The sequence below is a fragment of the Hyperoodon ampullatus genome (genome assembly GCF_949752795.1).
Source record: "Hyperoodon ampullatus genome assembly, chromosome: 2".
NCBI classification, from domain to species: domain Eukaryota; kingdom Metazoa; phylum Chordata; class Mammalia; order Artiodactyla; family Ziphiidae; genus Hyperoodon; species Hyperoodon ampullatus.
The window spans coordinates 45,115,494-45,244,986 of NC_136915.1; the positions used below are offsets into that span (position 1 = coordinate 45,115,494).

At 39.5% G+C, this 129,493-nt stretch overlaps 2 protein-coding genes across 3 annotated transcripts; one reads left to right on the forward strand and one right to left on the reverse strand.

Moving 5' to 3' along the window:
• Window positions 1–5,895: 5,895 nt before the first annotated feature.
• On the reverse strand, window positions 5,896–21,434 carry COA7 (cytochrome c oxidase assembly factor 7; the record flags this gene model as incomplete). The annotated part of the gene is made up of 3 exons (XM_079696942.1): window positions 5,896–6,344; window positions 17,178–17,318; window positions 21,329–21,434. The coding sequence occupies 3 exons, from the start codon at window positions 21,432–21,434 to the stop codon at window positions 5,896–5,898; spliced, it is 696 nt and encodes a 231-aa protein (XP_079553068.1).
• Window positions 21,435–47,238: 25,804 nt separating this feature from the next.
• ZYG11B (zyg-11 family member B, cell cycle regulator) lies at window positions 47,239–117,576 on the forward strand (the record flags this gene model as incomplete). Of its 2 annotated transcripts, XM_079698304.1 has the most annotated exons (15): window positions 47,239–47,268; window positions 68,168–68,230; window positions 70,239–70,404; window positions 75,690–76,444; window positions 85,924–86,064; window positions 88,666–88,842; window positions 89,792–89,856; window positions 92,735–92,834; window positions 93,084–93,134; window positions 95,422–95,583; window positions 95,694–95,741; window positions 102,625–102,822; window positions 102,948–103,000; window positions 104,317–104,414; window positions 117,386–117,576. In XM_079698304.1, the coding sequence occupies 15 exons, from the start codon at window positions 47,239–47,241 to the stop codon at window positions 117,574–117,576; spliced, it is 2,298 nt and encodes a 765-aa protein (XP_079554430.1). The 2 variants fall into 2 exon arrangements, with proteins under 2 accessions (XP_079554430.1, XP_079554431.1); XM_079698305.1 differs by lacking the exon at window positions 68,168–68,230.
• Between the last annotated feature and the right edge of the window lie 11,917 nt (window positions 117,577–129,493).

Consider the following 129,493-nt stretch of genomic DNA (forward strand, 5'->3'; position numbering starts at 1 on the left):
GTCAGATTCGGCTATGTCTCCAGTGCCCAACCGAGGGCCCAGCCAAGAAGACACTCTCAGTGTTGGTTGAAAGAATAATGAGTTACAGAGGCACTGAATGGCAATGCCTCATGGGGGTCCCATCTATCACCACACTCAAACCCACCCCTACCCCAAACCTCATGTAGAATCAGTCACCTCTGCATCAGCCTTGACAGGTGAGCATCTACCCTCGGCTTGCACACTCCTATGATGGGAAGTTCACCTCTTCCCATGTCTTTACATTCTGTCAAGTAAGAAGTTCTTCCTTCTATTCAGACCTTTATGAACTGAAGTCTGTCTCCTTGCAGCCTCCATCCACTGGGCCTAGTTTTGCTCTCTGGAGCTGTACGGAGTAAGCCTAGTTCTACTTCCAGAAGAGAGTCCCTCAGCGATTTATTACACAATTAGAATGTTCCAGGCATTCAGCTAAGCACCTCACTTACTTTATCTCATTTAACCCTTTAACCCACTCATTAGCCCTGAAAAGTAAATATTATCCCTACTTCAGAGATGAGAAAAATGAGGCTCAGAGACGTAACGTAACACATTTGTATGTGGCAGAGAAATGATTTAAATCCAGATCCTTCTCCAAAGCACTACCTTTTCAATACTCAATTGGCCCACTGGAAAATAAGATTCCCAGAGTCCCTTCCCTTCCCTTTCCTTCAATAAAGATTTATTTAGTACCTTATCTGTGAGGTCCTGAGCTAGGCCCTGGGAATAGAGATGAGTCAGACATAATCCATGTGCTTGGCACACTTACAGCCTACTCCAAACCATGTGAAAAGAACTAGAGTCAGAAGCACAAGGACTGTCAGAGCAGCACAGACCTTGGAAGTCCAGGAGGGCTTCCTGGAGTATGTGACATCTGGACTGAGTTTTGAAGGGCTATTAGGAGTTGGCCAGGCTTGTCCCAACTAGGGCAAGAAAGCAGGATGTTTTGGTGGAACTACTGTGCAAAGAGCTGAAGCTGTGGAGCCCAGACTGCATGGGGGACCTGATGCCAAGAAGCTCAGACTATATACCACTTGAGCGGGTGCATAAGAATCTCCTGGGATTTGCTTATTTAGAATCCTGATTTTCGGGAATTCCCTGGTGGTCCAGTGGTTAAGACTCTGCACTTCCACTGCAGGGGGCCTGGGTCTGATCCCTGGTCAGGGAACTAAGATCCCGCAAGCCACGTGGTGCAGCCAAAAAAAAAAAATCCTGATTTTCTTTTAGTACGTCTAAGTGGACCCAAGAATCTCTGTTTTAAGTAGGTGCCCCAAGAGACTGAGGAGTAGGGGGTCACCACTGCTCTAAGGGCCAAAGTCTTTGAAGGATTTCAAAGAGGACAGAATTCTTGGTCCCTATCTTTGGAACCTCATAGACTAACCAGGGAGACAAACAGGAAAATAAGTAATTATAATGAGGAGCAAAGACCATTAATTCTTAGAATTTCAAGAAAGATATTCTTAGTATTCCAAAAGAAAAGTGTGGCATACTTGGACTTGTGATTCTTTAGTCATGAGGATATTAATATTGGTTTGCTGGCATTACATTACTGAGCATGTACTTTAGGGTGCCAGGGTGGCCCTGTGTTGGGTCCTTTTCCTTCATTGTTTCAAAAACATTCTTTTTTTAAAAGACATCTTCCTGAATAGAATCCAACAAAGAGTACCGATCCATTCATGTGCCAGCTCCGGCTTAGACAGGAGCTTTACTTGATAAGCAGTTAGTTTCAAAACCAGTACAGTCCTGCAGCTTACACCGGCTCTTGGACGTGCAGAGAGGAGCCTGAGCCTGATTTATCTTGAGGTGGTTGGCTAAGATGCCACTCTGTGCTGTTCATCTCAGCAAGCAGCCACTGTTGGCCTAGCATGTACCCAGGCTCAAGTCCCTGTTCTCCAGGAACTCCACGTCTTGCTGGACGGGGAGACCATAAATACACAAATAACACAGTGTGATCAGCACTGTGACAGATGGAAACTCGGGGCACTAGTGCGTAGAGAAAACCTCTATCCTGGCCTGGGGGATGAAGGGAATGCTTCCAGAACCTTAAAAGATGAAAGGCGGGCTTCCCTGGTGGCGCAGTGGTTGAGAGTCCGCCTGCCAATGCAGGGGACGCGGGTTCGGGCCCCGGTCCGGGAAGATCCCACATGCCGCGGAGCGGCTGGGCCCGTGAGCCATGGCTGCTGAGCCTGCGCGTATGGAGCCTGTGCTCCGCAACGGGAGAGGCCACAACAGTGAGAGGCCCGCGTACCACCAAAAAAAAAAAAAAAAAAAAAAAAAGATGAAAGGCATTCTACTTAATAGGTAGAAGGGCATTCCAGACAGAGGAACCAGCAAAACAAAAATCAAAGCAGTAAAAAACCAGCCTGAGTGTTTTTGTTATTACTTTTTTTTTGGCTGGGGGGTGGCGGTGAGGAGGGACCAGGGGTCGGGGGGGCGGTGAGTGCAGAAAGTACAAGCAGTTCGCTGTTGCAGAAGCCTGTTAGGAACAAGATGGGGCTAAATACAGAGGAGGGACTGTATCATGGGGGTGGGGATACGTGTTGGGAAAAGAATTTTGGCCTTTCCCCTTTAGACAGTGGGGAGGCCTGATTTATAAACTGTAACACAATCACCATTCCTCAAGCCTGGGGAGGGGCACCAGCTGGGAATAGTTTCCACTCTGGGCCCCCAGCAGGTGCAAGTCTTCTCAGGGACTCTCACCACTGGGGCAGCAAGAGAAGGGAGGAGGCAAGGCAGGGCCCACCCCAGCCCCTCATCAGGCCTGCCTCCTGCAGCTGTTTGATGCCTGCACACCCCTAGAGAGCTAAGGCCCATCAGCTCCCTGGATGTGAAAAGAATGGCAGCAAAGGCAGCTGTTTTAGAAGCTAGACTATACCTCACAAGCAAACATTGCCACTTGGAGAGAAAACAATTATCTAATTGTAAAATCTGGTCCCATAAAAATCTTTCTGGGCTTCCCTGGTGGCGCAGTGGTTGAGAGTCCGCCTGCATATGCAGGGGACACGGGTTCGTGCCCCGGTCCGGGAGGATCCCACATGCCGCGGAGCGGCTAGGCCCGTGAGCCATGGCCGCTGAGCCTGTGCGTCCGGAGCCTGCGCTCCGCAAGGGGAGAGGCCACAACAGTGAGAGGCCCGCGTAACGCAAAAAAAAAAAAAAAAAAAAAAAAAAAAAAAAAATCTTTCTAAAGGGACAGTTACCATTTGTGATAGGAGCTACTATTTAATCTTCTTAACAACCCTAGGAGAAGGCATTGTTATCCCCATGTGAGAAGTGACAAAATTGAGACCCAAAAGGTTGGGTAACTTGCCCAGGATGGCACAGCTAATAAAAGGCAAAACCCACATTAGTACCCAGGTTAAGACCTTCAGATCTAGGAACTGGAAAGAGTCTGGTGCCACCAACCTCAATGCAGAATTCAAAACAAGAGATCTAAACTGCAAAACGAATGTCAGGAAGCCAAGGCAGTTTTGATTTTTTTTTCCCCCAAAGTGATTACTTAATGCTTTTTAAATACATAAAATTATTTTTTAATTTGTATTTTCTCATTCTTTAACACTCGCACTTAGTAATTCTTTGACTAAGCCAGAGTTGCCCACATCTGTAGGGCCTGAAGTCTAGGCCCTTTCCCTCTGCCATGCTGCCTCTCACAAAAATTTTCAAGCAATTTCATAAAACTTTGACAAACTAAAATGTAAAGTATTTCTAAATTTTTTAAAAATTAGCAAACAGCTCAAAAAAGTTTTTTTGTTCCCCTTGATCTCAAAGGCTCCAAATCAATATGGGTGGCTCCCCTATCCATCCATGTGCCCAGGCTAGAAATCGGGTTTTTTTTTAACCCCATGCTTGACTCCACCCTCCTCCTACTCCCACAGGCTCTTTAATCCATTTTCCACACTACAGTGATCTAATTTCCAAATGTCATCATTTCATTCTCCCGCTCAAAACCCATCAGTGACTCTGTATGACAACACCCAAATCTCCAGACTCCCCAGCCTCCTCCTCTCTCTCTGGGACTCCTGATTCCCTTTCTCACAGCCCTGAGCACTATACTGAGATTTTAGTGAGAACACTAATGAGAACACAAACCACTGGTCAATTATGAAACTTCTTCCCCATTACACCATCCAGCTCAAGGCTGGGATGGAGGAAGAATGTTGGATATAGTTGCCTGCTGGCCAGAAGACAGAGTAATGATCTTGTTTGCTGAGACCAGAGTGTGAAAACCCATTTTCAAACCTTACCTCAAAGGTTGCAAAGAAGTGAGAAACTCAACCATGCTGGCTCTTATCAACCTATTCCTTCTCATAGCAACCTGGATATGAAATGGCCTTGGACCCTGCTGGACAAGATATTATTATTATTTGCATTTTAAAAAATTAATTAATTTATTTTATTTTTGGCTGCGTTGGGTCTTCGTTGCTGCGCGTGGGCTTTCTCTAGTTGCAGCGAGCAGGGGCTACTCTTCGTTGTGGTGCACGGGCTTCTCATTGCGGTGGCTTCTCTTGCTGCGGAGCACGGGCTTCAGTAGTTGTGGCACACGGGCTTAGCTGCTCCGCGGCACGTGGGATCTTCCAGGACCAGGGCTCGAACCTGTGTCCCCTACACTGGCAGGTGGATTCTTAACCACTGTCCCACCAGGGAAGTCCCTGTTTCCACCTTCTGGCTTTTGTGAATGCTGCTATGAACATGGGTGTACAAATACTTCTTGGAGACCCTGCTATCAATTCTTTTGGATATATACCCAAAAGTAGAATTACTAGACCATATGGTAATTCTATGTTTAATTTTTTGAGGAATCGCCATATTGTTTTCCATAGTGGCTGCACCATTTTACATTCCCACCAACAATGTATAAGGCTTTCAATTTCTCCACATCCTCTCCAATACACGTTGCAAAACTGAAAGCCCGAAAACATTGTGATGACAGAAATAATGATCATGTCATCAGCAGGCAAATAACAAGCTCGCCCCCTAGTGTCAAGTAAGGAAGATAACAGAAAAAGCAAACATTCTTAAAAGGCACAACCACCACAAAGAATATAATCTCTACCTTACCAAGAATCTGGAGCGAATACTAATAACACAAACTACTAATCAATCAAAATAGTTTATTCACAGGGACAATTAAAAAGGTTCAGTTCTGAGGGACAAAACGTATCACCAACACTTGCATACAAATCCCTAGCTGAGGTTACCTTATGAGCTGTGCCAGATGAGTAGCCTGGGGATGTTAATTTTTAACGTGTGAATGTCTCCACTAAAGGAAAGCTTATGTTGTATCCTCTTTAGCAACCCAGAAGCATAATGGCCTTTAACTGTTACGTCACACGTAACTCCCAATCTCTGAATTTGCCGAAAGATCTGACTCTAAAAGAAAAAAGGAAGCCCACACCAATGATTAAGTCAGAGGGTGGCAGTCATGACTATTTAACTGTTCTTAGCTCCTTAAACCCGCTATTATGTAAATCAAGATACTTTCTGATTTTTTAAGCCCTCCCAACTAAAATAATGATAATGATGATGATGTCTGATTCTTTCAGGCCCTGTGGCTGCTAATTTTTCCAACTCCCTGCTCTGTCTCTCCTGCCCACCCCTCCAATCTCTATGGCTCACTGGTTTGCTGTTTTTCACAGAGCTGCAAGAGTTTGAGAACCCAAATCCCATAAATGTGGATCACACCAGATAAAGGAATACTGATTGAAATACACATTTCAGACTACATCCCCGTAGGTGACACTCTGGGGCAATGGGTTTATACAATCAGAGTTACTGATATTAAATCCCAAGTCTTTCTGCTCCAGCAGGTCGACCTCCAAGGGCTGCATCAGAAATAGGAGGTGCCAGCCTCAAGCTGACTGTTGACTAGGAGGGTGGGCCACACTACCCAAACGTTAAAGGCTGTACGTTTTTCTGCTGCTCTTTGTGCAGCTGCCGGGCCCGATTTTTTAGCTCTTCAGCCTTAGCTTCGTCCTTATCGACACCATCCCCCAGCTTGTACATGCGGCTGGCATTGGCACAGGCCCAGACATGGCCTAGGTCACAGGCTTTCATTGAGTATTTGCATGCCAGGCCCATGTCCTTGGGAAAGCTGGGGGCGCCCTGCAGGAACATGGTACTGAGGTTGAAGCAGCTAGAGGCATAGCTGCCATCACAGGCCCTTGTGTAGTAGTCTCTGGCCCTCTCCAGATCGGGCTGGCCATCCTCATTGACCTGTCCATCATGTGCCAGGAGACCAACGTTGTGGCATGCCTCCAAGGACTTCTTTCCCGGCTTCTCACATGCCATCAGAAAGCAGCTGGAGGCAGCTTTCAGATCCTGGGTTAGTCCACCTGGGAGGAAGGAAAAAAAAGTCAACCTGAGCCAGGGCAGAACCTTAATGTCTCAGGCCAAAGTCAGGGAGCAATTCCTGAATATAGTTTATATACTTTGAGCTAAGGCAGCATGAAAAGAAGATGTCCTGGTATACTGCACAGACTTTCCAGCTTTTTTAGCCATGGAATCTTCTGTTCAAATGGTATCTTGTAAGGAAGCTTAAACAGGTAAAAAGGGTAAAATGATAATATCTACCTCTGGGGGTAACAGCAAGATCATAGCATCTTATAAGCACTTCATTAAACACTTAATTTTAATATATACTGAATGTGTATTATTTGCCAATTAATATGCTAGGTTCTAAGGAACAGATACTGTCCCTGCCTTTGTGAATCCTGTGGTCTAATGAGACAGACATTAAACAAGCACACAAGTAAATGTATGATTATAAGTGTGACAAGCATATGGAGAAAAAGTACAGAATGCTATGAGAATGTATCAGGGCTCTGAACTAGGAGGCAAGGTCAAGGAAAGCTTCCCCAGGGACTTCCCTGGTGGCGCAGTGGTTAAGAATCTGCCTGCCAATGCAGGGGACACGGGTTCGAGCCCTGGTCTGGGAAGATCCCACATGCCTGAGAGCAACTAAGCCCGTGTGCCACAACTACTGAGCCTGTGCTCTAGAGCCCACGAGCCACAACTACTGAGCCCATGTGCTGCAACTACTGAAGCCCGCGTGCCTAGAGCCCGTGCTCCGCAACAAGAGAAGCCACTGCAATGAGAAGCCCGCGCACCGCAACGAAGAGTAGCCCCCGCTCGCCACAACTAGAGAAAGCCCACGTGCAGCAACGAAGACCCAACACAGCCAAAAATAAAATAAAATAAAATTTAATTTAAAAAAAGGAAAGCTTCCCCAAAGAAGGGACATTTGAGCTGTGATATAATGGAAAAAAGAAAATAAAATATGTAGTGCAAAAAAAAAAAAAAAAAAAAAAAGAAAAGAAAAAGGCAAAGAAAATTGTTCCAGGCAGCAGGAATAGGATACAAAGAGAAAAGGAGCCCATGTGGCTAGAACCCAGAAATCGCTAAGGAAGGGAGGCTGGAGAGGCAGGGGCCAGATCATGGAGTGTCTGATGGGTCTCCTTAAGGACCTTGCACTTAATCCTAGGAGCAATGGGAAACTGCTAATGGATCATTTTAAGGAGAGGTGGTGACAGGGCTCACTTTTTCCTTTGTTTTGTTTTTTAATGGAACATTTCAAATCTCCATTCTCAAAAAGAGAAACATTTTAAGTATCTCAACGTTTAGTTTTTAAAGTCACTCCAAACATACCACCTAGAAATAACCATCATTATCATTAAGAGGACACCATTCCAGTCATCTTTATAGCATGTGTTCGAATTAAATGTTGGCTGGCTGAATGGACAGCTAGACAGAAGTAGAGCTGACCCTTGAATGATATGGGGGTTAGGGGTGCCCACTCTCCACACAGCCAAAAATCCAAGAATAACTTAAGAATCAGCCCTCCCTAAATGTGGCTCCTCCACATTGGCAGACTCAACCAACAGAGGATTGTGTAGTACTACTGTAGTATTAATTATTGAAAAAAAATCTACCTGTAAGTGGACCTGCATAGTTCAAACCCATGTTGTTCAAGGATCAGGTGTATTCTGAAAAACTGGATTACACATGCTACTTGTAAATAAAAAATTTAACTTTGATTTTACTTGTATTTATCGTTAAGACAACCAAACTGAAGTGAAACTGAAGAAACTGCTAACTTCAAATGAATATTTCAACAGAGAAATTTCCTAAATGAGCCTCTAGAGTTATAGATTATTAAAAGGTTAGCATCACTGCTTTGTTTTTTAACCAAATTTCAGACAGTATTAACTCATGAGGATGTTGTCACCTCACACTTCTCCCTACCTCTCTTGCCCTGCCTTCTATTTTTTGTTAGATATGTTATTTCAACTTCGGGAGACACAGAGCACAGTGGTTACCAAAGCCTGGGCTCTGTAGCCAGAAAACCTAGGCACCAGTTCTGGCTCCATTACTTGCTGGCAATGTGACCTTAGACAAGTTACTTAAACTCTACAAAGCCTCAGTTTTCCTCATCTGTAAAATAAGGACAATAGTATCTACTTCATATTCTGGAAGCTTAAATGTGTCATTACAGAGAGCCTAGTACATAATAAGTGCTCAGTAAATGCTGTAGCATTTTTATGTCATAAAGGTTTATATTATTTACATTCTATTCCGTAACTCTAATTAGCCCAACATTCATTCTAAATGCGATTCTGCTCATCACCAGTCTTTTCATCAGAGCTCCTCCATTTCTGAATTATTTCTCTTGATTCACCTACTTACTGGTTATCAGATAGATTTTTCTAGAAAAGCATATAGATTCTACAGCCTCTGAGTTCTTTCAGTTTTGAGAATGCATTCTTGCCACCTTTCTATTTAAACAGTATATAATTAGGTCTTGCTTTTATATCCAGCCTGGTAAATCTATGCCTTTTACTGGAGTGTTTACTTAGATTTAATGCAATTCTTGACATAGCTGGGTTTAAGTCTACAACCTTATTTCTTTCCCATTTGTCCCAAATGTTTTTGTTCCTTTTTTCCCTTTCTTACAATTCTTTTGAATTGTATATTTCTAATAGTCCATTTCATTCTCATCATTGGCTTTTCAGTAATACTTCTTTTATCAGTGGTTTACCTAGTGAAAATACTATGTATACTTAATCACAATCTACCAAGAATTAATATTACAGCACTTCACATATAATGTAAGAACCTTACAATAATACACTTTCATTTACCACATTTCTATCCTTTGTACTACTGCTGTCATGTTTTACTTCTAAATATATTACTTGTTTGACTTCTATATAGTGTAAGCCCCATAACACATAACTATTATTTTTGCTTCAGTTTTTTAAAGACATTAAGAAATGAGGAAAAAATTCTTACATTTACATGTATATTCCAGTGTGCTTTCTTCTTTTGTATGGATCCTAGTGTCCACCTTTTTATCATTTTCCTTCTACCCAAACAACTTTTCTTGTAGTGTAGGTCTGCCAGTGACTCATTCACTCAGCTTTTGTTTATCTGAAAATGAATTTATTTTATTTCATTTATTTATTTATTTATCTTTTTGGCTGTGCCACGCAGCTTGTGGGATTTAGTTCCCTGACCGGGGATTGAACCTGGGCCCTCGGCAGTGAGAGCGTGGAGTCCTAACCCTTGGACTGCCAGGGAATTCCCCATCTTCATTAAAAAAAATATTTTCAATAAAGTAGAATTCAAGTTTGACAGTTTTTTTCTTTCAGCATTTAAAAGATGTTCTTTTGTCTTCTGGCTTACATTACTTCTGATGAGAAGTCAGTGATTATTCTCACCAATGTTCCCCTCAATGTGTCTTTTTCTCTGACTGCTTTTAAGATTTTCTCTTTACCTTTGGCTTTCAGCAAATGGTAATAATGTGTCTAGGTATGATTTCATTGGTTATCCTGTTTGGATCCACTAAGCTTCATGGATCTGTGGAGTGACATTTTTCATCAAATTTGGAAATTTTATACTGTTATTTCTTCAAATACTTTTTTCTGCCCCAATCTCTTCTCTTTCTGGACTCCAATACACGTTATGTTAGATTAAGGGATAGTGAACCCCACAGGTTGAGGCTCTGTGTTGTTGTTGTTTTGCTTTTTCTCTCTCAGTGCTTCAGTTTACATAACATCTTCAATCCTGTCTTCAAGTTCACCGATCTTTCAAATTCACTGATTATTTCCTTCTGATATGTCCAATTTGCTATTAAGCCTGTCCAGTGAATTTTTCATTTCAAATATTACGTTTTTCAATTGCAGGATTTCATTTGGTTCTTTTTAATAGTTTCAATTTCTGTGATGAGATTTCCCATCTGTTCATTGTGTCCATCTTTTATTTAAACCCTTTAATAAATTTATTTTCCTTGTTTAAAAATATTTGACTGCTAATTCCAACATCCCTGTCACATCTGGGTCTGTTTCTATTGACTGCTTTTTTTCTGTTTAGCAATTTCTTACTTTATGCTGGACATTGTAGATGCTACTTTGTTCACTCTGGTTTTGTTGTATTCATTTAAAAACTGTTATACTCTGGTTTCTCTTCAGATCACATGAATCTTTCACCTTTTACTAAAGACTGTTGAGTTTTGTTCTCACAAGTAACTAATTCACTGGTGAATCAGCCTGATCCTTTTGAGGCTTGTTTCTAAGTTTTGGAACCTTTCTGCAGTCTGTATTCAATGAGGTCTCTCCTCTCTGGCTTGTGGAATTCAAACAACTCCCAACACTGTGAAACCTCTGGAGTCTCTTTTCAGTTCACACCTCCCCAGTAGCTTTTCACTGCAAGGTCTCTCAGAGTTTCCTCCTATGCATGTGCAGCTTAACACTGAGCCAAAGACTTAAGAGCACCCCTATGTGGCTATCTGGAGCTCCTTCTCTGTGTAGCTCCTTCTTCTCTGGTATCCTGTCCTGCAAACTCTGGCAGCCTCAGTGGCCAGAAACTCTGACCTCTGCCTCATCAGTTCAGCAAGACTATCATACTCTACTTGGCTTCCACCTCTTTGTGCCTAGTCTGAAAAGTACCTCCAGGCAAAAAGCCAAAGCAATCATTCATGGGGCTCATCCTGTGTGTTTCCCTTTTCTCAGGGATCACTGTACTGCACTGTCCATTTTCCAATATCTGAAAGTAGTTGCTTCATATATTTTATTGAATCCATGGTTTATATCCTTATAAAAGTTCATTTTAGTTGCCTTATGGAAAGATTAGATACCTGCATTAATGAAGCAGGAGAGGAAGGTGGCTTGGATAAATATGGTAGCAGGAAAGGGAGAGACAGGACAGATCTGAAACATATTTTAGAGCTAAACTGGTCACAAGCTACTAGGTAGGGAGAGATACCACTTGCTAAACTGGAAGACAACAGGGGTGCAATATTTGGGGGAAAAGGAAAACAATTAAGAATTCTATATTGGATTTGTTAAGTTTGCAATGCCTGTAAGAACTCCAAGTCAAATTTTCCAGTAAACAGTCAACTATATGCAGTCTGGAGTGGTTTTGCCTAGAGATAAATGTTTGTTTGCAATATCATCACTAACTTATTCATTGCCACATCCTAGAGACCACCACTATTAATTTTTGGTGTATTTCCTCCTACTACCTTTTCAATGTAGTTTGGTCTTGTTTTTACATGTTGTAATCATGTGTTTGTTCTTCACTCCCCATTAGAAACCCATCTTCATATGTTTTATTAAGAATATTTCATCAAAGAGATATATCAGAGTTACTTTCCACTTCCTTTCATAAGACATTTAAATGGTTTCACAAAAATAGTTCAAAGCTGATTTCACTGATGAAAACACCTGGGCAAAATATTGCTTGGGTCACTCTAAGTGTCCAACCAATCCAAGGTAACTTCTGCAGCAACCAACACAAACCAGACCTGTTCACACTGATAGAATATTTTACAATTTAACAAAGCAGTCACATGTGAGTTCATTTGATGCTCAGAAAAATCCTATGAATAAGGTGTGAGCTGACCTTATTACTCCAATTTTGTCATTGAGGTATTTGTAGCTCAGGGAAGGAAAATACCTTGCCTGATACCACACTGTCAATTAGTGCTCAGGATGAAAAGTGACCTCCCACTCTTCCCCCTGCCCCAAGCTAACCTTGATAAAAGGAGAGTTATTAACCAGTCTTTGTCAAGAAAGGACACTGGGTGTGTTTTCAGAACAGAGGGCAAATTCTTAGGCTCAGAACTAGGCAGGGGGGTCAACAGTATTGGCTTCTAGACAGGGCAGGGCCCAAGGTCTCCTAATTAACAATCCAAAAGAGTCTGAGTAGCAAAGATCAGCTAATGGGATCTCCTGTGAGGACACCTGACCTCGAGGAAATTACTTAACAATGTCAGCTTAACAGAGGATTAAGTATTATTCTCTAAACACTCTGTGTTCTTTCACCTGCTTACCTGCTCTCTATTCTGAAGAGAAGACATAACTCTATTCTACCTCCAGCAGATAAAACCTGCTCTGTCCTTTAAGAACCAGTTTCAATGCCTCCTCCTCTCAGCAGCCCCTGATGATGACATGCTCCCAGAACTGAACCCCCAAAGTACTTTACATGTCTCTCTATAAAGATACTTATCGGGGCTTCCCTGGTGGCGCAGTGGTTGAGAGTCCGCCTGCCGATGCGGGGGACGCGGGTTCGTGCCCCGGCCTGGGAAGATCCCACATGCTGCAGAGCTGCTGGGCCCGTGGGCCGTGGCCACTGGGCCTGCGTGTCCGGAGACTGTGCTCCGCGGCAGGAGAGGCCGCAGCGGTGAGACGCCCACGTACCGCAAAAAACAACAACAACAACAACAAAAAGATACTTACCAAGCTCTCCCAGGTTAACAGGTATTAGTATAAATACTTCTTCCCTGGGGAGGGGGTGAAAAAAAAAACATTTCTTCCCCCACACTGGTCCATCTTTGCTTCACTGTACAGAGTAAATACTAAAAATCTGCTCAACAAAGGAGCACTTAAGGAAGAAAAAAGTCTCAGTGCACAATCATTAATCATACAAGTTTGTCAAAGAGAAGGGAAAATAATTTCACAACCTCCACAACCTCTTTTGTTCTCCTTAATTCAATAAGAAACTCAAAGTCTCTGTGGAAAATGTAGTAAAATATGATACAAAGACAAAAGGAACCCAAAACTTTATCAAGACACAAATTCAGAGACTAAACAGCTAGGAACATTTTTATTTTTGCACAGTGTTATATAGCTGAGCTCACATCAAACGTAATTTTGTGTTCAGCTTTCTTCACTGAACATTGTATCATAAACCTTTCCTGATGTCAACAAAAATTATTTAAAAACATTATTTTTTTTTTCACATCTTTATTGGAGTATAATTGCTTTACAATGTTGTGTTGGTTTCTGCTGTACAACAGTGAATCAGCTATACATATACATATATCCCCATATCCCCTCCCTCTTGAGCCTCCCTCCCACTCTCCCTATCCCACTCCTCTAGGTCGTCACAAACCATCAAGTTGATCTCCTTGTGCTATGCAGCAGCTTCCCACTAGCCATTTATTTTACATTTGGTTGTGTACATATGTCAATGCTACTCTCTCACTTCATCCCAGCTTCCCCTTCCCCACCGTGTCCTCAAGTCCGTTCTCTACGTCTGCATCTTTATTCCTGTCCTGCCACTAGGTTCACCAGTACCACTTTTTAGATTCCATATATACGTGTAGCATACGGTATTTCTTTTGCTCTGACTTACTTCACTCTGTATGACAGATTCTGCGTCCATCCACTCACTGCAAATAACTCGGTTTCATTCCTTTTTATGGCTGAGTAATATTCCATTGTATGTATGTGCCATATCTTCTTTATCCATTCATCTGCTGATGGACATTTTGGTTGCTTCCATGTCCTGGCTGTTGTAAACAGTGCTGCAATGAACATCATGGTACATGTCTCTCTCTTTTTTTTTTTTTTGAGGTACATGGGCCTCTCACTGTTGTGGCCTCTCCCATTGCGGAGCACAGGCTCCGGACGTGCAGGCTCAGCGGCCATGGCTCACAGGCCTAGCCACTCCGCGGCATGTGGGATCCTCCCGGACCAGGGCACAAGCCCATGTCCCCTGCATCGGCAGGCGGACTCTCAACCACTGCGCCACCAGGGAAGCCCACGTGTCTTTTTGAATTATGGTTTTCTCAGGGTATATGCCCAGTAGTGGGATTGCTGGGTCATATGGTAGTTCTATGTTTAGTTTTTTAAGGAACCTCCATACTGTTCTCCATAGTGGCTGTACCAATTCACATTCCCACCAGCAGTGCAAGAGTGTTCCCTTTTCTCCACACCCTCTCCAGCATTTATTGTTTCTAGATTTTTGGATGATGGCCATTCTGACCAGTGTGAGGTGATACCTCATTGTGGTTTTGATTTGCATTTCTCTAATGATTAGTGATGTTGAGCATTCTTTCATGTGTTGTTGGCAATCTGTATATCTTCTTTGGAGAAATGTCTATTTAGGCCTTCTGCCCATTTTTGGATTGGATTGTTTGTTTTTTTTGATATTGAGCTGCATGAGCTGCTTGTATATTTTGGAGATTAATCCTTTGCGGTCGTTTTGTTTGCAAATATTTTCTCCCATTCTGAGGGTTGTCTTTTCGTCTTGTTTATGGTTTCCTTTGCTGTGCAAAAACTTTTAACTATCATTAGGTCCTCTTTGTTTATTTTTGCTTTTATTTCTCTTACTCTAGGAGGTGGGTCAAAAAGGATCTCGCTGTGATTTATGTCAATAAGAGTGTTCTGCTTATGTAGAAACATTATTTATTTATTAAATAAATAAATAAATTTATTTATTTTTGGCTGCATTGGGTCATTGCTGCACACGGGCTTTCTCTAGTTGTGGCGAGCAGGGGCTACTCTTTGTTGCAGTGCGTGGGCTTCTCAACGCGGTGGCTTCTCTTGTTGCGGAGCACAGACTCTAGGCGTGCGGGTTCAGTAGTTGTGGCACGCAGGCTCAGCAGTTGTGGCTTGCAGGCTCTAGAGCACAGGCTCAGTAGTTGTGGTGCACAGGCTTAGTTGCTCCGCGGCATGTGGGATCTTCCCAGACCAGGGCTCGAACCTGTGTCCTCTGCATCGGCAGGCAGATTCTTAACCACTGTGCCATGAGCAAAGTCCCAAAACATTATTTTTTAATGGGTTAAATAACATTCCAGCTGGGGGAGTAACATTATTTATTTAACTAAACTGCTAGTGTTGGCACATAGATTTTTTTTTTTTTTTTTGGCGGTACGCGGGCCTCTCACTGTTGTGGCCTCTCCCATTGCGGAGCACAGGCTCCAGATGCGCAGGCTCAGCGGCCATGGCTCACGGGCCCAGCCAAACTGCGGCATGTGGGATCTTCCCGGACCGGGGCATGAACCCGTGTCCCCTGCATCGGCAGGCAGACTCCCAACCACTGCGCCACCAGAGAAGCCCAGATTTTTTTTTTTAAATAATTAACATAATGCAGTTATATATTACTTATAAATTATAAATTAATGAAAATAAAATTCTGCCAGATAGATAATGCTGGGGTGAGAATCTTTGCATATAATCTTTATTTGCATTTCCAGTTATTTCCTTAGGAAAAAATACTAGGAGAGTTACTAGGCCAAAGAAATGCTCCTCTGCTCAAACAAGGGAACCTGATATTCCTATTAATGCTAAACTTTCTTCAACTTTGAGACTACCACAGACCCCATGTCCCATGTGAAGGGAGAAATAGCCCACACAGCTCCAGAGATTTAAAAAGACATCCTCTTCATCAAACTTTCACTGAACATCCTTCTAACCAGGCTTCACTGGGTACTGGGAACAAGGGATCATCCTCAAGAAGCTCATGATCTAGTGAGCAAAAAAAGAATTGCCTGTCTAAAGTCATATTCCCTATTTGTGGTGGTTTTAAAATATGCCCATAAATTCTTTTTTTGTTAAATTTATTTAATTCATTTATTTAAATAAATTTATTTTTGGCTGCGTTGGGTCTTCGTTGCTGTGCGTGGGCTTTCTCTAGTTGTGGTGGTGAGTGGGGGCTACTCTTCATTGTGGTGTGCAGGCCTCTCATTGCGGTGGCTTCTCTTGTTGTGGAACATGGGATCTAGGTGTGTGGGCTTCAGTAGTTGTGGCATGCAGGTTCAGTAGTTGTAGCTCACAGGCTCTAGAGCACAGGCTCAGCAGTTGTGGAGCAAGGCTTAGTTTGCTCCACAGCATGTGGGATCTTCCTGGACCAGGGCTTGAACCCGTGTCCCCTGCATTGGCTGGCGGATTCTTAACCACTGCGCCACCAGGGAAGTCCCAGCCCATAAATTCTTGATATTCCTTCCTTCAACAGGTGGAATTTAAGTTTTCTCCAATTAGTGTAAGCTAAACTTACTGACTCATTTCTAATAAACAGAGTAGAATAGAAATGAAAAGTGTGTGACTTCCAAGGGTATAGTATAAAAGACACTGTGGATTCCATCTTGCTCCCTCTTTGGATCACTCACTCTGGAGGAAGCCAGATGCCATGTCACCAGGACATACAAGTAGCCCATGAAGAGATCCATGTGACAAGGAACTGAGGTCTCCTGACAACAGCTGGCAAGGAACAGAAGCTTTCACCAACAGCCATGTGAGTGAGCCAGCTTAGGATTGGAAACTCTGGTTCCAGTCAAACCTTCAAAGGACTACAGCCCTGGCTCCCTGGCTAATGTCTTGACTGCAACCTCACTGAGAGACCCTGAGGCACACAGCTCAGCCACTCCCAAATTCCTGACCCACAGAAACTATGTGAAATGATAGATTTGTTGGAATAATTTGTTATTTAGCAATAGATACCTTAAACACTACTGAATACCAACTGCATTTAGGTCATGAGGAGAAAAGCAGATGGAAAGGAATTAATTATTGGTCCCCTCTTCTGTGCCAGGCACATGCTGATGCCTTTACCTACATTACCTTATTTAATCCTCACAACAACCCTATGAAGCAAGTACTATTTTTTTCTCCGTTTTACAGGTGATACAACTGATGCACAGAGTTAATGTGACCGGCTCAAGGTCCCACTACTTGCAAACAGCATTCCTTAAGGTCTGCCTGACTTGAAAGGCTGCGCTCGTCCCTCCAACACTTTGCTAAACTCTTGACTCCAAATTTTCCTACAACATGCTTCCCCAATGCCTGTGAGGACCCTTCTGTAAAGAGGGCTCAGTATGAGTCTCAGGATGTGATGTCAGCACTACCATCAATGATAAGGACCAAAGAAAGCAGGCCCCTCCTTACCTTTCCCAGTCACATAATAGGCCCCCAGTTTGTAGCAGCTATCACTGTGTTTGTTCTCTTCACAGTTGAACTTCAACACCTTGGCAGCCTCATCAAAATTCTTCTGGATCCCTTCCAAATAGTCCACCAGCCGATAGCAACCTGTGAGGAAAGGGCAAAAGCTGCTGTTCAAGTCTAGGGCAGTGGGGAGGGTCCAGGTGTGGCAGGCCAGAGGTGCCTTTTACTTAGGACCAGCCTCTCTCCTAAAGGTGACCTCGCCACAAAGAGCGCAGGTAGTGTTCAGCCACTCCTACAAATGGCACTGTCCGCCCTCAGCCTAGGACCGAGCAATGTACAGACTGGGAAGACCTTGGCCCCGCACTGGCTCCACCACTCACCAGCCCTCTGTTCCCTGTCAGCAAGGCCCAAAGACGCACTGGCTTCCATAATGAAACTTTGCTAGCTTTGGGACTTCTCAGGAAGTTCAGCAGTAAAACACTGAGAACCATCAGGGTCCATGGGCTAGTCTTCATAGCTGCAAGAAAGGGATGCTTTGATGACTATACCTTAAGCCTTGGCCAAGCTGAGTACATTAAGAAGAGAGTCGAAATGGCAGCTACCAAAGGAGTTGGAAGTAGACTCTCTCTCCTTGGCAGTCTCTAGTCCCAGCCAGCCTCTCCTTAACATCTCTCTCCTCTGTCCCTTTTTTTCATCCACAATAACACCCATCCCATCTCTTGTTCATTTTCATTCAACAAATATTTGAGCATCTATCTGCATCAATGTACAAGACACTGCTTTAGTTGCTGGGAATACAGTCACTTGCCTGCCTAAAAATTACATTGTGGAGGAGGAAGTACAATAAATAAGTAAATAGGTTAGCAAGATGCATTCAAACCTTAATAAACAAATATGACTGAACTAAAACAGGACGATAAGATAGTTCGTTGTGCACGTTGGGGGAATGGTTAACATAGACTGGGCGATCAGGGAGGGCTTTACTGGGGACTTCGATGTGTAAGCTGAGATGTGAATAACGTGAATGAACTAGCTATTTAAAGACAATGAAATGGGAAGGAGGCAGAAAGTCTCAGGCACAAGGAACAATAAATAAAAAGACCCAAAAGAGGGAATAAGCTTGGCACAAATAAGGTATAATGTGGCTGGATCCAGGAAGAAAGAGGCGGGAAGTGAGGAGAAGGCAGGGACCAATCACAGGGCCTTGTAGAAGATAGGAAGAAACTGGGATTTTACTCCCAGTCAAAGGCAAACCACTGGAGGGTTTTAAGAAGGGAAGCAATATGATTCGATTTGCATTTTTAAAAGGTCATTCTAATATATATGTTTGTATGGGTCTGGATGAATATGGAGGAAGTTAAGTGTGAAGGGACATACTCCAACACTGATAATAACAAAAATGTGTTATTTTGTCATTTAAAAAACTAATAAACATTTAAAATAACAAAATAAAAATTTAAATATCAGTCTGTGAGTTGAGAATAGATTTTAAGGGAGTGACGGTGCAAATGGAGAGCCAAGTTAGAAGGCTATTTCAGTAATCCAGGTGAGAAATGATGATTTTGAAGACTAATACAGAAGTAGCTATAGTAACTACAGCCTCCTCTCGGGCTCTCCTTCTAAAGTGCCGCAGCCTGCCCTTCTTATATGCCCACCCTCCCCTACTTCACTGCTCCGTACATCTCCAGAGTACAAAAGCATGTATGGCTCTCCACTGCCTACAGAATAAAGTCTAAATGCCTTTCCGTAGCATTCAAGATCTGACACACTCCATAAACAAGACGAAAAGACAACCCTCAGAATGGGAGAAAATATTTGCAAATGAAGCAACTGACAAAGGATTAATCTCCAAAATTTACAAGCAGCTCATGCAGCTGAATATCAAAAAAACAAACAACCCAATCCAAAAATGAGCATAAGACCTAAACTGACATTTCTCCAAAGAAGATATACAGATTGCCAACAAACACATGAAAGAATGCTCAACATCACTAATCATTAGAGAAATGCAAATCAAAACTACAATGAGGTATCACCTCACACCAGTCAGAATGGCCATCATCCAAAAATCTAGAAACAGTAAATGCTGGAGAGGGTGTGGAGAAAAGGGAACCCTCTTGCGCTGTTGGTGGGAATGTAAATTGATGCAGCCACTATGGAGAACAGTACGGAGGTTCCTTAAAAAACTAAAAATAGAACTACTGTATGACCCAGCAATCCCACTACTGGGCATATACCCTGAGAAAACCATAATTCAAAAACAATCATGTACCACAATGTTCATAGCAGCTCTATTTACAATAGCCAGGACATGGAAGCAACTTAAGTATCCATCGACAGATGAATGGACAAAGAAGATGTGGCACATATATACAATGGAATATTACTCAGCCATAAAAAAGAAATGAAATTGAGTTATTTGTAGTGAGGTGGATGGACCTAGAGTCTGTCATACAGAGTGAAGTAAGTCAGAAAGAGAAAAACAAATACCGTATGCTAACACATGTATATGGAATCTAAGAAAAAAAAATGGTTCTGAAGAACCTAGGGGCAGGACAGGAATAAAGACACAGATGTAAAGAATGGACTTGAGGACATGGGGAGGGGGAAGGGTAAGCTGGGACGAAGTGAGAGACTGGCATGGACTTATATACACTACCAAATGTAAAATAGGGGCTTCCCTGGTGGCGCAGTGGTTGAGAGTCCGCCTGCCGATGCAGGGGACACGGGTTCGTGCCCCGGTCCAGGAAGATCCCACATGCCGCGGAGTGGCTGGGCCCGTGAGCCGTGGCCGCTGGGCCTGCGCGTCCGGAGCCTGTGCTCCGCAACGGGAGAGGCCACGACAGTGAGAGGCCCGCGTACCGCAAAAAAAAAAAAAAAAAAAGTAAAATAGCTAGCGGGAAGCAGCCGCATAGCACAGGGAGATCAGCTGGGTGATTTGTGACCACCTAGAGGGGTGGGATAGGGAGGGTGGGAGGGAGACGCAAGGGGGAGGAGATTTGGGGATATATGTATATGTATAGCTGATTCATTTTGTTATAATGCAGAAACTAACACACCATTGTAAAGCAATTACACTCCAATAAAGATGTTAAAAAAAAAAAAAGGTCTGACACACTGTGGCCCAGGGTCCCCATCAATCCTATTTCTGACTACATTCTGACTTCAACCTTTCAAAAGAGCATTTTCTTCTCTTCCTCTGCTCCATTTTATCAACACTACTTGCCTATCCCTCCTGACCTCTTCCAGAAGTCTTCCCCAGCCATTCTGCTCCTCGGTGACTCCAACTCCTGTGAAATCTCCCTACACTCAGGGCATAGACCAGCCCTCAAAGAACAACACTGGGTTCTTTTTAAGCCATCTTACACTGCAGAGCAACTCTGTGTAGTTGGTCAGCTTCAAGCTAGACTGCAAGCTATTTGAAGGTGGGGCCAGTGCCATTTTTTCCCTCCCTTTATAAAAATGAAGTAAGAAGAAAACCACCCAAAGGTACTGGCTGCTCTGGGTGGTGGCCCCTTCTGGACATCACCATCCACCCACACACTTAAGTCAACTCAATGTTCCCAGAACACACGGGGCACATTCACGCCTCAGAGCCTTTTCACTAGCTGTTACCTCTGCCTGGCATGATTCTCCCTTACCTTCTTCAACACTGTTCAAATGCCACTCTCCCAATGATTCTCCCTGACGTCTCAATTTCAAATTGCCCCCCTGAACTCCTGATACCTCTCAGTCAGTTCTTCTTCCCATTGCACTTACTACCTTCTAACACACTATCTCATTTATTTTCTTATGTTTATTGTCCAATACCCCCACTAGAATGTAAGCTCCACGAGGACAGGACGTTTTATCAGTTCACTGATGTAGCCCCAGTCCCTCTACTCCAAACGCCCGCGCGCTTCTCTTCCCTTCCAGCCCGGCCTCCAGGCTCGGTGCCGGTAGAGTAAGCCCCGGCGGCGAGTCCCGCAAGTCACGTGGAACCCATCCCGCCCCTCCCCAACACACAAAGAGCCGTCCGCGTCCTACAGACCCCGCATGTCCGGCCCGCGGCCCCTTCCAGATCCTCTCAGAGGTCGCTCGCGTGACCCGTCCAGCCCCCCGCCCCTGCGCACCGAGCCCTCACGTGTCCTTAAGGCCGTGCAGGCGGCGCTCACCGTCCGGGTCCTTCTCGCGGTAGCACTGGTAGTTGCACTCCACCTCCATGTTCTCCAGAAAGGACTTCACCTGCTCCTCGTCCTGGAAGTCCACCACGCCCGCCATCGCTCTTGCTCGCCCAGCCAAAATCACCCAGCCAGTCTGCCCCTGGCCACGCCGCTCGCCCCCGCGCCCCACGGTCACGTGAGCCGGCGGAGGGGCGGGGCCTGGGAGGGGCGTGCCGCCGAGGTCCGCGGTCAACCGGGCGCCCGGAAGGCACCGTTCCCGGATCCTACGCTCTGCTCTGTCCTCATGCTATTAGTCTTTGGCCGTCCCATCTTTCCCTCTGGTCAGTCCACTCCTGAAAGTGGTAGCAGTCTTTCTGCAGCACTTTGTCCCAGCCTTGTGGTCTTAATGCTTCTCTGCCTGCATTTATTCCATTCATTCGTTAATTCGGTGTTCCCTAAGCGCCCCTGTGTGCGTCACCAAGTGCTTGGTTTTAGTAATACAACAGCTAGGAAGTATGGTCCCTGCCTTTAAAGAGCTTGCAGTTTAGTAGGAAGGCATTTGTTTATTCATTCAGCAAGTATTTTGAGCACCTACTATGTGCCAGGTGTAGCTAGACAAACCAGTGTTCATAAGTCTGTACAAGTGCAATGAAAAATCTGGTTCATCTCTGCTTTCCTCCCAGACGTACCCCGTGCCTCCAACATGAATGACCTAAGGAATGAATGGCTATGGAAGATGATAACTGGAACACAGTAGCTGTACTGGTTGCAGTAATAATACTGTTATAATAGCTAATGCTTAAACAGTGCTGAACTTTGTTCCAGATTCTATTCTAAGAGCTTTATACTAATTCTCATGGCACTCATTGTGACCCTATGGGGTAGGAATTATTGTTATCCCCATTCCCCCAATGAGGAAACTGAGGTACAGAGAGGTTAACTTGTCCAAGGAAGTGAGAGAGTTGTGCTGTAAATCTTTTTAAAATAAAAGAATGAGGTACAAGAGGAACATGTCAAAGACATGGGAAAGAGGAGAGGAACTTCAGCTGGTTTTTGCGTTTTCTCCTGCTCAGAATCATTGGTTCCATAGAGCCTAGACTGAAAGCTCTCCAAAGACAGTCAGTTCCTATTCATCTTTGAGTCCCAGCCATTCCTCCTCTAGAGCCCTCAGTGGAGCTCAATCCATGGTTTCCCATCACCTATAGCAATGCTTCCCAAATGGATTCATTATTAACCTATCCCTAACGGCATCAGAGAGTGGACTACTTCCAACCACGTCCTTATTGTAGAGCAGCCTACTGTACGTGGGAAATGTCTTTGAAATCCCAGTTTTATTTTAAAAGTTCATTTGTTTTTACATTCAATTCCATAATACATCCTTCGTAGCATAACACATTCCAGTTGCTATGCCACATTTACTAGTGGTTTCTCAAACCCCCGATCACCTTGGGAGATTTCCTCATTACACATGTCTCAGATAGAGAAGCCTGACCTTTGATTTTGAGTTCACCTTCCTTTGGCTGGCCTCCAAAGCCCTGTACAATCTGATTCTAGCCTCATCTCCTGCCTCTCCTCCCCCATATCCCACCCAACTTTCTGTTCTCTGGATCAGTCCCAGGTTTGTGTCCCTGTTTACTTGCTCTTGATGCGGGGACTACCCTTCTCAAATCAGAGAACTTCTCTGTAATGTCGTCCCAGATGCAACAACCATACACTCCTAGAGTAGATTTAGATCCTCTGACTTCAGTGTTCCACCCCACTTGGTCTATTCTGATATAATGTAGTAGGGGATGACTGGCTTTGGAGGGCAGACAGATCTCAGTCAGTCTATGTCCTATGTTTACTAAGTTGTGACCTTGACCCAATCACTTTTGTGAGCCTGATTCCTCTTCTGTAAATGAAGATCCCTAGTGGGCTTCCCTGGTGGTGCAGTGGTTAAGTATCCACCTGCCAATGTAGGGGACATGGGTTTGAGCCCTGGTCAGGGAAGATCCCACATGCCGCAGAGCAACTAAGCCCTTGTGCCACAACTACTGAGCCTGCACTCTAGAGCCCGTGAGCCACAACTACTGAGCCCGCGTGCCTACAGCCCGTGCTCTGCAACAAGAGAAGCCACCACAATGAGAAGCCTGCGCACTGCAACAAAGAGTAGCCCCTGCTCACCACAATTAGAGAAAGCCCACACACAGCAATGAAGACCCAATGCAGCCAAAAATAAATTAAAAAAAAGAAGATCCCTTGTATGGCTGTCAGTAGGACTAAAACTGCATGTATGCAGTATGCTTAGCACAGTGCCTAGCTCAGAGTCATTCCTGTTCTAGAAATGTTTCTTGTCAAGCCCCAAAAGTCATGAAAGTCTGTGTCCCAACCAGACTGTGAGGTCTATATCTGTTGTGCTGGACACAGGACCAAAAATAGAGCAGAACTTGGTTGAGGGTGATGTAGATAACTAAAGTCAGGGACTGGGCCACAAATATGTAATACTTTTTCCTTAATCATATTTGCTGAGTTGAACTGCATTGAAATGAGAGAGCCTAAGCAGTAGAGGGCGATAGAGAGTTGGAGAAAAGATGGAAGAGAGGCTGGGCCAAGTCGGTCACATATTTTTAAATGAAATATAAGGTCATCAAAAGGGCAGCTAGCTTCTTTTTTTAGGCCTGTCCTTATCTCTGTAGTTTTATTCCCCTCTATTCTTATAAATGCTTGCATTTACTTTTTAAAATATTTATTTTAATTATTCAAGTGAGACATGAATATATGTTTATTGTAAATTAATCTTATGTTTTTCACCTAATAACCCTTTTTGATAAGCATAATACAGCTTGTAGACTGTTGCAGAGAAACTGAAGGTCTGAGAAGTTGAGTGATTTACCCTAAAACACACAGTGAGAGGACCAGGAGAAACCAGGCCTCTTGGAATCCTAGCAACCATCCCAGATCCTAGAGGAAAGAATTCAAGGGCATTATAGTTCTCACTTCCTGACTCCAGACTTAGATTCAACTAATAATATTAACTGGTCACTAATTATGAGTTTAGTACTTTAGGTATATTATCTCATTTATTCTTCACAACATTACACTTCATTCGTTCAACGAACATTCCCTGGATGTTTAATAATATAATGACTAGGGCTTAAGGGATGCAAAATTGAAGAATGCAAGATTTCAACAAGAACATGCAATTCTTAGAAGAGCAAAAGCACTTGTCAACAAACATATGGTGAGATGCTCCTCCTAATCATTAAAGGAAGGCAACGTTAAAACGGTGCAATATTTTTCATCTCAGATTAACAAAGATTGGCATCCTGTGTTTGTGATGGTGCTGAGAAACCAGCATTGCCATACGCTGTTGGTGGGAAAATAAATTGATGCCTCCTCTTTGGAGAGCAATTTGATAATATTTATTAACATTTAAAATGTGGGCTTCCCTGGTGGCGCAGTGGTTGAGAATCTGCCTGCCAATGCAGGGGACACAGGTTTGATCCTTGGTCCTGGAAGATCCCACATGCCATGGAGCAACTAAGCCCGTGCACCACAACTACTGAGTCTGCGCTCTAGAGCCCATGCTCTAGAGCCCGCAAGCCACAACTACTGAAGCCTTAGCTCCCTAGAGCCTGTGTGCCGCAACTACTGAGCCCGTGTGCTGCAATTACTGAAGCCCGTGTGTCTACAGCCCGTGTTCTGCAGCAAGAGAAGCCACCACAATGAGAAGCCTGTGCACCACAATGAAGACCCAATGCCGCCAAAAATAAAAATAAAATAAAATAACATGTTAAAAAAATAAAAATAAAACGTGCTTATATATTTTGGGGAGGGTGGGAGAAAATATTTGCAAGCCGTCTTTACCACAATGGACTTGTATTCAGAACATATAGAGAACACCTACAGCTCAACAATAAGAAGATAACATTTAAGAAAATGGGCAATGTATTTGAGTAGACATTTCACCAAAGAAGACATATGGATAGGCAACGAGCACGCAAAAAGACACCCAGCATGGGGAAATGCAAATAAAAATCCACAATGAGATACCACTATAAAATTTCTAGAATGGCTGTAATCAGCAAGACAAACAGTAGCAAGTGTTGATGAGGATGCAAAAAAACCCTGGAACTTATATGTTTCTGGTCAGAATGTAAAATGCTGCAGTCACTTTGTATTTTTGTTTGTTTGAATTTTACTTTGTTTAAGGACACTTAAAATGAGATCTACCCTCTTAACAAATTTTTAAGTGTACAAATATATTATCGTTGACTATGTGTACAATGTACAGTGTTGTACAGCAGATTTCTAAGAGTTTGTTAATCTTGCTTAACTGAAACTTTATGTCCTTGATTAGTAACTCCCAGTTTCCCCTACTGCCCAGCCCCTGGCAACCATCATTCCTCTCCTAGATTCTATGAATTTGACAATTTTAGGTACCTCATATAAGTGAAATTATGTAGTATTTGTCTTTCTATAACTAGCTCATTTCACTTAGCATAATGTCCTCAAAGTTCATCCATGTTGTAGCATATTGCAGAATTTCCTTCTTTTTTAAGGCTGAGTAGTATCCCACATATATATATATAGATAGATAGATAGATAGATAGATAGATAACACTTTCTTTATCCATTCACCTGTCAATGATATTTAAGTTGTTTCCACATCTTGGTTAGTGTTGTGGAACCAAACTAAAATGAGTCACTTATGTCAGGGACAAAATGGAGATGGTCAAAGCAAGCACATAAAGAAAACTTAATCTAACCTTACTGGAATTTACAGCTCTTCTCAGAAATCAGCAGAGGATACCACCCAATCCTCAAACACCAAGTCTGTTCACACTATTTCTAGACTTTGTTCCCCTGACGCAGCTACCTTGATCCAAATAAGAAAGAAGACCACTAGGCAACCAATCAGCTGAAAAAAACCAAATAACTTCCACACTTACACCATAAAAATCCCTTAATCTGTGAGCAACTCAGAACTCATCGCTCCTTGTAGCCTTGAGTTTCCTCACTTGCAGGTTGAAAGCCTTGCAATAAACTCATCTTTCTGCCTTGTTTTATTCAGTATGCAGGGTTTGATTTTTGACACTGTGAATAGTCAAAAACAAACTCTGTGAACAGTGCTGCAATGAACATGGGGAGGTGCTAATATTTCTTCAAGAGGCTGATTTCAGTTCTTTTGGATAAATGCTCAGAAGTGAGAACACTGGATCATATGATAATTCTATGTTTAAATTTTGGGGGAATCTCCATGCTGTTTTTCATAATGGCTGCACCATTTTGCATTTCCATCAACAGTGTTCAAGGGTTCCAATTTCTCCATATCCTCGATGTCACTGTTGTCTTTTGTTATTTTTCATAATAGCCATCCCAATAGATGTGAGGCAATAACTCACAATACTTCATTGTGGCTCTGATTTGCATTTTCCTGATGATTAGTGACTTCTGAGGCATCTTTTCATATACCTGTCGACCATTTGCACATCTTTGTGAGCTAAGGACCACTCAAGTCCCTAGCTCATTTTTAAATCATGTTATAAGTTTTTTGCTATTGAGATGTAGGAGTTCCCCACATATCCGGGAGATTAACCCCTTATCAGATATCTGGTTTGCAAACATTCCCTCCCATTCCATAAGTTGCCTTTTCATTCTGTTGGCTGTTTCCTTTGCTGTGCAGATGCTTTTCAGTTTAATGTAGTCCCACGTGTTTATTTTTGTTTTTCTTGCCTGTGCTTTTTGTGTCATTAAAATGTGCTTACATTTTTGACCCAGAAAGTCAACTTCCAAAAATGTATCCTACAGAAATTCTTACACAAATAAATAAAATTTGCTGCAGGTTTTGTTGTTGCTGCTGCTGTTATAATAGAAACAACAAATATCCAAGGATAAGGGCTTTGACTACAATGTAGACATTTTTAAAAAATGAGAAAGGTCTTTTCTACCAACTTTGAAAGATGTTCAAATATATTATTAAGTGAGAACAAAGTTGTATAGAATAACTTAATTTTTGTTTAAAAATAATCTTTTTGTATTCATAGAAAAAAAACCTGAGAGAAAATACACTGAACTGTTAATAGTTAACTTTGAGCTGGGAGAAAGGGAGGAAATAGTGCACAAGGAACTTCCAGTGTTTGTATTCTATCTTTATTTTTATAATGTTACTTTTGTAAGCAGAAGAAAACAATAAAAGAAAATTTTATGGAGATGATGTCTTTTCTGGACATGTTCACTGTCTTATGGGTCATTTCAGGATAGGTATTAATATATCCATTTTATAAACGAGGTTCAGAGAAGTAAAGTGATTTCTTCAAGGTCACACAACCCACCAGTTCTCCCCCAGAGGTCAGTTGACAGTGAGCTGACAGGACGCTCCCGGTGCTGAGAGAGGACCAATCACATCTGCTGTGAGGTCACTTTGAAGGCCTGGGATTGGCGCTGCTGTCTAAGCTGAGCCGGCAGTCAGCAGCCCATGCAACTGCGGGTGGCAGGAGGTTCAGGATGATTACGCTTTCTTGGGGTTGTTCCGGGAGCACTAGTTCTGTCCTCTGTAGGTCCCCTGGGGACCCTCAGCATTGGGTGGGTTAGCCGTGGAGACGCCCTGCCCTTCTTGCTGTTGCCAGTCAATCCCCCCAGCCCGTGCTGGCCTAGCCTGCAGCTGCTCTGCCTGCATCTCTCCCACCCAACACAGGAAAAGGCCGTGCCAGGTGCCAGTCCTGCTCAGACTCCCATTTCAGCAGCGGTGGTTGCATATCATAAAGTCCCCGCATGACCTGCCTGGAGCCAGCACAAGCGATCAGAGACAGGCTTCATGCAACCTCTACTTCCCTGCCTGTCTTTGAGGGTCCCAGGCTGTGCTGCAAGCTGGAGAAGGCCCTGCTTTATAGAGGAAAAGAAGGAGTGAGGTCCAGAGAGAGGAAGGGGTTTGGCCCAGAGTACACAGCAAGTTAATGACAGAGCCACAGACCCCTCCTTCAGGACAGTAAATTGGATGGTAAACTTTCCAAATTTACCTTCACCTCCTCCTAACAAATACCTTCACTCTTCTCTGCCTCTGGCTTCCTCTGTGTCTCATGCCTGTAAAGCATCATCTGAAGCAGCAAGGTTTATCAAGAACGATAAGGACTTTAGAATCACACTAACCTTGGAATCCCACACTTGCTGTAAGACCTTGGACTTACCTGGCCTTATTTTCCTCTCTGCCATGGGATGTTAATCTCTACTCTACCTTAAGAATAAATGAGAAATTGGGAGGCAGTTTGGTAACTTAGTGGTTTTCAAAGTATGATCCCTGGACCATCAGCATCAGAATCACCTGGGAATTTGTTAGAAATGAATATTCTCCAACCCTACTCCAGATCTGCTGAATCAGAAACTTTGGGGCCCAGCAATCTATGTTTTAACAAACTCTCCAGGTGATTCTGATACATGCTAAAGTTTGAGAACCACCAGTATACAAAGGGTAAGACTCTTGGGTTTGGAGTCGGGCAGTTATGGGTTCTTCTAAAAGTGTCTTTGTTCTGCCTGTTAGTATTTGGGAGTCCTCAAGCAAAGCATTTCACCTACATGCTCCTTAGTTTACTCATCTGGGAAATGGAGGTAATGGTTCTGTCTACATAACAGTGTTGTTTATTTATTCATTCAACAAAATTTTTTTGAGTGCCTATTATGTGACAATCATTCTTCTAGGTTTTAGAGATACAACAGTGAACAAAACAGACAAAAATTTCCGACCTCATGTAATGTACATTCTAACGAGACTTTGAGGATTAATTAATATAATTATAATAATGTATTAGGCTTCGTACAACATGGGCACATATTAAGCATTCAGCAAATGGCAGCTATTATAAATGATGGAGAAATTGCTTGTAAGCAGTGAAATGCTCTATTAGACTAAATTGTGAACTCCTAAGAATTGTCTGATTCATGCCTATGTCATCAAAATCTAACATAGGGTGCTCGCCTTGGTAGCACATATACTAAAACAGGAATGATACAGAGAAAATTAACATGGCCCTTGTGCAAGGATGACACGCAAATTCGTGAAGTGTTCCATATTTCTCAGAAACTAACACACCATTGTAAAGCAATTATACTCCAATAAAGATGTTAAAATTAAAAAAAAATCTAACATAGGACCTGGAGCTGAGTAGGGCTTGGTAAATATTTGATAAATGTATGTACAAAAGTCAGAGATTAATGATATCTCTCTTGTCTGAATGGGTTTCTTTTATAATCCTTTAGAGTTGACGGCTCACCGGCAAGCCATACCCTACATAAACCTTCCTCTCTCCCTATATTTGTATATTTCACTTGGTCCAGTTATTGAAAGGGAATTCTTTCCACATTAACATGTTGTGATGGGTCTGAAATGTAGTTGTTCTATGATAAATCTGTATAGATGCCAGGAGAAGCACAGAAATATACTGGAAATAGCACTGAAATAGGAGTCAGGAGGCTTCAATTATAATTCCGGTTCTGCCACTTCTATAGTGTTTGGTCTTAGCTAAATCCATTTTCTTTTCAGATCCCCAGTCTCTCCATCTGTAAAATGGGGCTTACAATCCCTACCCCACCACAATGCTGGAAGAAGACAGACTAACTCTGGTACCTAAGTTTTAAGGATGTCTCACACAACCGTGAATGTGTTGTCTCCTTATCATATCTCTCAAGAAGAATTGCTGAAAGCAGTAAAGGAGATAGTGTATATCTCTTTGCAAACCTTAAAACACTGTAAAAATTAAATAAGATACTATTTCACATCAGATAATCTACAATTTATAGATTATAGGTTGGAAACAACTCCTAATCCTTGATACTGAAAGTGTGATCTGCAGCATTGACACCATTTGAGATCTTGGTAGAAATGCAGGCTCTTGGACCCCAGCCACACCAACTAAACCGGAATCTTCATTTTAACATCCCCAGGTGATTCAAATGCACAATAAAGTTTGAGAAGCACTGCTCTAAATCAGACTCATAGGACCTACGCATCGAAAAGATTTTGAAGATCATCTTCAACTCCCTCATTTTACAGATGAGTACACTGGAGCCCTACAATGAAAGGGACATTTTCTAAAAGGCAGCTCTAACTGTGTCACCCCCCACGTTGGAAACCAATGGCTCCACATTGCCCACATCCTTAGCTCAGCAATTAAGGTCCTCTCATCTGGCTGCTGCTGACCACTCCACTTAATACTTCCCCACAGATGCTAGACAAACGAATCACGCTGATCCCCATTCCTCTGCTCTGAACTCCTCAGGCTATTTTCTCAGTGTGAGCTGCCCTTCCCACTTCTCTCCAGCCTCTTGACAGCAGCTCAGACTATGACACCCCTGGTACTTATTTAGGACACTGGTTGACAGTGAGCATGGTTAGCCAGCTGAGATCTCTACCTCCTGAAGCACTGTGGTCATTATCTATTTTTACATTACTTGTTTTACCAGACTGCGAGCTCCTTAAGGGTAGAAACCAGGTTTCAGGTCCCAACACAGAGTCAGGCACTTTGTAAGAGCTCAATTTATCCCATATGACTAATGATCTCTAATGTGTCTTCCAGGTCTAACTTTCTGCATTTTTAGACTGTGAAACTCCAGAGAGCAGGGACTTGATAGTCTCTTCCTTTTCCATCTCGCTCATGAGGCTCCATGTGCATGAGCACAGCAGGCACTCATTCACCACCCAGGCTGACTGGTTCAGCTGTTGCGATAGAAGTCATTCCCACAACGTGCCCCATGACCTGGTTCACCGCAGCATGTTCAGGGAAGTCCAAGTGACCCAACGGGTTGCAACACCAAGGGTAGGGAAGGGATCAGGTTTCAGAGTAAATCATTTCAGCTCTGGGCTTAGATTTAGTGCCTTCTAAAAATGCTCACAAGGGCTTCTCTGGTGGCACAGCGGTTGGGAATCTGCCTGTCAATGCAGGGGACACGGGTTCGAGCCCTGGTCTGGGAGGATCCCACATACCACGGAGCAACTGGGCATGTGTGCCACAACTATTGAGCCTGCACTCTATAGCCCACGAGCCACAACTACTGAGCCTGCGTGCCACAACTACTGAAGCCCGAGTGCCGAGAGCCCGTGCTTTGCAACAAGAGAAGTGACCACAATGAGAATCCCACGCACAGCAACGAAGAGCAGCCCCCGCTTGATGCAACTAGAGAAAGCCCGCGCGCAGCGACGAAGACCCAACACAGCCAAAAATAAATAAATAAAGTAAATAAATTAAAAAATAAATAAATAAAAATGCTCACAAGAAAAGGGAACCCTCCTACACTGTTGGTTGGAATGTAAATTGGTGCAGCCACTGTGGAAAACAGAATGGAGGTTCCTTAAAAAACTAAAAATAGATTTGCCATATGATCCAGCAATCCCACTCCTAGGCATATATCTGGAGAAAACTATAATTCATAAAGATACATGCACCCCAGTGTCCATTGCAGCACTACTTACAATAACCAAGACATGGAAACAACCTAAATGTCCATTGACAGCTGAATGGATTAAGAAGATGTAGTATATTTACACAATGAAATATTACTCAGCCATTAAAAAGAATGAAATAATGCCATTTGCAGCAACATGGATTATCATACTAAGTGAAGTAAGCCAGAAAGAGAAAGACAAATACCATATGATATCACTTATATGTGGAATCTAAAATATGACACAAGGGACTTCCCTGGAAGTCCAGTGGTTAAGACTCCATGCTCCCAATGCAGGGGGCACAGGTTCAATCTCTGGTCGGGGAAATAAGATCCTGCATATCTCGCAGTGTGGCCTAAAAAAAAAAAAAGATCAAATATCACACAAATGAACTTATTTTCAAAACAGAAACAGACTCACAGATAGAAAAATTTACAGTGCCCAAAGGGGAAAGGGAGTGGGGGAGGGATAAATTGGGAGTTTGGCATTTGCAGACAAACTATTATATACAAAAATAGATAAACAACAAGGTCCTACTGTATAGCACAGGGAACTATATTCAATATCCTGTAATAAACCATAATGGAAAAGAATATGAAAAAGAATATGTATATATATATGTATAACTGAATCACTTTGCTGTACACCAGAAACTAACACAACATTGTAAATCAACTATACTTCAATTAGAAAAGTAAAATAAAAAAGTAAATGTACAAAATAAAATTATGTACTTTACAAAAATAAATAAATACAATAAAAAATACAAACACTCACAAGATTTCAAGCTGTGTCCCAAAAGTCAATTCCTGAGGCCTCCTGTCTCTACATACAAATTGATACAAGTAGGTGCTCAGTACATGTTGATAAGTGAATAAATGAATGAATGGGTAAATTGTTCTGGACTTCTAAACATAAACAAATGCTCTCAAAAATAAAAAAACAGTTGTGCAGGGAGAGAGTTATAACCAAAGGTCACATAGCACTAAAGATGAAGTATAAGTTCCTTACGTTTGCCCACAAGCCCTGGTGTAATCTGGCCCAGCATGCCTTGTCAGCTTTGCCTCTTCCCCTCCCATACATACTCTTTTTGCCTCATCCCAAACGATTTGTTGACCCTAAACATGTCATCTGGTTTCATGCTCCAGTGCCTTTGCATGCATGTTTCTCTATACCTAGAGTACTTTTCCCCCCCTCTTAATTTAGGTAATTCTTATTTGTCTTTCAAAGACCAGGTCAAGTTGTACCTCTTCTAGGAAGCCTGCTCTCACCCCTCAAAGGGGCTAGATGCCTCTTCTGTGCTCTGGTAGGTGCCATGCTTCTTTTTATGAGTACTGATCATAGTCTTTTGCTGTTGTCTACCTTTTCCCCCCAAAGACTTGAGCACCTTGAGGACAGGGACTAGGTCTTATTTATTTCTGTGTCCTCAGTGTCCAGCATATGACATGACACAAAGGAGAGATATTTACTGGGTACATTATCCAGTGGAAAGAATGGAGAGTAAAAGAGTTATCATTAGTCAGGAAATTTGCCACCCATAGAATTGCAGGTTTAAGAAGGGCTTTGCAAAGTCTCATTATTTAATATTTGTTAAAGATGGGCTTCCCTGGTGGCGCAGTGGTTGAGAGTCCACCTGCCGATGCAGGGGACACGGGCTCGTGCCCCGGTGCGGGAACATCCCACATGCCACGGAGCGGCTGGGCCCGTGAGCCATGGCCACTGAGCCTGCGCGTCCAGAGCCTGTGCTCCGCAACGGGAGAGGCCACAACGGTGAGAGGCCCGCATACCAGAAAAAAAAAAAATTTGTTAAAGAATAAATTATTTACATGCATATGACCTCCTAGAAAAGGGCTAGGACAGTGAGTAGTAAATGACAGGCTGGGATGCCTGGGGAAGTGGAATTTTACCACCCCACCCCCCTGCCATGTCCATGGTAGATGCATGAGTAGAAGGACATGGACAAATGACCCGCTACAGAAAGATACAGTGGAGACAGGCCCCAACAGTCTGACTGGAGTGACTTCCAAGCTAGCTGCCACTTTTTCCTTTCTCCTACCCTTCCCTGGCAGAGAGTGGCAGAAAGGTTAAAGACAAGAAAATGTGCACCCAAAGTATGGTATCTGGATCAGTTACCAGACCCGGGAATTAAGTTAGTTCTATAACCTGGGGAAATTCACTCATCTAAGCTTCAGTTTCCTCATTGTAAAATAGGAATAATAATATCTAGCTTGCAGAATTGGCAGGAAGATTTTATAATAATAGTTAATACTTATATAACATATCATGCCAAGTCCTGTTCTAATACATAGACATTACGGCATATTATATATATATATATATATATATATATATATATATATATATATAAAATGTATATATACATATATATAGTAACTCAATGAATCTGGAACTCTGTGAGGTAAGTACAACTTTCATGCAAACTTTATAAATAAATAAACTGAGACACAGAAATGTCACATAACTTTTCCAAGATCATACAGATAGTAAGTATGGAGTTGGGAGTAAAACCAAGGCATACTGGCTTGCTCCAGAGTCTGTGCTCTTAACAAGTACTGTACTCCATTTTCCTCTTCAGTAAGATAATTGTGTGAGAGTGAAGGTGTCTGGCCCATAATAGTACATAAGAAACAATGACAATAAGCAAAGTAATCCAGTACCTGTAGTTGATGAGATAGCATAAAATGGATTAATATTAAGAGGTACAATATTACCTTATTACTCTTTTAAAAAATGTCTTATCCTTAAACTGTTACATACTCCTGAGATTGGAAGAAGGTTTTCTGTATGAACAGTCTGGGCTATTTTAAGGTGCCCTAAAGGTAAGGTGGCTTTGCCTTCTCCTGAGGAACTGGAACAAGTTCTTAGCACTTCAGCCAGAGGGTATTTGAGGGACATGAAGATGCCATGAAATTAATTCCTCCAGTCAGACCCTGAAGACAGAGACAAATTGAATCCAGTCAATGCTCTCAAGGAACTCATTGTAGGAAGGCAAACAAATTAGGAAGGCAAACAAAAGAGACCATCTCAGTATAGCACTGCTGTGGGGGGAAGCTCGTAAAGGACATGTAACTTAATTATGGACACAGCAATCAGGAAAGGCTTTTCGGAAGAGGAGGAGACACATGAATCTAGTATCAAAAGGCAAGTGGAAGACATATTTGAAGAAAGCAAGAAGGGGTTTCTTGGCAGAGGGAATGCTATGAACAAATGCACAGGGGCTTGAAATAGCACTCTATATTCCAAGAACTACAAGTAGTTCAGTATGGTTAGTACAGAGCAGGAGACACGAAATGGTAGTGCCAAGACATAGGCAGAAGCCAAATGGGGAAGTGCCTCACTTGATAAATTAAGGGGTTTAACCCTTATCTTATAGGTGATGTAGAGCCACTGACTCAAGTTCCAAAAAAGAGTATAATATTAAAAGATAATCTTGGTAGCAAAAGGGGGTTAAATTAGACGTTTAAGACTAGAGACAGCTTTTAAGCACATGAAAAGATACTCAATATCAGTCGTCATCAGAGAAATGCAAATTAAACCACAATGGATACAATTTCACACACTGGGATGCCTGTAATGAAAAAAGATGAACAACAACAAGTGTTGGCAAGGATGTGGAGAATTTGCAACACTTATACATTGCTGGTAGGAATGTAAAATGGCGCAGCTGCTTTGGAAAACAGTTTGGCAGATCATCAAAGGTTAAATATAGAGTTACCATATGACTCAGCAATTCTATTCCTAGTTATATACCCAAGAGAAATGAAGACATACATTCACATGAAAACTTTTACATACAGTTTCTTTTTTCTTAAATAAATAAATAAATAAATTTATTCTTAAATAAATAAATAAATTCATTTATTTATTTTTATTTTTGGCTGCATTGGGTCTTCATTGCTGTGTGCAGGCTTTCTCTGGTTACAGCGAGCAGGGGCTACTCTTCCTTGCAGTGCGCGGGCTTCTCATTGCAGTGGCTTCTCTTGTTGTGGAGCATGGGCTCTAGGGGCACAGGCTTCAGTAGTTGTGGCACGCAGGCTCAGTAGTTGTGGCACATGAGCTCTAGAGCACAGGCTCAGTAATTGTGGCGCATGGGCTTAGCTGCTCTGTGGCCTATGGGATGTGGGATCTTTCCTGGGCCAGGGCTTGAACCCGTGTCCCCTGCATTGGCAGGCGGATTCTTAACCACTGTGCCACCAGGGAAGCCCCTACATACAGTTATATAGCAGCATTATTCATAATAGCCAAAAAATGGAAACAATCCAAATGTCCATCAGCTGATGAATAGATAAACAAAATATGCTATACTCATTTGGAATATGTAATAGAATACTATTCAGCCATAAAAGGGAATGAAGTTCTGATACATGCTACAACATAGATAAACCTTGAAAACATAATGTTAAGAGGAAGGAGTCAGACAAAAGAGCCACATATCATATGATTCCATTTATATGAAATGTCCAGAATAGCCAAGTCCATAGAGATATAGATTTGTGGTTGCCAGGGGTTGGGGGTAGGAAGGAATGAGGAATGACTGCTATTGAGTGCAGGTCTCTGGAATTAGTGGTGATGGTTGTACAAGTTTTTGAATATACTAAAAGCCACTGAGTTGTATTAAAAAAGGGTAAGTTTTATGGCATGTGAATTATAGAAAAAAAAAAAAAGACTGGTGGCAGAATGACCAGTGAGGCTACTGAAATGGCCTAAGCAGCAGACTTCAAACAGAGGAATCTACACCCCTGGAGGTTCTTGAAGACTTTCCAGGGGCCACACAAGCAAAAATAATTCCTACATCCCCAACTTTTACGTGTACATTCTTTTCTAAAACTAATCTGCCTGATAATGTGCCTTTTATTTCTCCTCTTTCACAATAGCTATTCTCTCATCTCCAAAGGAAAGATATGCCACTGAACTATCTTGACTATTACTATGAGAGTACTGCCCTGGGAGTAAAAATGTCTGGAGCATCATTGAAAGGATGATTTGAATATACAGGCCTTCTGATGGAGAGTTCCAGGACAGCAAAGCAAGAGTGTTCAGTAAGCAATAATTAAACTGATAATAAAAATGTAGATAGATGTCAAATTAAAAATGTATGAGGAGGACCATAGTTTCTCAAAATTCTTCTGGAGAGTACCAAAGCATAAAATCTAGAATTAGCTTTACCTTAGGATCCCCTGGGGTGCTTAACATTCAAAACTCCAGTTTTGTGGTATATCCAGGCAATGGAGCATTACTTAGCATTAAAAGAAATGAGCCATTAAGTCATGAAAAGACATGGAGGAAATGTAAATACTTACCATTTTCATCAAGTAAAAGAAGCCAACCTTAAAACGCTATATATACTGTATGATTCCAACTATACAACATTCTGGGAAAAGCAAAACTGTGGAGAGAGTAAAAAGATAAGTGGTTGTCAGGGGTTGAGGAGAGGGAGGGGTAAGTAGACAGTGCACAGAGGATTTTTAGGACGGTGAAACTACTCTGTATAATACTATAAGGGTCCATACATCTAATTACACATTTGTCCAAACCCATAGAAGGTACAGCACCAAGAGTGAAATTCTAATATAAACGATGGACTTTTAGTGATTATGATGTGTCAACGTAGGTTCATCAGTTATAACAAACGTACTACTCTGGTGTGGGATTTGATCATCGGTGAGGCCATGCATATGCAGAGGTAGTGGGTATTTGTGAAATCTCTGTACTTTTCTCTCAGTTTTGCTGTCAATCTAAAACTTCCCTAAACCAAAAAAGTCTTAAAAAAAAAACAAAACAGTCTCCTGTTCTAGAGGCCCATCCCAATCCAGTTAAATCAGATTATTTAGGTGGTGAGCAAAGGCCTTATAGTTTTGAAACCCTCCTAGGTGATTCTGAAGTGAAGTCAGGGTTGAGAACCACATAGGCACTGGTGATAGGGATATCAAGGAGGTGGGAACAGGTTTGAGAAATCACCCATGGAATTCTTGGTCTGGGAAGGGCCTTACAAAGCCTCAATATTCATTGAAGAATAAATTGATAATTTACATATGACCCTGTAGGAGCTAAATTGGTGGAATTTGGGTGATTGCTTGGTTGTAAAGGGTGAAGGAGAGGAAGGTGTCAAGGATGACTCCCAGATCACTCTTTTTTTTTTTTTTTTTTTTTTCTGGTACGCGGGCCTCTCACTGTTGTGGCCTCTCCCGTTGTGGAGCACAGGCTCCGGACGCACAGGTGCAGCGGCCATGGCTCACGGGCCCAGCCGCTCTGCGGCATGTGGGATCTTCCCGGACTGGGGCATGAACCCGTGTCCCCTGCATCGGCAGGCGGACTCTCAACCACTGCGCCACCAGGGAAGCCCCCAGATCACTCTTAAAAACTCATTTGTGAGCATCTGCTCCTGATATAGGGAGCACAAGAAGGGGAATAAGATTTTGGGAAAGATAGGGAATTAATCTTTGAGTCTGAGGCTATGAGATATCAGTGGGATATCCAAGTGGAGTCTGCGTTTGGCATTAGATGTGGAAGCCTGGAGCTTGCAAAAAAGATTTGGGAGAAAAATTTTGGACTCATCAGAATACAGGGCTGGTCTCCTTGTCTGTATAAAGCCATTGGAGAGTTTGTCACCATTCAAGAAAAGCATAGAGATGTACAAAGATAAAGAGATTGTGATTCATGTGTAGGATGTTTTCAGACTTCACACATGAAGGAATTTTGAGTTTGACAAGGTTCAGGGTGCAATCATAAGAGTGGGTGGCTGAAGTGGAAGGGGGTGTCATTAGAACTGAGGTGGTCAAGGAGTAGAGAGGCCAGAGAGCTGGATGGGTCATGAAGGTGAATGTTGAAGTCACCCATGTTGTTGTAGGATTGCAATAGCCTAGTAGATTTCAAGCTTTAGTGTGGATCAGAATCAGTTGGAAGCCTTGATAAAACAGACTTCTGGGGCTTCCCTGGTGGCGCAGTGGTTGAGAGTCCGCCTGCCGATGCAGGGGACGCGGGTTTGTGCCCCGGTCCGGGAGGATCCCACATGCCGCGGAGTGGCTGGGCCCGTGAGCCATGGCCGCTGAGCCTGCGCGTCCGGAGCCTGTGCTCCACAACGGGAGAGACTACAACAGTGAGAGGCCCACATACCGCAAAAAAAAAAAAAAAAAAAAAACAAAACAGACTTCTGGGTCCCACACCCTGAGTCTCTGATTTAGTTGGTCTCAGTGGCCCAAGAATTTGCATTTATAACTAGTTCCCAGGTGAGGCCGATACTGGTGTCTGAGGACCACACTTTGACAATTGCTGCAATAGAGTGAAGACTGGGTCAAGTGTCAAGGTCTTCTATGAATGTGTTTAGTTGGTGAGAGCAATGAAGAGGGAGTGATACCAACCCTAAACAGCTGATTTAGAATGTGGTCCTGACACTTGGACACTTCACCTGATGGTCAGTTCTTTGCCCATCTTGGGCATATATTTCTCCCTACCACCTATACCAGAAGTTTGGGGAGCCTTTGTCTCCCCTTTCTGGCCTTAAAGTTTTAACCTCTACCTCCTAGGGCTTTGATTTCTTGTTTGAATCAAACAAGTGCACGGAATACATTTCACCTTGATGTTTGAATCAGAAGTAGCTAGAGATACCTTTATTCTAACACCAGCAACTTCAAGGGAAAAAAAGAAGACTGAACTGCCAAACTGCTTTCTAACCCCAGAGGTTTCACTATGTGTTGGGGAGTGAAAAAAAGAAAAGGAAAAGAAAACACTACAGAGGCCATTTATAGATTACATGAATAATAGCTGGCATATTTCTCAAACTAATGCTCTTTCTCACAATAAACATGTTTTGTGCCTTTATGCAACTCTCTGAAACATATTTTATAAGCTTTAGAAGTTAATCTTATCTATTCACATTAAAGGTCAGGAAAATACAGGAAGGACTCTTAACTTCTAATGGAAGAGAATGGTAGGGAATTCCTTGGTGGTCCAGTGGTTAGGACTCTGCGTTCTCACTGCTGAGGTCAATTCAATCCCTGGTCGGGGAACTAAGATCCCACAAGCCATGCGGCGAGACCAAAAAAAAAAAAGAAAGAAAGAAAGAGAAAGAAATGTAATCTTACTGGTTAGTTACATAAGAAAGCTTATTTTATATCATTGTACTTATAGGTCCAAGGAGTTTGTTTTCTTTCTGAACAAAAACCTCTGTTCATTGTTCCTTTTTAATTAAGACAAGACAAGAAATACTTAATTGATTTTTAATCCACATTTCTCTTCTCTGGAGACATAACTTCTGATTCTACAGTCAGAAATGCTCACCAGTTCCCCCATGAGGGCTTGGAGCATCATGTGAAGAGGATTTCTCATGTACATTCTAATTTTTCAGAGTTCCTGTGGCCCATTAAATACTACCTACTCTTTGTCCACCCTGGTGGCATAGGTATCTAGGGAAATCAAGACTCTGGTTAGGTAAGTTTGGAGCCAGAATGTTAGAACTGGTAGAGGGACCTGGGAGGTCACCCTTCCTGACCATGTACCCCCTCAGGACATTTTACAGATGATCACATTAAGCCCCAGAGAGAGGAAAGATTTGCCCAAGGCCTCAGCATTTTGGGGTTCCAAATGAAATGATAAACTGGGATTTGATAAAGGTATCAAATCCCACCTCCCCAGTGTCAGAGCCAAGGACTGGAAATCAACCCTTCCGACTTTTGGCATAGTGTTCCTCAGTCTTATCCTGAGCGTACACTTGTGTCTCAGCAGCACAGAGAGCTATAAAATCATCCTGTTTTTCTCCTCAAATCACCTTCATTTGCCTTCTGGCACCTGATAGAAGATACTAGGAAGGAAGGATAGAGTGGGAGAGGATTTTCCCAGTGTCTTCCTGGACCAGTATCATCAGCATCTCCTGGGAACATGCTAGTGATGCAAAATCTTGAGCCCCAACCCAGACCTAATGGATCGGAAACTCTGGGGGAGACACATAGCAAACTACTTTAACAAGTGCTCCAGCTGATTCTGATAGACACTAAAGTTTACAATGGATTCTAATAGAAAATTAATTCCACATTAGAAAGACCTCCTGTTTACCAGGTCCTTCCTATCCTATAGAGAAATTCCAATTCTTTCCAAGGCTCTGAGGTAGTGGAATGAGCTCTGGGGTCAGAATTAGTTCTTACATGGCTGACTTGTGAGGTTTCCTATCTCTGAGCCTGTGTTTTCTCACCTATCAAATGGGATAGTCACCGCTTTTACCAGCCCCAGGGGATTGTTATGAGGCTTGAATGTGAGGCTGGCTGATAAACTGCTTTCTAAAACACTGCTGTGACTTTGTAAGAGATTGCTAGAGTTAATATTTGTATTGCTACTTTCAGCTTGAAAAAAATCCCTTTGATACCTAGCTCTACACAGAGAATAGCCAGCCCACCAACTAGGGTGGACTTCTCTTAATAGATAATGCTTACTGGAAACTTTTGCCCTGAGTCTTGGGTTCTGATGAGTGGTTGGAATGGAGCTCAGCACCTCATGCTCAGGAGTAAGGAGCTGAAATTTCATCATACCCAGTAAGTTTGTTTTCTCTCATATTGTTAAGGAGGAACTTGTTTATTTCTAACTGGGAGTCTTTTTCATTATCCAACAGAGTAGTACAAAAGGCAGTAGACCTTTAGAATGGTCCCCTCCCTTAAAGATTCAGGGCACTGACTATTAAAAATAACAGGAAATACTGCCTTGGAAATAAGTGAGTTGTAATGAAATTCCTATTCTTTGCTTTTGTCTTTTCCCATTTAACTTTCTTGAACTACTGACTTTCAGAATTAGGAGGAAACTAAACAATCATCACATCCAGTTTAAAACTCATTATAGAACTCCCGTCTATTATATCCCCAATATTTTGTCTCTTAGCCCCTTTTTGTACACCTCTGGTGACCGAGAGTTTACTGCCTCACAAGTACACAGCCCATTCCATGTGAGACAGTTCTTGCTCTTAGAATGTTCTTCCCTTTTTTGAGCTAAAAATCTACCTTCTAATAGTTTCCCATCCTCTCTTTGCCTCTAGCTTTGCCTTCTAGAGCAAAATTGATATTCTCTTCATAATAATAATAGCAATACAGTTATCATTTAAGAATAAAGGAATCTTCCAAATTCTGTAAACAATTGACTTTCTAGAGAAATTAGCATAAACCCTGAATACCTTAGATTCAGGCTTGATTATAGTCAGAGACCAAAGGCCACAAGCTTCAATAGCAGGAATTTTTAAAGGATACAAGTGTTTTTGAGAGGGTGAAGCACTCACTGAATTAACCATTAACTTCTGTTTACATAGATAAAGGAAAGAATAGTGTTTAATTATATGCCATTTATCACTGAATTTAAGTTAAAGCTATACTTAGAATCTTTTCTCATGAAATTGAATTTCTATGTTTATAAAAGGAACAGACTTTCCCAATAATACCAAAAGGTTTATTTTGATAGTTCCAAAGACTCTTGATTTGTAATCTTGAGATTACGAGTTGTTATAGGAAACTACCTCTGTTGTAGAAGATGACAGTTTGTTCACTTAAAGTTACAAACTCTATTTGCCAGAGGAGGTTGATTATACTCACCAAAAATGATGAGTAACTACTGATCTAGTTCTGATTAACTCAACAATAATAAAAGATTGTACAGAATCTCTTAAAATTAGGAACATTGATAAAGTCATTCCTCATTCTAAAAAAATTGTTTTAATTGTAAAATAAATAAGCGGTTCAATCTTTTAAATTTTATTTATTTACTTTTAGCATAGGTAACACATTCTCATGATTAAGAAAATCATAAGATACAAAAGGCTAGTCTATGAAGAGTCTCTCTTCTACCTGTCTCCTGCCATCCACTTGTCCTCCCTAGCAGCAATCAGACAATCGAGGATGTCAGTTTCTGTTAAATTCTTCCAGGGATATTTTCTGCATATACAAGCAATCATGAATACATATTAGTACCACCACTTCTTACAGGAAAAATAGTATGCAATATACATTGTTTAGGACCTTGCTTTTTCACTTAACAATAGATCTTGAAGATCATTCTATATCAAAAAACTTTCTTATTCTTTTTTATGGATGCAGAGTAAGCTTTGTAGGAATACACTATTACTGTATTTAACCAGTTTATTAATAAACTCTATTAATGTTTATGAATAAACATTTAAGTTGTGTCCACTCTTTTGCTATTACAAACAAAACTTGTACATATGATTGAGCATACGTGTAGATAAAATTTTTAGAAGTAGAGGGAATTCCCTGGCAGTCCAGTGGTTAGGACTCTGCACTTGCACTGCAGGGTGCACGGGTTGGATCCCTGGTAGGGGAAGTAAGATCCTATATGCCTCACTGCGAAAAATAAATAAATAAATAATTTTAAAAATTAATAATAAAAAAATTAAACTTCCTTGTGACTTAAACATTCTAAAAAAATTTTTTTTTAGAAGTAGAATTGCTGGGTCAAAGGGAATGTACATTTAAAAATTTGATAAATACCACCTCCGAACTGTCCTCCATAAAAGTTGTTCAAATTTACACTCCCACCAACAAAATGTGAGACTACCTGTTAAAACCACCATCACACAGTGTCTTATCAGTCTTACAAATCCTTGTCAATCTGACACGTGAAAAATAGTATTTCAAAGAAATTCTAATTTGCATGTCTCTTATCTTGGGCAAGAATGAGCATTTAAGAGCCATTGCTATTTCTTTTTCTGTGAACTATTAATTCATGTCTTTTGCACTTTTTCCCCATGGATTTTGGTTCTTATAGATTTTGGTTCTTATAGATTTCACCTCTGTTTATAAATATGACAATTACCCATTTTCCTATGATACAAAATGCAAATATATATATATATATATATATATATATATATATATATATATATGTATGGTCATTTTCATCTGACTCTTCTTATGGTGGCTTTTGCTTTACAGATATTTTTTATTTCCACATAGTTGAATTTATCAGTCTTTTATAGCATCTAAGTTTTGTTTTATACTTTAAAAGACCTTCCTCACTTTGAGATTACAGAAACTCCCATAGTTCCTTCAAGAAGATTTTTTTTTTTAACATTTAAATCTTTGATGTATTTGAAATTTCTCTTGGTGAACAGTGTGATGTGTAGATCCACGTTAATTTTTTCTAGAATAACTGGCTATCCAGTTATTCTAACACCAAATGTAATGCCACATTTTTTACTGATTTGATACCTTTATTATACAAAATTCTCATGTATATTTGGAGGTATTTTTGGCCTTTCTATTCTATTTCATTGATTACAGGTCAACTGTGCTCCATTCTTTCTTGATGGCAGAGTAGTGGTTTTTTTATGGTGATTTTCCTCCACTACCACCAGGTCCACAGGGGAAGTGATTCTCAGTTCAGACACAGACAGTAAATCATATTTGTCTAAGCTAATATTAGTGGTCTTATTCCCTTTGCTATTTGCTGGTTTATTCATGGCCAGTAGACTTGAGGGGAACTCTATTGAATGGCTACTAGGAATAATAAAAATCTATTAGACATACAAAGGGGGATGTTTACAAGTTGGCAGTTGGATATATAAGTCTGAAATTCAGAAGAGAGGTCTGGAATAGAGGTGTAATTTGGGGAATTATCATTACATAGATCGTATTTAAAGTAATGTGATAGGATAAAATCATTAAGGAGTGAGTATAAATGGAAAAGGTAAGAGGTCAAAGTATTGAGCCCTGGGGCACTGCAGTATTTAGTGTTTTTTTCTTTTTCTGGCTGCACTGAGAGATCTTAGTTCCCCTGACTCGTACCCCCTGCAGTGGAAGCACAGAGTCTTAACCACCAGACCACCAGGGAATTCCTGACACTGCAGTATTTAGAGGTCAGAGAAATGTGGAGAGACCAAGAGCATCTAGTAAGACAAAGAAGAACCAGGGCAGTGGAGTGTCATAGTAGGCAAGGAGGAGAAATTGATAGTCTGTGTCTAGTGCTCTTGGTAGGTCAAGTAACACTGATGACTGATCACTGTGAGTAAATGGACATCACTGCTGACCTTGACAAGAGCATTTCAGTGGAGTGGTGAGGGGAAAGCTCAACTGGACAGGGTTCCACAGGAAATGGGAAAAAGGAAGTGAAGACATCAAGTACAGTACAGACCACCTTTGTGAGACATTTTGCTGTAAAAAAGAGCAGAGAAATGGGGGCTGGAGGGTCAAGCTCAGTCAAGAGAGGTTTTGTTTTGTTTTAAGATGGAAGAAATACATTAATTTTGGTATGCCAATGGGAAAGAAAAACAGAAAAATCATGACATAGAAGAGAGGAGAATTGCTGGATAGATGTCTCTGAGAAAGTGAAATGGTAGGAACCTAGCACTGTGCTACTCAAAGTGTGACCTGTATACTAGTGATGGTCCACAAAAGTTTGTCACCAGTTTGTGACAGAAATCAAGAGTAAATATTTAGAGATTTTATAGCAATTTGACAGAAAAATTTTATGTCTATTGGATCTAATAAAAAACAAACAAAAAATCTGACTGGAGTAGTCAAAATTCATAGAGACAGAAAGTATTATAGAATGGTTGTTGTCAGGATCTGGTGGGAGGAGGGAATGAGGAGTTATTGTTTAATGGATACAGAGTTTCAGTTTTGCAGGACGACAAGAGCTCTGGAGTTGGATGGTGGTTATGGTAGCACAACAACGTGAATGTAGTTAATGCCACTGAACTGTACACTTAAGAATGGATAGGAGGGTAAAAAAACTAAATCTATATCTATATCTATATCTATACTTGGGCTTGCATTTTGTATGTCTGATTTTAAATTTAATTTTCTAGTAATTTTTATTGCATTTAAAAATATATAGGTTTATGGCTAATTGCAGGGAGAAAACAAGTCCTTTTGCACATAGTTTGAGAAGAATTGAGGAGGGTTTGACCTTAGCTAAAAGGCAAATAGTTCGTTTGTAGTAAGGAAAGGAAGGCAGAGTATAGGAGCAGAGTTACAAGCAGAGCAGAGTTATAGGTAGGTTGCAAGTCGTGGTGGTGGTAGTGGTGGTGGTAACTTATAGATGTTCTCTTTTGTTTGCTTCATTTCACAGTAAACTGGAAGCGAAATCATCAGGTAAGTGAGAAGTATTGGGGGCTTCCCTGGTGGTGCAGTGGTTAAGAATCTGCCTGCCAATGCAGGGTACACGAGTTCCATCCCTGGTCCAGGAAGATCCCACATGCCACGGAGCAACTAAGCCCGTGTGCCACAACTACTGAGCCTGTGCTCTAGAGCCCGCAAGCCACAACTACTAAGCCCACGTGTCACAACTACTGAAGCCTGCGTGCCTAGAGCCCATGCTCTGCAACAAGAGAAGCCACCGCAGTGAGAAGCCCGCGCACCGCAACGAAGACCCAATGCAACCAAAAATAAATAAAATAAATAAATTTATTAAAAAACAAAGAAGTATTGGAAGTTTGAAGAGAGAGAGATGAAATAGTTATCTGGTGGGGTAGGGGAGTGATGAAACTGGAGAAATGTAGTAGGATAGCCAAGCATTAAGGGCTTATTTGATGATAATGATATCAAATGTAGGTGGAGGCCAGTCAGTATGATTTTGCATTTTTCTCCACTCTACCCCCTTTTGCTACAGGATTACAGTTTCCTCAGGTGAATACAGGGAAAGGAAAGAAGGACTGGAGAAATGAAGGTGAATACCTAGGACTGATTTTCATAATGGACATAGAAGCTAAGCTGTTCATGAAAGGAAATGAGGACATAGGATAGTGTGAAGAATAGTGAAAAGGTAAGATTCTGAGTTTTGGTGGAGCTGAAGAATTTTTGGAGTTGGGTATTACAGGAAGTAAGCTAGAAAGGAAGGAGGTTGAGGTGGGAGAGTTGGGTGATTAAAACTGATATTATAGAGGAGTTACAGTTACTGGAAATGCGAAGACCTAAAGTATGAGCAAGGAAATGAGAGGCTGAGGCAAGGGTGATCCCTAGAGGAGAGGAACCTGAGAAGTTAGGGCATTGGAGGAATCATCTAAAACAACTGAAATCACCAAGAATTATGACAATAAGAATGAATGACAATAAACCAGAGCGCAGGGGTCCATAGGTGACCGAAAGGAGTGACAGCTCTAATCTCCTGTTACGTCGTATGTTTAAAGCTCTTATTTATAAGCTCTAGTTATTTGAGTAAGTGTGGCTCCTTTAAGGGCCTGGGAGGGGGAGAAGCCAGAAATCGGGGGCGGGGCAGGTGGGGGGGTTATTGTTGGGACTCCTCCGCCGAGTCTGCGCAGTGAGAGAGAGGAGGCGAGGCCAAGCTCCTGCTGGCGGCGCGGGCGGGGCCTCGGGGGCGGAGTCTGCGTTCCGGGTCGGGCTGCGCCTGCAGCTGCTGCTCTTCCAGCTCGTGAAGCAGGGAGGCCGAGGCCTGGGCCAAGCCCGGAGCCGCTGTTCGTCGGAGCCTCCTGGAGCCCCCGCGCAAGTTCAGCCTGGGGGCGGGCTCAGGCCCGGCCCGCCGCGGAGCCCAGGACAGAGGCTGCATGCCCGAGGACCAGTCCGGCGCAGCCATGGTGAGGGAGCGAGGCCTGCCTGAGCCGCAGCCGCCAGCCACCCTGGCCCCCGCGGCCCTGCCCTCCCCAGCTCTGATGCCCCGTCTGCTCCTGCCTTTACCTCCCCACCTTGTTACCTCCCCCTCGGTGACCGACTCCTTCTTCCCCTTGGTCCCCGGCCACCTACTGGGGTGACAGCCCTCCCCCCTTAATCTCTCTCCACTCGGTGACACCCTTTTTTTAAATCACCCCCAGTGACAGCTTCTTTCGCGTTCTCCTTTGCCTATTCCTCCTCGTCCTTTAACCCGACCTTCCTTTTCTCCTCTACCATTTTGCCTTGTTCTCTCTTTTGGGAAGTCTACGCCGTCCTTCTTTTTCCTCCCTCTTTTTCGCTCCTGCTCTTTGCTCTCGCTTCCTACCCCCTTTCACCATTTTATTTCCACTGCCCTCTCCTCTCTGTATTCTTTCTCCTTTTCGTCCTCCACCATCCACATTTCCTCTCCCCCTTATCGGATGTCCTCTCTTCCCCGCTCTCACAGCTGTCCCCATTTCCTTCTACGGGATTCAAGGGTCTAAGCAGGAACAATTTGAGGACGATTGCTTCCCAGGAGCTGTAGGGCGGGCAGATAGGGGGTCGCAGGCTTTCTTCTTCCTTTTCTTTTTTGTAGAGGGAAGAGGGAGTTTGGAGGTGTTGGAGAGAGCCTGCAAGCTTTATTACCTAATGTCAGTGCAAAACCTGAGTGATAGTGTGTTTTGGAGTGATGGAGTGAGGCATGGGGTGAGGGCCGGCGTGCATACTATGGCCTTATGAGATATCTAGCCTTTTGACAGAAATAACTTAAAACGTTTTAAAATGAATGTTTTTTTTGAGTATCTTTTAATGTGGAGTTACAGTTTGGGAAATTTAAAAATATTTATTTACAAGCTTTACTATTACTCAGAACAAATGGTTTTTGTTTGGAGGCAGAGACCAGAGCATCTGGAGACCGCAAATCAGCTTGGCAGTCAGATTGTGACAGTCTCTTTAATACCTTGTATTATCTTCATTTGTTTTGCCCTCTCTGCTTTTAGTTGGGAGAGCCTTACATTTGCAAATTTTCTCTCACCTTCCTGTTTCTCTCTCTTGCCTGTTTGAAGCTTCAGTGGGTTTTTCATTGAGTTGGGTTCCACATGGTTTGCAGTTCAGTTAATGAACCCATTGCTCCATTATATGCAGCAATCTAAATTTTGGTCTCTGGGAGTAATAAGACATTCTAGTCAAAACGAAGTCCTGGTAATTATGTTCTCCTAGGAGGTCAGTTAATTTCTGATTTTTCCCCATCTGCTTTTTTGGAAAGTGGTTTATTATAAAGTTATTTAATCGGTGAACTTTCCCTAACTCACTGACTCTGCATTTTTAGGTTGTCATTCTCCAGTGTCTGCCTTCACAACAACCCTTCACATTCACAACTCATCACACTGTCATTGTATGTTAACCTGTTTCTTCCCCTGAAATGTGAGTTCTTCTAGGCAGTGACTATGCCTTACTTAACTCCTATTACTACCAGTGCCCAGGCCAAGTAGGTGCTTGAATGATTTCACTTTATGGTCTCATTTTCCTATCTGACAAATATAATCTTGAACTGAAATTTGAGGCAACTAGTGGGCTACACAGAAAGAGTGAGTTTGAGAATCTTATTTTTGGTGCAAAAAGGAAATTTAGTAAGATGTGATCTTCTTTTCAGAATAAAGAGCTGTCCCATCAAATACACCAAATGGCTAGATTTTTGGAAGTGTTAGCCTTCCCACTGAGAATGAATGTATGAGTACAGAGGGAGTTATGAACTCCTTTTTGGGTATTTAGGATCCAAAAGTGCCGTTTGAGCTGGGCCTGAAAGGTGAATAGGATTTATATAGATCATTTTGGGTAGGGGAAGAATGCTTTGTTGTGAATGTGAGTAGAAAGTAATTAGGATGTATTGTAGGTAGCAGGATTACCTTTATGTGACATGAAGAATGCAGGAATGAGGATGTGTAGTAGGAACTGAGACTAGAAAGACATTAGACATGGTTATGGTTTAGGCTTTGTCTCCAACTAACTGGATTTCTCCTTACTTGTTAAAACACATGCACACAGTGTAAAAGTATATGTATGGGAGAGGTGAAGAGAAGGCAAAATAGTAGCTTATTATGAGCTAGGAATTATTCGTAGAGGCTACTTTAAAAAATTTCCTTGTGCAACAGGTGTAGTAGGCACTCAATAAATAGAACCAAACATTATTATAAAGCTTCGTATTTTATATTTTTCAAAATTTTCATTGTTATGTTGTGTTTTGAATAGCTAGGGATGGCTTCCCAAAGGGTCCTACTTTCAGGAAGAAACCTAAAGGATTAAATTACAGGAGTTGTGTTGTGGAAAACCAGATAGGACAAATAGCACATGTGAATGACCTGTGATAGTACTCTCTCTTGCCTGTTAACCCTGCATATTCTGGAGTTCTCAGCTCAAGGAAGTCAAGAGAAACCCCAACTGCCCTGCCTACTCATCAGAAAAAACTCCCAAACAACCCTAAGTCACACACCTCCATTATGTAACTCTCCTTCATAGAATACACATCAATTGTAATTTTGTATTTCTTGCTATGACTTTTCGGTTAATGTCTGTCTCTACCCCCAGACCATAAAAGTCAATGATACAGAAGTGGCTTTTGACTAGCTTCTGAGGGCCAGGTGATGTTCTAGGCATTGTGGTCACAGTGGTTTAAAAAAAAAGACATGGTCCCTTGGGGTAAGGAAGATAGTAAACAAATGTATAATGAGAATAGTTATAAATGCTAAGAAGAAACGAATCAGGGTAAGGTATAAAGTGACATCTATTTGTGTATGGCAACTATTTTAAATAGTATGTTTAGGCAGCAACACTAATAGCTAATATTTATTGAACATGACTGTGTATAGGCCCTGTTTTAAATGCTTTACATATTTTATCTCATTTAATCCTCATAGCAACCCAATGAGGTAAGTATTAGCTCTTTGAAGGTAGAGACTGGGTTTGTTTGGCTCATATTGTATCTTTAACACCTAAATAGTGCCTGGTGCATAATAAGTGCTTAATAAATATTTGTTGAATGGATGGATGACTTTGGGGAGGGTCAGAAAAAGCCAGGGAGGCTTTGTTGAGAAGGGACATTTGAATTGGAGTTTTAACTTATGGGTTTTATTGGGTAAGAGTTTGGAAAGGAAAGCCATTCTTGGCAAAGGGACTAGCTTGAGCATAGAAGCTGAAACTGAAGGATGTATGCAGGGAAATGTATGATTCTAGCATTAAGGGTGTGATAGGATGCAAGACTAGGTGAGCCTAGGGTCAAATTATGGAGGACCTTGAATCACAGGCTCAGGAGTTTGGGCCTCATTGTAAAAACCTTGGGTACCTTGAAAGATGTGAAGGAATTATCATAAGAGATTTTGAGGATGATCACTCCAAATCAATATGAAACATGATTTGGAGTGGCAAGAGCTGTTGCACTAGTCTGGGTGAAAAGGAAGTGCGTGAACTTTCACCCTTACCTTGTGGTGGTGGTGGTGATGATTTAAATTGGAGGAAGGAGAGTATAGGGAAATGGAATAGGAAGATCTGACACACCACTTTTTGGCTAAGTGAATTTTCCACAGAGGCATTACTAAGGAGTTATAGAATCACTAACAGCTTTGCAATTTTGCTCTCTGGGCCTCGGTTTTCATATATTATGCTGCCTTTAGGGATTTATGAGAATATGAAAACAAGGTAAATTTACCATACCAAAGTCCTTAATTTACAAACAGTAAGTCTCCCAAAGGTTATATGTTAGGTCATATAGAGGGAGAATTAGCACTTCCCAACCTTATTTAATTTTTTAAAATAGTTTTTATGTGATATGAGAAAGGAGTAATTTTAATATATATATATTTAATATATATATTTTATTTTTGAATTATATATATGTTATTTAATAATATACTGAACAAAATACCTTAAAACAAATTTCAGCCACTACTGTTCAACAAATGACACATTAACATAAGATAAAGCATATTTTTAAATGAATATATATTACAGTGTAGATTGAAATTAATTATGCTTATGGCATCAAAATAGATAAGAACTGACTTTTTAACCTTAAATTAGGAATTCTTGCTTTTTTTGTACTTTAAAAATCAGCGGGTTTTCTTAAAATTAATTTTTATTGGGCTATAGTTGATTTACAATGTTGTGTTAGTTTCTGGTGTACAACAAAGTGAATCAGTTATACATACATACATCCACTCTTTTTAACATTCTTTTCCCATATAGGTCATTACAGAGTATTGAGTAGAGTTCCCTGTGCTATACAGTAGGTCCTTATTAGTTATCTATTTTATATATAGTAGAAAAAGCCTCCCTGGCTTTTTCTGACCCTCCCCAAAGTCATCCATCCATTCAACAAATATTTATTAAGCACTTATTATGCACCAGGCACTATTTAGGTGTTAAAGATACAATATGAGCCAAACAAACCCAGTCTCTACCTTCAAAGAGCTAATACTTACCTCATTGGGTTGCTATGAGGATTAAATGAGATAAAATATGTAAAGCATTTAAAACAGGGCCTATACACAGTCATGTTCAATAAATATTAGCTATTAGTGTTGCTGCCTAAACATACTATTTAAAATAGTTGCCATACACAAATAGATGTCACTTTATACCTTACCCTGATTCGTTTCTTCTTAGCATTTATAACTATTCTCATTATACATTTGTTTACTATGTCAGCCTCAATCTCCCAACCCCCTACCCTGCTTCCCCCTTGATAACCATAAGTTTGTTTTCTACATCTGTGACTCTATTTCTCTTTCGTAAATAAGTTCATTTGTACCGTTTTTTAAGATTCTCCTTATAAGCGATATTATACGATATTTGTCTTTCTCTGTCTGACTTACTTCACTCAGTAAGACAATCTCTAGGTCCATCCATGTTGCTGCAGATGGCATTATTTCATTCTTTTTTACAGCTAAGTAATATTCCATTTTATATATGTACTGCATCTTCTTTATCCATTCCCATTCCTTCGTCAGTGGACATTTAGGTTGCTTCCATGTTCTGGCTATTGTAAATAGTGCTGCAATGAACATTGGGGTACATGTATCTTTTTGAATTATGGTTTTCTCTGGATATATGCCCAGGAGTGGGATTGTGGGATCATATGGGAACTCTATTTTTAGTTTTTTAAGGAACCTCCATACTGTTTTCCATAGTGGCTGCACCAATTTACATTCCCACCAACAGTGTAGGAGGGTTCCCTTTTCTCCATACCCTCTCCAGCATTTATTGTTTGTAGATTTTTTTTTTTTAAGATGTTGGGGGTAGGAGTTTATTTATTTATTTATTTATTTTTGCTGTGTTGGGTCTTCGTTTCTGTGCGAGGGCTTTCTCTAGTTGTGGCAAGTGGGGGCCACTCTTCATCGCAGTGCGCGGGCCTCTCACTATCTTGGCCTCTCTTGTTGCAGAGCACAGGCTCCAGACGCTCAGGCTCAGTAATTGTGGCTCACAGGCCTAGTTGCTCCGTGGCATGTGGGATCCTCCCAGACCAGGGCTCGAACCCATGTCCCCTGCATTAGCAGGCAGACTCTCAACCACTGCACCACCAGGGAAGCCTTGTAGATTTTCTGATGGTCATTCTGACTGGTGTGAGGTGATACCTCATTGTAGTTTTGATTTGCATTTCTTTAATAATTAGACATGTTGATCATCTTTTCATGTGCTTTTTGGTTGTCTGTATGTCTTGTTTGGAGAGATGTCTATTTAGATCTTCTGCCCATTTTTTGTTTGGGTTCTTTGTTTTTTTGATATTGAGATGCATGAGCTGTTTGTATATTTTGGAGATTAATCCCTTGTCAGTTGCTTCATTTGCAAATATTTTCTCCCATTCTGTGGGTTGTCTTTTTGTTTTGTTTATGGTTTCCTTTGCTGTGCAAAAGCTTTTAAGTTTAATTGGGTCCCATTTGTTTACTTCTGTTTTTATTTTCATTACTCTAGGAGGTGGATCAATAAAAATCAGTAGGTTTTTATAATTTTTCTGTTTTGTTTCTAAGTGACAAAATAAAAAGAATGGTTCTAGGCTGTTGCTTGCAAGCTTGTCTCCACAAATAAAACATTGGAGGTACGGATAGTTTATTTCTAATATTGAAAATCCAAATTGGATATAACTATCATCACATTTCTTTTTTTAATACTTGAAAAAAATACTGAGATACCTTGATGTACCATTTAAGAATCCTGATAAGATAAATTCACTCATTTACTCTTATTTCATCATCAGTGCAGCTTGTGTTTCCTGTCTTTAACCAACAGTTCATTCTAAGAATAAAAATAATTTAAAATTACTGTGTTGTTCTGTGTTCAGATGAAGTTATAACAACTGAGTGACTATAATATGATGAGCCAGTTTTCTCATTTCCACTGATTCACACATATTCAGTGGATAAATTTTTGGATACTCTCAACTATTCTGTTTTTACAGGAGAAAAATTTAAATAATTATTTTATTAGATGGTCAAAAATATACAAATCGGTGTTTACATGTGTATAACTGAGTTACTTTGCTGTACAGCAGAGATTGGTACAACATTGTAAATCAACTATACTTCAATTAAAAAAAAATTTTTTTTTTCTTTGCGGTACGCGGGCCTCTCACTGTTGTGGCCTCTCCCGTTGTGGAGCACAGGCTCCGGACGCACAGGCTCAGCGGCCATGGCTCACGGGTCTAGCTGCTCCACGGCATGTGGGATCTTCCCGGACCAGGGCATGAACCCGTGTCCCCTGCATCGGCAGGCGGACTCTCAACCACTGCGCCACCAGGGAAGCCCAAAAAATATTTTTAAATATACAAAATGAAATAGATATCAATGTTGAATTTAATGATTGAATCATCCATGAATTAGGAAATGCTGGCTAGAACACTACTTTTTGCATAGGTTCTAAAGCTAACCCTTAAAAACATATAACCAATAAGTAGCAGAAATAGTCATTATCTGCAATAGAATAAAAGACATTTTTAATGCTAATAATTAAAATGGGAAAATAATGTTAAAACAAAATTCTTTTTCTTTTTACAGAACTTTTTTTTGTTTTTGTTTTTTTATTTTTGGCTGTGTTAGGTCTTCGTTGCTGTGCACGGGCTGTCTCTAGTTGCGGCGAGCGGGGGCTACTCTTCGTTGCAGTGTGCAGGCTTCTCATTGTTGTGACTTCTTTTGTTGCGGAGCACAGGCTCTAGGTGCACGGGCTTCAGTAGTTGTGGCATGTGGGCTCCGGAACGCAAGCTTAGTAGTTGTGGCGCACGGGCTTAGTTGCTCCACAGTGTGTGGGATCTTCCCGGTCCAGGGATTGAACCCATGTCCCCTGCGTTGGCAGGCAGATTCTTAACCACTGAGCCTCCAGGGAAGCCCAAAACAAAATTCTTGAATGCTGGGACATTTATTTAGAGAGCATGATCTCAAGCATTTAGTGAGCACACAATGTATCAGATGATATACTAATTAATCTTTACAGTTCCATGAGGTTGATGATGCTTTCTCATTGCACAGTTAAGAAAACTGAGGCTTTGAGAAATCAGGTAACTTTCCTATAGTCATATACCTAATAAGTGACAGAACAGGATTCAAGCACAGGTTTGTAACCAACCGCTAAGTCTGTGCTACTTCAGACACCTTCCCTGTACTCTATGAGACTGTAGGAATATAAACTGAATACAGGCATTTAAAATATTTGTACCGTTGTTTCCATTATAAAAGTAATTCATATTTATTGAATATGTCAAAGGGTATATATAATTTTATGGTTCTTGATCCATATTGCCAAATCGTCTTTCCACAAAGCATTTGGAGAGTATCAGATGTTGGTGGCATTCTGTGTTTAGCATTTAGATACCTTTTTAACATTGAAAAGCTTGAGACACGTGACAGGAATATGCTTTTAGAATACATCAGTTAGGGGAAAAAACCAAAAGGCTGGTAGAAATTAAGTATTATTTTAAAGTGATACTGCACTCTTAATTCTAACAGCATCTACTGTGCACTGAAAGTGTACATTTCAAGATATTATTGTGGACAGAGCATACTTGGTATGCATGTAAATTTGTGGACTCTTCACTACGCTTAAGGAACCTGCAGTTTAGGCCCCGCTAGTTTATAGTGGTCTTATAGCGCTGCTGCAGCCACACAGATTGTACTGCACAAATCAGGTGGCAGCTGTACATATGGCCAGCAATGGGTCTACAAAGATCCTGTGTACTTGGCAGCATCTAGCACATAGTGGGGGCTCAGCAAATAGTTTTGCATAGTATACTAGGATTCTTAAGATCTAATTCTTTAATGAGCTAATCATTTTATGAGAAAAAGTTGTTGCATTTCCTGCTCAGTAATACTGAGCACACATGCTGTTTATCGTGCCTCTAGTTTTGCTTACACTGTTACTTTAGCCTAGAATGCTGTGCCCTTCTTGATTATTTAACCTTCAGGTGTCCCCTTAAACCCTACCTCCTTGTGAAGCCTTCATTTACCCTCAGGCAGCCTTGGGTTCCTCCTTTCTTGTTTGCCTCCCCTGTACATTGTATGCGCTTTGGTTACAGCAGTTACCCGGTGGTGGTGGTATTTTTGTTAAGGAGACTGGCTCTCGCTCCAGATTATGAGCTCCCTGAGGGTAAGAACAGAGTTGTATTTTTTCAGCTTCATGTCTTAAGCACTTGGCATAATGAGACACAGTAAGTAAATGAATATTTGTTCAATGAAAGAATGTGTGTATTTTGTAGAGAAGTGCATAAGGTGATGTTAACTGAGATGTGAGTCATGAAAAAGGGGAAAAAAAGGTGAACACTCTGTACAGGTCCCCTGAGGGGAAAAAGAGTTTTGATGGGTAAGAAATTTTGGATCAGATAGTTTCTCTTACTAGCGTTAAGTGATACTTTTGACCTAGGATAAACATTTCTGTCCAGAAGAGTTCATCAGAAAGAGTTGGGGAAGAAGCCAAGTGATTTCAAGATGAATTGCAAAGCAATATCCCTTTGTATAAAAATTTGCAAATTATTTGTCTATAATTTGTGGAGGTATCCTTCTGGAGAACAGAATATTTAAATACAGATAGGAAAGAATCAGTGACTGGTAAATGTAGAGGGGTGGTTAATTATACATTTTGTTAGCTCTGTATACAGATCTTTTTTCTTTTTTCCTATCTCCAGTTCTCCCTCGTGTAAACACTTTTCTTAGCTCTCAAAAGCATCTTAATGCCTGTTCAATGTCATATTCTCCTTTTCTAAGGGCATTTAAAAAAAGTTTCAATGTTCTTAGTTACGTAATATCAGTTATATTCTTTTCATAGGCCTTTTAACCTATGGCAAATCGTTTTATCTCTCTGTGCCTCCATTTTAAAATCTCTAAAGTAAAAAGGTTGTATTAAATCCTCTCTGTGATCCCTTCCACCGCTTAAAAAAATGTAGTAAGATTCTAGCATGTTAAAGGTAAATATTTTAGTAAAGTAGATATATTCTATTACCTATAGTACTGTGGAATCAGAGCATGCCACTTTTTTTTCTTTCTTTCTTCTTTATAAATTTATTTGTTTTATTTTTGGCTGCATTGAGTGTTCGTTGCGTTGGGTCTTTGTTGCTGTGTGCGGGCTTTCTCTAGTTTTGGTGAGTGGGGTCTACGCTTCGTTGCGGTGCTCGGCCTTTTCATTGCAGTGGCTTCTCTTGCTGTGGAGCACAGGCTCTAGGTGCACGGGCTTCAGTAGTTGGGGCGTACGAGTTCAGTATTTGTGGCTCGCGGGCTCTAGAGTGCAGGCTCAGTAGTTGTGGCACACGGGCTTAGTTGCTCTGGGGCATGTGGGATCTTTCCTGGGCCAGGGCTCGAACCCGTGCCCCCTGCATTGGCAGGCGGATTCTTAACCACTGCACCACCAAGGAAGTCCCAAGCTGCTTTTATAGGTGTTAATTTTGTGTAAACTCCATATATTACCCAATTTTTCACACCAGAAACCCTTCATTCAATTATGTTAATATTTCCATGGTACTTCAGTATTTTAAAGGCACGTTCATACACATCCCATTTATTCCTCACTGCCATTTTGTGAGGTAGTCGAGATGGAGGTTTAGCACTGGTTTTACAGATAAGAAAACTGAGAAGTTAATTTATTTGCCTAAGGACACACAGCCATTAAGTAGCAGAGCCAGGACTGACTGCAAGCCCAGTGCTCTTTCCATTATTAACCGAGCTTCTCTGTTTACCATATTATATTTCAAAACTAATGCTAGAAAAAAAAAAAACAACTAATGCTAGTAGTTTAGAGGAAAATAATGCTAAAGTATATCTTTGAGTTGTTGATTCCTATGATCTGCTCATCTGCTCAGTGATTACTGACCTGAATTTTTGTTTTGTTTCTTAGAATAGCTTTATTACATGAGCTAAGATGGAAGGGAAGGGGATTTGTTTACCTTTGCAGGCCTTGATCTTTTTTAGATAGAAATCTAGCTCCTTGCCCTTTAACACACAGCCATTTGCCACACTGCCCAAGCCTTGAAGTGACACATGCAAGAAGCTTGCCTTACCTGCATTTTTATTTGGTGTCTAGGGATCTCTGAAGAGTAGTTGGTGGTTTTTTTTTTTGGTGGTTGTTTTTTTTTCTGGCTGCGCCACATGGCATGTGTAGTCTTGTTTCCCTGACCAGGGATCGAACCCATGCCCCCTGCAGTGGAAGCACAGAGTCCTAACCACTGGACCGCCAAGGAATTCCCTAGTTGGTGGGTTTTTTTAAAAAGAAAAATAATTCCCCTCAGTCCATGCCAAATAATTCAAAAGATCTGTACCCGTGAGCACAATATATCTGTGCCTTTGGTGCTACCTTCTTGACCTTCTCCCTCATTCGTAAAATGATTGTATTTGGGGAAAGAGAAGGTAAAGGGATTAAATCAAATCTAAGGTTACATTAGGTGTTTATTCCTGGAAGTCTAACTTGGTTGAATCAGTAGTAAAAAATACAAGGGGAAAAAAAACCCCATAAACTAAAAAGAGATCTTCCATGGAATACTACTAAAATGAGGAATCAAAGATTGTTCCAGTATTGGAAGTTTCTTATATCAAAATGAACTCAAATGACATTTGTCTGCTTTCAATCCCATTGTTTAATTTCAAGGCTAGACTTGGGACTTAATATTTCTCTCTAGACATATAGTCTCTTTCTCTAGGAGCAAATAACTATTTTAAATACACCTAATAATAAATTTGTGCTTGACTGTTTATTCATTCAACAAACATTTAGTGCCCAGTATGTAATAGGCATTATTGTTGGCTCTGGGAATACAGCAGTGAACAAAACATAGTGTTTGTTCTATGGAGTTTATATTGTATAGTAGTAGCTAACATTTATTGAGCATTTAATATATGCCAGTCACTGTTCTAAGTGTCTTTCACCTAAAATTTATTTAATTCTGACAACAATCCTGTAATGTAGGTACTGTTATTGTCTGTATTTTACAGATCAGGAAACTGAGGTATGGAGAGATTAAGTATTTATGCCTAAAGTTATATTGTTTTATAAGTGGTAGAGCTGGCATTTTAATCCAGGCAGTCTGACTCCCAAACCCATGCTTTTCACTGCAGTGTTACATAGTCCTTCAGAGAGATGTCAGTAAAAAAATTTATTTCTAATACTGAAATTGTCAAGTTTGTAATCTTTGTAGTCACCTGGTTTCTGGTCCAATCTTTAGGAAAAAATCATCCAGGGTTACAAAAAAAAGGAGCACTTTCAGAGCCGTTACCTTCTATGGGAGGATCTGTCAGTCCTAGGAGCCTTTCAGGTAGGAGATGAGATTTTTGAGCCTGTCATATGAGTAGGAACTGAGACAACTACATAAAGCCAGGACCCTAACATCTAACAAAATGCCCACACCACACCGTTGGTGAAAATGTAGACTAAAAAATATCTGCCTGATGGTGTAGGGAAACACAGGAACTTATTTATCTTGACGTGGTCTCTGGATGGGAAAATTCTCTCTTGAGAATTTACAATCATGAACCTTCTGCCCTGTGTGTCTGAAACTTGAATTTATATAACTTGTGCAAGATCATGACTATTAAGTGAGAAGGGAACATTTACTGAGTAATTACTGTGTTAGGCATTGTGCTGGGGGCTTTAAACACATCTTTGCCCTTCATCCTGACAGTAGCATCATGAGATAAGTACTAATATTATCCCCATTCTACAAAGGACAGGACTGAGGATCAGAAGAGCTAGGTAATTTGCAGTATAACAGCGCTGAATTCAAATCTTGGTCCAGTATTCTTCCTGCTAAGCACAATGCCTCTGGAAGCATCACTTCATTTTTGTGCCTCAGCTTCCTTAACTGTAAAATGAAATTTGTAATATATTTCCTTTTACTTCCTTTTGCTTCATAAAGTTCCTTTTTTACTTCATAAAGTTATCAAATGAACTAAAGGATGTGAATTTGCTTTATTCACTGTAAGCTACTGTTACTGGCATCATCTGTAAAGTGTATTTTTCCTTTTAATTAAGCGAAAGAGAGACCTCATTATTCAGCAATTTTGAAGTCCACAAGGTCTGTCTTGAGAAATTAAGGCAATCTGAATACTTTTTGTGTCAGATATTTCCTGAAGTAGTTTCATGAGAGAAATAAAATGAATTTTGAGATAAGTTACCATCTAGTAACTTACTAATTCATTCAACTATTAATTTATTGGATGCATTTTTGAGAACTTTAGTTCCCAAATATAAAAGATGCCTGGGGCTTCCCTGGTGGCGCAGTGGTTGAGAGTCCGCCTGCCGATGCAGGGGACACGGGTTCGTGCCCCGGTCCGGGAGGATCCCACATGCTGCGGAGTGGCTGGGCCCGTGAGCCATGGCCGCTGAACCTGCGCGTCTGGAGCCTGTGGTCCGCAACGGGAGAGGCCACAACAGTGAGAGGCCCATGTACCGCAAAAAAAAAAAAAAAAGATGCCTGATCTATGAGGATCTATTTCATTTTTTATCATACCAGCAACAGTGGAAGCCCCAGTCTCCTCCAACAGTAGACTACAATTGCAATATGTAGTCAATTCTCAGTGTCCCCCACCTTCCCACTTGTTAGAAATAAGTAGCCCACTGCTCAGAATGCTGAAATGCTTCTTTGTCATGACCCTGGCAATATAGTCACAGAATGAAGCTTTTAAATATATAAAACAAAGCAACCAACAAATTATATAACTAAGTCACAGGGAAGTGACTGAGTATGCCTCTAGCTGAGTATTGCATAGATGACTAAATACTTCAAGGAAGGAGAGTATAAGAAAGAAAATTTAAAATTTAGGAGGATTAAAAGAAAGCCATGAGAAGAAGGTTAGGAAGAGCTAATGAGTATCAATGTATGATTCCTCAGAGACTCCTCATGAAGAAGTCTGCCTGATACTTGGAAGTGTTGCAAAGCTCCTACTAAATATGTACGATACAAATTTAGTTTGTTGGAATTCCAGTAATTTCTTGGAAGAGAGCTTTGTAATCAGTGCCTCAGCAATGTTGTCTTGAGTTGATAGTAGTTTTTTTATTGTTACTAGTTTTTTGAGTTTTTTTTTGCGGTACGCGGGCCTTTCACTGTTGTGGCCTCTCCCGCTGCGGAGCACAGGCTCTGGACGCGCAGGCTCAGCGGCCACGGCTCACGGGCCCAGCCGCTCCGCGGCATGTGGGATCTTCCCGGACCGGGGCATGAACCCGTGTCCCCTGCATCGGCAGGCAGACTCTCAACCACTGTGCCACCAGGGAAGCCCTGTTACTAGTTTTGTATCTTAATTGTGAATTATCATTGATTTAACTTTATTATTAATCTAGTGTGTGGTGATATAAATTTGCATTAATAGAACTTTTGACATAAAATTTTCCAAATTTAGACTTTGACAATGTATTGTTATTCAAATAGGAAACATCCATTTTATTGTTAAAGCAGATGTCTGTAAAAGTCCCTTGTAGTGATATTTTTTTGTTAATATGGTTCTCCATTGGAACTTGGGAACCAAGAGGGATGGGTAGCCTGTGAGGTTTTTTGCCCCACTTAAGTGGGCCATAGACAAAAAGCATTTGAAAACTACTAACTTTCCTTGAATTCATAGTCTTGAGGGGGAGATGGCCATCTAAACAAATAAGTCATACAGTGGCTAATTGTAATAGAACTATATACAAAATGTAGTGTGATTAAATCTGTGTTTTGGAATATGAGGGACAGCTTCCTGGAGGAGTGGACATATACACCAGCTCTTGTAGTGTGAGTAGCAATTTGATAGATGGACAGGTAGGAAAGGGCACTCTAAGGAGAGGGGACAGCATATATAAAGAAGGGGAGGCATAACTACCACTGGTAACATTCCTTCTCTGAACCTCAGCTTCCTCAACAAAAATAATCTCTTTTCTCCTCACTTCATAGAGCCATAATGATTGTTTTGAAAAGGCTTTATAAATAGAAGTGCTAGACAGATGTTTAATGATGAAGGTTCTCATTATTACTTTTTTTTTTCTTCAACATTTGAAAGCCTTCTGTGTCTCCCCTAGGTGGTGTCATTTCAAGACCTCTCCTAACCTCCTTTCAGCTTAGTTGTTCTTTTCTTCAGTGTTCTTTTTTTCTTTTGTTTTGTTTTGTTGTTCCTTCAGGGTTCTGCTTTGTGACATCTAAAGGCAGGAGCAGAAGAGCAGATATTTGTGTATATACCTCGCTTTAATAGCAGGAGACATTCTTTAACTGCTTACGTACAGCTATTTAAGCTGTGTTCCATGTAGTTTAGAGCAGTGTCATAATCCATGGAACATAATCCTGCAGCCAAAAGTCATTTTGTCATAACTCAAAGTCTTTATTTGCAGATTTTTGAACATTGTAAAATAGAATAGAATTCACAGATGTGCTTCTTAAAATTCCCTTTTTATTTCCTATGTACTTCCCTTTATACATCATAGCTGGTCCCTTGCCTTTCCCCTGAAAACCCTGCCAAGACTCCTTTTCCAACCCAGTCCACCATTATTAGATGGTAAAACCTCTGGAGAATGTAAGACTGGGAAAGGGTATAGGAGCAGTGGTAAGAAGTTACATTATGGCCAATTTAGGTAAAATAAAAGTGTGTGTATATAAATACACAAGCACATGTTTTCATTCAAAATTAAGATAGTTTTATTGAGTCTAATAAAAAATGTCTACTTTTACTAGTTTGAATACATATATTATTGAAAAGTATGGCTATCATTGATTCAATTGACACTGATTTTTGGTTATCTTGTAATATTTGAAAAGCAGAAACATGAATATAGCTTTATTTACATTTCCACAAATTTTTACTTTTGTCTTTTTTCATTTTTAATAATTTGATAATTTAGAAAACTATATGAAACATTTACGTAAGCCATGGAACATAGTAAACAAATATCTAAAGACCAGCGTCGAACTTAAGAAATAGAAGATAACCACTGCCATTTTTTCCCTTGTGTGCCCCATTCTTCTGTGCCACTTCACCCACCCCCAAGGTATCCAAGGTATTCACTACCCATTTTTTTTTGGGGGGGGGGGCGCCTTGCCAAACCTACGCCTCCTGCATTGGAAGCTCGGATTCTTTAACTACTGGACCACCAGGGAAGTCCTGTCAACCATCCTTTTTTATTTTAAATCTTTCCCTTGCTTTTTTCTATAGATTTATCATAACATATTGTTTAGTTTAGAGGTAGCTTTTTTTTTTTAGAGGGAGCTTTATAATCTTCTGAAATAACTTTTCAGACAATATCATTTCCTATGCCTGTATAGATGTTTAAGTGAAATCCTGCTGCACGTACAGTTTTTATTTTGCTTAGACTAACTTTATTCTTAGCATTTTACTGTCTTTAAAAGTTATTCAGAAACATACATGTTGCTATGTAATTATCTATAGAGTTGATATACCATAATTTGCTTGCCATTTCCCCCGTGTTTTAGACATTTCTATATGTGGGTTTATTTTAGGGGGGGTCAGAAAAACTGTGATTAATCCCTTTGTGTAAATACCCTTGTTAATATCTCTGATTATTTCCCTTTGCTTGTTTTTTTTGGTTTTTTTGGGTAAATTCTTAGATGAAGTACTAGATCCAGAGACTGGGTGTTTTTAAGATTGTAATTAAGTCTTTTCTATCCAGAAAAATTGTGCCAATTTATACTTTGACCAGTAGTATTTGAGAGGACTAATCTGGGTACACTTGATTTGAATGATTCACAATGTCAGGATTATATCCTGTCCTAGAAAACACTGTGTTAACCAAAAAAATTAAATAAAGGGCTGTGCTGTTCTTTCAGACTGGTGGTGTTTTTGCTGTTTTCCATAGGATATTTTTTCAGCCATTGTTCAGGGACCATGTCATTCTGCCTGCTGTATATGTGATAGTTAATTACAGGGCTTAGTTATTGCTTCTGATCACTTCCCCTGAGAATTTATCTACTCTTATGACTCCACTGTCACCAGTAGGGGATGATATTTTAATCTGTATATTCAGCTGAATTCTCTCACAGAAGCATTATTAGTTCCTTTTCTGTACTTGCCTAAGCAGGCAGACTTTCCACGGCCTTAACAAATTCCCCTGAAGAAATAATTCCTTGCCTTGTCTTCTTATCAGTCTTGTCCTTATCAGTCATGTGACCTCATGGGAGTATCAGTCTTGTCCTTATCAGTCATGTGACCTCATGGGAATATTAATTACTATTTCATTTTTTATTTTTATTTTCTAACTTTTTATTTTGACAATTTCAGACTTATAAAAAGTTGCAAAAATAACACAAAGAATTCTCATATTCACCCAAATTCCCCAAATGTTAGCATTTTATCCTGTGTGCTTAACTGTGCTCTTTATACACACACACATTTACCCCTGGTTAACTACTACTTTAAATCATGGAGGTTTTTTTTTTTTTTTTTTTTTTTTTTAAATCTCGACTTCTCCTTCCTCTACCCTTTTCCCTCCTTCTTCTGAGCGGCCTATATGGGATAGGAAAAAGGACATGATATTTGGAATTAAATACTTTGGTTCAAGGCCCAATTCTGCCACATTTTTAACTAGGTGAACTTGGGTACACTGTTCTTTCTGATCTCCAGTATCCTCATATACAAAATGGTGTCTGTTATACCAGCTCCACAAAACTGTTGTGATGGCTAAATGAGCTAATGTATGTCAAAAGTATGCTGTATGAATGCTGGTCAGTCCTTCAGAGAATACTCGTGTATCTAGTACAGTGCCAGGCATTGTGCTAAGTACTGGGGATTCAGAAAAAATCAGCATCTATTTCCTATTTGGTCACTTACTGTATTTTGTCAGTTCTTCCTTCGAATTATTTTTCACTTTTGATTTTTTTTCCATTTTCTTTGCTTCTACCCTAATCTATAGCATTATCACCTCATGTGTGAGTCACTGCAACAACCAGCAGGTCTCCAAGTTGTTTTTTTGGCATTTATGTCAGTGACAAACTAATAATTGTCCTGAGGTATGGTACAGTATAGTGGAAAAGATATGGACTTCATAATCAGTAGACCTAGGTTTGCATCTTTGCCCCACTTCTTACAAATACTGTGACTCTGGGCAAGTATCTTTACCACTATTCTAATTTGAACTCGTTCTTTTTTTCTTTTAACAGGTAAATATCAGGGAGTGTTTTGGCTGCTAAGGATATACAGAAAGGGTTAATATGTTCCTTGAACTTGAACAGCATCATGGTCTAGTGGGGGAGACAGATACAGTCATAAGTAACTATGGTGTAACATAGAATTATAAAAGAAAACTAGCTTTGGAGTCAGATATAAAGGGCAGCTTATGTAGTCATAAAAGCACAGACTTAACTCTAGAATCAGATTGCCTGGGGTCTAATCCTGGCTCTGGCACTTATTAGCTGTATCATCTTGGGCAAATTAATAAACCCCTTAAAGCCTCAGTGTCTTCATCTTCATAGAATGGGGATACTGATAGAACTTACAGAATTTTAATGAGAAGTAAATGAAATTATATATGTAATGTACTTAGCATAGTTTATTGCATATAGCACATAGCATATGTTAACAAATAATGAGCCCAATAATTATGATTATGATATTATTATAGTATAGTGGCTTAAGAGCTTAAAAATATAAGCTTTGGGCTCATTTTTGAGTTGGAGTTCCAGTTTATCAACATGCTAGCCATGTGTATATGGGGAAGATATTTAACCTAAACCTCAGTTTCCTCATTAAAATGCATATTGTAATGGTGCTTGATTCATAGAATCTAGAAATTGAAAGAGCTCATGTATCTAAAGAGCTCTGACCCAGGACCTGAGACATAGTGTTTCATGAATGATAACTCTTGTAATTTTTATTCTCGCTCTGCCATCTGCTGGCTCTGTTATCTTTCATAGTAAATTAATCTTTCTGAACCTTAGTTTACCTACTTTGTTCAAAACAAGGTTGTCTGGAAGATTGCAAGTATATATAAAGTTGCTGGATTGGTGCCTGGTACCACACAACTGTCATTCAGTACATAATAGCTAATAGTTAATGGTGCAGATTAATTACCCAGGTGCTGAGGGTCAAATTAATTCTGCCCTGGAAATTAGGAAAGATATTCACAGAACTGAATGTTGAAGGATGTGTGAGATTTTGCCACATAGAAGGACTAATCTAAAAAAAGGCTCAAGAGGTGTGAAAGTGCCTGTTAAAGTGCTTAGGAAGTGATGGTAAATAGTAGGTTGCTTTAGGGAACACACAGTTTAGTGTATCTAGTAGGTAGCATGTTTGGAGGGAGAAGGGAAAAGTGGAAAATGCGGCTAGAAAGGAAGGTTGGAGCCAGTTAGTAAAACGTTTTGAATACCTTACTAAATCGTTTACATTTTATTCTTTAGGTCTCTGTTTTTCCAACTTCTAACAGCAGAGGGAACTAAATTAGCTGTGGGATAGAAAAGGGAATTACTTGAAACCAGTGTTACAAACAGGAATTTCTTGGTAATCTTGTGTTTTATCTTAAAATTCATGTAGTGTTTGCCTTTTACATAATATATTTGTTTCAGTACAAAAATATTTTAAGTTATTTACTGGTTGCAAAACTTGATTCCCTCTCCCCCAACCTCCCATACTCTCATCCCCTCAAATAAGCTTTGAGTGTGTTTGCTATTCTAAAATGTGCCAAGTTAATACTGTAGCTTTAGTCCCCTGGCACACCTCTGCTAGGAACCCCTTGAATGTGTTCCCAGCATGAGAACTGTGCTTACAGATGATATGGAGCCTTTGAAATTTTTTTTAGGAGAGTGATAGGATAAAAGCTATGCAGTGAAGAGCTGGGTTGGTCCAGATTGAGTAGAAGCCATTTCAACTAATTAGAAAGAACTTTCCTGTTTGTTCTTCCTAGAAATTATTTAGTCTTTGAACTGTGTTGATTTCCTTATGATCCAAATGAAATCAGACTTGACCTTCTCTCCCTTCTGCTTTTTTTTAGTAGGAACTTTGTTTTTACTTTGCCTAGGGTATGCCTAATTGGTGAAGGGAAAAATCTCTCTGAGCAGGAATTTCCAAGAGATGAATTGTTTAGACACGAAATTCCAGCTTCTGCTTTGTCCTTTCTTTGTTAGTCCTCCTGTGCTGCTGCTGTGTGTTTAAAAATAAGGGGAATTCCCTGGCAGTCCAGTGGTTAGGATTCGGCACTCACTGCCATGGCCCGGGTTCAATCCCTAGTTAGGGAACTAAGATCCTGCAAGCTGCAGCACGGCTTCTACTACTACTACTACTACTACTACTACTACTACTACTACTACTACTACTACTACTAAAATAGGAAATACTGATCTCTCAATACTTCTGTGTTAGCTTAAAGTACTGGAATTTGGAGAGTCACAGATGGCAGTATAGTTTTTGGATTAGATCTCAGATAATCTGAGTACAGTTCTAGTCCTGTCCCTGGCTTGATATATAACGACTCTGTTTTCTTCTTTAAATGGAGATGATTATCCTTGTTCACATCACAGACCTTTGAGTATCAGGTGAGATAACATATTTAGAATTTGTATATAAAGTTTAAAAGGTAGTATATTATGGTGGATAAGGGCATAAGCTCTTGGAGCTACATTTCCTGGGTTTGAATCCTGCCTCTGACCCTTACAAGCTCTGTGTTTCCAGACGCACTGCCATTATTCCAAGTTCTTTGGTTCCTGTTTTATCTCATTGAATCCTCACAGCAACTTTATGAAGTAGGTATTATTATTATCTACATTATAAGATGAGAAAACTTAGGAGCAGAAAGGATAGGTAACTTGTGTAATGTCACACAGTTAGTAAATGAAAAGTTGGGATTTGCACTCTAGCTACAAAGCCCAGGTGGATTAACTATTAGGCACATGTACTTCCCAATAGAAGAGCAGCTGACTAGAAAAGTCTTATGCTTACTAATAGGAATTAACATAGATATAAGGGAAAGTTTTCTTTGGAAAGGAAAAATTTGTGGGGTCTAAAAACCTGTTTTTGTTTGTGGACATATTTTATCAATTGGAAAAAATTTTTTAGAATGATTAATTAAATATTATAAATGTCCATATGTTACTACCTGGGTTTGTTCTGTTAAAACGACTTCTAAAAATTATGTACTCAGAAGGTTTAGATGTCTCCCCTCTGATAGTTACCCAACTTTCATTTATTTTCTCTTTTGTAAAATAAATAGATCATTTTGAAACTTACCAACGGAGGTCAGAGGGCATCTTGTTTCATCTGGGTGATGAATTTTAGACATTTAGAAAGATGGTACAATGAAGAGTAGAAAAAGCAGAAAGAATTCATACTTACAACACAGGAAATAAGACAGAATAGGCAAAGTCCTGTGATGCAGAAGTTGAATTTGAAGAATTACTTCCTCTGAACTTTTTCTTATGTGTCCTAGCTACACCTAGCTGCAGAGGATACAGAGATATATAGTCTTTGTTACAAGTGGTCCTGTGCCCAGGTAAAAATAAAAGGTTTTATTAACATAGAAGAAAAGAAGAACAAGTTTTAGGGTTGGCAGCTCACAGTCTCTGCTTCATTGGGCCAACCATTTAACTTTTGTGAAGTCTGTTTCCTCATCTTAAAAAATAATGTCTTTGTTGTCCATCTTACTCAGTTATTACAATATCAAATGTGTCAATGTGAAAGCGCTTTGTAAACTGTGAAGTATGTAACCATTTTAATAACTTTAAAACATTTTTATTTATTTATTTTTTGGCTGCATTGGGCCTTCGTTGCTGCACGTGGGCTTTCTCTAGTTGTGGCAAGCGGGGGCTACTCTTCCTTGGGGTGTGCAGGCTTCTCTTTGCAGTGGCTTCTCTTGTTGCGGAGCATAGGCTCTAGGTGTGCGGGCTTCAGTAATTGTGGCACATGGGCTCAGTAGTCGTGGCACGCAAGCTCTAGAGTGCAGGCTCAGTAGTTGTGGCTCACGGGCTTAGTTGCTCTGCAGAATGTGGGATCTTCCTCGGCCAGGGATCGAGCCCGTGTCCCCTGCATTTGCAGGTGGATTCTTAACCACTGTTACCAGGGAACTCCCAATGCTATTTTAAATGGAATTGTTTCCTTAATTTCATTTTCGTATTTTTCATTGTAAGTGAATAGAAATATAGGTATTTTTATATATTGATCTTATATCCTATAACCATGATGAACTTGTTTTTGGTTTTTCTTTTTTAGATCTGATAGTTTTTTTGGTGTGAATTCCTTAGGATTTTCTTTTGCAAAATTATGTTACCTGCAATTAGAGACAGTTTTACTTTTCCTTTCCAATCTATATGCTTTTTATTTCTTTTTCTTTCTTTTTGGTTTTCTTTTTTCTTTTTTTTGGCCTAATTCTAGGACCTTCAGTACAATGTTGAATTGACGTGGTGAGAGCAGATTTCTTTGTCTTGTTCCTGATTTTAGGGGGAAAGTATTCAGACTTTCAACATTCAGTATGATACTAATTGGGTTTTTCATGGATGACCTTTATCAGGTTAAGGAAGTTCTATAAACTATGTAATTTAAACTTACCTTTAAAAAAATTTATTTATTTATTTGGTTGCTCCAGGTCTTAGTTTACACTTTGTCACTTACTGTGTGTAGAATACTGAGAAAGATGTTGGTTTTCTGAGCCAGTTTTCAGTTATGCAAAAATAAAGATAATCCTTCACTGCTTTGTAAAGTAGGGGTGAGGAATAAATGAAATAATGGATAATTCATGTTAAACACTCAGCAGAATCATTTGGAAAGCACCTAACGGATGGTAGCTACTGTAATTATATTTTAGTTATATTATTGTTGTTGGGGACACTTAGAGTGTTTATTTCTGTAATTAAAATGCTTATACTTAATCTTTGTGCTTATTTGATTAGTTGTTTTTTCCTCAGATTGGAATAACTGGGTTAACCTTTTTCTCTTTTGAGGATAACACCTATAGCACATTCTTTTACCCAAATAAACTGATCGTATTTGAACTATTAGGTTGGGATAGGAATTTTGTGGGAGATTAAGTTGGAAAGTAAATTGGGGCTAGATTTTGGAAGGACTCAGGCATCGTCATTCTAACAATCTAAGAATTTTGTCTTTTGTCTTCAGCCCCATGAAGTCCATTGACATTTTGAGCAGTAGAGGGTAATTTAGGGCTGGTAAATTAGGAAGATTAATCTGCTGTGCCTCTGAGGTCTTCCCTGACCATTCTTGACTGATTAGGGTACTATGCTGTGTGCTTATGTGACTACCCAATATATCCTCTATATTTAGTATTTAATAGACTTTATGTAAATATTTGTTTAAATGTTTCTCTTTTCCTGCTTCTTGAGAACATGGACCACATGTTGTATTCCCACTGTCTAACATGGTATCTAGCACAAGGTAGACATTTGAATAAAAGTACTTGTTGAACAAGGAAATGAATATTTTGTTCTCCACTTTTCTGGAAACTAACTTGTTGACTTTTGTTTCCCCTTTGTTTCTTCCTGGGATCCAAGGAGGAGGCATCTCCTTATTCCTTACTTGATATCTGCTTGAATTTCCTGACTACTCACCTTGAGAAGTTCTGCTCAGCAAGGCAAGATGGAACACTGTGTCTGCAGGAACCTGGAGTATTCCCACAGGAGGTGGCTGATCGGCTGCTTCAGACCATGGCTTTTCATGGTAAGAAATGAAATAAATAGAGGAAACAAAAATTATGTGCTGTTAATTGGCATTTTGAAGTGCTACTGTGGCCATTTAATGATTTTCGTAGAAATAACAGAAAACCCTAATTCTAGGAAGAGGAATTCATTTATTTTTGCCAGTCCTGCCACTTACTTTGTAATTTCTGATAAGCATTTTTCTTTTCTAATGTGGCAAATCATTTTTTTGTTCATTTCTTCTATATTGTTTTGTTTTGAGGAGCCATTCTCAGGGCAAAAATAACTTCTCTTCCAAAATAGCAGTTTAGAAGTCTGCTGGTCTAAAACACCTTTACATTACCATTTGGCAGCAGGAAAATCAATAAATACTACTATGGAAAAACTAGTTTCTGCTTTTGACCTTTGAAATGGGAAATCATAGCTAGTTTATTACTTCTGTTTTCAAAAACATTCTGAAAATAAATTATGAAAGATTTATCTGAGAAATTCTGGTTATGTATATTGATAATTTTTGTTACCTCTATATAAGTTTTAAGTTGAAAGAGATATAATGCCTTTATATATTTAGGGTGTATAAACTCTTACAAGTAAGAAACACAATTTTCCCACAATAAAATAGAATGAAAATGTGGCAGTAATGATAATGGTCATTTATTGATTGCCTCTTGCATGTAATAATGCCAGGCATTTTATATGCTTTTCTTGAATTTGACTTTTCTCAAAAACCTATAACGTAGCTATTTTTATCCAGTTTATATATAGATAAGGAAACTGAGGTTCAGAGATGTAACTTGTTAAGAGTCACAGTGTTAATAAATGTCGTGGTTCAAATGCAGATCTGTTTGATTCTAAATCTATGTTCTTTTCACTGCCACACAACCTTCCTACACCTACATTAGAGGTATTCCTGCTCCTAGATGCCTGATGATGGTATACACTTTTGTTGTGACTTTAAATATGTATATACACACAGACACATACACATCTATTGGGTTGGCCAAAACATCTTACAGAAAAACCCGAACAAACTTTTTGGACAATCCAATAACATAAATATATTTATAAATATTATATTTTATTAAATATTAAATATAAATATATAAATTTATTATGTATACTTAAAGTCGCAGCAAAAGTGTATACCATTATCTGGCATATATATATAGAGAGAGGGAGAGAGGGAGAGAAGGAGGAGAGCGAACACAAATGCAGATAATGCATTCCAAGGAAAGGTGGGAGAAATAAGGCTGTAATTGAGGTATTTTGGAATAATTTAGGGAAGAAGAAGACATCTACAATCCTTGGTTTTCACTAAGCTGCTCAAGTCTGTAGTGTCTTTGAATTCTTCCAACCTGCCAAAGGAACTAGGGTAAATTTCAATAGATATTATCCATGTTAAAGTTAAAGGTCCCTTACAAAGCTGCACAACAATTTAAGAGATCATGCCAATGCTAACATTTCTTTCTGGTCTCAATTGAATGATTACACTTACCAAGCTCAATTTAAATATTTATATATATAACTGGTCTTGTCAATCAAAATAATAAACGTTAACTGAAGTTTTACCTTTGCCAGATTCCTTTTGAAATATGACTACTATTGGTTAATAATAGCAGCTAACATTTATTGAATGCTTATTATATACCAGGGACTGTGGCAAATGCTTTATATGGATAAAATAATGAAAGTAGTTTTTAAGTAAATGTAACTAAATAATTGTCCTCCAGAGTAATGTCTTGGGGAGGCTATGTGCTTGATCAAAATGTGTTTTCTACCTCTTTTTTTCAAACTGCCTTCAGATGAGGAAAGTGAGAGTCAGAGAAACAATGTGCTGCCCCCATTTGTGTTTCCCCAGTGTGATTACCTGCCTTTTTCACCAAAAAGTGTTCTGAATTATTTAATCTCTTTGTAAAAATCATATCCACCTTCAGTCAGGAGTGGATACTGCTAATATGCAAAAGAACAAATTCTTGTCACAATTTTAAAAAGTTGTTTGATAAATGTTTGTGTGTTTGAAAATTTTCATAATAAAATGGAAAAAAAGTGGTTCTGTGAATTTTTTTTTTTTTCTTTTTTTTGCTGTGCCACGCAGCTTGTGGGATCCTAGTTTCCTGACCAGGGATCAAACCCAGGCCCCTGGCAGTGAGAGCGTGGAGTCCTAACCACTGGACCACCAGGGAATTCCCTATGAATGCTTTTAAAATTGATAATATATTTTTTCTAATAGCATAATGATTTTAAAAAATAATTTATTTACATTAAAAAAGTTTTACTTATTTACCCGATTCAAAGGATTAATGATATTGGTGGCAATCCTTATTAAAATAAGACTGATACTAAAGAGTTTTACTTATTTGGTTCTGTGATTCTCTTGTCATAATCTTTGCTCATTGTGTCTGTTGTCTCAAAGCTAAAAATCTTCCAGGAAATGTGTGGATAAAAGCTAGGAATCAGAATAAGAATTTTACCACCTAATGGTAATGCTATTTAGCTATTATGAATATAATATCTAACTATTAGCTATTATGAATATAATATCTGTTAGCTATTGTGAATATAATATCTAATATTATGAATATTATAATGCTATAATCACCCATGTACAGGTCTCATGTGAACATAAGTTTTAATTTCTTTGGGATAAATACCCAGGAGTGCTACTGTTGGGTTCTATAGTAGTTGCATGTTTAGGTTTTAAAAAACTGCCAAACTGTTTCCAAAGTGGCTTCACCATTTTACACTCGTACCAATATAAGACTGACCCAGTTTCTCTGCATTTTGCCAGCATTTGGTGTTATTACTTACTATTTTTTAGTTCAGTCATTTTGATAGGTATGTAGCCATTATTTCTTCAAATACTTTTTCAGCCCTACCCTGTTTCTCCTCTCTGGGACAAATAGCTCTGTTCAATTTTTTTTTTAGTCTATTTTTTTTTCTTGTTCTTTAAGTTTGGGTAATTTCTATTTTTTTATCTTTTAGTTCACTGATTCTTTCCTCTGTTCCTTCTGTTCTGCTGTTTAGCCCAACCATTACTGTATTTTTCAATTCTAAAATTTTCCTTTGTTTATATTATTTATTTATTTTTGGCTGCATTGGGTCTTCATTGCTGCACGTCGGCTTTCTCTAGTTGCGGCGAGTGGGGGCTACTCTTAGTTTCGGTGCGTGGGCTTCTCATTACAGTGGCTTCTCTTTGTTGCAGAGCATGGGCTCTGGGCGCGTGGGCTTCAGTAGTTGTGGCATGCAGGCTCAGTAGTTGCGGCTCATGGGCTCTAGAGTGCAGGCTCAGTAGTTGTGGCGCACGGGCTTAGTTGCTCCGCTGCACGAGGGATCTTCCCAGACCAGTGCTCAAACCCGTGTCCCCTGCATTGACACGCGGATTCTTAACCACTGCACCACCAGGGAAGCCCTCCCTTTGGTTCTTCTTTATATCTTCTATTTCTTTTTTGAGGCTTTTTGTTTTCCATTTGTTTCAAGCATGTTTGTAATTGCACACTTTAGCATTTTTATGATGGCTCCTTTAAGATCTTCATAAAATAATTTTAACATTTCTGTTATTTCAGCATTGACATCTATAGATTGTCTTTTTTCAGTTTGAGATCTTACTGGTCCTTTGTATGATGAGTGAATTTTTATTGAAATCTGGACATTTTGGAGACTACTGTTTTGGAGACTACATGAGACTACTGTTTTAGTCTGTGTCTCTGACACCACTTTAGCAGTGGAAGGTGGAGGCACTGCCTTGTTATCACCAGATTGGGATATTATTCTGGTTCCCCACTTGACTTCTGTTGACACCCAAGACTTGGGGCTCCTCATTATTGCTGTGCAGGGGATTGGCGTTCTGTTTCCCCACTAGGTCTCTACTGATACTGCCCTAGCTGAGGGAGGTACGAGTACCTCATTTCTCTTCTTCAGTTGGCCTCCACTGACAGCATATTGGGGTGAGGTGACCTCATTACTTACTATTGGGCAGTGATGAAGTCTCGACTCTCTACTAGGCTTCCTTTGACACCACTCCAGCACTGAGGGGAAGGAGCATCTCATTACTGCCAGATGGACATGAAAGTCCTGGCTTCCTACTCAGCCTTCTGTAACACCTCCCTGTGGGGAGACTGGGGCAACTAGTTACAGCAAGATTGAAAGTCTAGGTTCCCCTCTTGGCATTTGCTGGTGTGGGTGAGGGTGTGGCCACAGTTTTTTCTTTGGTGTTTGACTGAAGTAAAGTAGTTACTGTCTAAAAGTTGCCTGCCTTGCTAGGCTGCCCCATTCCTGATACTTTGGCTAGAGTGAGCAGATTTTGCGGGGGAGCTACTTTTGTGTGTGCTAGTTGGTATTTACCAATTACCCACTTCTTTAACTTTAAGCCTAGGATGTATGGTGCAAAGAAAAAACCCAGTATCCAACGTATTGTTCTTTGTGTCCCAAGACCCCTAGCTGGTCTGGTTTCTTCTCTTCACCATTCAGAGTGACCTAGCCTCATTTCTTGTGTCTTCCCACTTCCATACTTAAATTTCCATAAATGTACCATGTTCTCACTCATATCTAGGTTTTCCCCTATATTCTTTTTCCTCTCTTTACCAGGGAGACACCTTATAGCTCCAGCTGTTTCTTATGTTCAAGCAGTGTAGAACTACTTGTTGTTTTCTAACTGTGTGCTGGGCTTTCACATCTCTAAGGCTGTTTTTTTTTTCCATTTTTTAAATTGAGATATAATTGACACATAACATTATATTAGTTTCAGGTGTACAGCATAATGATTTGCCATAGGTATTCTAAGGCTTTGTTGATGCTGTTTATTCTTCCTTTAATTCCCCTCACCTTCTTTCTCCATCTTTGAACTTTTCCTTCATCTTTGAAGGACTTCCTCAAAGATCACCTTTTCCATGAAGTCTTTTTCAGATCTCCAGGCATCATGGATTATTTCCTTTTCTTTGCTTTCATGATACTTTGTACTTGGCTCTGGTATACCATTGGCTAGATCTAGGCACATAACCCCATCTAAGTCCAAGGGTAGGTTGGGAAACGTAGTTGTGCGTGTGTCCAGGAAGGGGAGGAGAACCAGATGTAAATAAATATCGATAGTGTCTACCACAGTCCTGATTCTGCCATGTGCTATTTCTGTGCTCTTGGAAGGCCACTTTTTTGAACCCCAGTTTACTCATCTGTAAATTGTAGATAATCGTATTCTTACCTCACTGAATTGTATGTCAATTAAAAGAAATATTTTTACATGGGAGTGCTTTGGAAATTTTAGCTATCCTTTAACCGTTTTTTGAAGTTAAAGTGTTGCTTGTTTTTTCCTAGGTCTCCTGAATGATGCAACTGTAGGTATTTTTAGGGGCAACCAGATGCGCTTAAAACGAGCTTGCATTCGCAAAGCCAAGATCTCTGCCGTTGCGTTCCGGAAAGCCTTCTGCCACCACAAGTTAGTGGAACTTGATGCCACAGGTGTGAATGCTGATATCACAATTACAGACATTATCAGTGGGCTTGGCAGTAACAAATGGATCCAACAAAATCTCCAGTGCCTAGTGCTGAACTCATTAACTCTCTCACTCGAAGATCCTTATGAGCGGTGCTTTAGCCGGCTTTCTGGCCTTCGAGCATTAAGCATCACCAACGTTCTCTTTTATAATGAAGACCTGGCTGAAGTTGCCTCACTGCCAAGATTAGAGAGCCTGGATATTTCTAACACCTCGATCACAGACATCACGGCTCTGCTGGCCTGCAAAGACCAACTCAAGTCTCTAACCATGCATCACTTGAAATGTTTAAAAATGACAACTACCCAGATACTGGATGTTGTTCGGGAACTAAGACATCTGAATCATCTTGATATTTCAGATGATAAACAGTTTACATCAGACATAGCTCTTCGATTACTAGAACAAAAGGACATCCTGCCCAACCTCGTCTCCCTGGATGTCTCTGGGAGGAAGCATGTGACAGATAAAGCTGTTGAAGCCTTTATACAACAACGGCCCAGCATGCAGTTTGTAGGTTTGCTGGCCACTGATGCTGGCTACTCTGAATTCCTCACAGGCGAAGGACATTTGAAGGTTAGACTTTAAAAATATATTCCTTTGTCTGGCTGACCAATGTTTTACTTGCATAAGACTCCATTAAGGTGAATGTCTAATAACATATGGAACATGTTCATGAAACAGGACATTATATAGTGGAAAGGGCTTGCTTTAGAGTTAGAGTCCTAATTAAAATCCCAGCTTACTTGCTTCACAACCCAGAGCAAGCTATGCTGTAACTTTTTTGAATTTACATTTATTTATAAAATAGATATGATTCGTACCTTGCAAAATTCTTCTGAAGATTAATAATTATATATGTAAAGTGGAAGTCATATAGTAGGCCCTGGATAAATGATAGTTCACATGATGATAATGTTTAGATATTTTGAACCACTTAAACATACCGTTTCTAAAGGATCACTTCAAAGAAACTAGGGATGCTCCTTGTTGAATTGAGTATCTGATGGGAGAGCAAGTTCTCCAAGGAGATCTCTGTTGTAGAAATGGTAAAATTTTGCTTTTCTTAAGGTTTCTCATGCCTAATGGTTTAAATTCAGTTTAGGAAACATCTGTTGGACTTGGTACAGCTTGGGATTCAAAGATGAAAAAGATATAGGATTTGCCTCCAAGGAGCCTGATAGTATTAGTGATGTTATAACTATAAAGCCAAGGATCACTGTAGTTGCTGTAAGAAAGTAGGAAAAATTTTTTCTACCTGGAGAATTTTAGACTTGATAGAAGATGGTATCTGAATCAGACTTTGAAGGATAGAATTATAACAAGTTAAGGAAAACTAATATTCTTCTAACATGCATTGTATCCTATAGGTGCTTTATATTGTATATGCTAATATCTATAGATAGGTATTAACTCCATTTTATAGGTGAGAAACAGAGTCATAGAAATTATATGATTTACTTTTTTTTTTTTTTTTTTTTGCGGTACACGGGCCTCTCACTGTTGTGGCCTCTCCCGTTGCGGAGCACAGGCTCCAGACGCGCAGGCTCAGCAGCCATGGCTCACGGGCCTAGCCACTCCGCAGCATGTGGGATCTTCCCAGACCGGGGCATGAACCCGTGTTCCCTGCATTGGCAGGCGAACTCTCAACCACTGTGCCACCAGGGAAGCCCATGATTTACTATTAGTTAGAACCAACATTTGGATCTACATCTGTCTAATTCCAGAGCCCCATTTTTTTTCCCCTACTTCCTACACCGCTTAAGCAGAAGTATCATTTGATCCTACCGGGGGCAGAGTCAGGGATGGCCTAGAAATGAATACTGTAACCAAAATGACAAGGTATCTTTTTTGAGCAACCATTATTTTATTTATTTTTTATAGAAGTATAGTTGATTTACAGTGTTGTATTAGTTTCTTGTGTACAACAAAGTGATTCTTTTTCATATTCTTTTCCATTATGTTTTATTACAGGATATTGAATATAGTTCCCTGTGTTATATAATAGGACCTTGTTGTTTATCTATTTTATATATAGTAGTTTGTATCTGCTAATCCCAAACTCTTCATTTCTCCCTCCTTCTTTCCCCTTTGAAAACCATAAGTTTGTTTTCTATGTCTGTGAGTCTGTTTCTGTTTTATACATAAGTTCATTTTTCTCATATTTTATTTTTTATAAATTTGTTTTATTTTTTGGCTGCGTTGGGTCTTCATTGCTGCATGCAGGCTTTCTCTAGTTGCAGCGAGCGAGGGTTACTCTTCATTCCTGTGCACGGGCTTCTCATTGCAGTGGCTTCTTCTTGTTGCGGAGCATGGGCTCTAGGCACGCAGACTTCAGTAGTTGTGGCACGTGGGCTCAGTAGTTGTGGCTCGCAGGCTCTAGATTGCAGGGTCAGTAGTTGTGGTGCACAGGCTTAGTTGCTCTGCAGCGTGTGGGATCTTCCCGGACCAGGGCTCGAACCTGCGTCCCCTGCATTGGCAGTTGGATACTTAACCACTGCACCACCAGGGAAGCCCCTGTCTCATATTTTAGATTCCACATATAAATGATATATGGTATTTGCCTTTGTCTGACTTACTTCACTTAGTATAATAATCTCTAGGTCCATCCATGTTGCTGCAAATGGCAATATTTCTTTCTTTTTTATGGCTGAGTAGTATTCCATCGTGTATATATACCACATCTTCTTAATCCATTCTTCTGTCGATGGACATTTAGATTGCTTCCATATCTTGGCTATTGTAAAATAGTGCTGCTGTGAGCATTGTGGTCCATGTATCTTTTCGAATTATATTTTTCTCCAGTTATATGCCCAGGAGTGGGATTGCTGGATCATATGGTAACAGTATTTTTAGTATTTTAAGGAACCTCCATACTGTTTTCCATAGTGACTGCACCAATTTACATTCCTACCAACAGTGTAGGAGGGTTCCTTTTTTTTGTGCAACCATTATTGATCTCAAAAAAGGAGAAGGAAAGTTTAGTTATAGACATTTAAAAACATTTCAGTTCTTAGATTATTTGTAAATGTAGACTTTAAAAAATAGAATGTAAGAAATTATTTTGAGTCACTCTTTATTATTCATTCAATAAATATTTTATTAAGTGCATACTCTGTACTGTGCTGGACATGGGGATTTGACGGTGAGGCGAAACAGGCATGCTCTTGCCCTCATGGAACTTGTAATTTAGTGAGGAAGTCAAACAATGAAGTTTCATATGTCATGGGTATATGCTTTAAATATATATATTTATATTTCATATACATATTTTTAAATATTTTATTATTTATTTATTCATTTATTTATTTATTGGCTGCATTGGGTCTTCGTTGCTGCACGCAGGCTTTCTTTAGTTGTGGTGAGCGGGGGCTACTGTTCGTTGCAGTGTGCGGGCTTCTCATTGCGGTGGCTTCTGTTGTTGCGGAGCACGGGCTCTAGGCGCATGGGCTTCAGTAGTTGTGGCTTGCGGGCTCTAGAGTGCAGGCTCAGTAGTTGTGGCACATGGGCTTAGTTGCTCTGCGGCATGTGGATCTTCCCGGACCAGGGCTCGAACCCATGTGCCCTGCATTGGCAGGCGGATTCTTAACCCCTGAGCCACCAGGGAAGTCCTCATATACATATATTAACATATAATATGCATACATACATATGCTTTAAACTGCATAGTGCTAAGAATCTAGAAGATATACAATACTATATTTGAGAATGTTTAACAGAGAGACTAGACTTAGTTTAAGGCTTCTCTGAGGACTTGATGAATGAGTAAAGATCTTATGGATGAGTAGCTTGGTAGAGGAAATTCCAGGCAGCGAGAATGATATATGCAAAAGATGTGTGGTAGGATGGAGCATGGTACATCCAAGGAACTGCAAGAAGGCCACTATGGCTAGAGTTCCAGAGTAAGAAGTTGCAGAGCGATGAAGTGAGGCTGGAGAAGTAGGTGCCAGGGCCAGATTTCGCAAGGTCACATAAGCCAGGTGCAGGGCAGCAAGAAGTTTGAGGAACTTACATACAACTTGTTATGGAACAAGGTAGATTTCTAGCACAGGGCTTGTTGGTAAAGGAAATATAAACATGTAAATTACTATTTTAGTGTTACTTAACTCCCTAAGAAGTGGGTCAGACAGTAAAGAACTGTAAAAATCAAAGGGATAGAATTCTTATCTCTGTGTACTGGGAGTTTTGGAAGGATTTCCCAGAAGAGGTGAGCTTGACCTGTGTCCTGAAGGATGAAAGGAATGTGTCCCTAGTACACTGCACTAAATAATCTTCTCAAGGCAAAGATCCTCTTATAGTTGTGATTCCTGAGCAGTACAATTTTTTCTGATTGTTCTTACCACCAACAGACCCTAGAGTGAATTAGCCTAAGTTTTTTTTTTTTTTTTTTTTTTTTTTTTTTGCGGTACGCGGACCTCTCACTGTTGTGGCCTCTCCTGTTGCGGAGCACAGGCTCCGGACACGCAGGCTCAGCGGCCATGGCTCACGGGCCTAGCCACTCCGCAGCATGTGGGATCCTCCTGGACCGGGGCACGAACCCGCGTCCCCTGCATCAGCAGGCGGACTCTCAACCACTGCGCCACCAGGGAAGCCCTAACCTAAGTTTTTTAGTTGAGGCTAGTAGGACATCTGTGTTCCACAATGCCTCTGTGAAACAAGTTTGATTTCACAAATGGAACTGTTATTACTTTGAAATCTTGTCTCTAGGAAACACCTACTTTATTTGCTATCATCTAATTTCCACCTCTGTAAACACTGAAGCAGTGATTCTCAGCCTTGACTGTAATTAAAATTACCTGGAGTGTAATTATTTGAGATGAAGGATGTGTTAACTAACCATATCATGGTAATCATTTTGCAATATTTACATGTATCAACTCATCATATTTTACACATTAAACTTACATGATGTAGTTGTGATATATGCATGTATAATATTATACATCTTGATAAAGCTGGAAAAATTTTTAATTAAAAAAATCATCTGAGGAACTTGAGCAATTAAATCAGAACCACAGGGAGGTGGGACCCAGACATCAGTATTTTTAAAGCCCCTTGGGTGATTGTAATATGCAGCTAAAGTGGAGAATCATGGTTTTAAAATAATTTTTTAAAAATAGAGATCATTGGAACTTTGCCCTTTATTCAACTATACACAAAAGTTGATGTTTCTTTTTTTTTCATTAGTTATCTATTTTATACATATTAGTGTATATATGTCAATCCCCAATTCATCCCACCCCTCCTTTCCCACCTTGGTGTCCATACGTTTGTTCTCTACATCTGTGTCTCTATTTCTGCATTGCAGACAGGTTCATCTGTACCATTTTTCTAGTTTACACATATATGCGTTAATATACAATATTTGTTTTTCTCTTTCTGACTTACTTCACTCTGTATGACAGTCTCTAGGTCCATCCACGTCTCAACAAATGACCCAATTTCGTTCCTTTTTATGGCTGAGTAATATTCCATTGTATGTATGTACGACATCTTCTTTATCCATTTGTCTGTCGATGGGCATTTAGGTTGCTTCCATGACCTGGCTATTGTAAATAGTGCTGCAGTGAACATTGTGGTGCATGTGTCTTTCTGAATTAATGGTTTTCTCAGGGTATATGCCCAGTAGTGGGATTGCTGGGTCATATGGTAATTCTATTTTTAGTTTTTTAAGGAACCTGCATACTGTTCTCCATAGTGGCTGTATCAATTTACATTGCCACCAACAGTGCAAGAGGGTTCCCTTTTCTCCACACCCTCTCTGGCATTTATTGTTTGTAGATTTTTTGATGATGTTCATTCTGACTGGTGTGAGGTGATACTTCATTGTAGTTTTGATTTGCATTTCTCTAATAATTAGTGATGTAGAGCATCTTTTCATGTACCTCTTAGCCAAAAAATTGATGTTTCTTTTAAATTATTTGTTTGACTGCTAATTTGAGAGCTGAAAAATAATAGGTCATGTTAAGGGAAGAGAGCTGAGATTGCTCTGTCTCCTTTTTTAGAATTTTCCAAGTTAGCAAAGTTGATGAAAAACTTGTCTGAAATGATTGTCTTAGTATTGTGATGCTTTAAACTAGTTTAGGTTGACATTTTTGGCTTTACATGTTTTTTAGACCACACTGAAAGATACAGGAAATAGAGACAGTGTGACTCCCCAGTATTCCTTATGAGGCATTATATTATACCCTCAGTGGGTGGTTATAAGAACAAAGGTTTTGTTTTTTCCACTTTCATATATATTTATTTTGATCTCTTGACTCTGTGTGGGAAGTATTGTCCTCAGTGGGAGGGAATGGCTTTCTTAAGGGTCACAGCCAGCTGATGAGCCTGGTATGTGTCCTTTCTACTACATCTCATTGCCTATATTTGAGAATCTTAGTTCTTTCCTTTCCTCTCTGTTTCTAGTCCCAACACAGATGGTTTTCTTACCACAGAATTACCAACTCTGTCACCTCTGTTTCCCTACCCAATTTATTCATCTGTAAGCATCAGTTTCTTGAACCTTCCACTTCTCCACAATTAGGACTCTTATTTTTTTGGCTGCCTCATTCCTAGACTCTGGGGTTATTTACCAAGCTGTGGTTCCCAGTTCCTGAGAATTACTGGTTGTGTGCTAAACCCAATATTCTCAGTTGTCATCTTATTTGATCTAAAGTGGCATTTGACACAGTTGATCTTGTCCTCCTTCTTGAAATACTTTTTTTAACTTAGTTTCTAGGATATCAGACTTGTCTTCCCTACTTTTTGGACTCACCCTCAATTTCCTTTATTGGTTCTTCCTAATCTCCCAGGCCCTAAACCTATATGCTGATGACTCCTAAATTTATATCTCTAGCCTAGACTTCTCCCTTGAGAACTAAGACTCCTATATTAAACTGCAGTAATCAACATGCAGTGAAGGTACATATAAGTTTTTTTAAGCAAAGGAGTCGATCCATTTTAAAAAACACTAAGAACTTTTTAAAGATGTCTGAGCTAAGGCCTCTGCCCTTGAGGAATTCTAGTCTCGTGGAGAGGAGGCAGACCAATTTAAAAATAGCTTTAATCCATTGTAAGAAATGCTATAATAGAGTTATATACTGAGTGCTACAAGAAAGTTTTTCCTTAGAATATACATTTTAGTTTTAATCCATATATTAAATATTAATAAGGCTTAATTTAGTGGTTAGGGATATTTTCTCTGTTTTAAATTGTTTGCAGAAACTAGTACATACAGACACTTGTTTGTTTTGTTTTGTTCCTTTTTGGTTTTTTTTTTTTTTGATGTAGCATACGAAATTGATTGAATTGAAGATGCGTATAGTTTGAGGAGCCAGATTGCTTGATTTGAGGGTTTATCACTGGCTAGAGAAGTGTTGATCACTGAATAAACATACAGGCAATGAAATTTGGTTCAGAGTATTTACATTCCAGTAACAAAGGTTCTTTAATTTTATATTTAAAGGTAACTTAAGGTTACATTTCATGTAAGCTAATATAAAGCTGTTGGAATCAAACAAATGTGGACTGATGAAGTCTGATGAAGATTATTGTTAATGTGTTTTCCCTCATACAATCTTTTTTATCTCATGTAATAATTCAGTGTCTTTCCAAATCTAAGAAAATCTAAGAAAAAGTTCAGGGTGATTCCAAAAGAACTGAACACTTGGAAAGTTTTTATTATTCAATAACTGCTTATATATGTGAAAACATAGTCAAGACCAATGTTTATGTATGTATGTTACACATAAATAGTTTTAAAAAGCATTGTGTAAAGAAACTTCCACTGTTATTCCTACAATCTTACAAATGCTCAAAACATGCCTTTGTGTCACTTGGTACACATCTGTACTGTAGTCTAATTCTTATTAGACCTTTGTAGCATATCCTGTCAGTGTTTGAAATGTCAGCCATGATGCAGCCCTTCATTTCCTCAAAGCTGCATATTCCCGCCTGAATACTCTGTGTTCATATAAAACCTAGTTACTGAGTAATATATTTTAAAAGTGTTTATTTTTGTGTCACCTTTTATAATGGTACTGCCAAAAAAAGACAGTCTTGCACCTTAACGAGAAGATTATCTCTCTCTGAACAGCAGGGTTTTGGGTTTTGTTTTTGTTTTTTTTTGTGTTTTTTTACCTTTTTGTAAAATAAGACAGATGCAAAGACCATAAATAACAAATGTATACCTTAAAGAGTGAAAATAAGATGAACACACTTGAAACCATCACTCAGGTTAATAAATAGAACTTGTCAGCTACAAGCTGATCACAACTCCCTCCTTCCCCACAAAAGTAATCTCTGTCCAGACTTTAATGATAATCATGTCCTTGCTCTTTTAAATAGTTTATCATCCAACTGTTTACCTCTAGGCACTTAGTTAATCTTACCCATTTTTCAAAATTATATGTCTTTTGAGTATCTTTTATAAGTTCCCTCTCCATCCCTTTCTTTTCCTTATAATTTGTGTATTAACGAATCCAGCCCTTTGATTTGTAGTCTCCCTCAACCTGGGTTTTCTTGACTGTATGCTTGTAGTGCATATTTCACTGACTTTGTATTTTCTGCAAATTGGTAGTTGGATTTAGTGGCTTAATCAAACTCATGTTTGATCCCTTTGGCAGGACCCTCAGGTGTTGTGCTCTTTCATTAAGGAAGTACATAATGTCTGGTTGTTTTTCTTTCTTTGATTTTTAGCAGTTGTTGACACTCAACACCTAGTTATTCATTGGGGATCATGGTGATATTCTAGAAGTTTCTTTTTGTTTTTTTAAGAGTTTTGTTTATTTTTGCCTGCATCGGGTGTTCATTGCTGTGCATGGGGTTCTTTAGTTGTGGCGAGCAGGGGCTACTCTTCATTGCAGTGCACAGGCTTCTCATTGCGGTGACTTCTCTTGTTGCGGAGCACGGGCTGTAGGCATGCAGGCTTCAGTAGTTGTGGCACACAGGCTCAGTAGTTGTGGCTCACGGGGTCTAGAGCTCAGGCTCAGTAGTTGTGGCGCATGGGCTTAGTTGTTCCGCCTCATTTGGGATCTTCCCAGACCAGGGCTCGAACCCATATCTCCTGCATTGGCAGGTGGATTCTTAACCACTGCGCCACCAGGGAAGCCCTCTTTTTTTACTACTCATTAGTTGGATTACTTTTCTAAAAAGCCACTTCCTGTTAATATACATTTCATTAACCAATGGTATATGAACCACAGTTTAAGGATATTAACCTGTATAAATGGGAAATTCCTAGATAAACTTACTTTTGAACAGCACCTCTTGATGCTGAGTGGGAGCTTGATAAATCTGGGAAAATTAATTAATACATTTATTTGATAAGTATTTATTGAGTGCTTATTATGAGCCACACACAATGCTCCCTGTTGAGGTACAGTGGTGAATAGGTCAGTCTACTAGGGGGGTTATGATAATGGCTATGAAGGAGGTGTTTCAAGGGAGACCTGATTTAGATTGGTGGGTCAGAGAAGGCCTTTCTAGAGAAGTGTCATTTAACTTGAAATGGGAAGGATGAATAGAAATTAGGTAGAGAAAGAGAGGAAGATTTCACTCAGAGAGGATATTATATTTAGTAGCCTTTTCCTGGGAAAGAGCTTGGCTTATTGAAAGATCAGAAAGAAAGGCCACTGTAGGGTGCGGGGGAGGGATAGATTGGGAGTTTGGGATTGACATGTACACACTGCTATAAAAAAAAAAAAAAAGAAAGGCCACTGTAGTTATAACATTGTGAGTTAGGGGGAGAGAGTTACCTTAAGAGGCAGTAGGAGCCTAATCATGGGTAGTAAGACCTTGTAAATAGTGTTACATATCTTGAGATTTATTTTAGGTACAGTATAGAAAATTTTACCCATAGACTTATAGTAGGGTCTTAGCCTATCTAATATACATCTCTTTAGCATATGTATACCTCCAAAGGATGACTTTTCTGGATGGATTGGAAAGTGATCATTCCCATTTGTTTCAGGCTTTGCAAAGCTACCCTGGATGCTATCCACACAAATGATGTTTGGATAGAGACAGAGGGTTGAAAAGAATCCTAAAAACTCATCTTCTGTTTATGTTCAAAGGTGTCTGGAGAAGCCAATGAAACTCAGATTGCAGAAGCACTGAAGCGGTACAGTGAACGGGCATTCTTTGTCCGGGAAGCTCTATTTCACCTTTTTAGCCTGACTCATGTGATGGAAAAAACAAAACCAGAAATTTTAAAGGTAAGAATAAGAAACTGCATATGAGAAATTTGAAATTGTCTTCCTAGATAGATGATGGTTTTGTGAAGAAAATCAGTGAAAATTTGCATTTAGTCTGGTTTTTTGTAATGGGATTGATAATGTATAATTTCAGTTATTAGCCATAAATGAGAATGAGAGGAGATAGTTGCATAGTGTTACTGAAGTTTTATAGTAGTCTCATTTAAGCAATATAAATGCCTTCAAGTTCATATTTAACTATCTAAAACCAGTAATCACTGTGATATGTTTTCACCAGCTATAGTAGAAAATGGAATATATGACTGGAATCAGGACACTGCTTTGTATATTACCCCTGTATTGCTTTCATATAGGCTTTTTTAAGAAATACAATATTGGAATTTTATAAGGCAGTTTTCCATGCAATTTATGAACCTCCTGTGCTTTTGTAACTAATCTGCGTTATTCCTCAATTAAGATATTTTAACCAAGGTAGCTTTTGAAAGGCAAAAAAGGAGGATTCTTAATTTTGTTGATTACTTAGGACATTGTTTGTCAGAATGTGGTCCTCTATCCATCAGAAGTCTGGGATACTGCTTATTTTAAGAAGCATATTCTTGAGAGGCTTCATGGCGGTCCAGTGGCTGAGACTTTGCCTTCCAATGCAGTGGGTGCGGGTTCAATCCCTGGTTGGGGAGCTAAGATCCCACATGCCTTGTGGCCAAAAAATCAAAACATAAAACAGCAGCAGTATTGTAACAAATTCAGTAAAGACTTTGACAATGGTCCACACCAAAAAAAAAAAACCTTTAAAAGGGGCTTCCCTGGTGGTGCAGTGGTTAAGAATCCACCTGCCAATGCAGGGGACAAGGGTTCGAGCCCTGGTCTGGGAAGATCCCACATGCCACAGAGCAACTAAGCCCGTGTGCCACAACTACCGAGCCTGCGCTCTAGAGCCCGCAAGCCACAACTACTGAAGCCTGCACGCCTAGAGCCTGTGCTCTGCAACAAGAGAAGCCCCCGCTCGCTGCAACTAGAGAAAGCCAGCACGCAGTAACAAAGACCCAACGCAGCCAAAAAATACATAAATTAATTAGTTAATTAATTAATTAAATCTTTTTAAAAAATCTTTAAAAAATAAAATTAAATTAAAATTAAAAGCATATTTGTGAACCTCACGCCAAGAAATTTAGATTCAATAGGGCTGGGTACAGGAATTATAAGGAAAATTAGAGTACCTCAGGAATTTGTGAGGTACAGGAATCTGCATTTTAATAATCCCCCAAGATAATCCTTATGCACATTCAGTTTAGAAACCAATGAGTATAGGACTGTATTATATTTGATACCTCATTTAGTGGGCACAACAATCCCAAGAGATAAGTTTTATCTCCTGTTTTACAGATTATGTACCTGAGGGTCTGTGAGGTTAAGTAACAGAAAGTTAGTGTCAGAGCCAGAAATGCCTTAACCTCCCAGTTTCTTAGATTTTGAGAATGGGGTGTTTGGAAAGGAACCAGTAACATTTAAGTCCTAAGGTGTTACCCCCAACATCTGTCACCTCCTATGTACATACCAGAGGATGTTGGCACTTGGTATATGCATTATCATTTTTTGGTTTTGGTTACTGTGAACCTGAGTAACAAAGGACCAGACCTCTAGTCCTGATCTGAAATATTTACTCATTCATTCATTCATTCATTCAGAGAATGATGCAGAGAGAAATGTGATTCTTGCAAAAGAGAGCAAAGAAAAAAGGTGGTAGTTGGCTGAAGAAGTGTGTGGTGTTTTTTTTTTTTCTTTTTTTGGATGGGAGAAAAAAATACCTTGTTTGTATGCTGATATTAATGATCCAGTACAGAATAAAAAACTGATACAGGAGTGAAAGGGGAGAACAGCTGAAGCAGTGTCCTTGAGTAGACAAGAAGGGAAGAATCTAGCATATAAGTGGAGGGATTACCTTTAGAGAGGAGTCCCCAAAGGTCATTTATGGTAACAGGCAGGAAGACAGCATATGCACATGTGTATGCTGGTAAGGAGGTACATGTGGAAGTGAGAATCTGAAGTTCTTTATGATTGCTTCAGTTTTCTCAAGGTAACTGGAAGCAAGGTCTTCAGCCAGTAGTGAGGAATGGGGAGGATTTGTTGGGGATTTGAGGAGAGAGGAAAAGGAGAGAAGTAGTTATGTCAGCCAGAGGGAAGTGAATGGATTTTATGGTACTCTAACTTTAGCAGTGTTCTTAAGGAACTGAATGTTGGGATTTGAACGTGAAGTTTGCTACTGGTTTACTCTCTTCAAGTCAGTAAGAATTTGTTTAGTGCTTAGCATATAATAGGCCCTGAACTAGGTCTTGGAAATACAAAGATGTTTTCCCTGAATAGAAAAGATTCTTTAGCCTTACAGAAAAATCTCTGGACATGAACAACTTGATACCTACCTTGACCAGATGAATAGGAACTAAATATTGGTGAGTAACTGCTATGTCCTAGGCTCTGCACGTGAGGATAAAAAAGATACTTAAGACATCTTAGAAATTATTATAGATCAACAGAGTAATGTTACTATATGAAGGGAGCTTATATTTATAAGTTGGATCAAAAGAACTAATTTTTTTTTTCCAGCTTGTGGTTACTGGGATGAGAAACCACCCTATGAATTTGCCAGTGCAACTTGCTGCAAGTGCCTGTGTGTTTAACTTAACGAAGCAGGATCTTGCTGCAGGAATGCCTGTGCGACTCCTGGCTGATGTGACCCATTTGCTGCTCAAAGCCATGGAACATTTTCCCAATCACCAGCAGGTAAGCATATGGGAACTCCCATTCAAATAGTCCTTTTAGTGTCTCTTACCCATCTCCCACCTCCATACAGTTCATTTTAGTAGACCAAGGCTGGAAATTCAAATGCCTTTGGAGGCTGTGAAGTAATAAATTTATGGTGTGACTGAGTGCAGGACAATAGAGAAGTAGAAAACTAGAGAATGCTTTCCTTGCCTAAAAGTATTTCAGTCCAAATGTTGAGGGAAATAAAGCAAGCCATACAAAACATCTTGCACCTAGACCTTGAGTTAGTGATAATTTCAGCAAACAGGCATAGGCTTAGAGCTTTTGTTCTGAACCAGGTACTGGTTCAGTACTCAAGTACTCAATACTTAAGTACTGGGATAGAGAAATGAGTAAGACATGGATTTTCTATTTCTAGCAGTATAGGTAGACTACAAAACCTGTCCTGTCCTCAGGATGAAAACTAAAAATGCTGCTTGAATTACATTTTTAACTCTTAAAATTTAACAGTGAGTTGGCAAGTTAGTACAAAATACTCAAAGGTGCAAAACCAAGTAAAAATGGCAACCCAGATAGGTGAGTGGGTCATTAAAGCCAGCTTCCCTCTTTGAGAGCAATTGCCAAACTAGATGAACTTTAGGCTTTGGTGTTCATGGACTCTGGAAGCCAGGTGAACAGAAGACAAAATAGGACCCACCCAAAGGCCATCAGAAGGGAGGGAGATTGGCTGGAGTTATCCTATTTATTACCCTATTTCTCACGTAATAGAAAAGACTTTTTAAAATGTGCAAGTAAACTTATATGGGCCCAGTGGAAGTCAGTCTTTGAACAGTAGGTGGGCAGAATAAAGGTTTTAAGAAATAAGTGGTGTTTTATCAATCTTTCTTTTTTTTTATAGAGTCTACCCCTGTTTAAAAAATAAAATAATATTTTATTCAGGATTTTTTTTCTCCCTTTGGTTCTTTAGTTACAGAAGAATTGCCTCCTTTCACTTTGCAGTGACCGAATTCTTCAAGATGTTCCATTTAACAGGCAAGTGATAGCACTAGAACTTAAAATGGGGCAAAATGGAATTCTAGAAATATGTCTTGGGTCATTTCTTACCATTCAGGATATTCCTGGTGTACAATTAGTCAAGTGGGTGGGACTGTGCATTGCCTTATAGAATGCTAAATCTACTTTCTCTAATATAGTGCTTTGACGTCATGATAACAGATTGGCCCCTGTTTTCATAGCCCTTTGCATAAGAATTTATATTGATTATAGTTTTTAGAATATCTGCACAATATTGTGGGCTGAAGAAATTGAGGCATATAGAAATCCAGTGTCTTACCCGTGGTTTTGTGACTATTAACTGCTAAGCTAGAAAGACTCAAGTCTTCTAGGTCCAGTGTTCTTTTCTCTGTATCATACCTCAGTATTATTGTTATTTGAAATTTAATTATAGAAGAAACTTTTTAAGCAGAGGTTAAGGGAGACCATATAGCTGGATTCCAGTAAGTATAAAGGGTTTCCTTGTTTTCTAAGATGTGATTTGGGAGCTAAACAGGTTTTTTTTTTTTCATTTTACAACTTTTTTTTTTTTTTTTTTTTTGTGGTACGTGGGCCTCTCACTGTTGTGGCCTCTCCCGTTGCGGAGCACAGGCTCTGGATGCACAGGCTCAGCAGCCACGGCTCACGGGCCCAGCCGCTCCGCGGCATGTGGGATCTTCCTGGACTGGGGCACGAACCCGTGTCCCCTGCATCGGCAGGCAGACTCTCAACCACTGCACCACCAGGGAAGCCCTCATTTTACTACTTTAAAATATAATTTTTTAATGATGGTATTTTGAAGAAGAAATTTATACTTTATGATTTAATGAGAAAAATGTCTTTCTCAAGCAGTAATTTTACTGTGAATTACTTTTACTTGGGTAACAGTACACTGTTATCTGGCATGGCTGAGTCAATGAAGTATTCCATTTACTATTTGAAATAAATAATTTGGATAAAAATATAACTACATATCTCATGTAGATTGCTAATTTTATTTTATAAATATATTGAGCATCTGTATTGATCACATGAAGTCATAGGTAGAAAAGACATAATCTGCTAAAGAAAATTATAAACTACCCCAGGGTTGGCAAACTTTTTCTTAAAGGGCCAGATAATAAATGTTCTAGGTTTGTGAGCCATTGGGTCTCTGTTGGACCTACTTAACTCTGCTGTTGTACCTCCAAAGCAGCCATAGACACTTTATAAACAAATGGGGATAACTATGTTCCAATAAAACTTTAGAAAACAGGCAGTTGGGCCCACAGCTATTAAGATCATTCAGGGTAGGCTATCATTTGCCCTTGATGTAGCCTGTGCACTCTGCTAGAATTGAGCTTCTTTGTGGTAAGAGATGGTGATTAGTTAATCTTGCCCCTAGTACTTAGTACTTAAGTGGATGTTTAATGGATGGATGGATGAATGAATGAATTATGAGTATAATAGGAGACAATAATTCATAGAAGGGGATGACAGAATGTACTGGGCCCCCAAGCAAAGAGAGAAAGATTCCATCTGCTTGGTGATCATTAAAGATTTCATGTTAGTGATGGTATTTAAGATAATAAAGATAACAACTAATGTATGAAGCACTTACCAGGCACTGTGCTAAGTGTTTTACATATGCTTATTCAGTCCTTACAACAGTCCTGTGAAATTGTTACTCTTGTAATCTTCATTTTACAGATGAGGAAACAGAGGCACAGAGAAGTTTAGTAACTTGCTCAAGGTGATAAGATAGTAAGTAGCAGAATTTAGATTTAAATCCAGACTGACTCCAGAGCTTCTACTTTTTATATCCATGCCATATTGCCTTGAAAATGAAACCTGGTTGAGTTGATTGTTTTGTGTTTTGGGAACTGCACAGATAAAGGCACAGAGGAAGACAATACTAGTAAAAAATTAACCTTTATCAAAAGTTTGGTATGTCCCAAGTTCTGTACTAAGTCTTAAGCTTTATGTGTGATATCATATACAACAGTCCTATGGAATGGATCATATTATTTTACAGACAAGAAAATTGAAGTTCAGAGAGATTAAGGAAGTTGCCCAGGGTCCCAAAGTTAATAAATGGTGAAGGTGATATTTGAATGCAGGCTGATTCCAAAGTGTATCATGTTCTTAATGACCTGACTGCATTGCCTCACATGATAAAATAGTTTATTTTATTATTGTCATTAACATTAGATGGAGCTAGAATTCCAACCCCAAAATTCAAAGAACTTTGGAATCTGCTCTTAACTACCAGGCTATATTACCACATAATTATGGGCATGTTTGGGGACTAATAAAGTTTCCACATGTCATATCCTCTCTTTTCCTGCTTTCTTTTTTTCTCTATAGCATATGTCAGCACCTAAACAAACCATATATTTTACTTATTTATTTATTATCTGTCTTCCCACTATCTGTAAGCTCTAATGAGAGTAGAGATATTTTCTGTTTTGTTCACTACCCTCTCTCCAGCACCAAGAACAGTATCTGGCACAAAACAGGAGCTCAATAAATGTTTCGGAGTGAATGAATGAATGTTCCCATTGTGCTAGGTACTGGGAGGAACCCAGAAAGTACTTTAAATTATTGCTGTAGTATAGAAATCACTACAGAATAGAAATATGTTGTAATTCTAGAAGATGAATGCCAGATATTTTTGACCATATTTTCCAAACTCTTGTTCCTTTACAAAGTGTTGTCAGAATTAATAATGACACCATCTCTACAACACTAAGTGCACTTGTTATTCTCTTATCAATTAGGAGGAATTTTCCCCTTCCTTCTCACCTACCTAAATTGTAGCATCAGTTCCCAGCTGGAGCTTTGAAACTATGCCTGGGGCCTCCAGGATTAATTCATGAAACTCTTTGTGTGTTTTCAGGTTTGAAGCAGCCAAGCTTGTCATGCAGTGGCTCTGCAACCATGAGGATCAAAACATGCAAAGGATGGCAGTTGCAATCATTTCCATTCTGGCTGCCAAGGTGCCTGAACTCTTGTTGAATAGTTTTCTGTAGGAAACTATTTCCCATGACAGTTACTATTTTTCCCCAAATCTGTGTGCCAGTGGGGTTTTAGTAAGCCAGGTAACTTACTCAAGCTGTATTCGGTATTGTGGAATTCCAGGTTGATCAGAGATTTTAGTCTGACCTTTGGAGTCTGTTACAGTGAATGATATTAAACTCACACTGGTGAATTCTTGGACATTTACTTTGTCTTCTGCTTGCTTGCAGCTTTCTACAGAACAAACTGCACAGCTTGGTGCTGAACTCTTCATTGTCAGGGTAAGTCTGTACAGACTCCTAAACAGTTTTCATTTGCATTATATTCAGGCAGTGTTGTGTATCTTCTGACATTTTATATTTTAAAAGATTATTTTTGTTACTTCTAAGTGAGTGAATTAATTTCGCTTTACTCCTTAACAGAGATGGAAAGAGCCCTGAACTAGGAGTCAGATGACCTGGGATCTAACTTGTAAACTCACTTTGTGAATTTAGATAAATTACCTGGACCATGGCGGCCTGAATAAACCTTAAGATCCTATCTAGTTCTAAGATTCTGTGATTTTGTTATTTATGAAGAAAATGTGGAGTCTCTATTTTAAGCCTACGGTTGTGCTAGATGCTTTAGGGAAGAAGATAATGTAAATAGCTGATATATGATTTACTTCCTTCATTTGAGGAATTAATATAGTGAACAGTGAAAAGTTAAAAGGTTTAAAGAGAATAAATTTAAACCATGCCTTAGGGAGGACTGAAGGAAAAAGTCCACTTAGGAGCTGCTTGTTACAATCCTGGCATGAGATGTTTGAATAATAATAGTAGATGGAAAAGTCAAATGAGAGTCTCCCTTTTTCTATAACTTACAAATTATGTATGTAATGAGAAAGTAAGTCACTCATTTGGTAAATATGTATAGGATACTCATCAGGTACCTACCACCTTACTAGGTGTTAGGGATCTACACTGAATTATATCTATAATTCCTGCCCATAAGAAATTCACAGTATAGTAGAGAAAATAGCTATGTAGACCTGCTCGTAATACAGTCTAATAAATATATAATAATAAGAGTGATATGAGTGAAAAAAGCAGTGTAAAAAGAGGAAAAGGCTGTGATGGTATAAAGGAAGGAGAAGTCAGTATATCTGGGCTTATTCCCAGTTCTATCACTTACTAGCTGTGTGATTTAAGACAAGTCACCTAAATTTTCTTAGGGATGATAAAACGCTTTATACAGTTGTTATGAAGATTAAATAAAAAGGAAAAAAGATTAACTGAAGGAATATGCTAAGTGCCTAGCACAAAATACGATACGTATGTTAGATGAGTAGAAAAGGATGCTAATTTTATTTATTTTTACTCTTTTAGGGATGACATTTTAGTTTTAAAAATGGCTTTTTATTGCTGTACATGTGTTTCAGTAATTTTGGCGGGAGGTGTACTCAAAGGTATTAAGGAAGTAGTACACTCATATGCTTTGGGAGAAAATTGTTTAGTTTAAGTAGGAATTAGCAGGAATTAATAGTAGTAGTAATGATGATGCTAGCTAACTTTGTTTTTTAAGCCCTTAATTATCACCCACAATTTATAGATGAGGAAACAAAGAGTTAAATTGGCAAACAAGGTTACACAGTTAGTCAGATGCAGAGATTATATTTAAGCTCAGGTAGCCCAATTCTAGTGCCACACTCTTATCCACTATGCTATTAAGTTACATAATTGCAACTAGATGTTTGTGTTTTTAAAAATTTTTTCCTGAATTGTACATAACTTTAAGTGATAGTGTTCATTAATGTTACTTGTATCTGTTGTTGCAGAGCTCCCTTTTACCCTCAAAAGTGTAAACTAAAAATGGAATTATGTATGTCCCATGTAGGTCTTAAAATATTTCTTTTTCAAGCTTAAATTTCTTAGGTTAAAGCTATGATAGAAATAATTTACAAATGGAATTTCAAAGCTATTATCTTATTTAAATCCAATTTAGACTTTAATTCTCTTACTATTGTATGTAGTTTGCCCTTTCTTTTTTTCTTAAGGAAAACTTGGAGTTAGAGAGAATTAGGTCTTCCAGTTCTTACTTTCTCTTACTAAGTTGACTCTGATCAAATTACTTAATATTTCTCGGACTCAATTTCCTCTCCTGAAAAATGGGGATGACAATATTACAATATAGGATATGATTTGCTGATGTGTAGTAAATATTAGATTCATTCCCTCTTCACCCCCTCCACCTTTTTCATCCCATGATCTGAAATGAGTATATGATGTGACCCGTTGGGTAAGATAGTTGGTCCTAAGCTTTAATCATCTTGCTTTTCATTTTATTTACAGGCGATTAGTTTATAGGTATGATCAGAATATTTTAAAAGTATTTATGAAAATCCTCTATTTTTTTCTTGTTGAAGGAAAAGTCTGATCCAAGAGGCTGTTTGTTGTCCTTGTAAGAACCTTCATAGGAAATGTTTGAAGCCATGAAACTAATCCTCATGGACTTGTTAGTCAGTGTTATTACCAGTAATTATAATAACAATTCAGTAATTAGAAATTAATTCTATTTTCCTCCTTTCAGCAACTTCTTCAAATAGTGAAGCAGAAAACCAATCAAAATTCAGTGGACACTACTTTGAAGTTTACTTTGAGTGCACTTTGGAACCTCACAGATGAATCTCCAACCACTTGCAGACACTTTATTGAAAATCAAGGGTTGGAACTCTTCATGAGGGTTCTAGAGGTTAGAATGGGAATTTAGCCTACAGTTTTGGACATTCATTTATTGATTGATTTGAGCATTTATTTATTATATTTGGTTCTTTAGTTATAGGTTTCTCGTTCTTTTTACAGTCATTCCCAACTGAGTCATCCATTCAACAGAAAGTCCTAGGACTTTTGGTAAGATATAAGCATTTCCTGCTAATTTCAAGCTGTAATTATTTTCCGTCTGAGGTAATACATGGAAAGATGCTACTCTATTTGTAAACACTTAGTGACGTTAGAAAATATATATAATATAATTAAGTGAAAAAAGCAGGCTACAAAATTATACATACATATTAAGATTTTCACCACACTAAAAGGAAAAATATAAATTACATACTTTTCTTTATATATTTTGGTATAGTACAAAGCTTCACTGTGAGCATATTTTACTTGTATAATCAGAAAAAAAAGATCTCATGAAAAATGTCACTAACCTACAAGTGTCCTTAGATTCTATGTTTGGTAATTGATAATTACCACTTAAACAACTGTTTAACAAATCAGATATTCCATAAATATACTGGATATATGTTAAAGTGAGCCCTCTAGGATTTTGAGACAAAGGTGAGGATCAGATATTTTATCACCTTTAATCACTGCAACAGGAAAAGTACCCACATGGTAAAGCCCATTTCAAAGCAGACCTCTGCTCTTGAGGAATTAGATCACAGGAGGCATAGATTAGTATTTGTTTTCTAGATGCAGGAGTATGAAAGATGGATTTTTGGGAAAGCTGAGGGCTGGCATTTAAGGAAGACTATCTATTTACTGTAGTTTTAGTTATATAAAGCAGAAAATGTAAAACTACCTAAATGCCCAGTAATAGAGAAGTATTAAGTAAATTATAGTATTAGATTGTTTTATTCTGGGTTTGTAGATAATTAGATACAGAATTTGACTCAAGTCATTATAAAAGGAAAAAGGGAATTGATTTTAAATATTCAGAGAGATCTTATAGGGCTTAAAAATGCTTTTTAAAAAAATTTCATAAAGAATACATGCTGGGGACTTCCCTGGTGGCGCACTGGTTAAAAATCCACCTGCCAATGCAGGGGACACGGGTTCGAGCCCTGGTCCAGGAAGATCCCACATGCCGCAGAGCAACTAAGCCCGTGCGCCACAACTACTGATCCTGCGCTCTGGAATCTGCATGCCACAACTACTGAAGCCCACATGCCTAGAGCCCATGCTCTGCAACAAGGGAAGCCACCGCAATGAGAAGCCAGTGCACCTCAACGAAGAGTAGCCCCTGCTTACTGCAACTAGAGAAAGCCTGTGCGCAGCAACAGGGTCTCAACACAGCCAAAAACAAATAAATAAATAAATATTTAAAAAAAAAGGAATACATGCTTATTGTAGCTAGTGAAACAGTGCAAAATGTATTTAAAAAGTTAAAGATTTTGTTTGTCCCCAACATTTCTTTATTTTCATCTCTGTGAGGTAATTAATATTAATACAACTTGGTGTGCTTCCTTCCATATCTTTCTCTATTACTTTGTGATTGAATTTTTTTCAATAATTTATTTTGAGATATAGATTCTAATTTAATTTTTCATGATCAGAGAACATACTTTAAGTCCTTTTGAATTTATTGAGACTTGTGTGTGGCCCAGGATATGGTCTATCCTGGTAAGTATTCCCTGTACACTTGATAAGAATGTATATTCTGCTATTGTTAGAGTGTTCTATAAATGTCATTTGGGTCTAGTAGGTTGATATTATTCAAGTCTACCACAGGCTTACTGATTTTCTGCCTACTTGTTCTAGCAATTATATTCTATCAGCTTCTGCTTCCTATATATATATATATATATATATATATATATATATATATATTTTTTTTTTTTTTTGGCGGTACGCGGGCCTCTCACTGTTGTGGCCTCTCCCGTTGTGGAGCACAGGCTCCGGACCCACAGGCTCAGCAGCCATGGCTCACGGGCCCAGCCGCTCCGCGGCATGTGGGATCCTCCCGGACCGGGGCACAAACCCGTGTCCCCTGCATCAGCAGGTGGACTTCTCAACCACTGTGCCACCAGGGAAGCCCCCTGCTTCCTATATTTTGAAGTTCTGTTATTAGGTTCATAAACAGAATTGCTATGCCCTCTTAATTAATTGACCCCTTTATCATTATGAAATGACCTGGTATATTCTTTACTTTGATGGCTCTTTTTCTTCAAATAGTTTTCTCACAGTCATGCTCTGATCAGTACTCTGCTGAGTAGAGTGCTACTCCCTGCAGCTCTCTGGATTCTCTCCATGTACACTGTCTTCTCTCTGGTACCCAGTCCTATGAATTGCCTTGGTCTCCCTGGACTCTCAGCTCCATCTCTTCAACTCCATGAGCCCACTGGGCTCTGTTTTTAGTTCTGTATCCCTGTGCCACAGCCTGGAAACTCTCTCAAGGCAGCATCTCACCTTGTTTGTTTTCCATCTCTAAAGGTCACTGTTCTTTATTACCTAATGTCTAGTATCTTGAAAACTGTTGTTTCATGTTGTATTTTTTCAGGTGTTTTAGAATGGAGAGTAAATCTGGCCCCTTTTAGTCCATCTTGGCCAGAAGCAAGAGTCCTCATCAATCTTTCATTAAATAGATTTAAGAATGAGAAATTTGTCTTTTATACTTAGCCATGTATTTCTCATACTACTCTTTTTTTTTTTTAACATTTCTTTTAGTGTAGGTAAGCTGGCAATGAATTTTCATTTAGGTTTTGTTTATGTGAAAAAGTCTATGATTTAATTTTCAAAAGATAAATTTTTGCTCACTATTGAAGTCCAAGTGGATATTTTTCTGTTGGGTTTTGAGGTTTATAATTTTCATAAATTTGAAAAAATTTTGTCCATTATTTCTTCAAATATATTTTTCTGTACCCTCTCTTATCTCCTCTCTTTCTGAGACTCCAATTACAAGTATGTTAGATTGCTTAAAATTGTCTCAAAAGTCACAGAAGTACTCTGCTGGCTTTTTTGGCAGTTTTTTTTCCTTTTTTCTTTCTGTGTTTTGACCTTGCTGTTTTCTATTACTGTTTTTTAGTTCACTGATTATTTTTTTCCTGCAGCATATCATCTGCTGTTAATCTCATCCAGTATATTTTTCATTTCAGGTACATGTATATATTATTTCTAGAAGTTACATTTAGATCTTTTTTATATCTTCATTTTTTTTCTCCTCAGGCTTATATTTTTCTTTCATTTGTATCATATTTATAACATTTATAATAGCTGTATTTTTAAATTAATTAATTAATTTTATTTTTTTGCCTGTGTTGGGTCTTCGTTGCTGCGCATGGGCTTTCTCTAGTCGTGGTGAGTGGGGGCTACTCTTTGTTGCAGTGCTCGGGCTTCTCATTGCTGTGGCTTCTCTTGTTGCGGAGCATAGGCTCTAGGCACGTGGGCTTCAGTAGTTGTGGCATGCAGGCTCAGTAGTTGTGGCTTGCGGGCTCTAGAGCACAGGCTCAGTAGTTGTGGCACACGGGTTTAGTTTCTCCGTGGCATGTGGGATCTTCCCGGACCAGGGCTCAAACCCATGTCCCCTGCATTGGCAGGCAGATTCTTAACCAGAGTGCCACCAGGCAAGTCCCTATAATAACTGTTTTAAATCCTTGTCTACTGATTCTATTATCCCTCTCATTTCTGGGTCTAGTTTTATTGATTGACTTTTCTCCTGTTTAAGGATCATGTTTTTCTGACTCTTTGTATGCCTGGTAATTTTTAATTGGTTGCAGTCTTTGTGAAATTTAATTTACTTTGTTGATTAGTAGTTTTGTTGTTTTCCTTTAAAGAATCTTGGACTTTGTGCTGGCATTCAGTTAAGCTACTCACGGATCAAGTTGTTCCATTCAAAGCTTATTTACAGGCATACCTCATTTTATGCACTTCACAAATACTGTGTTTTTTTACAAATTGAAGGTTCGTGGCAACTATGTGTCGAACAAGTCTGTCCGCACCATTTTTCCAACAGCATTAACTCACGTTGTGTTTCTGTGTCACATTTTGATAATTCTTGCAACATTTCAGAATTTTTCATTATGATTATATTTGTTATGGTGATCTCTGATCAGTGATGTTTGATGTTACTACTGTAACTTGCTGAAGGGCTCAGATAATGGTTAGAATTTTTTAGCAATAAATATTTTTTAATTAAGGTATTTACATTGTTTTTTTAAAGACATTATGCTTTTGCACACTTAATAGACTACAATATAGTATAAACGTAACTTTTTATGCACTGGAAACCAAGAAATTTGTGTGGCTCACTTGATTGCGATATTTGCTTTATTGTGGTTGTCTGAAATCAAAGCCACAATATCTCCAAGGTATGCCTATATTTGCTTTGTTAAAGTGGCTTCAGATCAGCCTTTACCCTACTACTTTATCCTAGTTACCCCACTACTATCAAATGTTTTGTTTATTATGAGATCTCTTCACTCTGGCTGGTGAGAATGTGAATTATTCCTAACCCTGCATGACTTTGGGATTTGTTCACATACTGCTTTCTGGTGGTTCTTTCCCTGGCCTCATGGAGTTTCACTCCGTATCAGTACTCAGCCAAAGATTTTAGGGGATCCCTCTGCAGATGTCTTTCTTTCTCTTTCTTTGGAACTTTTTCCTCTACATTGCTCTGTTGTACAAATTTTTGCTGCCTTGGCCACCCTGAAGACTGATCTCTGTCTCCTCAACTCAGCAAAACTGCCAACTCTTTAGGTTCCCCTTATATGCATAGCAATCTAGAAACTTCCCCATTTGAATATCTTCTCTCAGGGATCACATTCCTGTATAGCTAGTTGTCTGCTGCCTGAAAACAGTTCTCTCATATATTTTGTCTGATTTTCCAGTAACTTGTTTATGGCAAGAAAGAATGGCCATAATTGTTTTGATGCTCTATTCCAAATCTTTCCATATCTGTTGTTTTTTGTTTTAATGGTGCTGTCTTTGGCATTTTCGTGTGTATGTGTGTGTGTTTAACTTTTTAAAATCAGGTACTATCTTATATTACATGAGGTTCTTGGGAGAGTCTAATTTTCTACTGTATTTGATGATTTCACTCATTATGGATTGTTTTCATTGTGAATTGTAATTTATCACCATCTGTGGGGCTTTGAGTACAAGGTGTGTCCTTCTCAGAGGGTCTTTATATTTCTTTCTATCAAGCTTCCCCAAGCTTGAAGGAGACAGAGAACTATCTTTTTTTAATTTGTTTATTTTAAAAGACATATCTATCTTTCCTTTTCTTGTCACTATAAAATGATACATGCTGTGTTAAAAAACATAAATAGGGAAGAGTATAAAAAATGAATGTGAGGGCTTCCCTGGTGGTGCAGTGGATAAGAATCTGCCTGCCAATGCAGGGGACACAGATTCAATCCCTGGTCCGGGAAGATCCCACATGCCGCAGAGCAACTAAGCCCGTGCGTCACAACTACTGAGCCTGTGCTCTAGAGCCCGCGAGCCACAACTACTGAAGCCCGTGTGCCTAGAGCCCATGCTCTGCAACAAGAGAAGCCACCACAATGGGAAGACCAAGCACCACAGCGAAGAGTAGCCTCCGCTCGCCGCAACTAGAGAAAGCCCACATGCAGCAACGAAGACCCAACGCAGCCAAAAATAGATAAATTAATTAATTTAAAAAAAATGAATGTGAAATGCCTTTTCTTGTTTGAATATGTGAGATTAGAGAGGGGCATAGGAGACACTGATTTATCACTAATGCTGATGGAAAGGCACAGGATTATACACATTTATGTAGTGAGTAAAGTTACACTTGTCTCTTCCATCCTCACTCTTCCATGATTGGAAAAGAAAACTTGTTAGTCGTTACAGAGAATACGTTTGGACACGATAACTTTCATTTTCATTTGTTATAGAATGACTTATGCTAGGGAGTGAATAGTTTCTTACTAACGAAAAGGCCAGGGGTTTTGGTTCCTAAGAAATGGAATCAATGTGTTAGGAAGAGAATTATGATTTCATAGTAGATCAAATGAAGTTTTAAGAATGAGGATTAGGGACTTCCCTGGTGGTCCAGTGGTTAAGAATCTGCCTTCCAGTGCATGGGATACAGGTTCAGTCCCTGGTCGGGGAACTAGGATCCCACATGCCATGGGACAGCTAAGCCCATGCGCCACAACTACTGAGCTCGCGTGCCTCAATGAGAGAGCCCACGTGCTGCAAACTACAGAGCCCACGCACTCTGGAGCCTGTACACCACAGCTACAGAGCCCACGCACTCTGGAGCCCATGTGCCACAACTAGAGAGCCCGTGCACTGCAACTACTGAGCCCACTCACCAGAACTAGAGAGAGATGCCTAGGCGGCGCAACAAAGAGCCCGTACGCCACAATGAAAAATCCCGCATGCCTCAACGAAGATTCTGCGTGCCGCAACTAAAACCTGACACAGACAAAAATAAATTAATTAAATTTAAAAAAAAAGAATGAGGATTAATCTTCAGAGTAGTGAAATAAGTTGAATCTTAGATTGTTTTGGAGAAGATCAAGCACAATCTAAATTGCCCAGAGCCCAGATTACTTCTTTTTTATGTGTTTATGTCATTCCACTCTTTTACTGAGGTGTAATGCTTTGAAAGTTCTTGCCTTGTATTAGTTCCAATCTCTGGCCCTTACTTTTGCCCTTGCATGTCTATTAAAACCCAGTTCTCTTGCCCCTGAAGGCCAGTGATAGCCTGTTATGCTCTAGTTTGATTCCCTGTTTACATTTTGTCCCACCAAAAAAGTTACATATTTAAAGTTTGTTTGCCTGTTTTTACTCAGCACTTCTAGATATTTTATAGCAGGAAATTTTTAGGTTATCTAGTTTACTGTTTTACCTGAAACAGAACTTGCTACTGTTTCTTTATTATTTTATTGTTTGGGGAGGAGAGGAATAAAATCACCTGTAATCCCACTGTGCTAACAGCAACAATATTTGCTTTTGTCCATACATATTTAAATCATTGCAGTGTCATTTAGCCATTTATTATACATATTATTTTAATTTTTATATCTTCTTTTTTTTCCAGAACAATATAGCTGAAGTACAAGAATTGCATTCTGAATTAATGTGGAAGGATTTTATAGACCACATCAGTAGCCTTCTACATAGTGTTGAAGTGGAAGTCAGTTACTTTGCAGCTGGGATTATTGCCCACTTAATATCTAGAGGAGAACAAGCTTGGACATTGAGTCGTAGCCAGAGGAATTCTCTTCTGGATGATCTGGTAGGGTAATTTGGTGTTTTTTGGAAGCATACAAACAACATTCATAATGGTTAAACTGTCAAACCCTCATAATGCAATGCTAAATAAATATTGTAACCCTTTCTTGTGTGCTTTGTGTCTTTCAGCATTCAGCAATTTTGAAATGGCCAACTCCAGAGTGTGAGATGGTAGCATACAGGTAACTAGCAAGATAATTAATATTAAGCCAGTAATCTAGTCATTTTGCTTGTGTAGAGATCATTCCTATTAGACGTAGATTTTACCCTTTGGCATCTGTCTTCGTAATGGCTTTAAAATAAACAAAGTATTTTTAATTTATTTTGCTACCTATCATTCATCAGTCCTTCCTTCATTCTACATTTATTGAAAACAGGTGCCACGGTCTTGTTCTATGCTTTTGAAATTCAAAATGAGTATGATACGGTGCCTCCATACAAGAACTTTACAGCCTAGTGATGGAAACCAAATGTAAATCAGAAATAATTCACTCCTATGCTAGTTATGTACATAGAATGCTCTGAACGTGCACTGGAAAATGGTAAAAAGCTTCCAGAGGTGGGCTTCCCTGGTGGCAGAGTGGTGATGCAGGGGACACGGGTTCGTGCCCCGATCCGGGAAGATCCCACATGCCGCGGAGCGGCTAGGCCCGAGAGCCATGGCCACTGAGCCTGCACGTCCGGAGCCTGTGCTCCGCAATGGGAGAGGCCACAACAGTGAGAGGCCCATGTACCGCAAAAAAAAAAAAAAAAAAAAAGCTTCCAGAGGAAGTAGATTGTGAGCTGAGTTTTGAGAGATAATTAAGTAGAGACAGAAGGTTTTAGGTAGAGTATTAATGCAAGGAGGTCTAAAACGAGAACACATTGAGAGAACTAGAAGTAGCACCTGATTTGTTCAGGGAAACAGTTTATAATAATTTACTAAAGGGCATACTGGATTCTAACTCTATTTATGACAGTTAGGTGACTTGATAGATAAGTTACTAATATACCAGAAGTATTCCAGATTGCTGCATAAATATTATTATTGCAATTTATTTTGTTGTCTACTTTATAAATGCTGATGCTGCCAACACTTTTGATTCCAACTTATGTTCTGTACATTTTTGGGCAGAAGACTTGTAGAAGTAGAAAGGCTAATTCTAGAGCTCCGACATGGTGTTGTTCTGGTTAGTTATCAACTAACTTCTCCTTATCTAAGTTCCAAACCAAAGTCTGCTATTCTTCAAATGTGTATCTTCAAGACCAACAGGTGCTTTTGAGAAAAAGTATGTTGTTCAGATTACCTTCCATCTTCTGTACCAAGACTTTTGTCTGAATATACTCATTTATCAAATGGCTAAGACAAAGAAAAGATGTTCTGTAGAAGCTCATTTATATTATATAGTTTAAAAATAGCAGGATGAAATTTCTGTAGCAGAAAGCTCAGGAATCATTGCTTTAAAAAATGACACTAAGTATAGGAAGTAACTTTTATTCTTTTCTTTTGAACTTTTAGGTCCTTTAATCCATTCTTCCCATTACTTGGCTGTTTCACAACACCAGGAGTCCAGCTATGGGCAGTTTGGGCCATGCAGCATGTCTGCAGCAAGAATCGTACGTACCAAAAAGAGAACTGTGTTTTTCTTTTTCAAGTGAAATTCTCCTTGCACAGGAAAGCCATTTCTAAATTGTGTTTGATTTTTAAGGACACAGACTTTTAAAAATACAGTGTAAAGAGAATCTTAAGTTATGAACTAAATTTATACTTTCAGAATGAGCTTGGCAATATTAGAAATCAATGACAGTGGTGAATGAGACTTACACTGTTCTAAGAAAGAACTTCAGAAATCTTCATAGGAGTTTCTTGAGTCTTAGGCTGTGCATGCCTAGGGTGAGACTTCCTGAGGCCTGAGAAAGTACAAATACCAAGGAGCTGCTAACTGAACAACACATGGAGCTTACACAGGTTAGAAAATATTCGAATTCCAAACAGTGGAAAGAACTAAATACCCAGGACATTCACTACAGATGCCAGAAAAGATTAAACTAGCCCTAAATTAAAGGTTTCTCTAAGGCAACCCTGTGAAGCTTAAAAGCAAGTCTTGAAATGATCAAGCTGCTCTGCAAGTAAACTGTCTGTCAGAGAAAAACTAAGCACTCTTTTAAAAAAGACAACAAAATCTATACACTCAACAACATGTTTAGTTATATGGTAAGAGTTGCTAGATGAAAGATGAAGCAGAAAAATATGACCCATAACCAGGAGAAAAATTAGACAATGGAAACAGACCCAGAAGTGGTAGTGATGATGGAATTAGCAGGAAAAAAAATTCAAACTTTTTTTATAGATATGATCCAAGATTTTAAAGAAAACATGAAATTAAGAGGAGGAAAAGTAATGTTTAAAAAAAATAAAAATTTGACATGAAAAATATTTGGGTGAGCTTAAGAGTAGATACAAATAAGAAAAGGTCAGTGAAATTGAATACACAGCAATAGAAAATATCCAAACTGAAAGAAAACTGGTTTAAAAAAAATTAGAAAGAAAGAACACCAGAATTATCCTGATATCAATACCAGGCAAAGACATAAGAAAAGAAAATTACTGAACAATATCTCTCATGAGCATAGATGAGGAAATTCTTTAAAATTTTTTAACAAATGGAACCCAACAGTATATAAAAAGGACCAAGGAGGTTATTCCAGGAATGCAAAGTTGGTTTAACATTTGAAAATCAATGTGTCTCATCCTATTACCAGACCAGGAAAGAAAAACAATCTGATCATCTCAGTAGATGCAGAAAGAGCATCTAAGGATATCCTACAGCTAACATCAAAATTAATAGTGAAAAATTAAATGTGACTGTTTCCCCTCTAAGATCAGGAACAAGGCAAGGATGTCCAACCTCACTGCTATTGAACATTGTAATGAAGGTTCTGTCCAGTGTGATCAGGAAAGAAACAGAAGGCATCCAGATTGGAAAGAATGAAGTAAAACTGTTTTTATTCACAGGTGATGTGATATCTGTGTAGAAAAATCCCATGAAATCTACAAGAGGGCAACTAGACTTAATGAGTGAGTTTAGCAAGGTTCCAGGATACAAGATCAATATACACAAATCAGTTGCATTTCTTTATATTAGCCGCAACCGATATAAATGAAAAAATGACATTTACAGTTTTACCAAAAACTATGAAATACTTAGGGGTATATCTGACAAAGATGTACAAGACCTGTACACTGAGAAAAACAAAGCATTGCTGAGAGACATTAGAGAAGGCCTAACCAAATAGAGAGAAGGAGGGCACTTACGAGTTAGAAGACTTACTATTGTTAAAATGGCAATTCTCTCCAAATGTGTTGTAGATTTATATAGTCCCAGTCAAAATCTTAGCAGAAGAGAAATTCACAGGCTGATTCTAAAATTCATACAGAAATGCAAAGGACCTAGAATATTGAAACAACTTAGAACAATGAAAAACAAAATTGGAGGAGTTATACTACCTGACTTCAAGACATACTATAGAGCTACAGTAATCAAGACAGGTGTTTTGTGGCTCCAAATGTGTGTTTTTTCCATACCTCATCAAGCAGTTCCCTAATTCTCAGCAGACGCTGACTGGGTGTCCAACAAATTTAACTCAATTCTGACACTGTTTACCTGGAGATAGTGTCAGATCCCACAGGCTAAGGGCTCAATCCCACAATACTGCTGTCCCCACTTCAGATGCCAATCCCAAGTTTATGTTGTTACCTGTCTTTCTGACTGAATAGCTGTAGATCTGAGGTTCCCACGACCCCCTCCCTCCTCTGGTTCAATTAATTTGCTAGAGCAGCTCACAGACCTCAGAAACATTTAATTATATTTACCAGTTTATTATAAAGGATGCAGATGAGCAGCCAGATTAAGAGATACATAGGGCAGGGTTCTGAAGGATTCTGAGCACAGGAGCTTCTGTCCCCATGGAACTAGGCTTTCCCACCATCCAGGCATGTGAGTGCATTCACCAACATGGTGAATGCTCCCTTGCCCTGAGAGACATTTTCATATGATAAACTGGACTAATTATTAATGACTGAATGGGTCTCTAGTAATGTGCTAGTATCTGTTAACTGTTACAATCATTTTGTTTTAAGGGATCTGTCATCAAAGACCAGAAGATAAAATAAGAACTATATTTGGTCTTTGTTTCTGGTTCCTAGCACAGAACTCCTCAAACCTTTATAATTGCCTGAGTGATAGGAGTGTCTTTTGTCATTCATAAGGATCCCCTTTTGACATACGGTAATGAGGTGACAGAGTGGGATGTCTCCCAGGGCAAGGCCACTGAGGTTTGCAGGCTTCCAGTAGATTTTGTATGGCTCCAAAAGCAGAAGTGGTCTTAGGGTGAAGCCATGTATTGCTCTTTAACTAAGAGATAATATCATCTCTTGCTCTGAGCCTTTTTTGATGTGTTAATGTCATATTGAATTTCTCTTATTACATAGCCTATTTATTCATTCCTGTACCCTCAGCTCCTATTCCTCCTTCTCTTCATGTACACTCAAACTTTTCCACCTTTGGAAGGGACATTAATTTTGGCCACTGTGTTGGTCTAGATTGCCAACAGCAATACTAGTCTAGCAAGTGTCTCCCCCTCAGTCCGCTGTCATTCAGATAGGGTAAGATTACATAGGTGCAGAACTAGTGGGCTGTTATTTTTTTATTTTTTTTTGCGGTACGCGGGCCTCTCACTGTTGTGGCCTCTCCCGTTGTGGGGCACAGGCTCCGGACGCGCAGGCTCAGTGGCCATGGCTCACGGGCCCAGCTGCGCCACGGCATGTGGGATCTTCCCAGACCGGGGCACGAACCCGCATCCCCTGCATCGGCAGGCGGACTCTCAACCACTGCGCCACCAGGGAAGCCCTAGTGGGCTATTTTTACCACAAGGCAATATAGTTGCATTCAGTGTTATTCCCAATTTTGCCAGATGGAGTTAAGGCATAACCCAACCCATTAGGCCCTTGGGAATCCTGACAAAAAGAGTTTACAACATAGTTACAGTTTCTTGCTTAGGAATCATCCCTGCTTCCAGCATTTGTAGTTGCAGCCCTGGTTCTGTGACCACTGCACCAGGTAGGGGAATTAAAAAACGTTGTGATATGGGGAAGAAGAAAAAAGTATAGTCATTATACCAGTATCCTCCCTTAGCAAGAATTACGTAATCATATCAACATCCTTTCCCACTCCCTCTTACCCAGGTTCCCCAGAAAAACAGGAGAATATCTAGTGGGGACGTTCTATCTATCTATCTATCTATCTATCTATCTAGTTGTACCGGGTCTTAATTGCACCTCACCAGATCCTTGGTTGCAGCATGTGGGCTCCTTAGTTGTGGCTCCAGGGCTTCTTAGTTGCGGCGTGTGAGCTCCTTAGTTGTGGCATGCAAACTCTTAGTTGTGGCATGCATGTAGGACCTAGTTCCCTGACCAGGGATCAAACCCGGGCCCCCTGCATTGGAAGTGCAGAGTCTTATCCACTGCTCCACCAGGGAAGTCCCTAGTGGGGACATTCTTTTAGCTCCACTCATATTGAGTGTGAGCATACATACACTCGTGAAGGTGTGAAAGCTAGCCCTTCAGGCCTATATCTCCCCCCTCCCTCCCATCTCCGATTTTAGATAACTAATGTTTTAATTGCCCATTCCAATTCTCTATCAAACTATTACTCTGAGGAGGATATCTCTCTGCCCATTGTTGGACATTGTAGGGATAGAAAACGTTTTCCTTGACTCTGGCACTTTGTGCCTCAGAATGCAAGAGGAATATGTCTAGATTCAGTCCATTTCTGCATTGCTGCAGTTCCTCCATATCCACTCATCTCATGGACTCAGGTGGCCGCCTCAAGCAAGCGCATTGGGATATCTGCTTGTCAGTTCCAGTCAGCTTCTGAACATGGAAGAGAGTTCTTCTGATGGGCACAGATATGTCCTGCCTTAATGACCAGGTTTCCATTGCCCTTGTATCCACACACACGGCTAGACCATTGGCCACTGCCCATGAAGAAACCCAAACAGAGGCTTTTACCACTATTCAGTTTTTCATCCTTGCTGGGAAACAGCATGCAGTTCAGTCCACAGAGCTGTTTTGGTTTTACCTTTTTCAATCAGAATGGTGGCCTTCCAAACAGGATGTTGCCTGTTTACCTTGGAACTGCTATCCACAAACCAAGCAGCTGTTTGTTGGTTGTTGGAGAGCTGTTTATAGGGCACCGTCCAAGTGACTATACAATCTGGCAGCTCGTTGTGCAGTTCCAAAGTCAGTCCCAAGGGGCTCCCTGCTCATGAGTATCTCCTCCTTGCGTTCTCCAGGTAGCACGATCCTATATAAACCAATTCCGTTTTATTATGGAACTCTTCTGGGCACTGCCATCCCCATTAGAGTGTTTCTCTGACATCACTCAAAACGTCTTGGGTATTTCAGGTTTGAAGATCATTTTTTGTCCTTCAGTCATGAGGGTAGCTTCAATTAACGTCAAATAACAAGGTAGTAAATGCCCCTCAAATGGAAATTCTCAAGTCCAAAGTCCCAGTAATCATCTCTGGTAGGCACTCACAGGCTTTTGCCATAAACCCCAGTCAGTCCTTCACATAGGGCTATGGCACAGAGAATTTGTCCCTACCAGCACTCGAGCTTCTATTCTACATTGCATTGTCTTGGGCAGTCTTACTGGTTCCCATTTAGCATGTCAATTAACATTGCTTGAAAGATGGATTTACATGCTTTCTGTTTTATGATGTTAGGTAGTGGAAACATTTCCCAGTCAATAAAATGTTCATTCTCATAATACCATCAGGTAAAAGAAATGTAACCACTTCACATAAAGTCTGTTCAACCATACCAATTCTCCTACAAACTTTTACCTTAATTCTGTTAACCCTTTTATTCCTAACTGTAATCATCCACAGATTTTGGTCTTACAGTACTAGGTAGGAGAGTGTTCCCCAGCCAGACATAATACTCATTTCCATAAAATATTGAGGCGAAGGAGACATAACTTCTTTACATAAAGTCTGTTTAAACATTCCGATTTTCAGGACTTCCCTGGTGATCCAGTGGTTAAGTATCTGCCTACCTATGCAGGGGACGTGGGTTCAGTCCCTGGTCGGGGAACTAAGATCCCACATGCCTCGGGGCAACTAAGCCCGCAGGCTCTAGAGCCCGTGGGCCGCAACTAAAACTCAATGCAGCCAAATAAATACATAAATAAATAAATTTTTTTAAAAAAACACTCCCAACTTTCATGATCCTGTCAATCCTTACATTTTTTTTTTTAACTCTCTAACTGTAGCCCACATTAGGACTTCACCAGGAACTTCTCCACTTCCTAAGTTACCCACTATTGTGCAAAAGGCTTTAAGTCCCCAGTAAGGAGTCAAGCCAAGGAATCCTGGCCTTTGTCAATCTTTGCCTTGATTAGATAAAGCAATTGCTGGTCAGGTTTGGATTCATCTCTAAATTCCATTGGTTGGGACTTCCCTGGTGGCACAGTGGTTGAGACTCTCCATGCTCCCAGTGCAGGGGGCCCGGGTTTGATCCCTGGTTGGGCAACTAGATCCCACATGCATGCTGCAACTGGGAGTTTGCATGCCACAACTAAGGGGCCTGCCTGCTGCAACTAAGACCCAGCGCAGCCAAATAAATAAATATTAAAACAAAAAACAAAAAACATTGGGTTTCCCTGGTGGCGCAGTGGTTGAGAGTCCGCCTGCTGATGCAGGGGACACGGGTTCGTGCCCCGGTCTGGGAAGATCCCACATGCTGCGGAGTGGCTGGACCCATGAGCCATGGCTGCTGAGCCTGCACGTCCGGAGCCTGTGCTCCGCAATGAGAGAGGCCACAACAGTGAGAGGCCCCTGTGCAGCAAAAATAAATAAATATATAAATAAAAACAAACATTTAACAAAACTCTTAAAAACATAAATAAATTAAAAAATAAATTCCATTGGTAACTTTTACTGTTAGTAACTGATTGCAGCACAGCTGCTACTCCACATCATGGAGTAGCCACCCAAGAACCAAAGGTTCCTTATCCCTCACCTTTTTATCCTTTCTGTTCCCTAACCACATGTTTCCATAAGCCAGGACTAGGATAGCAAATCCCACTTCTGACACCAATTCTGATATGTGCTTTTTCCACATCCCACCAAAAAGTTCTCCATTTCTCAGCTGACACTGACTGGGTGTCCTACAAATTTACTTCAATTCTGACACTGTTTACCTGGAGATAGTGTCAGATTCCACAAGTTAAGTGCTGAGTCCCACAAAACTGCCCTCACTTCAGACACCAATTGGAAGTCCAGGCATAAACATAGACAACGAATGTTCAAAGGACCAGAATAGAGAGTACAGAAACAGACCTATACACATATGGTTAGTTTTTGACATAAGTTCAAAGCAATTCAATAGAGAAATAAGAGTCTTTTCAACAAACAGTACTGCATCAAGTGTATCTCTATCTGCAAAAAAACAAAAAAAACAAAAAAAACTTTGATTCATACCTTGTATACAAAAGTTAACTCTTGGGACTTCTGTGGTGATCCATTGGCTAAGACTCCAAGCTCCTAGTTCAGGGAGTCCAGGTTTGATCCCTGGATGGAGAACTAGATCCTGCACGCACGCTGCAACTAAGAGTCCACATGTCACAACTAAGAAGCCCACATGCCACAACTAAAGATCCCTCATGCCACAACAAAGATCCTGCATGCTGCACCTAAGACCTGGCACAGCCAAAATAAATAATTTTTAAAAATTTAACTCTTAATTGATCATGTCTAAATATGAAACCAAAAACTATTAAAAGTGTCTAGAAGAAAATGTGACAAAATATTTGTAACCTTGTCTTAGGCAGATTCTTTTTTTTTTAAACATCTTTATTGGAGTATAATTGCTTTACAATGGTGTGTTAGTTTCTGCTGTATAACAAAGTATAACAAAGAATCAGCTATACATGTACATATATCCCTATATCTGCTCCCTCTTGCGTCTCCCTCCTACCCTCCCTATCTCACCCCTCTAGATGGACACGACACAAAGCATGGAGCTGATCTCCCTGTGCTATGTGGCTGCTTCTCACTAGCTATCTTTTTTACATTTGGTAGTGTATATATGTACATGCCACTCTCTCACTTCGTCCCAGCTTGCCCTTCCCCCACCCCATGTCCTCAAGTCCATTCTCTATGTCTGTGTCTTTATCCTGTCCTGCCCCTAGGTTCTTCAGAACCACTTTTTTTTTTTTAGATTCCATATATATGTCTTAGCATACGGTATTTGTTTTTCTTTCTGACTTACGCCACTCTGTATGACAGTCTCTAGGTCCATCAACCTCACTACAAATAACTCAGTTTCATTTCTTTTTATGGCTGAGTAAATATTCCATTGTATATATGTGCCACATATTCTTTATCCATTCATCTGTCGATGGACACTTAGGTTGCTGCCAGGACTTAGGTTGCTTCCATGTCCTGGCTATTGTAAATAGAGCTGCAGTGAACATTGTGGTACATGACTCTTTTTGAATTATGATTTTCTCAGGGTGTATGCCCAGTAGTGGGATTGCTGGGTTGTATGGTAGTTCTATTTGTAGTTTTTTAAGGAACCTCCATACTGTTCTCCATAGTGGCTGTATCAGTTTACATTGCCACCAGCAGTGCAAGAGGGTTCCCTTTACTCCACACCCTCTCCAGCATTTACTGTTTGTAGATTTTTTGATGATGGCCATTCTGACCGGTGTGAGGTGATACCTCATTGTAGTTTTGATTCGCATTTCTCTAATGATTAGTGATGTTGAGCATCCTTTCGTGTGTTTGTTGGCAATCTGTATATCTTCTTTGGAGAAATGCCTGTTTAGATCTTCTGCCCATTTTTGGATTGGGTTGTTTGTTTTTTTGATACTGAGCTGCTTGTATATTTTGGAGATTAACCCTTTGTCAGTTACTTTGTTTGCAAATGTTTTCTCCCATTCTGACTGTTGTCTTTTCGTCTTGTTTATGTCTTGTCTTCCTTTGCTGTGCAAAAGCTTTTAAGTTTCATTAGGTCCCATTTGTTTATTTTTGTTTTTACTTTCATTTCTCTAGGAGGTGGGTCAAAAAGGATCTTGCTGTGATTTGTGTCTTAGAGTGTTCTGCCTATGTTTTCCTCTAAGAGTTTGATGGAGTCTGGCCTTACATTTATGTCTTTAATCCATTTTGAGTTTATTTTTGTGTATGGTGTTAGGGAGTGTTCTAATTTCATTCTTTTACATGTAGCTGTCCAGTTTTCCCAGCACCACTTATTGAAGAGACTGTCTTTTCTCCATTGTATATCCTTGCCTCCTTTATCAAAGATAAGGTGACCATAGGTGTGTGGGTTTCTCTCTGGGCTTTCTATCCTGTTCCATTGATCTATATTTCTGTTTTTGTGCCAGTACCATACTGTCTTGATTACTGTACCTTTGTAGTATAGTCTGAAGTTTGGGAGCCTGATTCCTCCAGCTCCGTTTTTATTTCTCAAGATTGCTTTGGCTATTCGGGGTCGTTTGTGTTCCCATACAAATTGTTCAATTTTTTGTTCTAGTTCTGTGAAAAATGCCATTGGTAGTTTGATAGGGATTGCATTGAATCTGAGAATGCTTTGGGTAGTATAGTCATTTTCACAATGTTGATTCTTCCAATCCAAGAACATGATATATCTCTCCATCTGTTTGTGTCATGTTTAATTTCTTTCATCAGTGTCTTACAGTTTTCTATATACAGGTCTTTTGTCTCCTTAGGTAGGTTTATTCCTAGGTATTTTATTCTTTTTGTTGCAATGGTAAATGTGAGTGTTTCCTTAATTTCTCTTTCAGATTTTTCATCATTCGTGTATAGGAATGCAAGAGATTTCTGTGCATTAATTTTGTATCCTGCTGCTTTACCAAATTCATTGATTAGGTCTAGTAGTTTTCTGGTAGCATGTTTAGGATTCTCTATGTATAGTATCATGTCATGTGCAATCAGTGACAGTTTTACTTCTTCTCTTCCGATTTGGATTCCTGTTATTTTTCTTCTCTGATTGCTGTGGCTAAAACTTCCAAAACTATGTTGAGTAATAGTGGTGAGAGTGGCCAACCTTGTCTTCTTCCTGATCTTAGTGGAAATGGTTTCAGTTTTTCACCATTGAGAATGATGTTGGCTGTGGGTTTGTAATATATGGCCTTTATTATGTTGAGGTAAGTTCCCTCTATGCCTACTTTCTGGAGGGTTTTTGTCATAAATGGTGTTGAATTTTGTCAAAAGCTTTTTCTGCATCTATTGAGATCAAATTCTTAAATATGCACAAAGGTATGATCTACAAAAGAAAAACTAGGGACTTCCCTGGCAGTCCAGTGGTTAAGACTCCACACTTCCACTGCAGGGCATGCGGGTTCAATCCCTGGTTGGGGAAGTAAGATCCTGCAAGCCACACGGAGCAGCCAAAAAAAGAAAAAGAAAAAGAAAAGCCTGCTAAATTGGACGTGAACAAATCAAACTTAAGGACTTCAACTTTTTGAAAGACATTGTCAAGAAAATGAAAAGTCAGTGCACATACTGGGTCAAAATTTTCAAATCACTTGTCTGATAAAGCGTTTGTGTTCAAAATATACCATATACTCTCAAAACTTAATGATAAGAAAACAATACAAGAGAATGGACAAAAGAGTTGAACAGAATTTTCACCAAAGATTTACAGATGGCAAATAAGCACATGAAAAGATGCTCAACATCATTAGGATAGATGTATAGATCAATGCAATAGAATCGGGAGTCCAAAAATAACCATGCATCTATGGTTAATTGATTTTTGACAAGGGTGCCAAAACAATTCAGTGGGGAAAGAACAGGTTTTTAAACAAATGGTGCTGGGAAGACTGAGTAGGCACATGTAAAAGAAAGAACTTTGACCCTTACCTCATACCATATACAAAAATTAACTCAAAAATGGATTACAGGCCTAAGTATAAGACCTACATTTACATATACATAAGCATATAAAACTTTTAAAAGGAAACATAGTATAAATCTTTATGATGTTGGATTAAGCAATGATTTCTTATATAGGACACCAAAAGCATGTGACAAAAGAAAACTAGTCTAATTGAATTTAATAAAAATTTTTAAAACTTTTGTGCTTTAAAGGACACCATCAAGAAAGTGAAAAGACGACTCCCAGAACGGTTGAAAATATTTGCAAATTATATACCTGATGAGAGGTTGTTTTCAGAATATATAAACACAATAGTAAAAAGGAAAATAACCCAGTTTAAAAATTGGCAGGGCTTCCCTGGTGGCGCAGTGGTTAAGCGTCTGCCTGCCGATGCAGGGGACGCGGGTTCGTGCCCCGGTCTGGGAAGATCCCACATGCTGCGGAGTGACTGGGCCCGTGAGCCATGGCCGCTGAGCCTGCGCGTCCGGAGCCTGTACTCTGCAATGGGAGAGGCCACAACAGTGAGAGGCCCGCATACCGGAAAAAAAAAAAAAAATTGGCAAAGGATCCGAATAGACATTTCTTCAAAGAAATTATACAAATGGCCAGTAAGCACATCAAAAGAAGTTCAGAACTTCCCTGGTGGTCCAGTGGTTAAGACTCCATGCTTCCCCTGCACGGGGCACAGGTTTGATCCCTGGTTGGGGAACTTAAGATCCCGCATGCCACAGGGCGTGGCCAAAAAAATAAATAAATTAAATTAAAAAAATAAAGATACTGTCATGATGGCAAAAAAAAAGTTCAGCATCATTAGTCATTAGAAAATATAAATTAAAGCCACAGTGAGATGTAAGCCACTTTACACCTGCTAGGAAGGCTGCCTATAATCAAAAAGATGGACAATGACAAGTGTTGATGAGGACATGAAGCAACTTTCTCATTCATTGCTGATGGGAATGAAAAATTATACAACCATTTCAGAAAACAATTTGGTGATTTCTTATAAAGTTAAACATACATTTATGGATGGATCTAGAGACTGTCATACAGAGTGAAGTAAGTCAGAAAGAGAAAAACAAATATTGTATATTAATGCATATGTGTGGAACCTAGAAAAATGGTACAGATGAACCGGTTTGCAGGGCAGAAATTGAGACAGATGTAGAGAACAAATGTATGGACACCAAGCGGGGAAAGTGGTGGTGGGAGGGATGGGCGTGTGATGAATTGGGAGATTGGGATTGACATGTGTACACTGATGTGTATAAAATAGACAACTAATAAGAACCTGCTGTATAAAAAAAAAATAAAATTCAAAAATAAAATAAAAAAATAAAAATAAATAAACATACATTTAGCATTTGCCCATCATTTTAGGTATTTTCTCAAGATCCAGGAAATGAAAAGTTCCAAAAAAACTTGTGAAAGAATGATTATAGCATTTTTAGTCATTGTAATGAAATGCTCAGGGAGAGAGAACATCCAACAAATGTCCATCAGTACAATAACATTAAAAACGTGACGTATTCAATGCAGTGGAATACTTCTCAGCTTAAAACAACAAAAAAAGATTACATACAGGTAACAACTTGGAAACATCTCAAAAACATCATGCTGAGCAAAAGTAGACAGACATAAAATGTTACATGCTGTCCATTTATATGAAGTTGTAGGCAAAAGTCTATATCACAGAAGTTAGAACAGTGGTTACCTGGGATGAGGGGTGTAGGGGAGATTGACTTCAAAGGTGCACAAGGAAACTTTTTAGTTGTTGAAAATATTCCATATCCTGATTGTGTTGGTGGTTACACAAGTGTATACATTTGGCAAAACTCATAAAACTATATAGATTAAATTAGTTGCGTTTTATTGTGTTTAAATTAGACTGTAATAAATATGACTAAAACTAAAAAAATAAACTTTAAAAGGCATGTGTAAGAAAAAGGCAAAAGGAAAAAAAATATTTAAAAATAATGAATACTGCATGTACAACATGACTGCTATTAAATTTTATTTATTTATTTATTTTTGGCTGCGTTGGGTCTTTGTTGGTGCATGCAGGCTTTCTCTAGTTGCAGCAATTGGGGGCTACTCTTCGTTGCGGTGCGCGGGCTTCTCGTTGCGGTAGCTTCTCTTGTTGCAGAGCACAGGCACTAGGCGAGTGGGCTCAGTAGTTGTGGCGCACGGACTTAGTTGCTCTGCAGCATGTGGGATCTTTCTGGACCAGAGCTCGAACCTGTGTCCCCTGCATTGGCCGGCGGATTCTTAATCACTGCGCCCCGAGGGAAGCCCTCAATTTTTTTTTTAACATAGGAAATGCATAAAAGTGTAACCGTACCCATCTTACTCATGATTTGAGGTCAAAGAAGATTGTCTATGTCTTATGGTTATGATTTTTTATATAATGTATAATATATATATAATGGTATGTGTATTATCTATGATCTATGTGTGGGCCTTGTAGTGTAGGCATAACATCATTACAGAGATATTTTTCAAGCTCTAACTTATGTTAATGAGCAATAACAAAACAGCTTAAATTTAAGCAAAAAAATAAAAATTATTCCACAAAAAAACAAACTTAAGTTTTTTAAGGAAAGCTCTTTCTCCTATTTTCTTTCAGCCTCAAGGTATTGCAGCATGCTGATTGAGGAAGGAGGATTGCAGCATTTATACAACATCAAAGAACATGAACAGACTGATCCTCATGTCCAACAGATTGCTGTGGCCATTCTGGACAGCTTAGAGAAACACATTGTACGCCATGGAAGACCACCTCCCTGTAAAAAGCAGCCCCAGGCCAGACTAAACTGATAGCTATAGGTAATTGGATAATTGAATCACAGAAATTCTTTTTGTGTTAGGTTCACTTGGAATATCTTACCCTCTCTGATGTTTTGGGGGTTTCTACAGCAAGAGTCATAAAGTGAGTATGGGATAGTACTGCCCATGTGAACAGTCTTTGATTTGTCTTGTGATTTTTGACTTATCAGATGAGAAGAGTCTCTTCCTTCATCATTGCCTTTTAGGAAAATTTCCACATCCTTCAGTGTTTGAACTTACTTGTGCTTAAAATTCTACAGTTTTATGAGGAAGTTTGCACGGACCCTTAGGCCAGACTTTTCTTATCTTAAAGTCCCTTCAGTCAATTTGCAGCTTCAAATAAGCTGTTAACCTGATTTCTGGCACTGCTTCAGTTGTAAATTTTATATTGCTTCTGTATAAAATGCCTTTATTCTCTGTCTGTGTATCTTTTATAAGATGTCCTTCTTAGTGTGAAAGAATGGAAATCTGAGTCCTCTCCTTGTGAAAGCTACTCACTGGCTGGTGCCCAGATGGCTGGCAGAAAATACATTAAAAAGAAAAACTACTAAGGGAAAATAGAGTTTAGGAACTGGGAAAAGGTCTGCTCTTGTGGTATATAGTTTTTAAACTGGGACTGGCTAATCTTCTGGAGCCCACCTCTCCTGAGGCATTGCACAGTAGCTTGTTCTTCATATTTATTCCTGGAGGCATGGGCTGCTGCTTCCTACGCAGACTGCTGGTTACTCTCTAGAAATATTTCCCCAAGCACCACAGTATAAAATATTACAGCATTCTGCATTAGAGATTAACTGTCTGAATTTCTTTATGTCATATTGTTGTGAAAATGTGAATTTTACAAAAATCGTCTCTTGCTCAAACAGACCATCCTTTTCCCTCTATTTCAAAGTCATTTTTGTTCAGTGGAATAGAGACTATACATGGTATTACCTGCTCACTTAAAATACAATTAACAACAGTAAATTTGGCCATGAGAAGTTAATTTTCTTTTGTTTAAGACTACATGTATCTTAATATTTTCATGTTGGGGAAGGATATCCACATCTCACTGCCAAAAGTAAACAAGAAGAATTAGACTATTGTTAAATGTAATGATTCTAGTTGCAGTGCATAAAAGGAAATATTTTGTGATGGGTTAGTTTTTAGACAGTTGCCTTTCCTTTAAGAGAGTTGTTACAGTAGAGTAAAGAATCAGTTATCAATAACGGCAGTTGGGAGGCAGCAAGTCACCAAGAGAGTTATTTTCCATTAAACAAAAAAAAAGGCGAAAGATTTATACGATCTAAAGAGAAACCAGAGTATCCATCTTAAATTTTAGTTTGTGAATAAAGTTAACCTGCAGTCTTAGATGACTGCATCTTTTTCATAGATGGCCAAAATGTTTTCAATAGAGATTTTAAATAATACGTTTAAAATCATGGTGATTATTCAGAAGCATTTTTATTTAGAAAGGAGCTGGTTTATTAGTATTCTGATAATGTTTTTGACATACACATTTCATACCACTATCGCAGTAGTCATACTTGAATTATTTGGTACTCCTTCACAGGAGTGAAAACTTAAACTAAATGAAAATAGATATTTAGAATCATTAAAAACCATATTAAATTGTGGGTTAATTCTGACTTAACCGGTTTAAGGAATTTTTATAGGTGTGAGATAAATTTTCACAGATTATTTCTATTTCAGAGGAAATGGAAAATTCTTTTAAAAATTTCCCCTTTTTTCTGGGTCTTAAATATCTAAGGCAAAATGTAGAAAATAGGATGGTCTACAAAAGCTTGGAGTCGCTAGCTATGTAGACCATTTCTAGGTCTTCTAGCTTGTGTAGTTAAGGAAAAGCCTATTTGAGAAGTTTGGCTTCAAGTTTCTGTTGTATCCTATTCAAGACAAAAGTACATGTTCCTTCTAGGCTAATCCTAGGTTTTTGTCTTTATAAATTGTTTTCAAAAATGGCTAAAAATGTATGGAAAACAATAAATCCCTTCATTACTCAGAATAACTTGTTGATAGATGAAGACTCAAATATATTTAAATTTAAATTGAAATTTACTACTTTGAGCACTGGTAATGGCCAGATACTTTTGAGTCTTAAAAGCAAAATAATTAGGCACATCCCAAATATATAAAAATTTTAGTGCCTTTGTGGTTGGGATGGCTCTTAAAATTATGTATCTAATTATGGCACTGAATTGTCTATAAGGTCTTGAATCTGGCTACAATACAGTATATATGTATATGTATATGTATATATACATATATATATTAATTGAAATTATGAGGTGTAACTGGCCTGTCTCTACAGAAAGAATCTATTAGGCCTCCCATTTGCATTTGTACACTAGAATGTAACAGAACTTGGTGCCTTCAAGGGTTACGTCTTCAGTGGCTTAGAGGTGCTGCTTCAAGCACAATTTAGACTAGGGTTGAACCACTCATTGCTCAAATCGTTGGTGTGCTCAGATATTGCAAATTATCACTACATCAGTCCACAAGCAACAGCAAGGTTTAGATCTACTAAAGGAAAAAGGAAATGGAATTAGACTTTTTAAACTATAATGATGCATGTGGGTATTATTGAGTAAAACAAGAACAGTCTGAAATTAGAGCAAAAATAATTAAGGTATCTCATTCTTTCCATCAAGTACGTTTTGCTGTTCTCTTTATACTCTAAAAAATCATTTTTTCCTTTTGCAGTTGAAAAGGAACATAAATCAAGTAGTAATAAGGGGTTAATTTACTCTCTGGCCAAGGACTCAGTGGTTACTGATCTTAGTTGAGAATTTAAAAAATCATATCAGACTCACAGATCTAGGAATTGACCTTAAATATTGCTGCTCCTCACCCTTGGACAGAAATGCCATTTAGTGGCACTAGTCAATTTAAGTGAATTACCCAAGGTAGAGATGAATCCCACAAAGCAACTATGGGAATTTAATTTCATGATATCTTTTGTTTGCAAGCTTCCAAAGAATCAAGGATTCATGTTTTAAAATATCAGTGCTGTATTTCCAGCCTAGGAAGGTGATCTTGCTAGTGGGACCTTTTGAGTTGGCCCTTTTTCTCCCCAGTCACTTTCATTTGGCTATATTTTAAATTATGCCATGCTCAAGATAGTATTAGGCCATCATCTAGACCTTTGGAGCACATTTTGATGAAAACATATTTTATTACGGTTCATTATGTGCTAAATTAGGGTAGAATCGATTAATGAACCGTGGTTTTGGCTTAGTGCTTTAAAATGCCTGACACCCCACCCTGTCCCCCCATAGAACAAGGTGCAGCAATACCCAAGGTTGAAAAGAGGTCATGAGTAGCCAGGAAAATAAACTTACTGTGTTGTATATGTTGAAACCCACCCCTCTCCTGCCCTCTAATGGTATGTTTACATTATTTGGTTATTGTGCAACTTTTATCTTGATATAAACAGTGTTATTAAACTGAAGGTGTAAGTTAAAGGCAGTATCATACTGTTGGCTGACATGGGCAGTTTTATCTGTATGTTACTTATTTGGGGGCTTTATATGGCTAGGGCTTCAGAGTAGTGTTCCGAGATAGCTTACAGAGAGGTTTGCAAACTTATGGTTTCCCTCTCAAATCCATCGTAGCAGTTTCAAATGATTGTGTGTGGATATTGGATATTTAAATTTTACCACTTGCTTTGTATTGACACATTTTTCATTTTTTGTATTAACTCACAAACTGTTTATTTAAGTAATAATGCAAATCCAGACTTCATCCAGTGATGAAGATAGCGGTATGATAGGAAATTTTGCTGAGTGTGCTTTAAATGAGTAATTGCTTTATCTCTTTTTAGTATTTCATAGATTTTGTGTGACATGTACACTCCTAATTATGCATTCTTTGGTTTCCAAATCTTAACCTAAGACATTCTTATGTTAGTTGATTGATAGCCTAAGAGAGAACTTTCTCTGCCTGTTTCTCCCCTCCCCCAATTTTTTTTTGGTGAATTATGGGAAAATCAATGCTATTTCTCATTTCTCTGGATGAAGCAAAGCTCCTTTGGACAGCACAACCTAACTTCATGGCTAGACAGAATGGCTATCGAGAATATTTAGAAAATCCAAATTTATCAAATTATGAGAAATCATAAATGTAGTTCATTAATATGTGCTTAATTTTGAACTTATTTTGGAAAATTGTTCAAATTGGGTTCTTTTAAGCTTACTTTAATCAGCTTAGAAGCAAGAAGCTACTTTGCTAATGAAAGCTGAGACATACTTTGATAAAAGCAGGAAATTCTTGAGAGCATTTAAAAATGGGAGGATGTTATGTCAAGATTTATACTTTCAGATAATCTGTAAGAATAAAATTTTTAAATCCCTGACTTTTGTAGAATTCCCACTGTCAAATTCTCACTGACTTGTGAGTATGGAAAAAGCTATCTTTTGCTTGAATTCTGATATAAGAGTTTAACTCCTTTCAAAGGATATGAAAAATTCATTGGGAAGTGTAACGTGTATACATTTCAAAGGTTGTCAATTGTCTGGACTGAAGGCACTGTTCTTACTGTGGCCAGATGAATGGGAGTGTCCTGTACATGAATCATGCTGTTTTAAATCAGGACATCACTTAGGTATTAATGTTGTGTATACAGATTTTTGTTTTGGGGATTTTTTTTTTTTTTGCCTAAATAAATGTTACAAATTTTATGTAAAGTGTGTCTTGTCTACATTTATTCTGGGCATTTGATTTAAAATTTAAAACTAATGCTGCAAGATTCAGATTCCTTGGTCATCCGTTTGTAACAGTTGCTTTCTGGAAAAGGCCAGTGGTTTTACTGCAGAAATTTCTAATTTTTTTGCAGGACCTGGAACTCCATTCATTCATTTCATTAAATACCTATGCTAGGTACTATTTATGTGTTGGAACTTGCATAATTTATAAATCCTTCAGAGAACTTAACAGTTTTGTGGAGAAGAGGAAGTGTCAAATAAACATAAATATTACATAACATTGTATTACAGACCAGTCCACGGTACTTGTTATAAAGCCACAGAGACTATACCTAATCCAGACTGGGCACCCATCAGACAGCCCAAGAACACTTCCTAGAGAGCGTATCTAGGTTGACAGTCATTCACACAACTATTGAGACAATTAACTGATATAATATATATTGTATAAGTGCATTTAGTGAGGGAGGTTGCCTAAAAACAAAGTATAATATAAGAACCCCACGACCAGGAAGAATTCTTAGTGACTTCAGTTTCAGAAACGTCATTTTATAGTTGAAGAAACTAAGTCTTAGGTAAAATGACCTTGCCCAAATCACACAGCAAGCCAGTAACAGACTCTGCATTACAATTCTTATTTCCAAATTTACAATCCAATGGGTCCCCTCTCCCCCTATTATTGCATAATTGCATGAGATTGCTTAGCTCTTAGGCAATATGTGATTAAACATCAAAAGAATGGTACAGAAAAGAATGCGCCAGATGGTCAGAAGTGGAGGTTGACCATCCTTACAGATGGTGTAGGGCAGCATTAATGTTTAGATGCTATAGAATTGTTAATGAATGGTCACTACAAATACAAACATGAGATTAGATATGTTAGAGTGATAGGGTTTTTAATAGTAGTTTTATTATAATTTTTATAATAATTATTAGCTTTTTAAAAATTTATTTATTTTATTATTTTTGTTTATTTATTTATTAGTTTTGGCTGTGTTGGTGGGTCTTAGTTGCTGTGCGCGGGCTTTCTCTAGTTGCCATGAGCAGGGGCTACTCTTTGTTGTGGTGTGCGGGCTTCTCACTGCGGTGGCTTCTCTTGTTGCAGAGCACAGGCTCTAGAGTGCGCAGGCTTCAGTAGATGTGGCGCGTGGGCTCAGTAGTTGTGGCTCGCGGGCTCTAGAGCACAGGCTCAGTAGTTGTGGCGCACAGGATTAGTTGCTCGTGGCGTGTGGGATCTTCCCGGACCAGGGCTTGAACCCGTGTCCCCTGCATTGGCAGGTGGATTCTTAACCACTGTGCCACCAGGGAAGCCCAGCTTTTCTTAACCTTTTATTGTCCCAATAATTCACTCAATACTAACATGGTATTACTATGGGCCATACATATTGAGGAAGATAAATACCTTTGGCCGATATTTAACCAAACAAGTTGTTGAGCTGTGTTGTCTATAGCCTATCTTCAAAAAGACAAAATCAAATCTTCCTCCATTCTTCCCCTTCCCCACCCTTTCTCACAAGTTTTTATTATGTAGATCAACCCAGTCTCTTGGCTAAATTTAAATTTCTTCCTTTCCTCCTGATTATCTTTCCATCTCCTATTCCCCATTCTTAATCTGCATCATAAGACTCCAGTGCACAGCTCTGAGTAACTGCATAACTCCTCAAATTGAGAGGAGTAGGTGAATGGCAGAAACCATGAGCACTCACATTAATCATTTTTGTCTTTTTATAATTTAAGATTCTAAAATGCAGGCTGAAAATTCAGCCTATAAAAGAGCAAGTCATAGGGTGGGCACACTGAGCTCTTGGCTTCCAGAAGCCAGACTTCACAGCAGGTTTGGGAAAATGACACCAGTGGCCAGATGTTGCAGATGAAGAATGGCTTACTTACTCCTGTGCATTCAGTATGACAGCTGTTTAAAATCATCTTGCAATGACTCAGTCAAGGACTGTCACTAAAGAGTGTCTCTCCTAGACTGTGATGAGGCAATAAGAGCTAAGAACAAAAAAACAACCCCCCCCCAGCTCTCCTGTTACTTTACATCAAAACACATTATAAAAGGAACTATTTTCAGTGACGTATCTAGAGTGTGATTGTCATATTTGAATGTGGAGATTAAGGAGTTACCAAACACATTTTCTACCTAAATCTTGGTCTCATCAATTCAGTCTTAAATAAAGCCCTTCGAGGATAGATTATGAGTAATGAGCCAAGTGCTGTATTTAACCCTCAAACATCTTGTAAGGGAAGATAATTATCCCCTATTTTACAAATGAGGGGGAGCCTAGTGAGGTCAAATGACTTGCCTCACATCACACAGATAGTATGTAGAGGAATTTGTAGATTCAACCTAGATACTGTTTTAACACCAGCGTCCCCACTCTGAAGAATCTTTGCTGCTTTGTACAATCTCAGTAGTGATGTCTTTGAATAAAAAGACAAATGTATAATCAAAAGCCCTCTGAAACTGGTTCATGAAATAAACCACATTATTGTTTGTGGGGACTAGCAATGTATTTAGAGTCTTCTCTTTTAAAGACCTATGGGAACAGATCAACTATAGTTTAGGATTTGGGGTCAATTACCACTATGTGCCAGATTCTATTGTAAGGGGTCTACAATTTCAAATAGCATTAGTTATTCAGTACATTCCAATGCAGTCAGAAAATACATCGAGGCAAGCACTATGCTAAGTATTTTTTTTAATGTATATTTTTTTAACTAAGCCTTGCAACAGCCTTGTAAAGAAGGTAATCATTTTATGGATAAGGAAATTGTGAGGTATTAAATAACTTTGCCAAGGTCACAAGTTATTAGGTTTCAGAGTCACACATGAGACTTAGGTCTGTCAGACTCTGAAATCTATGCTCTTAATCACTGTGCTATAAAGGGGAAAAACCAATTTTACCATTAAGGACAATCCCAAATCCAATTTAACCATTAAGGCCGTTCCCATGCACACTTTTGGCCTGTCTCAAAGAATGGAGACCATTGACAGCTTTCCACGTTTATGATTTTCAACCTCACTGGCCCTCAGTGTCATTATTGTAGTGGTTCCTAAAATAAAACATAAGATTTTACAAATTTGGGGAGAAAATTTCCTCCCCAAAATAATGGGGCTAACGAGACCAACAACCCATGAAACTGATACAGATAGAGATTACTTCAATGTGAAAACATCTGAACATGGCTTATCTAACTAGTATAGAGCTTTAGGAGAGTCAGCTGCCACAAACCCCATTTCTAGGGAGGTCTCCAATCAGAGAGGCACTGACCTTGGGCATCAGGACATTTCCAAATAATTTTACAAACAACACTCATAACTTTCCACCCTTTGAAGCCCTAAACCAACTCCCCTGTCTTACTAAGCCAGTATGTAAACCTTTCCCCATAGCTGTTCGAGGAGTTACTTTCTATGTAGGATATTCCACTGTGTGTAATAAATTTTTCTCTGGTTTATCTGTTGTCAGTTAATTTACAGGTCTCCTTCCACTTCCAACAATCGGACCTAAGTTGGTAGAGCAGTTTTTCCTCCCAACAGGGTTCACAGTAAGTTCATTAAAAAAAAAAAAAAATCGTTAAAACCAATAAATAGGAAGACATAATGTCAGAATAAAGGACAGTACTTTAAATGGATGCATGTAGTTTTATATGTATCACTTGTCCTTATTTTACTCATTTTGATAACCACCTGTGATAAAGACAACACGAGTCTTTGGATCAGCCTTAGGGAACCATTTCCTTAGTTAATTTGGTTCCCCAGGAGTGGTTTCTCTTTCTTCAAGTTCACTACTTCAGTGTGTTACCTCTTACTAATTAAGTTAGTAAAGAAGGAGACTAGTCAAGAGGGCTCTCTGAACTCTAGGCTGCCCCTCCCTAAAAAGAGGCAACCTTTTCTTTAGGGCCATTGATGATTTGTACTCCTCTGTGGTTCCAGTTTCTTTGTTTCCTAAGCAGGCTCTTTCTATGATAATACAGGTTTTACTGCTGATCACTACAGTAGGAGAAATAAACCGAATCTACAGACATAGATAAGACAAAGACTTAGTAGCTAGTCTTTGTGTTTCTGATGCCCAGAAAGAGACAAAGACTTGCTCAAAGTCACAGAGCTTCGGGCTTCCCTGGTGGCGCAGTGGTTGAGAGTCCGCCTGCCGATGCAGGGGACACAGGTTCGTGCTCCTGGTCTGGGAGGATCCCACATGCCGCGGAGCGGCTGGGCCCGTGAGCCATGGCCGCTGAGCCTGCACGTCCGGAGCCTGTGCTCCGCAATGGGAGAGGCCACAGCAGTGAGAGGCCTGCATACCGCAAAAAAAAAAAAAAAAAAAAAGTCACAGAGCTTCAAATGACCCTTAGAAATCATCCTGTCTACTTGAGAACACAAAAATAACACATGGGGTGTTAGACAACAATCTCTTAGTTTTTGAAATTCTGCAAGTTTGGTATTATTCTTTATTTATCTCACTTTCCAGAAGAGGAAACTGAGGCTTATAGGTTAAGTAACTACCCAAAGGTAAGGTGGAGATGGAATCTGAATTCAGGCTTTTTTGACATCAGAGCTCATGATCTTTCCCCTATACTTCATGCCAACAAAGCTAAAGAAATTTTACAAAGTCCTTAAAGAAATCCAACCATGATTTAAAGAAATCTTGACTATGGTTTTCTAATTTCATTTCAGAAGTTTAATTTCTTGAAACTTCCCAATTTCTATGTTTCTGCACTATCCTTCCCCTACCTATTCAGAGTTTTCAGGAAAAGGGTGGGGCATGTCAGTGAAGGCTCTCTAAAGAAAGTGACATCTCAGTGAGATCTGAAGGATTAATAGGGATTACTTAGTAGGGGGAGGTGGCATGGACAACAATGAATGCAAAGGTACATTTCTAGAACTGAAACAATTTCAGTACCTAATTTTTTTTTAAATTTATTTTTGGCTTCATTGGGTCTTTGTTGCTGTGTGCGGGCTTTCTTTAGTTGCAGCGAGTGGGGGCCACTCTTCGTTGTGGTGTGCGGGCTTCTCGTTGTGGTGGCTTCTCTTTGGTGCAGAGCACAGGCTCTAGGTGCGTGGGCTTCAGTAGTTGTGGCTTGTGGGCTCTAGAGCGCAGGCTCAGTAGTTGTGGTGCATGGGATTAGTTGCTCCGTGGCATGTGAGATCTTCCCGGACCAGGGATTGAACCCGTGTCCCCTGCAATGGCAAGCGGATTCTCAACCACTGCTCTACCAGGGAAGCCCAGTAGCTATTTTTTTTTTTAATATTTATTTATTTATTTATTTTGGCTGCGCCAGGTCTTAGTTGCGGCACACGGAATCTTTAGTTGCGGCATGTGGACTTCTTAGTTGGGCATGCATGCAGGATCTAGTTCCCCAACCAGGGATCGAACCCAGGCCCCCTGCATTGGGAGTGTGGAGTCTTACCCACTGGACCACCAGGCAAGTTCCAGTACATAATGTTATAATGAGAATACCGAGGGTTTAAACTAGAGATGTAACCAGGAGCCAGATCATGAAGGACCATCTAAAACCATCCTAAGATGTTTGGATTTTATTCTGAGGAAAATGGGGATCCATGGAAGTGTTTTAAACTGGGGAGAAACGTGATCAGATTTGTGTTTTAGGTAGAATACTCATTTTAGGTGGGTAAAAGACTGGAAGGGATGAGTCTGGTAATGGGTCAATTAGGAGCATGAACTAAATCCTCAGAAACTGTTAAATTGAAGTGGAAAACTGGAGAATAAGTAGCGGATGGGCATAGAAGAGATTAGGGGAAGAAGAGGTGGAGGCAAAGTTTGTCACAAAAATTTGCCCTTCTCTGAATAGCTGCAACCTTGCCTCTGATTTTGGAGACAAACTTCCTTTTACAACTACAATTCATTTTTTCCAGGTAGCCATTTCATGCATTTTTTTCAACTAATATTATTGACCACCTTCTATAAGTTAGGCATTGTTTTAGGCCTGGGGATACCAAAGTCCTTGCCCTCATGTGGCTTATATTTTTTTCCTAGTGGGAGGGAGCAGAAGATAAACAAAAACAAAATAAATATACAGCATGACAACGTTAAATATAAAGGCAGAACAAACGGGACAAGAAGTATGGGGAGGGTGTGGTGATGGTGGTGAGGATTGCTATTTAATGTAAGTCCTGAGCAAAAACTTGGCAACATTTGAGCAAAAACTTGAAGGAAGTAAGAGAGACATCCATGAGGGTAACAAGGAGTCCAGTAGTGCTGGAGTAGAATAAACAAAGGAGAGTGGAAGAAGATGAGGTGAGAGAAGGGTGTGGAAAGAACAGATTATGTAGAACCTTGTAGAGCACCATCCTTACGAATTTTTAAATTCTGCCTGAGATGGGAAGCTATTGGAGATAGCTTTTGAGTAGAAGGGTGACATGATTGTTTAAAGTGATCACTCTAACTGCTATGTTGAGAATAGATTTTAATGAAACAAGGCTGGAAGCTGGGAAACCAGATAGGAGGATATCGTAAGAATCCAAGTGGGTTATGACAGGGGCTTGGACCAGCGTAGCAGTAGAAGAGATAAGACATAGAGAGTCTCTGGACATATTTTGAAGACACAGTCAATAGGATTTCCTAAGAGATAGGATATGGGATATAAGAATAAAAGAGGAGTTAAAAATTATTTCCAATGTTTTTGTCATGAGCAACTGAAAGGAAGGAGTTGCCATATACTGAAAAAGGAAAGACTGGCAGGAAAAGCAGGTTAGGGGGAGGACAACAGGAGTTTACTTTTGGACACATTAAGGCTACTTTGATAACCAGATGAATATGTTGAATAGACAGCTGGATGTATCAGTCTGAAGTTCAAAAGCAAGGTACAGGATAGACACATAAAATAGGGATATATCAGCATATAGATTTCTTTTAGTTATGAAACTAGATGAAATTACCACAAGTAAGAGAGAATGGATAGAGAAGAGGTATATAAGTACTGAGTCTTGGGGGTACACAAAGATTTAGAATTCTGGGTGATGAGAAATCAAGAGGATGAGAAGGAGCAGACAATGAGGTAGGAGGAGAAGAGAAAGAAGAAGGAAGAAGGCAAGGAGGAGGAGGAGGCGGAGAAGATGCATCCTGGAAGCCAAATGAAGGAAGTATTTTAGGGAAGAAGAAATGATCACTTGGGTCAAATGCTGCTGAACAAATAAGATGAGAGAGGAGTGACAACTGAATTTAGCAACTTTGAAGTTGACAAGAACGGTT